Source organism: Papio anubis, chromosome 10 (genome assembly GCF_008728515.1).
Source record: "Papio anubis isolate 15944 chromosome 10, Panubis1.0, whole genome shotgun sequence".
Taxonomy (NCBI): Eukaryota; Metazoa; Chordata; class Mammalia; order Primates; family Cercopithecidae; genus Papio; species Papio anubis.
This window is the reverse complement of record NC_044985.1, coordinates 59602140-59746318: the sequence shown is the minus strand read 5'-3', so window position 1 is coordinate 59746318 and position 144179 is coordinate 59602140. Positions and strand designations below refer to the sequence as shown.

General features: G+C 36.4%; 1 protein-coding gene and 1 pseudogene across 6 annotated transcripts; one reads left to right on the top strand and one right to left on the bottom strand.

Annotated features, from left to right (window-relative positions):
• Positions 1 to 23907: 23907 nt before the first annotated feature.
• Positions 23908 to 24860, bottom strand: LOC103876336 (annotated as a pseudogene).
• A 14249-nt stretch (positions 24861 to 39109) lies between these two features.
• On the top strand, positions 39110 to 118679 carry LNPK (lunapark, ER junction formation factor). Of its 6 annotated transcripts, none has more exons than XM_009182502.3 (14): positions 39599 to 39779; positions 45915 to 46003; positions 48346 to 48387; positions 49144 to 49331; positions 61012 to 61070; positions 70133 to 70173; positions 76397 to 76480; positions 76563 to 76614; positions 98690 to 98902; positions 106731 to 106836; positions 108019 to 108089; positions 108888 to 109058; positions 110611 to 110693; positions 116247 to 116363. In XM_009182502.3, exons 2-14 carry the CDS (start codon positions 45977 to 45979, stop codon positions 116253 to 116255), a joined length of 1146 nt encoding a protein of 381 aa, XP_009180766.1. In that variant the 5' UTR covers positions 39599 to 39779; positions 45915 to 45976; the 3' UTR covers positions 116256 to 116363. The 6 variants fall into 6 exon arrangements, with proteins under 6 accessions (XP_009180763.1, XP_009180766.1, XP_009180765.1 ...); XM_009182501.4 differs by lacking the exon at positions 116247 to 116363 and adding an exon at positions 110865 to 112429; XM_009182499.3 differs by lacking the exons at positions 39599 to 39779; positions 110611 to 110693 and adding an exon at positions 39110 to 39427 and having other exon boundaries at positions 116247 to 117870.
• The last annotated feature ends 25500 nt before the right edge of the window (positions 118680 to 144179 follow it).

Genomic DNA, 144179 nt, shown 5'->3' with positions numbered 1-144179 from the left:
GTACAATCTCGGAACCAAGGCTATAAAGAGGTTTTTATCTGGGCTAAAGAAATGATTATAAGCCAGTGGAACTGCTGTCATTCAAAATACGCATTTTGACTCCTGCTGTTTTAAATTTTATTTTCATATTAATTTTTGGTAGCTTTCAAATAGAGTCTAGGAAAAATCAAGTTTCAACATTCTGAAATATTTACATCATCAAATGTAGATTTACTCCCTCCCACCAAATCTTAGCATTCTGGTCAAAGATGTTTGGTAATTCCACTTATAGAGCATCAATTAAATTTCATCAAATTATTTGAATATCTGTACTGTAATTACGTTGTATTCTTTCAGTGGAAAAAAGTCTCATTTTTTGATTGGTTGTGAATAAACAATGAAGTGTTTTTGTGACCACTAATTACTGATTTTGTCACTTTTTCATAAAAGCATATTTTTGTGCTATTGTGCAGAAACAACCATATTATCATATGTTTAGATTTCAATTGAAATATGTGAAGAAGGCCAGGCACAGTGGCTCACACCCATAATCCCAGCACTTTGGTAGGCCACCTGGATCACCTGAGGTCAGGAGTTCAGGACCAGCCTGGCCAACATGGTGAAACTCCATCTGTACTAAAAATACAAAATTAGCCAGGTGTGGTAGCACATGCCTGTAATTCCAGCAACTTGGAGGACCGAGACAGGCGAATGGCTTGAACCTGGGAGGTGTTGGTTACCGTGAGCCAAGATCGCACCACTACACTCCATCCTGGGCAATAGAGTGAGACCCTGTCTTAAAAAAAAAAAAAAAAAAAGTGAAGAAATTTATATTTAGTTTGATGACATCTTATAGTCTTTTATGTGTTCTTATATTATTTTGTGTTTACAGAGACTGAAATTTTCAATTCAGTAGTAGTGATGTATAAAGATTGGAGTAATATGATATTTGTTCCATAGGGAATCCATTATCAGCTTTGGCATGGTAAATGTGGGCTAATCTGTTTAATATAGCTTCTCTGTTAGTCAGTCTTTGGGTATAGCCACTCATTAGAGAAAATAATCAATCCACAGGACCTGTCTGGTCTCTGGCTTTTGTCCTTAGTGTGATTGGTATACCAAATCCAGTCTGTCACTGTTGGACATTTAGAGTTTGATTCAAGTCTGCTGTGTGAATAGTGCATAAATAAACATCGTGTGCATGTGTCTTTATAGCAGTATGATTTAATCCTTTTAGGTATACCCAGTGGATGGCTGGGTCATATGGTACATCTAGTTCTAGATCCTTGGAATAGCCTTTTGTTTCCATGGTTGAACTGGGTTTTGTCCACCTTAGTGTAAGTATTCTATTTCTCCACATCACTCTCTCTCCACTTTCTATTGTTTTCCCTGGCTTTAATGATGTAGTTCTACTTCGGTGAGGTGTATCTGTTCGTGGTTTGCATTTCTGTTGTGTTGATGATGAGCATTTTTCAATATGTGTCATTGGTGGCACATATACTGTGATCTGTACAGCCATAAAAAAGGATAAAGTTTAGTAGCCCTTTGTAGGGACATGAATACAGCTTCAAACCATCATTCTTAGCAAACTATCACAAGAACAGAAAACCAAACACGTCTCACTCATAGGTGGGAACTGAACAGTAGTCTGGACTCGGGAAGGGGAACATCACACATCGGGGCCTATCATGGGGAGGGGGGACGGGGGAGGGATTGCATTGGGAGTTATACCTGATGTAAATGTCGAGTTGATGGGTGCTGACGAGTTGATGGGTGCAGCACAGCAACATGGCACAAGTATACATATGTAACAAACCTGCACGTTATGCACATGTACCCTAGAACTTAAAGTATAATAATAATAAAAAAAAAGAAAATTATATAAATCCTATTATATGAAGACATAAAGACAATATATACAATTAAAGAAATAAAAGTCTTGGGCCCTACTTGACAACGAGAACTTTTTTTTTTCAGATTAAGCAAGACACAGGTAAAGCAGTGAGATGAATTTTTGGGTGACTTAAGGATTTGTTGGCCTTTCTTTTGGTGAGTCACATTTACATCTCAGTCTTTTTTTTTTTTTTTCAAATTTGAATTTTATTTTATTTTATTTTATTTATTTATTATTTATTATTATTATTATTATACTTTAAGTTCTAGGGTATATGTGCATAACGTGCAGGTTTGTTGCATATGTATACTTGTGCCATGTTGGTGTGCTGCACCCATCAACTTGTCAACACCCATCAACTCGTCATTTACATCAGGTTTAACTCCCAATGCAATCCCTCCCCCCCATGATAGGCCCCTTATTTTGCTTTGCTCATGGAAGATATGTTTGCAAAAATATGTTTCTCATTGCAGATATGTTTGAAACCATTACTCCCTTCACAAAACCAAAGCAAAAAACTGGCTGTTTCTGAAAACTGAAGTTCCTGACTGTTTCTCAAACCTAAGGTGAATTTTTAATAACCCATTAAGAGAACCAACTTACCCTAGTGAGATAAACTGACATTAGGACATCTGTGTTCCAGTCCTACCTTAATAGTAACTTTGGATGCCTGTCCAACATTTCTGTGCCTCAGTTTCTTCATCCATAAGATGCTTTCTAGTAGGTGTTCAATGCTTGTTGAATGAATGAATGAAATAATAATAAGCAACATTTACTAAGTGCTAATCACATACTGGGCACTTTGCATGTATTATCTCATTTAAGCCTTATGAAGCAGATGCTGTTATTAACTCTAATTGATAGAGGAGAAAGCTGAGCTTAAATTAACATTCCCAAAGTCTCCAGCCAGCAGTGTGTGAATTTTGAACCCTAAATCCAGTGCCAGTCTTCTTATGCATGCTATGTCTAAGTCCTCCCTCTGGCTCCAGGAAGAGAAAGTCAGCTAAAGGCAACTGTCAGCACTCCAGCTATCTTTTGCCTGGTGAATTTGTGTCTGTGTTTTGTCATGTCACACCATGTGAAAAAGTAACTCAGCGGGGCTGGAATCTCTTTCTATGCACTGTCGGTAATTTTGGATGCAGGAAAACTACTTTACCTTTCGTGTTTTGAAGAGTACATAACTAACGTCCTTCTAAACCAAAGAGACAGAGTAATTGGCTTCAAAATATGTCCTGCCCTTTGACCTCTGTGGGGGTAAATGAGGGGCATTGAACTATTACTGTCATCTTACTCAGAAATCTAAATATAACATGCTTAAAGAGAAATAACACCTGGTGAAACAAATGGCCAATGGATGATGCTACATACTCAAATGGCAGTGGTTGGAGGTTTGAAGGAGGAGGCCCCAGTATAGTTTATTGAAGCCACAGACGGTATCCTAATTAATATTTGGAAAGTGTATGCCTGGGCAGTGAGGCTGAGTTCATATAACTCTGAAACCTTCATTTCGTCTTGAAAACACTCAATGCCACATAGTGACCTAGCTGTGTGGAGTTTGAGATGAGATTCTACGTTCTTCCTTATGGTTTAGAAATACATTCCATATTTTGGAATCATATTGAAATGTGATTTATATAGTGAGCACATTTTAGGGCATAAACTGAATATTTCAGAAAGCTGAAGCTAACTGAGAGCGACTCTAGTTACATTTTGAGTGTCAAGGGTATGCAGAGACAGAGCTAACCTTGTGAATCTTGAACAAAATTGGAGATGCTACTGCACTTGTGAAAGGCCAAGGGGAGTGCCCAACCTATAAGGTCAGGCATGAACAGGTAACATAACTGAACAAGTTTATACCTTCACCAATTTGTTTTTCAAATATCCTTTTTAAATGCAGTTGGGACAAGAGGAGGAGAACAGAGAAGCAACCCTGGAAGGTGGCTGGGATAGACAGAGGAAATGTGATTGCTGAGTGTTTTCTCACCCAAAACAATGTATCTAAAAGTGATTAATGCCTAATAAGCTCTCAAAAGTACTTGTCAGGGCCTGGCATAGTGGCTTATGCCTATAATCCCAGCACTTTGGGAGGCCAAAGTGGGAGAATTGCTTGAGCTCAGGAATTCGAGACCAGCCTAGGCAACATAAGGAGACCCCATCTCTACCAAAAAAAAAAAAAAAAAAAAAAAATCAGTCAACTGTGATAGTGCATGCCTGTAGTCCCAGCTACTCAGGAGGCTGAGGTGGGAGGATCACCTGAGTCTGGGGAGGCTGAGGCTGCAGTGAGCCATGATCACACCACTGCACTCCAGCTTGGGCAACAGAGCAAGACCCTGTCTCAAAAAAAAAAAAGAGAAGTACTTATCAAAACACATAAGAAATTGTTAACTCTTCTCCTACCCTTAAAAAAGCCATATTAAGACTGTGATGCATGCCAACAGGCAGTAAAATACCCTCTCTGTTAATTTTGGAAACTTACCATGTGTCATAATAACACAATAGAATGCTATTTTAATGTCTGTCTTAACATGTCCTGTGGTGTTTGAGTGTGAATGACACAGTATCTTTTTGGTTTAACTGTGCATTTTTTTTTTTTTTGCTTCCTTTGGTTTTTGTCAAAACAAAAATATTCTAATGTTGTTGCATAAAAATATAAATACATTAATAGTTAATAATAGAAAAATTTAATATGCTTGAAATATTATTAAAACTCAAAGCAAAGCATCCTTAAAATATTTTTACAACTATCAGTTAGAAGTTCTAAAAGCAGTTTTCTATGTAATAATTTATGTTCTAAATTACATTTAGGGAGAGAGGTTTTAACGTGGCTGTTCAAATCGCATACATCATTTATTTAAATAAGTAAATGTAAAAAATAGAGAGCAGTAGTTCTGAAGAAATTAGTAAAATTAGTATTGTTAACTCAGAAAACTGAGTACCGTAAATGTTCATTATACATTTATCATATCTTAGCATAATTACTTGTATTTACTAGAGTATTTTTCCTTGTATGAAATATCTAAATAACTACCCTTTAATCATTTGAAATACATTTATATGCATTTAAGATACTATGTTCACAGAATCAAAATCAATTAAATGTCTAAATATTTGATTATATATAATTTGTTTATTAGAAAAATTGAAAAAATGATAAAATTATTTAGTCCACATTAAGCCAATATTAATACTAATTCACTCAACAATGAGGACAAACAGAAGTCTTCCTATAAAGCCATACAGGGAAAGATTGTCTTTCATTTTCCCATAGTCCGTTTTATACTTAAAGGAAACCCCTCTTTCTAAATAATTAAGGATAATAAAATATTATGATTACTTTAACATTCTGGGTAATGAAAAAATTGTCACACATAAGAAACTTTTAGAGCTGGATCAAAAATTTCAAGGAAATACAATGTAACAAGATGGCTTTAAGACTAAATCAGACAATTGGACTGCTTTGTGGTTCAGAGGGCACTTTCAGCTTGCAGGTTCTTAGGACTATCAATAGGAACATAAATTATCCTTGTCTATGACTACAAAACATTCTGTTATTTGGGTCTGGTAGACAGGAGCTTATGTATTTGCTTCAGTTCTCCTTTTGACTCCATGTATGTGGTACTTTCAGTGATATGATTTTCAGAACTTCTCTTGACGGTCTTTTGTAGTACAGTAGACACTCCCTGTGTTAGATATTTTCTTCAGAACTAAAAATCATGGTAACGTGATATTTGTTAATTTACTTATTTAATATGTAATTAACTAATACTATATACATTAAATCAGAAGTAAAAGTTTCTGTGTATCTATCCATGTATCTATCTGTCTGTCTTGGTATCAGGTAAATCAATGTGAGATTACATTTATAAGATACATGACTGAATAGTGCTTCAGTGTTAGAAACCAAGTTTACTTGGAAGATCAATGAGGGGCATACATCCTTTTAAACTTTTCAATTTTTGAAACTATGTACCTGTATTACTGTTCCAAAAAAGAAAACAAAATAACTAACATCTTACTAAGCTAGAATGGGGGCAATAATATTCTGTTAGTTTTACCACATACGGTAAGATGCCTTATTTTAAAATGTATCTTGAAGAGTCAGAATTATAATATTACCCAATTCTCTCTCATTGCCTTTTTCTGGTAATGCTATTTGACTTTCAGCTACTATAACTTGACTATTTGTTATAAATATAACAAATCACCCATCTTATAAGAACATTATGATTAAGGTTAGGGAATCCTGAAACACATTCTTTAATGCTTTGGGAAAACACATAACATGTTAGAAAAATCCTTATTATGTGGGACTTAAGAAAATGTACTTAGGGGCCAGTTTCACAGTGGTCCTCTTAAAGAAGTTGACATTTCCCATATTGGAATGTGTAGAAAACAGGTGCATGGCTGCAGGGAAGTTTATTTTCCCATCCAACCTAATAAAACCACATATATCCACTTATGTTTTATTCATGAGAAAACACTGGAAATGTATATTATTGTTTATTGTAACTCAGGATAGTTTAAGACAAAATATAGAACCAATTATCCTGTGTTTCAGTGGAATTATAAAGGCAGAATGATATTAGCTACTTGATTTTTGTGCCAGAAGTTGAGATTTGTAAACTGGTGACAGCTCAATTTTTTGAAGTGGCTGCCAGGCAGCCTTAGTAATGGCAGTCACATAATTCTTATTTGGCTATGTCTTCAAATTTATTAGTGGTTTTTAATGAAAATGTTTTATTGACTTCACTGATGAGATGATTTTGTAAGATAACTTCCCTCATCCTCCTTAGAGAATCTTGTTTGGGTCTGAATGTTTAGCCGAGTATATCATAGCAATGGTTTATTTTTATTTAATGCTTACCATGTGCAAAACATTTTACATGAGTTATGTCGTTCAATCCTTAAAAAATCCTTATAATGTAGGTATTAATATTATTTGTATTTTACTGGTAAGAAAACTGAGACTCAGAGAAGTGAAGAAACTTGCCCAAGGACCTGTTCATAAATGTCAGAAGTGGGATTGATTCAGGTCTGTCTGACTCGAAAATTTGATCTGTTTTTACCATGCCATTGTCAGACTGTGGATCTTACTTTTATAATTGATTAGTCAGACAATATTTTGTTAAAAATACAATAGGCCGGGCATGGTGGCTCACGCCTGTAATCCCAGCACTTTGGGAGGCCGAGATGGGCGGATCACTAGGTCAGGAGATCGAGACCACCCTGGCTAACACGGTGAAACCTCAACTCTACTAAAAATACAAAAATTAGCTGGGTGTGGTGGCGGGCGCCTGTAGTCCCAGCTACACGGGAGGCTGAGGCAGGAGAATGGCATGAACCCGAGAGGTGGAGCTTGCAGTGAGTGGAGATCACGCCACTGCACTTCAGCCTGGGCGACAGAGCCAGACTCTGTCTCAAAAAAACAAAACAAAACAAAACAATAATTTATTACAAATTAAGCACCTCTAAAGGCTTTAACATATCACCCTTAATTCATAGCATTACCTAATAGATCACTTCTGGAGGTTAGTGTTGTTCCTGCTCATTATTAATTAAGTTTTATTATCTATAGTTTTTATTTTATTTATTTATTTATTTATTTTTTGAGATGGAGTCTTACTGTCACCTAGGCTGGAGTGCAGTGGCGTGATCTCGGCTCACTGCAGCCTCTGCCTCCCGGGTTCAAGCAATTCTCCTGCCTCAGCCTCCTGAGTAGCTAGGATTACAGGCATCTGCCACCACGCCTGGCTAATTTTTATATTTTTAGTTGAGATGGGGTTTCACTATGTTGATCAGGCTGGTCTTGAACTCCTGACCTCAGGTGACCCACCTGCCTCAGCCTCCCAAAGTGCTAGGATTACAGGCGTGAGCCACTGCACCTGGCCTCTTTTTATATTTTTATAGTTTTATTATCTATAGTTCTTTTTCTATTTTTATAGATTGGACTGTAATCCGTACCTAAACTATATATAGTGATATTCCAGATCTTTAAAAATGACTTACATGATAAAGTGTGTCTCATTTGTAGTTTCTTGCTGCATTTTGTGAGAGCCATTGTCTTTATATCTTTTTTTTTTTGTTTGGAGACAGGGTCTCACTCTGTCACCCAGGCTGGAGTGCAGTGGTGCAATCTTGGCTCACTGCAATCTCCACCTCCCAGGTTCAAGCGATTCTCCTGCCTCAGCCTCCGGATTAGCTGGGATTACAGGTGTGCGACACCACGCCCGGGTAATTTTTGTATTTTTAGTGGAGACAGGGTTTGTGCTATGTTGCCCAGGCTTGCCTGGAACTCTTGACCTCAAGTGATCCACCCACCTGGCCTCCCGAAGTGCTGGGATTACAGTTGTGAGCCACTGGGCCAGGCCCCCAATTTCATCTTTATGTCTTTCTGTGGGGACGGGGGGAATGGAATGCCAGGAAATGCTTCTGTCTATAAGATACTTCTCATTTGAGAAGAATTAGAGTCTGAGTTTGTTTTCACAATAAAGTGATCAGCAATGTAGAGAAACTGCTTCTGCTGGAGGAAGTAAATGAAGACAGTAAAACACTAGCTAAGGTTTATGGCCATCATAATTTACTCTATTCTACATGCCCTGGACACTTCTATTTACATTTTCTGCTGCTTTATTTTCTACTTATTCATCTGTTGCTTTGTCACTGCTGTGTAGTTTCATGTATTCCTTTTTGTCATCTCAACTGTTTTATAATCCTTCCAGAGCAGGACGCCATCTTCAAGTTTTGTTTTGTTTAAATATGATCCTGAAGATTTCAGTATTATGAGGAAATCAGCACTCTATTAATGTTAACTGAAAGAATATTGAAATAATCATTCCTGTGCAAAGAGAAGAATTAACACAACTAATTAAAAAATAACATATTTTTAAGTCAAAGTAACAAGATAAAATACTTTTTAAATTCTAAAACCATGATGTGCTTTAAAATGTGTCCCTCCTCAAGAGAAAAAAAAAACAAAATAATTAAGCTATCAACAAACTCAGTTTTTCATGAATAAAATAATAAGAAATAAAAATATTTATTAAATTTTGTAAATATAAAGTCTCAGGCTGTGGGTAATAAATATTTCATGAGCGTCAGATTCGTTTTTAGAGTGGAAATGAAGAGTACAGACATCTTATTGTCTTCATCCTGTGGCACAGAGCATCACAGTGGCTTCCTGAGTTGTTAGAGTGTTGGTTTGTGGGTGTGTTACTCAGGCTATTAGTCCTTCATTAGCAACCCAAGAACACTGATTTTACTATGCAGTTTGTCTGTACATATTAGACTTATTTGTGATTATTTACAAACTATTTTTGAATCATTATTTGACTCTGAAAAATCCGGGCTAAACTTTTTTACTTGAGAGGAAACTAAGTCATTGAAAGAGTGAGTGAGGCCTGGTGCGGTGGCTCACGCCTGTAATTCCAGCACTTTGGGAGGCCGAGGCGGGTGGATCACTTGAACCCAGGAGTTAGAGACCAGCCTGACCAACATGACAAAACCCTGTCTCTACTAAAAGTACAAAAATTAGCCAAGCATGGTAGCTTGCTTCTGTAGTCCCAGCTACTTGGGAGACCAAGGTGAGAGGATTACTTGAGCCTGGGAGGTGGAGGTTGCAGTGAGCCGAGATTGTGCCACTACACTCCAGCCTGGACAACAGGACGAGACCCTGTCTAAAAGAAAAGAAAGAGTGGGTGACTTGCCTAAATCGTAGAACTGGGAGCAGAACTCTATCAGGTACAAGCTTATGTATCTCTTATTCTTTTATTGTTTATATGCATTATGCTTGTAAAACATCTTCTAATGTTAATTTACAATGACTGAAAATTATCCAAGTAAGCCAAGTGTGGTGGTGCATGCCTGTAGTCCCAGCTACTCAAGAGGCTGAGGCCAGAGGATTGCTTAAGCTGAGGAGTTCAAGGTCAGCCTAGGCAATATAGTGAGATCCCCATCTCTAAAACATAATTTTTTAAAAAAAATTTTCCAAGTAGGAAGAAATTTTGCATTAGTACTAGATAGAAACAATTCAGGATAGAATTTCCACATGGCAGACAGATTTTAAAAACATTAACAACTGAAGGGAATTATTGTAAACAATATATAATGGTTACTCAATATTTCCTAAAGTACAGATATAGCCTACTCTGATTTTAACAGTGAAGCTTACAAAAGGAAGTGGTGATGAATTTCTCTATAGAGGAAAGAAGATTCTGAATAGGTTGGTATTCATTTTTTTCACTGAAGAAAGAAGACGAAGTAACCTGGTTGCAGGAATTTTACTTGCTCATTGAAAATATGGACATAATTATGATAATAAGATCACCATAAACATCCTTGGTCTCCTTTTTTTCCTGGAAGAGAAAATGATTCCTTACCTTAGACAATCTCTCTAGAACTTCCAGTAGCTCTTTTTCTCTGCTTAAATCTCACTGTTTCCCTCCCTGATCTTGGTTTTGGTATGCAAGATAAATTCCAGATGAAGCTAGCAATAACATACTTCTCAAGACCACAGAAAAGATGCATGGGTTCTATTGGTGGGTGTTTGATTTATAATTTAGATGTAATTTTCTGTTTTGGAAGATGACTGAAGTATAGTCTTTTGAAAAGGGCCCAGAATATTCTTGGCTCTTAGAGTGGCCTCCCACCCCATACCCCACCAAAGTACTTGCTGAGTTTCCTGAAGCTGGGATAGCAATTAGGACCATAAAAATGAAGTTCATTAATGAAAACTAATTGAAAATTAATTCACCATGACTCCAGGGAAGAACTTGCATTTAAAATGTGTTGTTAGTGAGCGAGTCTGTAATCATCAGAGCATGGCAAAATACTTCAGAATGACACACAGGTTAATGAGGTGGTGAAGCATCAGAAGAACAAAGTCTTGTACTATTAAAATAGCCACCAGGCTTAAAACTGCTATCCTGCCCCTCCCTTCTGGCTTCCCTTTCTGCCTCATTCTACCTTCCTGTTTTATTATCACTAGACAGAGCAGATGCCACTTTAGTATCCCTTCCCTCAGTAAATCCTTCCCAGAGAAGAAATTCTGCAATGATTCTCCAAGTTTTTATTCCTAAATAGAAACGAACTTTGCAAATGCCAATTTATCTACTCTCCAAATCTTGAGGAATCTGCTTTTTTATCTTTTAAACTTTTTATTATGGAAAATTTTAAACATATGCAAAACAGAATGCTATAGTGAAACACTTTCACCTCACTTCAACAGTTACCTACCAGGAAAACCTATTTTAACTCATATTTTAGTAAGAACAAATATTTAGACTTGTAATATTTTCACAAGATAGATATTGTATCATGACCAGTTTGCTTTTCTTCTTTCTCATTCATCTAAAAAAATGTATTAAAGTTACTGTACATGCAAGATGGAATATAAGAGGGATGGGTCCTTTATTTTTTTAAAGTTTCACCTGTATCCCTTCTGAGAAACCATCTAGGATCCTTTTGAAGCCTCTTTATGTGCAGAGAGCTTCTAATAGTATGTTTACATGAATGGATTTAAAAACTTCTATCATTATAATTTTATTGTGTCTTTGGTCATTTCAAGCATAATTATTCTCTATAGAAATACTCATTTTCATTTTGCTTGTCATACAATTCCTAGTTATATCTGATATTACAAATATTGGTAAGGTGGTATGTGAACGAATCTAATGAATCTCTACTTTTCCTCTTTATAGTATTATTTAATTGTTTTGAAAATAAGTAATTAAGGGAACAATTTTGATGACAAATACTTTTTCTCCATTTGGTTTCTACCAGAATCAATTTATATTTCCTTTATCATCAGTTCTTTTAGCAAATCTCATCCTTCAATTCTTCCAAAATTCACTATTCAGGAATACCATCTTCAATCTCAACTGAAAGAAGATAGTGAATAGATTATCTTTATGATTATCTTTTAGAAAGTTTTTAAAAAGCTGTTAAACATTATCAGGCTGTTCTGGAAATCTGTTCTACCTTCTTTCAAGGTGTAGAATTTAGACATACTTTCATTGTAGAGCAAGCCTCTTTGAAAATCCCTTCTCTCTTCATGTACTCCAATGTGTATATGAGTTTCTCTCTCCAGTTCTTGTAAGTCATTTCAGAACAATTCTGCTTTAACATTTTTTAAAAAAATGTTCTCTTTTTAAGGAGTTTCTCACATATTACTCTGATTTTTTTTTTCAGCTAAATTGTTGTATAAATATATACTTAGGGTATTTCTGTAATCTTATAATGTTTTGAGATGAGACATTTTAAAATGAAAACAGAAAACCTCACAGAGTAAAAAGTTAAAGAGCGGAAGGAAACACCCAGCACTCTCAGGTGAGTGAGAGACTCGTGTTCAGTTCTCAGTGTGTATTTAGAAAATTAAGTCGCTAAAAAATGTTTTTGTGTAATTCAATTTTTAAAATAAGATTTGATGTAATACTAGCATCCATAACCTTACTAGTACTGGAGCCAATTTCAAAGGAGAAATAGAGACACGAAAAAGACACATGAATTACTTTAATTTTGAGTATGTCTATTAAATTTACCTGACATATTTGGTCAGATTTTTCCTCCCTTGACTGAATTTCTTCTGCACGTACAGTTACTACTGATTTTAAGAAATATTACACAGTCTATTTTGTTTTCCTCCCTTGTCCTGCTCTGGGCTATACAAGTATACCATACTTAGTAAAAAGAACAACGTGATGAGTTAACAGGAATTGGGAAACAGGAAAGGAGGTAGACTGTTTAACTGAAGAGATCCATTATGAAAGAGAAGTTCAGAATTTAGTTCAAGCAGCAGCATATAAAAGTTGTCTTCTCCTTTACAGATATACGAGCATACATGCAGCACGTGTGGCATCTGAGCATTACCGAGTGAAATACATGGACACAACATTTCTTGAATCTCTGCATGAGTTTTTATTTTCTAGAAGTTACACTAATTTTCTGTGCATCAAAGTCTTTGGCATTTGCCATTACTGGACATTTTAGGACATGAGCAAAATACGTGAATGACAGATTCAGAGAAAATATGGCTGTTTTTCCTTTATTATTAACAACCATTCAATTAAATATCTCTAATTTTTATTTTTAGATAACTTACAATGGAACTTATAGTTGAGACTTGATCTTGTAAAACTTTTTTTAACTGTTAAAAAAAAAAAAGAATCCTTGGCTTAATTTAAGTTTGAGCATTTCAAAGCTGGTATTTGCAAACTCAGAAAAAAAGAGCTTTTCATTAATCCATGATTTTGGAAACAGTTACTTTAACCCGCAACCACATACAAATAGAAAAAATCCTAATGGGACTATTTTCTTACTAAGCCTGTAACAGTTTACATTCACCTAATGGCCTCGGGTTATGAGCAAACTACTCAATTAGAGAATTTAGGCTGGTTGCCCACATATTTTAGAGCAAATTATCCCTTCACAAATGCAGAACCCCCTATATAAAACGCCTAACCAGTATTTCCTGTAAAAAAATACTATTCCCTAAATTCCCACCTTGAACCTACTAAGAATTTCTCTTTTTGCTAGGGCAAAGATTTTATGGAAATATTTGTTTTTATATCACATACCTTACTGTTGGTCTTCCTGCTGGCTTGTGTTTTGACCTTCAAGCAGCTAAGAAATTATAATCAAAACACTTCTAATAAGATATTTCTTTTTAAAGTACTTTTGCTAAGTACTTAACCTGAGAACCTTAAGTTGGAAGGTGTAGAATCCTGCAAATTCTTTGATAACAGATCTTCTGCTTGGGGGGTTAAATGAATTTCATGGTTATCCTTAACACTTACTATTTCTTCTTAGGCCTCTTTCATTTAAAAGGGGGTCAGTGCTTCCAATCTATAAACACCCATTAAAAGTTCTCCACCCTTTTATACTTGGCTGCTGGTCTTAATTGTCTGCAGATGGGTGGATCACTGCATTTTTATTTCAAAGGTAGAGATTTGCAAAATGTAAACGAGCCTATTAAAAGTTCTAAATCAAGACTCTCAACATCCATTAAAAGGATCCATGTGTAAATAGGGACAGAACTCAATTGAAAAGTGTCTTTTTGTAACAAAAAATTTTCACTAACATCTAAGAAAAGTGTATGTCATCATCAATGCATTACAAATGTATTCAACACAAACAGTGCTTTGCTAGAGGGCTATTTAAAAATTTCATGCAAACTTTGAACTAAGAAAAAAATGTGTTTGCAAAACATTATTGTTTTATTTTATAACAGTTGATAGATAAGAGATGCAATGTAATTATCCTACATTATAAATTTTCATTGGGTTGAAAAGGAACAAAAGCTTTTGTTATATTTTACACAGCGGAATAAAAATTCAATACAATATAGACCTATAGTACTGACAAAAATATTTCATTGTATTTAACATAACATCTTACAATGTGATTATTTTCAGTTCACCTACTGAATTATTATTTTCTATGTTAGTCAAATTTCTTTTAAAAAATGAACTGCAATTCACAGTATTGCTTGCGACTAAGAACTGAACCCCAGGCTAGCTGTTCTTGGCACTGTGGTGTTCTGGTTTATCTTGCCTAAGGCACTGACAGTTTATCTCAGATTCTACAGTTTCTTCCATTCTTCTTCCACTAGCTTTTCCCCTCAGTCTCGCTTTTCATTAGCCCACCCTGATGGTTGACCACTTCTAATCCATAAATTAAGCAGACAGAAAGCACACAAAGGTGTGCTTCTTTTATCTTTGAAAATCAAACCCATCACAAAATTTAATTTGATTTTCTTGGGTCTAAAATAAAATATTCCAAGGAGCAAAAAATATTGCTAGAATCCCTGCTCTTAAAAACCAGCTTTATATACTCACCTTGCAGTGGAGGATACAAGGGAATTGCTTTGGCTTTATTCACTTTGGCTTTGAGCCCCATAATCTGTGCCCAGTAGTCAAATCAAGGTTTGAACATCTGACAGCTGTATTTCCCTCATCCTTTCTCTAAATGCAATGCAGAATTAATTTAATTTTAGGGGAATGGTGTTTCCCCCTACACTCCAGTTTTAATACACAGATTATAGTGACAACATTTAAAAGCTGTTTTGATCTTTGAGATTGTATTTTCTTTCATTTTTTACTTAACTTTTCTGAGTGTGACGAAAAGGGAAGCAGAAGTTGGAAATCTAAATAGAAACAAAAAAACAATTTCAGCTATTCTCCTTGAGCTTGCAAAAATGCATTTACAAGCTCTCAACAAAATTTTACTTTTAAAAGCCATTTTAATATTTGTTATCTTTTACCAAGTAAAATAAGCTGATGCTTTTACATGTGGATCTTATTATGTGAATAGCCGTCTAAGCCTGCTATTGAACATAATCATATGAATTACGAACTGTGACTTTATTTCTTTTATAATCTTTGTAGTTCTTGCCATTACTTTTACATGTCTATGTCTGGCATTATGTAGCTTTGAAACTAGGCCAAAAATATTTATTGTCGTATATCTGGAGTTCTCATACTTTGTGGGTGAGTTTGGTTTCCAAGCTGGGCAAAACTTATTAGCAGATACAGTTTTTGGCATTCATTTGAAAAAAAATCTTAAGTAATTTTAGTACCCCCTGACGTATAACCTTTTGCACTCCTTGAAATGTGTATGGAGTTGAAATTTCAATGCTTGAGCTATCTCTTTTTCCAATTTTAAGTAATTCTTCATTTATAAAGTACAAAAAATGGAACAAAAAGCAACAAAAAGAAAAAGAAAAAAATGAAATAAAAGAATGAATTTCACTGCAAACTGGAATATTTCGAAATATTCACATGGATGGTTTAGATAAAATATTTCTCTGACGTGCAAATCCCAGAGAACTGGGACAGGGTACCACTGATACAGTGCAGTGCTAGTAATTTGTGGTTGTATGAAGTAACAATAATGATGAAAAGCAAAATATGTATGCATAATTCTTTTACTAATCTCTTTGCAGCTTTACTTTTTTTTTTTTTTTTTTGATACAGTGTCTTGTTCTGTCTCCCAGGCTGGAGTGCAGGGGCACAAACATGGCTCACTGTAGCCTCAACCTCCAGGGCTCAAGCAATCCTCCTGCCTTAGCCTCTTGTTAGCTGGAACCACAGGCATGTGCACCATGCTTGGCTAATTTTTTAATTTTTTGTATTTTGATTTTTTTGTAGAGACAGGATCTTACTTTGTTGCCCAGGCTGGTCTCAAACTCTTGGGCTCAAGTGATCCTCCCATCCTCCCACCTTAGCCTACCAAAGTGCTGGGGTTATAGGTATGAGCCACCAAACCTGGCCTAAATTCTAGTAAGAAGAGTGATAAAGATATTCAGTTCCTGCCATTGGTTTATATACCAGACTCCATCACTATATCGTTGTTCATTATGGTTCAGGCATAGCATAGTACTCTTCATGTAGTTCATTCTCAGTATACTTTTGTGTACATAGGGTAATAGGTTACATAGGGTAACCTATTAGCACTATTTAAGATGGTATTAAGGTATTGTTAAACTGTTAAATGTTATTTTCTAAAAGAAGGTAACATGACTGTCACACAAATGTAAAACTAGCACATATCAAAAATCCTTTTTAATGCATAATTAATGAGGGAACCAGTAAGATGTTATACGTAATTTAAAAAAGAATTCAAAGAACCACATACATAGGGGCAATAAGGAATGCTGAATATTGATGTAAAATTGATCTATCCAGATAGCAATAATCAATTGCATTATACTGGATAAAATCATTCACATTTCTATGGACAAGAGTCATTTGTATTATCCATTTTCTATAATTTACAGAGTAGTAAGTAATAATACTTATACCACATACTTGGTAAAGATTATTTTGAGAATTAATATATGTTTTTTATGTTTAGATATTCATTAATTTTTCTCAGCCAACAAATTCTTTCTGAATACCTACTATGTGTCAGGCACTGTATGTGCTGCTGGTGATCAAAAACAGCCCTCATAGATCTACAGTTTAGTGAGGGAGACAGACACTAATAAATGATCATAAAAATAAATGCACAATTTTAACTGTGATTGGAGCCACAAAAAAGTCTCCAGAGCTCTGAGAGAGTAAAATTTGAAAAAGGCAATCTCAATGCAAGTTAATTTTACTTTAAGTAGCATACATATTTCCTGATGTGTGTGTTCATCAAAGGTGAGACTTTAAATTGGAAACCTATTTTAAAAAAATCTCTTACTGAATCAATTACTCATATAAACCAAATGATTCTGCAGCACAAAAATGAGTCTAATATTTACATATTTCAATCCTACTGTAAAAAATATGTAACATAAAACTCTAATTTATTAGTTAGGCTCATAGAAGGGAATCACAGTTGGTTAAAATTAGTAAAGTCAAAATTAAATCAGCTAATCTTTTGCCAATTACTCCACTCCCAGCTTCATTATGGTTATGCTGCCAATACCCTTGTGCAAAACAGTTACGTGGGATATATTTGCATCCTTCAGTGTTCTAGTTTTCAGAATCCATAATGTTGTGTGTGTGTGTATGTGTGTGTGTGTGTGTGTGTGTGTGTGTTTTAAGAGAGGGCCTCTCTGTCACCCAGGCTGGAGTGCAGTGGCTCCATCTCAGCTCACTGCAACCTCCATCTTCCAGGCTCAAGCAGTCCTCCCACCTCAGCCTCCCAAGTAGCTGGGACTACAGGCATGCACTACCATGCCCAGCTATTTTTTTGTATTTTTAGTAGAGAAGGGGTTTCACCATGCTGTGCAGGCTGGTCTTGAACTCCTGGACTCAAGCAGTCTGCCTGCCTCAGCCTCCCAAAGTGCTGGGATTACAGGCATGAGCCATCAAACCTGATGTTCTGTGTTCTGTAGTGCTCTGAGTCCATGCTGGGTTATACCATGCAGAATATTACTGAGGACTTTTGTTGCCCATCTACTCCATTCACTTAACTTCATTCTCATCATTGTCAAATATCCAATTGGAAGATACTACATTTATGAAGCCTAATCTGATAACATGAAAAGCAGTCACATTCACTTAAAAAAAACAAACAAACACAACAGTACAAACCATAAATTTATCGTGTCTTCAAGACACTACAATGAAAACTCCTATCCCAGAGAAGGGTCTTTCAGAGACCGGGAACCAAATGAGTCGTCCAGATGAGTTGCTCATTTGCCATTTTCCTAGGCAGCTGGGTTATGCTCGAATTTCTCAGGCTTCCAGTTCTCCTGTGTGTAGATGAGATAAAACACTGCAAATGGTGGCTTCACGCAAAGGAAAGGCACCTGAGTATTAATGCGCAGCCTGTTGGGGATGCCCTTGCTGAAGTAGTGTGGGGAGGCTGGTGCCTGAGGGCCACGAGCTGTAGGTAACTGCATCTTGCATCCGCCTCAGATTTCCAAACTCATGGCCCATTGTTGCGGTGGTGCTCACTCTCCACAGCTGCAGATCCACTGCATTCACTTTTTGAGCAGGTTGTAGATAACCACATTGCAAAAGGTAAGTTCGTGTATGTGAATTGACCCTTGCAAAACAACTAAAACACATATTTTAGAGTTTTCTTTTTTCCATAGTAGTGGCAACATATATGAGCTAAATTGTGGCAGGACGAGCTGTAGACAAAACCCCTCAGACACTAGGTTAAGAAGGAAGTGGTTTTATTTGGCCAGGAGCTTTGGCAGACTTGTGTCTCAAGAACCAAGCTCTCCAAAGAAAGAGTTCCTGGCCTTTTTAAGGGCTTACAACTCTAAGGGGTCCACATGACAGGGTCATGATAGATTGAGCAACCATGGGGTACGTGACTAGGTGAGGGTGGTGAGCAAGGCAAGTATTTCTCCATACCATTGTCTATGATCTATAGATAGCACAAGCGATTAGGGTATGGGTTTATCTTTTTTTGTTTAGATGGAGTCTCACTCTGTCACCCAGGCTGGAGTGCAGTGGCACCATCTTGGCTCACTGCAAGCTCCTCCTCCCGGGTTCACACCATTCTCCTGCCTCAGCCTCCCAAGTAGCTGGGACTATAGGTGCCCACCGGGTGGGGGTTAATCTTTAGCCTACAGGCCTGGCCAGTGGTGCCAATCAGTCTGTTATTTTTCAGTTTCTATTTCCTCCTTTCCTTTGGAGACAGGAGACAGTAAGAGAAATGGCCTCCTTCCTTATAAGTCATTCATACTTGTCCAAATACTCCTTTTGATAATATGTGGGAAGCCACTAAAAATGATCCAGCACCTTCTATCACACTTTAACCCTTTATCCTGTGCCTTAGATTGGGTTTCCTAGAAGCAGACCCTTAGATGAGGATTCATGTGTGATTTATCAGGAAAGTACTCCTGGGAGAAACCAATAAGGGAATGTGGAAAGCAGGACAGCACAGAGAAGACAGTCAAGCAAGGATAGGTCTCAGGCTAACCCCCTAGAGGGCTGCTTCAGCCTGTGTCTGAAGGGGAGCTCCGAAAGGTAAGTTATGCCTATATTGTGCTGACTGGAGGGCAAGGGATCTGGTCTTTCATAGTTCTGTGCCAACCAGTCCACTTGGGGGCAATGTGGCATGGGGGAAAGTAAATTCCCAGGCATGTTCTGGTGTTGGCCAAGTGGGATCCAGTGTCTTCTGTAAAACAGTCTGGGGTTTGCTGTTGGACGCAGAAACATACAAATAGGTAAAAAGGGATCTTAAGATACTGGGGAGAAATATTGACAGTGTTTGCAACCCTCTGTCTGTTCCCCCTAAATACATTCTCTACTTCCTGGGCATGTGGTTAGATTACATGCATTTCCCAGCCTCCTTGCCAAGTGTGGCCATGAAATTGTGTTCTCTCTAGTGGAATGGGGTGGTAGTGATGTGTGCCACCTCTGAATCTAGGGTAGCCTCATCCATTCTTTCTCCTCCCTGCTGGCTAAAACTCGGGGTGAATCAGCTTATAGTATAGAGCTTATGATAATGATCTTAGGAATGGTAATGCAGCATAATAGAAGGACTGGAGTCCACAAATGACTCCATAGAGCAGTTTTTTGATGATCCAGAACATTTACCTTGGACTGTTAAGTAAGAAAAACAAACTTCTTTTTCAAACAACTGCATTATTTTTGGGTCTCTATCATAGCAACCTAGCATTTTTCTAGTTAATACAAGATATTTTATTCTTATCAGAACATTATATGGTATTGTAGATCAAATTTTATAGTTTTTATTGTTTATTTCTCCTACTAGCATATATACTATGTGGGAGCAAGAGATTTGCCTATCCTTTTCAACATACTCAATAAGTACTTGTATTGTTCTACCTAACCCTATAATAATTAAAAATAAAACACATTACAATTTAAGAAGTTACTATAACGCCACATTAGAAGTGATATATAACAAATGGAAAGAGTTTAATTAAAATTAACCCAAACGATTAAGGAGATAATATACTGATGTGCTAAAAATGGAGAGGAGATAAATTATATACTCTTGAAAAAACAAGGCCGAAGGGCACCATGGTAACTGTTTTTGTGTATTGGCAAGGTGATTATAAAGAGGTTGCTGTTCAACCATTTTCCATGTCTGCAGAGGAAAAACTAGCAGGAAAGAGCTTAAACCGACCTGACAGTAATAGTGATTAAACATTAGAAAAGGCTCCAGGGTAATATTGTAGAATCTCTGTCCCTGGTGAATTTTAAGGACAAACCATCTGTCTTAGACATTTCAGGCAGACCCCTTGCAGGAAGAAAGAGGTCTGGATTAAATGACTCCTTAAGCTAGCTCCCTTTCAATTCCAGGAGTCTGTGCCACTATACAGGGGATCTGGCAGTGACATCTTTCACTCCATTAACTAGCCTGACTGTGGCATCTCTTATCAGTACCTTGAGAGAGTTATTTCTCTGGATGAGGCTGGTAGAGAGGAGAGTAGGGAATAGGACTAACCTCCCAAAATAATGATATTAAAAAGTATATTTTGCACCTAGAACTCTAAGATACTATGTAATTTCTACACGCTCAACACACATTAACTGGAAAAGTCTTAAGACTTTAGTGCATTTCAATTGCTATGTTTTATTTAGTAAGATTAACTGCTATAGCAATGATGAAAAGACAGTAATTTAATGTCAACAGTGAAATTCCACAGAACAAAAAAAATTAGCATTGATATTCATTTATAGTATTTATTTACATTGGTGTTGCAATACTAGTAGCAATGTAATAATGCTATTTATGAATACTGTATTAAAATTTATACTATTACTATATTACTCAAAAATAATCATGTCCAAATATCCCTAAAGACAACCTTTTATTAGATGAATGATTTCCTAAGTCTTAGAAATTTATTTTTTTATTACTAAATACTATCACAGCTATTGTTTTAAAGGTCAACATTTTTTGATTGGTATATAACTATATATATATATATTGCATTTTGACATGTTGTGAGAAACAATTATGGATTTACATATTTTGGGGAATTCCAACTTTATTTTATTATTTATTTATTTATTTATTTATTTATTTATTTTGAGACAGAGTCTTGTTATGTCACTTAGGTTGGAGTGCAGTGGCACAATCTTGGCTCACTGAACCTCTGCCACCTGGGTTCAAGAGATTCTCCTGCCCCAGCCTCCCAAGTAGCTGGGATTATAGGCATGTGCCACCATGCTCGGCTAATTTTTATACATTTTTTTTTTTTTTTTTTGAGACGGAGTCTCGCTCTGCTGCCCAGGCTGGAGTGCAGTGGCCGGATCTCAGCTCACTGCAAGCTCCGCCTCCCGGGTTCACGCCATTCTCCTGTCTCAGCCTCCCGAGTAGTTTTTTTATACATTTTTAGTACAGACGGGGTTTTGCCATGCTGGCCAGGCTGGTCTCAACCTCTTGACCTCAAATGATCTGCCCGCTTTGTCAACTTTATTAATAAATAACTTTAGTGATGCTTTACATGTTTGTTACCAGACCAAAGATAAATTTTTGAATTCTTCCAGAAAAGATGAAAAAAACTCTGCTTTTATATTCTAAGATGGTGCAGTGTTTTGTTTATCTATTTATTAATGATAGATTCTAAAAATTACAACTCAGTAGGAGGTTTTCTTTTTTATTGAGGGAGAAAAATCTAGTCAGACTTAGAAAGAAATCACTGACTACTCTTTAAGTAATGAATCTTGATGGTAAATATTGCTCTAAAGCATATAAAGTGATGATCAGCCTCATTCATAATTAGAAAAGTACAAGTTAAAACTATAATGAGACACTATTTTTTAAATCTATGAATTGTTAAAAATAAAAATTTTAATCATATACTGTGTTGTCCATGATAGGAAAAGACGTACATTCCTGGTGGGAATGTAATTTAGTACAACCTCTATGGAGGGCAATTTGGTGAGATCTACTAAAATTTTAATTGCATACATCCTTTAACCCAGAAATCTTCCTTCTAGAAATTCTTTGCTACAGATGTACATTGACACGCAAAGAAATGGCATGTGCACAGGTTATATACTGCTGCATTGTTTGTAATAGCAAAAGACCAGAAACAACCTAAATGTCTATCAACAGAAGAACAGTTAAAGAATGCTACATCCTTTCAATTGAATATAATGAAGCCATTAAAGTGAATGAAAATAATTATTAAGATATATGGAGAATAGTGTATAGAATGAGCTACTCTCTGTGTTAACAAACAAAGAAATATATACATGTATGCAAAAAATATAACTGAAAGGCTACTCAAGAACTGGTAACACTGGTTGCCTCCAGGGAAGGGAATCATGAGTCTTGAGGATGAGGTGGGATAAAAACTTAATTTTCATTCTGTACCCTTTTGCAACTTTTGAATTTTGTGTCATGCGTATATTACCCGTTCAGAAAAAAGCCAATTAAAGAAGGGAAATATTGTCAATTGAATAACAACTAATTTACTCTCCTTTGAGGATTATTTACATTTAATATAAAATTATCTTCAATTTCAAAGTATAGAATTAAGACAATTCTGAAATTTTAGACTCTGTTCATACTTTCCATGTGAGTTTATTGTGGGTTATAATTATTTAAAGTAAGAAAACACACTTCAAAACATTAAAATATTGCCCTACAGAAATATTGTAAATTACATTATTTTCTCCTTCACCTTTACAGTATGAGGTCCCTGAAGCCAGAAACCCTGTACCCTGTTACCCAGAAGGATAGAAGAGGAAAAAACTACTTTAAAAAGTATTATTTTGGGCTGGATCCTGTGACTCATGCCTGTAATCCCAGCACTTTGGGAGGCCGAGGTGGGCAGGTCACTTGAGGTCAGGAGTTCAAGACCAGCCTGACCAACATGGCCAAACCCCATCTCTACTAAAAATAAAAAAATTAGCCGGGCGTGGTGGTAGGCGCCTGTAATCCCAGCTACCTGGGAGGCTGAAGCAGGAGAATTCTTGAACTCCTGGGAGGTGGAAGTTGCAGTGAGCCGAGATCGTGCCACTGTACTCCAGCCTGGGTGACACAGTAATACTCTGTCTCAAAGAAATAAAAAATAATAAAACTAAAAATTAGAAATAAAAGTCAACATGCCCAGGATAAATCTAAAATTGACAAATAATGAATTAGAAAAATGTGACCATTTTTCAATGGAAAAGATAATCAACATGTGCTAACCTTGAGATGCCCCAGATGATGGAATTATCAACAACTTTAACGCAGCTGGTATAACTGTGCTCCATGAAATAAAGGTAAACAACCTTGAAGTGAATGAAAAGTTCTCAACAGAAAAATAGAAAAATGTTTAAAGGATTTAAAACTGTTTTCTTATTTTTTATTTTTTTGTTTGTTTTTATTGAGATGGAGTCTCACTCTGTTGCCCAGGCTGGCATGCAGTAGTGTCATCTCAGCTCACTGCAACCTCTGCCTCCCGGGTTCAAGTGATTCTCCTCCTCAGCCTCCCAAGTAGCTGGGATTACAAGTGCGAGCCACCACGCCCAGCTAATTTTTATATTTTTAGTGGAGGCGGTGTTTCACCATGATGGCCAGGCTGGTCTCGAACTCCTGACCTCAAGTGATCCACCCGTTTCAGCCTCCCAAAGTGTTAGGATTACAGGCATGAACCACCACGTCCAGCCTAAAACTGTTTATTATTTTTAAATAAAATTTGTTTATTCTAATAAATAAAATCATTTGAACAAGAAAAATGGCACTCTAATTAAACTTCATTTAAGCTGCATTTGAGAGCCTGCAAGACACTTTGGGGCAGCTTGGTTTAACTCTAGATTTACCTGTCTTCCTACTCTTCTTCTTCCTTCACCAGCATGCAAGTTATCTTCCTTCCTTGCCAGCCAGACAAGCAGATGGGAGAGGCAGGTGTGGCCTTCATTGTCAGCAGTTTTCTATTGTTTGATGTGAAAAGGGCAGCATAGTACTTTAAAGGTTGATCCAACCTCTTTGCATCTTACAAAATTAAACAGCTAAAATAAATAAAATAAGAAGGCAATTCTCATTGAATGTACAGTGCATATTGGTGGCACATGCCTCCACAAGATTTGTCTGCCTGCTTCTTCTGTTCTATCATTTCTTTGGAAGGCAGTGGATTTTTCTCTTACAATTCTGCCTTCTTCTATTTTGACATAAAATTTCTTGATCTCAGCCATGTCAGGTTTGTCAGACATGATATGTCTGACATACTATGTGTCATATGATCTGTCATGGAGGAAGTGGAGTGAGGCCCAGAGTGAGCAGAATCTAGTTTGTGCAGTGGCCACCACCTAGCTAGAAATTATTTAAAAAAAACCTGAATGAAAATTTTAGACCTAAAAAATAGCATACTCAAAAATTCACTGGATGGGCTCAATAGCAAATTGCAGATGACAGAGGAAGAGTTGGTGACCTTGAAGATAGATAATAGCATCTAATGTGAGAAACACATTATAGATTGAAAAATCAATAAGCAAATCCTCAGGAACCTGTGGGACAATATCAAAAGGCATATATAAACTATACCTCAATAAAACTGTAAAAAAGGGCCAGGGGTGGTGGCTCACGCCTGTAATCCCAGCACTTTGGGAGGCCAAGGCGGTTGGATCATGAGGTCAGGAGTTCGAGACCATCCTGGCTAACACGGTGAAACCCCATCTCTACTGCAAATACAAAAAATTAGCCAGGCATGGTGGCGGGTGCCTGTAGTCACAGCTACTCGGGAGGCTGAGGCAGGAGAATGGCGTGAACCTGGGAGGCGCAGCTTGCAGCGAGCCAAGATTGTGCCACTGCACTCCAGCCTGGGCAACAGAGCAAGACTCCATCTCAAAAAACAAAAACAAAAAACAAAAACAAAAACAAAACAACAGTAAAAAAGTAGATATTATAAGACTGTATAAAAAAGGACGAACTAGATACTGTTTACAAGAAACCCACTTCAAGTATAAAGATACAGGATAGGTTTAAAGTAAAAGTATGAATAAAGATATACCACGTAATCACTAATCAAAACAAAGCTGGAGTAGCTATATTAATGTTAGGCAAAAGTCTTTAGAATAAAGAATACTATCAGGAGTATAAAGAAACGTCACATGATGATAAATAGTGAATTCACCAAGAAGATATAACAATATTAAATGTGTTTATACCTAACAACAGAGCTTCAAAATACATAAAGCAAAACATGTTAGCAATAAATTTACAATTACACATGAAGACTTTAACATCCCCCTCCTAGTAACTGATAGAAGTTGACAGAATGTTACAAGGATATGAAAGACTGGAACAATACTTTTGAAATCAACTATATTTAATTGACATTTATAGAGTACTCCACCCAACAACATTAGTATACACATTCTTTTCAAATGTTGTATATGGAACATTTATCTAGAAAGACAATATTCTGGCCAATAAAACAAACTATAATTTTTTTTTTTTTTTGACATGGAGGCTTACCCTGTCGCCTAGGCTGGAGTACAGTGGCATGATCTCGGCTCACTGCAACCTCTGCTTCCTGGGTTCAAGTGATTTTCCTGCCTCAACCTCCTGAGTAGCTGGGATTACAGGTGTGTGCCACCACACCCAGCTAATTTTTGTGTTTTTAATAGAGACGGGGTTTGGCCATGTTGGCCAGACTGGTCTCAAACTCCTGACCTCAGATGGTCTGCACCTCGGCTTCCCAAAGTGCTGGGATTACAGGCATGAGCCACCACACCAGGCCACAACAAATTTTTAAAAAATAAAATAATATAAAACGTGACGTCAGATCATAAAATAATTAAATTAGAAACAAATCACAAAAAGATATTTGGAAAATCACCATATATTTGGATAAAACACACACAACACAATTTCTAAATACAGCATGGGTAAAACACAAAGTCACAAGGGAAATTAGAAAACATTTTGATTGAAGGAAAATAAAAATATAACATCAAAATATGGGGATGGAGCTAAAACAGTGATTAGTAAGAAATCTGTAGCATTAATTGCTAAGATTAGAGAATAAGAATGTCTCACATCAGTGATCAAAATTTCCACTTAAAAAATGAGAGAAGAGCAAGTTAAACCCAAAGCAAACAGATAGAATGAAATGATGAAAAGCAAAAGTCAATGAAATTACAAGTAGAAAGCCGGGCTCGGTGGCTCAAGCCTGTAATCCCAGCACTTTGGGAAGCCGAGACGGGCGGATCACGAGGTCAGGAAATCGAGACCATCCTGGCTAACACGGGTGAAACCTCGGGCTCTACTAAAAATACAAAACTAGCCGCTATGGTGGCGGGCGCCTGTAGTCCCAGCTACTTGGGAGGCTGAGGTAGGAGAATGGCCTAAACCCAGGAGGCGGAGCTTGCAGTGAGCTGAGATCCGGCCATTGCACTCCAGCCTGGGTGACGGAGACTCCATCTAAAAAAATAGAGAAAATCAATGAAATAAAAAAGCTTTTTTTTTAAAAAAAAAAGATACACCTTTAGCCAGACTGAGAAAAAGAGAGAGAGAAGATATAAATCACCAATATCAAACATGAAAGTAGCAGGGCTGGGAGTGGAGGCTCATGCCTGTAATCCCAGCACTTTGGGAGGCCGGGGCAGGCAGATCACCTGAGGTCAGGAGCTCGAGAGCAGCCTGGCCAAAATGGTGAAATCCCATTTCTACTAAAAATACAAAAATTAGCTGGGTATGGTGGCACATGCCTGTAGTCACAGCTACTCGGGGAGCTGAGGCAGGAGAATCGTTTGAACCCAGGAGGCGGAGGTTGCAGTGAGCTGAGATTGCAAGATTGCACCACTGCCCTCCAGCCTAGGCAAAAGGAGGAGACTCTTTCTCAAAAAAAAAAAAAAAAAAAGACAAAAAAAGAAAGTAGGAACATCATCACTGATCCTACTGACGCGACAGGCATTAAAAAGCTAATAAGGGGCCGGGTGCGGTGGCTCACGCCTGTAATCCCAGCACTTTGGGAGGCCGAGATGGGGAGATCACGAGGTCAGGAGATCGAGAGCATCCTGGTTAACACGGTGAAACTCCGTCTCTACTAAAAAATACAAAAAACTAGCGGGGCGTGGTGGCGGGTGCCTGTAGTCCCAGCTACTTGGGAGGCTGAGGCAGGAGAATGGCGTAAACCCGGGAGGCGAAGTTTGCAATGAGAGCTGAGATCCGGCCACTGCACTCCAGCCCGGGCAACAGAGCGAGACTCCGTCTCAAAAAAAAAAAAACCTAATAAAGGGCCAGGCATGGTGGCTCATGCCTGTAATCCAGTACTTTGGGAGGCCGAGGTGGGCAGATCGCCTGAGGTAAGGAGTTCAAGACCAGTCTGGCCAACATGGCGAAACCCGTCTCTACTAAAAATACAAAAATTAGCTGGGCGTGGTGGCACACACCTGTAGTCCCAGCTACTCAGGAGGATGAGGCAGGAGGATCACTTGAACCTGGGAGGCAGAGGTTGCAGTGAGCTGAGATTGCGTCACTGCACTCCAGCCTGGGCAACAGAGGGAGACCCTGTCTCAAGCAAAAAACAAAACAAAACAAAACAAACAAACAAAAGCTAATAAGGGAATATTGTGAACAACTCTATGCTAGTAAATTTGACAACTTAGATGAAAGAGATCAATTTCTTGAAATACATAAACTGTTAATGCTCACTCGAGAACTAAATCATCTGAATTGTTTTACATTTATTGAATATTTTGAGTTTGCAGTTAAAAACTTTCCAACAATTAAACTGGTTTTGCTGGTAAGTTCTACCAAACACAAATACCAATACGTCACACTGTCTCCCAGAAAATACGAGGAGAGAACACTTTCCAACTCATTTACCAAAGACATTCCATAATAGGAAACTAGAGAGCCATATTCCCATAAACATGGATGTGAAATCCTTAACAAAATACTAGTAAATTGAATCTAACAATATATAAAAAGTAGAGCATGTCATGACCACATAGAGTTTATTCCAGGAACACGAGGCTTGTTCAAGATTTGAAAGTCAATGTCATTCATTATAGCAACTTAGTAAATAAGAAAAACCATATGATCTTAGTTGCAGAGAGAGCATTTGACAAGATTCAAAATCTATTCATGATAAATATTTTCCACAAACTAGAAAACCTCCTTATCCTGATAAAAAGATCTACATCTAATGTATTACAAGTGAAAGATTCAATGTTTTCTCCCTAAGGCAAGGATATCTGCTTTCACCACTCCTTCTCAACATTATCCTGGAGATACTAGATAGTGCAGCAAGGCAAGAAATAAGATTTAAAAAAATACAGCTTGGAAAGGAAAAGATAAAACTCTCTGTTCAGACTATGTGATTTTAATATAAAAAACCCCAAGGAATCTATAAATAGAGTCCTAGAATGAATTAATCATTTTAGAAAAGTAATAAAATAAAAGGTACAAAGATAAAAATAATTTTTATTTCTAAATATTGCCAATAAATATTTGGGAATCAAAATTTAAAACAGTATAATTTATAATAGTACCAAAAATGAAATAATTAGTATAAATTTAAAATATAAAAATATGCAAGATCTATATGCTGGAAACTATAAAATAATGACAAAGGAAATCAAAGATCTAAATAAATGGAAATATTGTATCCATGGATAAGACAACTCAATGTTGCTAATAAGCCAATTTTTCTCAAAGTGATCAAGATCAATGCAACCCCAATAAAAATCCCAGCAAGATATTTTTCTAGAAATTGAGGTTTATTTAAAAGTTCATATAGAACTAGGTAGGTTAGCCAAAACAATTTTTAACAAGAATAAAGTTGGAGGACTCATACTACTTCATTTCAAGACTTACTGCGAAGGTACAGTAGCCAAGATATTGTAGCAAAAGGCAAAAATAGAGAACATGGATCAATGGAAAGAAGAGTGAGTCTAGGCCGGGCGCGGTGGCTCACGCCTGTAATCCCAGCACTTTGGGAGGCCGAGGCGGGCGGATCACAAGGTCAGGAGATCGAGACCACAGTGAAACCCCGTCTCTACTAAAAATACAAAAAAATTAGCCGGGCGCGGTGGTGGGCGCCTGTAGTCCCAGCTACTCAGGAGGCTGAGGCAGGAGAATGGCGTGAACCCGGGAGGCGGAGCTTGCAGTGAGCCGAGATCGCGCCACTGCACTCCAGCCTGGGCAACAGCGCCAGACTCCGTCTCAAAAAAAAAAAAAAAAAAAAAGAAGAGTGAGTCTAGAAATAGACTCACGAATATACAGCCAATTGATTTTCTTTTTTTCCTGAGATGGAGTCTTGCTTTGTCTCCCAGGTTGGAGTGCAGTGGTGGCAATCTTGGCTCACTGCAACCTCCACTTCCCGGGTTCAAGCGATTCTCCTGTCTCAGCCTCCTTAGTAGCTGAGATTACAGGTGCGTGACACCATGCTCGGCTAATTTTTTATTTTTTATTTTTGTATTTTTAATAGAGACAGGGTTTCCCCATGTTAGCCAAGCTGATCTCAACCTCCAGACCTCGTGATCTACCTGCCTCGGCCTCCCAAAGTGCTGGGGTTACAGGCATGAACCACCGCGCCCAGCCAGCCAATTGATTTTTGATAAAGATGCAAAGGCAATTCAATGGAAAAAGGATAGTCTTTTCAACAGATGGTCCTGAAATAGTTTGACATCCATATGCAAACAAAATGAATGTTAACCCATACCTCATACCTTTAAAAAACCAACTCAAAATAACTATAAGACCTAAAAGTAAAATATTAAGGTATAAAACCTGTAGATTAAAACATAGGATAAAATATTTGTGATCTTGGGTTAGGTAAATATCTCTTAGATATGACACCAAAATTATAAATTTGCCTCATGAAAATTAAAAATTTTTACTGTTTGAAGACAATGTTAAATGAAGAAATAGACAAACCACAGACCTGGAGAAATATCTGAAAATTACATGTCTAAAAATTAGTTAGTATTCAGAATATATAAAGAATGTTCAAAACCCTTTAATTAAGACAAATGATCCAATTTTCTTTTTTTAACTTATTTTTTAGAGACAGTGTCTTGTTCTGTTGCCCAGGCTAGACCGCAGTAGTGATCACGGCTCACTGCAGCCTCAGCCTCTTGGGCTCCAGCAGTCCTCCCACCTTGGCCTCCCAAAATGTTAGGAGTACAAGCATGCACCACTGTGCCTAGCCAAATGATCCAATTAAAAATAGGCAAATTACTGGGACAGACAATTTTATGAATACAGCCTATTGGAGGAATAAAGAGAAGTCTGGTCCACAAAGGTGGAGTCTGGAGATGATACAGGCCTTGAATACACTGTACAGGAATTTGATCTTTATCTTGTAGGGAAATACTGGTTCTGATTTCAGTTTTGCTACAGCATTGGGCATTTTCTGTAACATATGTATGTATAAAGAAAACTAGTGCTTTTGAATATATCTTCTAAGGGGAAGTTACTTTCACACTATAACTCAAAAACATCAAACTTTTAAAGTTATTCACAATTCAGCAGTATACAGATCTACATGTGATTTTATTTGTATGTACATATGTTATAGACAGAATATAATACGGCTTGAACAAGAAGTTTGGTCTAGTGTCTATTATTTGAGAAAACTGTCTCTTAAGTTTTATGAGAAATGAGATGTATAGTTAGAATTTCCAGTTGTCTGTTTTCAGAGGTTTGTCAAATCAGTCCTACATTCTATAATTCATATATTGGTTCATGTCTCATAGTAGCCTGAGCCTTTTTCTCCACCTCTCCCTTCAGTTTTTCCTCTTTCATCATTCTTAGAACTCTCATTTCGCTCATCTCTTTTTCATTCTTTCTTCAAGCTTTTGCAAGATCTTTTTCCAAAAACCAGACATTTTCCTATTGTTTTTATAAGGCATCTTCTTGTACTCGGTCTTCCACTGGTGACCACTTTGTAAATCACCATGACTTAATATTTTTCCTGTTACCTACTGTCTGCACATGTTTTACTAAGCTCCTCAGGGCAGGAAATCTGTCTTCCATATTTTATGCTTTGTGAAATACCATGCACTCTTATGACTCCTATTAACAATAAATCTCAGTCTGAATTAGCTAAAGCTGTATCTTCCTTATTTTATATGTAAACTTTATATGCATACTAGGGAAGACTCAAGTTTCAGCAGCTACCTGATTTGTCATGTGTATCATTTATTTTTTAGGAAGCATTAGGATGTCACCTTTTGGAGTTACTGAGCACCAAGCCAAGAATGTATATTTTTAACCTACTTAGCTAATATATATATATTTCCAGAATGAGAACTTTTTTTAATTGTAAGAAGGAAATATTCCTCTCTTTTTTGATAACTAGATTGAGCCCACATGGGGTGCTGAGACAGGTATACATGCCAGGATACCTTGTGTTCTAATTTTAAATCATGCCTTTCAGACACAAACAGTCTCTGGAATTATGCATTATTTATGACAATAGAAACCTTTAAAGTTAGACTTGAAAAATGTCAGTATCAAAATACATTCAATATTTGCAGTTACTTCACAGAGATCTAGACTTTATTTTCTCACTTTTTAAGTGGAATATGTGAACCACATTTAGCACACATTTATTTCAGGAGAGTGTGATGGATGAGTCCAAATCAGAAGTGAGCAAACAGAGGCTGAGAAGCCATGCTGCTCATTCTGCTCTTACCCCACGCTCTTGGTTTTTGGTGTTATGTTTTTCCTCTATTTACTTCCTTATTTTCCCAAGTACTATCTATCTTGTCTACCAAGCCCACTTTCAGGAGGTAGCTGATAGCAGCTCCAAGTGCCATCTGCCTTATATATACAGCATATGCATTTTTAGTCAAAATTCTAAAAGGTGAAACAATGTCAGCCACAGGATTTGAGTAGTGTGACCTTCATGGACTCATTCTACTTAAAGGCCTACCTGATGAGCTACCCAAAATATTTTCGCCTAATAAGATATATATTCATTTTCTTTTCCTCCCATAACATATTACCATAATTTACCAGCTTAAAATCACACTCATTTATTATCTCACAGTTCTGTAGGTCAGAAATCCAGGCACAGAGTGACTCAGCTAGCTCTCTGTGCTAGGTTTCACAAGGCTGCAATCAAGGTATTACTGGGTTCCTTTTTGGAGGCTCTAAGGGAGAATCTGTTTCCTGCTCATTAGGTGGTTGACAGAATTTAGTTCCATGCACTTGTAGGACTGAGCTCTCCATTGCTTGCTATCTGTCAGCCAGGAGCCAGGAGCCATTCTCAGCTTCTAGAAGCTACCTGCATTCCTTGGCCTTTTTTTTCAAAGTCAGCAATGATGCACTAAGCCTTTCTTTTCTTTTCTTTTCTTTTTTTTTTTTTTTTGAGATGGAGTCTCGCTCTGTCACCCAGGCTGGAGTGCAGTGGTGCAATCTCAGCTCACTGCAACCTCTGCCTCCTGGGTTCAAGAGATCCTCCTGCCTCAACTTCTGAAGTTGAGACCACAGGCATGTGCCACTACGCCCGGCTGATTTTTGTATTTTTGGTGGAGACAGGGTTTCACCGTGTTACCCAGTGGAGACAGGGTTTCAGCATGTTGCTGGTCTCGAACTCCTGAGCTCAAGCCATCTGCCCGCCTCAGCTTCCCAAAGTGCTGAGATTACAGGTGTGAGCCACCACGCGGTGGCATCGAGACTTTTTTATGATTTGAATGTCTATGATTGATCTTTCTGCTTTATCTTTTCTCAGCTTTTCTTTTTTGTCACATCTGACTGACTCCAGTTGAAGAAATTTCTCTTTTTATGAGGGCTCAACTGGTTAGATTGGGCCAACCAGATATCCACAATAATTTCTCTACTTTAAGATCTATAACTTAATCACATCTGTACATTCTTAGCAGTGCCTAGATTAGTGTTTTACTGACTAGGGGTGGAAAACTTAGAGGGACTTTAGAATTCTGCCTCCTATAAGATACACAACCTATATAATGAAAATGATAGAATTTTTGGAAAACATATATGAGGACACTTGAACAAATGCAGACTACTGAAAGGAAAGGCTCATATAGAAGAATACTGTTTTCCCTCAAATTCATATACAAACAGAAATTTTAATAAAAATCCACATAGAGTTTTGGGGGTTCTTGACAACTTGATTCCAAAAACAAGAAGAATGGGTAAAAAAGACAATTGACAAGGAAAAAGAAAGTGTATTCCCCAACTCATTTTATGCAGGTAGCTAGCAAAATTTGATACCAAATTCAGAGACATTACCAAAAAGAAAAATTACAAGTCAGTCTTATTTGTGAGATCCCCTGAAATATCAAACAAAATGTTAGCATATTGAATCCAGCAATACACAAAAAAGATAATAGATCAATGAAAAGAATACCAAGGTCAGAAACAACTCCATACATATATGACTACTTGCTTCATGATCAAGATGGCACTGCAGGGTAGGGCAGAGAGGACCATCTTTCAACAAATGGTGCTAGTCTAATTTTCCACATGGAGGGGGTTAGGGATCTATATATGCCTCCCTTTCTCCATATGTAAGAACATTAATTTCAGGTCTGCCTAAACCAAAATTTAAAAAGCAAAGCAATAAAATTTTAGAAGACAATATAAAAGTCTTAATGACCTTAGGGTTGGAAAAGATTTCTTAAATAGGATACAGATATCATTAATCATAAGGGAAGAGTGATGAATTTTACTCCATTGACAACTTGGTTTCATCAAAAGACATTAAGACAGTGAAAGTACAAGCCACAAAGTGGGAACAACATTTGTAGCACATATAATCAATAAAACTTGTTTCAACATTATATAATGGATTAATAAAAAAATAAGAAAAATACAAACAACCCAATAGAAAAATGGGGAAAGACCTAAACAATTATACAATGCTCATATAAAAAGGGGCTATTCTTCATTAAAAATCAGGGAAATGCAAAATAGAGTCACAATAAAACTGCATTACACATTCATTAGAGTAATAAAAATTAAAATGTCTGACAATATCAAGTGTTGGTGAGGATGTAGTGCAACAGAAACTTTTGTATATTGTTGTTGGGTTATATAAATTGGTACAATCATTGTGGAAAATTTTGGTACGAATCTTGTAAAACTGAATATATTAATATATACATTCTCTACAAACCATGAATTATATACCAAGGTAAAGGCTCCAGGGAAATCTGTGTTTATATGCTCCAGAATATATATAAATATATATATATTTACACACACACACACACACATGTACTTAAAGAGTACTTAAAGAGTACGTGTGTGTGTGTTTACACAAACTTTCACAGCAGCATTGCTTATAATAGCCTAAAGCTAGAAGTAGCCTATATGTCCATCAGCAGTAGAATAAATTATGATATACCAATGCAATATAGTAACCTACAGCAATGAAAATGAATAATCTACAGCCATATCAACATGGGAAATCTTAAAGACATAGATTGATCAAAAAAGTTCAAGACATGTAAATGAAAAACTTACTCTGTGATTCCATTTACATAGAGATAAAAAATAATATTGTTTAAGGATAAGTAATTAGGCAGTAAAACTAGAAAGAAAAACAAGAAAGTAAATACGGTAATAATCACGATGTGGCCATCTCTAGGCACTTGAAGGTTGTAAGGGAAGGAGCACATTGGGGCCTTTTGGAGTGTTGAATGTTCTACTTTGGCCCATATGGATTTACATGAGTGTTTGTGTTATTGTGCTAAATAGTATACTTTAGTTTTAGAAACTTTTCTGTATGCTTGCCATCACCAACAAATCATTCTAATCATTTTTTTCTTCATGCATTCTGATTCTTCCTCTATTCCAAAACATCTACAGTGTCTCACAGAGACTTGTAATTGCTACAGCAAGACTACAAGGAGAACAAATAATTAAAGGGATTCAGAATAAGCTACCATGGCATGAAAGTTATTTTGAGCTGAAGGCACTTGAGTTCCCGAAATCCCTTATATGGCTAAAAGCAAAGTCTCCCCAAATAACTCAATTGTTATAAATCCCCTCCTGGGGAGCAACTCTTAATATTTTCTTCTCAGAGAGGAGACATCTGCACTACACCCAGACATTGCTACAAAACTGTATCTTCCATTTATTCTCCTAAAAGTCCGTTTGTCTTTCCAAGAAGTGTTTTGTTTTCTCTCAATGCTTTGTCTCTCCCTCACTTCCTTTGAAGAAGTCATTTACTCTCCTAGAAAGGCCTCTCTGCCCTTCTTCGTCCCCTATTAAGATGATATATAAGCTCCAAATTCTAACCATCTAGGGTCACAGTTATTTGTGAATTTCTCTTTCTTTCTTGCTTGGTCTATGTGTGTTTACATATGTAATTAAATGCTTTTTTTTCCTCTTGCTATCTTTGTTGTTTTAATTTGTAGGCCCCCAAAGAGGAAACATAAGAGAGCAGAGGAAAAGTTTTTCCTCCCTGACACAGCTCAGTCTTTAAAAACACTTCCAAAGTCGGTTCTCAGGAACAAAAAAGCCTTGTCAAGACTGAAACATAGCATTTGACCCAATTCCTCTCCCAGCTCTGGCCACAGAGATTGGCTGAAAAACACCTGAACCAAGAGCAGAAAGACAGGGTGCTGGAAATAACATTGAAAAAGATTTGGGGGCCAGGAGGGAACAATGGGCCTTGATAGGAAAGGTGGAAAAAGAGAATATCTAAGTGGGTTGAGTCCCATTTCAGTGGACAGGGCAGCAGGCCGATTAGCTGTTATTATTGCAGCTTGTGAGGGCTGCCTGCTGTCTAAATATGCATCACCCAGCAAGAGACATCCACTTTCTTCTGGGCTGCCCAGTGGGAAGCTCAGAACACCTCTGTCAAAGATGAAGGGTGAGGTTTTGGACCACTTGACATGGTACCATATTCCTTTTTCCACTCCTCACAACCCTTCTATCCCTAGAGATTTAGTCTGCAGGGCCCGAGAATCTATATTTCAATAAGCACTGTGGTGACTCTTATGCAGGTAGCCTCTGGCACTGGCATACCACTTCCCAGAGAAACTCAGCAATAAGAAGAATCTCCAGTGGCATTTGTTAAAAATTCACATTTCCAGGCCCCCTATACCAGACAAGTGAAATCAGAACCTCTAGGGGATGGGCCTGAGAATTTGAGTTTTTGATAAGGGACCCTGGTGACTCTCAGAGAAGTCTGGGAAACTGCTCTAGAGACTCACTTTTAAAATTCTGTTCTCAATATATTTATTTTTATTTATTTATTTATTTTTGAGACTGAGTTTTGCTCTTGTTGCCCAGGCTGGAGTGCAATGGTGCCATCTCGGCTCACTGCAACCCTCTGTCTCCTGGGTTCAAGTGCTTCTAAATATGTTTAAAAACAAAACATCTTATTTACAATAAAGATATCTGTATTTTGAAAAAATAAGTACGCTGCAGAAAATAACAAATTGCAAACGATAATATATATTTTTTTTCTCCAGCCCAGTGCTGCAGACCTAAAGATCCAATGTTTACATCTTCCCTGGAAGTCACAAAAATATGTTAAACGCAACGCGTTCAAATTGAAATTACCCTCTTCCCCCAAACCTGGCTCTCTTCCAGTGTCCTCCATATCTCAATGATGGCATTATTATCCACCCACTGGGTCTGCTAGAAATTCTGAGTCATCTGACTCCTCCCTCTCCCTCAGTCCCCATCCCATCCCATGATATTTGAATCCATCACCAAGACCTCCCACTTTACTTCCTATTGTTCCATTTCCCCGACTTCTGTCCATCTCCTTGTTCCTACCCCAATCCACTTAGATGCCTACCAACACTAACACCACTCATAGATTTAATTAATCCAGTGTTGACTCTGCTTGTGTTCCCACACTGCAGCTGGAATGACCTTTTCAAAACACAGATCTGATCATGTCAAATACCCTCCCCCTCTCTTTTTAAGATTACAGTTCTTAATATGGCCAATAAGACTCTGCTTGGTCTGGTCTCCAGCTTCAAACTGGTGCACTTTCTCCCTGCAACCTAGGCTCTAGCCACAATAGCCTCCTTTCAGTCCCTCAGGCTTGCAGTGTTCCCTCCTGACAAAAAGGCTTTACACATGATATTCCCTCTGTGTCCCACTATCCCTTTTTCAGTTTCTCATCTTTCATGCTAGTGTGACTTCCTCAAAGAAGCCTTACCTAACCTCTCTGACCAGACCAATGAATGCCACTTATGTAAGTTCTCATAGCACCTAGATAAATTCAACCTATTTGTTAAACTAGACCATTTAAAACTCCATTGGTTAGAGCAATTTGTTTCCTCTCTCCAAGTATTCTCTGCTGTTCTTCTCTGTTGTTCTTTGGATTTCACTTCTTTAAACCATATCCCAGAACAATTTCAGGGTTAGCAGGGGGTAACTCTTGACATTTGGACTCTGCTAAAGCAGCATCTTCACTGGCTTTCCCACATCCTCTCCGGCTGCTGTTTTCTTATCATTTTCCAATACCGTGAACATTAGCCTCTATCACAGCACTTATATAGTCTTAGTCTGCATTGTATTTTTTTTTTTTTAAGGTTTCTCTCACTAGTGTCAGCTGCTTTAGGACAAAAGGTTTATTTGTATCCTCAGCACTTAACATGGGGCCTTGTCAATAAATATTTGGAACCACGCTGTAGCCTGAAGTCCAGCCACAATAGCGTGTATGTTGATTTCTCTGCTTGTAATGTCTTTCCCTCACTTTATTTGCTTGATGAACTCTTCTATAAAGGATATAAAGGAGGCAATGGTTTAGTGTTACCTTCAACAGTGTACATAATCTTTCTACATTTGTTTCCTCATTTGAAAAATGATACTATACTTAAAAGGTTGTTGGGAGGATTAAAAGAGTTAATGGTTAAATACTTATCTCCATTCTTTTGCCAGGTCAGATCTCTATTCTTGGTAGAGCAATTGCCTAGGGAATTTTATCTCAGGATTAGGTGTTTGGAATCTCGTGCATCCAACCGGCTCTTCTCTGTCCCCTCGCTACCTTTTTTTTTTTTTTTAGAGGTGGGGTATCGCTTGGTAGCCCAGGCTGGAGTACAGACATTGATGGCTCAGTTGAAACCAGAGGACACATTATTGGCAAGTGGAAAGCCATTCTTCCCAGTCTTCTTAGGAAAGGAAATCTTTCTGAGGTGAGATGTATTTGTAAAACTGCACAGGACTTTAATACTTTGCAACAGCAAAGACTGAAAAACAAAATGGCTAAATTTCCATATCAAAACAGGTGAAATGTTTCTGTTCATTTTCTTCTACATTTGGAAAGTGCCTGATCCACAGTAACACACTAAGCTGTAGTTCCCTTCCCCTCAGCCTTTCAAGTGTACAGAACTGTAACTAAATATTTAGGCAATTAGGGCAAGCAAATTCCACAGTGAATTACGTGGTAGCCTCTAGTATAAATTTTCTTACCAACCAGACAATGTTCAGCTTCTTCTCTTGACAACCTGTTTGCATTGTCAAAGTTTAAATGTAATATATTAAAATTATTATACTCTTTAAAAATCATCGAAACTTTTTTTGTGTATGTAAATACAAAAAAATCATGAAAAATGTTTGCACATGGGGTAAAGCACATAAATGGGGTAAAGCATGATAAAAACCTTCGCTGAAGTTTCCCTGCTCACACATTACTGTGTGCACGTCTAGTATTTTTCTCATTCGGGTATCATGTTATTTGTCTTTTCCAGTTGAGGAGGAAACTTAATACCGTTTAGGCAGCGTTTCAAATCCGAGTCAAATACAGCCTGGGTGGTTTTTTGTGGGTCCACTTATCAGGACCTGTCAAGAGTGTTCTTGGGGTTAAGAGTTCTAAGATAGAAAACTCAGCTTATGCTGTTACCCGCAGGTTTTAAAGCAACATGATATGGCGTTTGAAGCTTACCTCACACCGGTGAGGTAAGCATCCAGTCATCAAATGACCCTTTTTGACGTCCATGACTGACAGAGACTCAAGCACTCCTGGGGGCCAGGCTGACTTTTCTCCACTGGCTTGGTTGGGAACTGGCTTCTTCGGAGCTGTGTACTCTTAACTTGCTCTGCTGCCGGCTGGCTGACAGCTGATGGGGGACTCCTCAGGACGGACTCCCTTCCAGATGCACCCATCTCCATCCTCAACTTCCCAACCTTTGTCCTCCCCACTCTTCGCTCGCGCGGCGGTCTGAGACCACCAGGACCAGTTTCAGTGGTTTCCTTCTTCAGCGAGACGGCAGAACAGGCTTTAAAAGGAAAGCAGGCAGCGGAAAAGTAAGAAATAACTATATTCTAAGAGTAATAATAAATTGCAGTACATGACTGCCACACGACAACGGGCAGCCTACGCTGGCTGCGGAGGCCACAGACACAAGCTCCTAACCTCCCGCCCGACCCGCCCCAACAACTGCCAGCCCCGGGTAGGGTCACGTGACAGGGGAGCGGCGCGCGCCGGCCGCGGCGCCAATTGGCGAGCGGCGGGAGCGCGGGGTTTGATGGGAAGGAGTTGGCTGGGCCTGTCTCTCTGTCAGTGGCGGCTGCTGCTTGTTCTGGAGGCAGGCTGCGCGGTGGCGGCTGAGACTGGCGGGGGTGGACGCCCGGGCCGGGCTGCGCCCGCTTCTTGCAGGTAAAACGCTCAAGGCGAGGGCAGTTGGGGGGGCTCTGCAGTGGGGAGGCATGCTGAGCTGTGCCCCTGGGAAATAAACTGCGGGTTCCCCGCTTGCCTCTCCTTGGTGCCCCCGCCTCTTGCCAAGTGGCCTAGAGCTCTGCGGCGGCTGCTGGTCAGGCTGCGCGGTGGTGCGTGCTGACCCAGGCTCGCCGCCTTGTTCCCTGGATTTCCCAGCACATTGGCAGTGGTGGTGCTGGAGTCTCGAAAGCCTTTTTTCCCCTCTAGGGCTGGTAGTTTCTCCAGCTTGATTCTGGGAGATTCCAGGTAGTGACTGGCTTGAGCCCCAGCTCTTTGGCCCACCTGTGTCGAGCTTACCTCGACACAGGCGGGGCAAAGAGGTCAGAAGGTCCCAAACTAGCATTTCCTACGCTCAGCTATCCGCTTTGAGCGTTTTGACCGCGTCTTCTTTTTCTGAGTTGTGTGGAGGCTCCAAGAGTTGGAAAGACCAGAAGGGACTGAAAACTGTCAGTGTCATGCTGCTGGGCTCTAGCGTGTGGGCGTGGAGTACGTGCTACTTAGAGAAGAGGCTCTCCAACCATTGTCCTTATTCCAGGGATGGTGGGCTGTGGGGCGGACGGGAAGGGCGAAGATGCATAGTATCAGAGGCGTGGCAGGAGGAGAAAAACAAATCTAAATTCCATCAGTTCATAGTTGCGGATTGAGAAAGAGTTGGAATTGGTCAACTCAGCTTTGCTGATGGTGCTCTCACAGTGCTAAGCAAGACCCGTGAGTCACTGAGTTTTCCATGTTCTGCTTTTCCCACTTGGCCTCCAGTGTGTGTTGCTTGGTGTCTACTGTTTTCTTGGGTGTCAGCATTGACAAAATGGACTCTATTCAACAACGGTTTGGTGGGTGTGAGTAAGCTTGGTTTCAGGAATATGTTCAAACTGGCAGGGAATGCTAATCTCTTTTCCTCAGCAGCCCCCAGAAGACCAAGTTGACTTTTAACACATTTTCTTAAACAGGAGTGGTGCGTTTAAAATTAGAATTTTAAGGTTTTCTGTTATCTATTGAGATCAGCTCAGTAATGCTGTTGATAAACCTATATAGTGTTTATATATTATAACATATAAACAAGAAAATACAAGAAAAGGAGGAGTTATATGGCTATTAAAAAGATATGATTTCATATAGAAATATTTATAATCAAATAGTAATTTTTTGGTGGTATTTAGTTCAGATGAAAATTGACTTACCATGAAAGCAAGCACTTAATCATTATATATTAAGAGGGTTTAATATATAATAGAGATGTACTTCTTTTCATTAATTTTTTTTTGAGGAGCAATAAATGTGGCTTGGGCTATTTCAGAATTGTCTTTTCAGTTAGGACATTTGGAAGTTAGAGTTCTAGAACAAATCACCTTTACTCTTCAATTGTATAGTACAGTATGTTATGGAGGTACTGTTGATGGTGATTAAATAGCTTATATTTAACTTTGGAATTTGATAAACTTAAAACTTCCTTTGCTGTTTTCTTCAAAGGCCTACAAGATTATTTAATGGCAGAGTCTACAGAATTTTTTGCTCTATTTCTTATACTGGAGAAAATGAGAGCAATCTATTTTAGTAAAAATACAAACTGTGATATAATTTTCCAATTTTAGAATTATGAAATAAGTGCTTTCTTTATAAGAAGTTGGAAAGAAATGTGTTCCATATAAATACTAGGTGTGTTTTCTGGTAATAATAATGGCTACAATTTATTAAGCAGTTACTATGTGTTGTACACTGTGCCAAATGATACATAATTTCATTTAATTTATACAACAATTCTGTGAAGTGTAGATATTTTTACCATTTTGCAGATGCAATAACTGAGGCTTGGAAAGTTTAAGTAATCTGCCCAAGACTGCATAGCTAGTAAGTGATTGAGCCATATTTTGAATCCAGATCTATTTTATTACATTATTTTAATGTGTCTTGGAGTGAGGTGAAAATTTAAGAAAAACATTTCCCAAGATTTAAAATTCTGACACCCAAACCTGAGTGTAAATAGCCATTAGTAGAAAACATTCAAATAAGGTGGTCGACATTATTGTTCATTGAAAAACACATTTAGGTCGGATGGGGTTGCTCACGCCTGTAATCTCAGCACTTTGCGAGGCCAAGGCAGGCGGATCACTTGAGGTCATGAGTTCGAGACCAGCCAGGGCAACATGGTGAAACCCTGTCTCTACTAAAAACACAAAAATTAGCCGGGAATGGTGGCACACACCTGTAATCCCAGCTACATGGGAGGCTGAGGCAGGAGAATCACTTGAACCCAGGTGGCAGTGGTTGCAGTGAGCTGAGATTAGGCCGCTGCACTCCAGCCTGGGCAACAGACAGAGTGAGACTCAGTCTCAACAAAAAGAAAAACACACTTAGATGCGCCCATCTCTTAAGGTCATGACAGGTCCTGTTGTGGTATCAGACCAGAGTGGAAAGAAACGCTCTGTACATGTTCATGGGAGAGTTCTTGGAGAAAAGTCAGTTGAGGTTGAACCATCTGTCCAATCCAGGACAAGTGAACTGATTTATGCCTCAGAAGGAAATGCAAGGGTTATTCGGTTCCCATATATTTTCCATGTATTTGAAAGAAAGGAGAGATGGATTAGAAAATAGCAACAACCACAGCAGTAAAAGCAGTTTGTATTGAGCAATCACTGTGTGCCAAGCACTGTTGTAAATAGTTTAGAATACATTATGTCATTTAAGTCTTTCAACATTTAAGAGGGTCCTTAACTATCCTTCTTTTACTGATGAGGAAATTGAGTAGCAGATAGGTTAAGTAACTGATATGTCCAAAATTGCACAGTAAGTGGTGGGCCACAGGACTTGGAGTTAAGATTTTTGCGTGGAAAGGAGAGAACCAGTGGTTGAATACAGAAGAGGTCTGAAATTAAAGCTATGGAGCAATATTTGATTTAATTGTTTAATTTTGTTATGTTTTCACGTCTGTTAGAAAGTACCACTTATTACATGTGCATTACAGTAAATCAGTTCCTTTAATATTGGAATTTGATAGAAAAATTGCTAGTGCAGGTTGACCGTTTCTTTGATTATGAACCTGAAAGCCTGGATATGGCATTTAATGACTGTCACTCTAATATTGTTTTAGAGTACAAATTTAACAGCATAATCCCTTGCTTCTGGGGTCTTAGAGGCTAAGATGTAGATTGTTTCATTAATACCAAAACAATTCTTTAAGCAAATAATTGTCAAAATTGGTATAGTGATATTATGCATGTATTTCATATTGTACTTACTTTAAAATTGATATGCAGTAAACAAGTAAAGGCTGTGCTTGCAGACTTCTAGTACCAGTTCTGTCCCTAGCTGGAGCTACATGATTTTGCAAATCATTTAACTTCTCTTTAATGCAGATTTAAACACTCAAATGTAATCAAATAAAGGAATTGGGTTACACGATACATTGTACTAATACTGTTTCGTGTGCTTATTACTCACTTTTCAAATCAGTAGATTTGTTTACCAACTATTTGATAATGTCAGAGGTGCTTTCATATATTTTACATATAAATATTCCAATCTAATCTATACAAAGCAGACTTTATTTCTGATTTTGTGTTATTGGTAATAGCTGGGTGCTTAAAAAATCAAAACTAAAATACTATGTTTGGCTCTGCTGCTTACTGTCTTTGGGATATTACTTAGCACACTACTTCACTTCTCTTAGATTTCTCATTTTTAAAATGGAGGGATAGTAGTATCTAAATGCTAAAATTAATATAAAGCATTTGGGCTGGGCGTGGTGGCTCACGCCTATAATCCCCAGCACTTTGAGAGACCAAGGTGGGCAGATCACTTGAGGCCAGGAGTTCGAGACCAACGTGGCCAACAAGGTGAAATCCCTGTCTCTACCAAAAAAAAAAAAAAAAAAAATTAGCCGGGTGTGGTGGCGCGTGCCTGTAGTCCCAGCTACGCCTTTGGAGACTGAGGTGGGAGAATTGCTTTAACCCTGGAGATGGAGGTTGTAGTGAGCCAAGATCTCACCACTGCACTCCAGCCTGGGTGTCAGTGATACTCTGTCTCAAAAAAAAAATGTATACACACACACACACACACACATACACACACACACAGCATTTGTTTTAGGGCCGCTAGAAATGAAGTACTTACTAAGTGTTTAACTGATACTGTTGTTTGATATTGTTGTTGTCATTAGTTTCAAATATTAAAAATTCTGATCATAGTCTCAGTGTGTGATGGTTACAAACTTGACATTGAAGGATGTAATTCTACTTCAAAATATGTAGGTTGGTTGTGTACAGAACACTGCTAGACACCATACACTAGTTCCAGAATAGTGGAATGATGTGTATTTTGAGAATAACAAGTGATTCATATGAATTTACTCCCTCCACCCACCTTTTTGGTAATTATTTTTAGCATCTCAAGAGGGTTTTTAGATTTACTTACTGTCATGATTCAGATAGAAATTTATAGTTTAATTCATGAAAGTTCCTGGATTTTCTACAACCACATTTTAGAAAATACTAAATGATTAATAACATTTAGCTTGCAACTTAAATATGACTTGAAACATTCATTATAGTTATAAACTTTAGAGTTTTTCAGGACAGATTATAGGTATTTCTGTCCTTAAAAATTACTTTGTGAGTAAAAGTATTTTACAGTTAAGCTCTTTGTTACTTTTCTAAGAAACTCCAAGATAGCTATGCCTTATGCTAGTTATGGTATATAAATAATTTTGCGGAGTGAGTGTTTTCACTTGATACTGGTATTATTTTGTGTTTACATTTACAGTTAAAAAATGTGAGAAATATGACATAGGTAACCTTTTTGGGGGTGGAAAAGAAGTAGTTTTATACACTGGCAAGTATCTAACTGTAACCTGGTTAAAATATGTCAGTTTGAAATTATACTTTTAACAATTCAACTTAAAAGAATAAAAATTTACATAATCATTGTCCAGTAAGTTGATTTAGAATATAATATTGTTGAGTCTGTTATAAAACATTTGAGAGTCATAGAAAAACAACTAAAAGAAGTGGTTATAGAGCTAGCTGAATTGAAGGTCAACTAGCTTCAGGGACTTGTACACAATGTTAGGGAGAAATGTTTATTTGGGCATTGAACAGTAGTGTTTAGTAATAGAGGCTAGAAATCTGAAGATAAAGGGACTCTAGGCCATATTTCTTCTGAGCTATTGGACAAATCACTAAACCTCTTTTCACTTAGTTTTCTTATCTATGAGATGGTAATACTAAAGACTATCCTATGAGAAAGTGGTGGTATTATTAACTGTAATTTAGAGAAAAGAAAATTAAGGCTCAGAATCATTAAGTGATTTGCTAAAGGTCACAGATAGCCTTGTAATCCTTATTTTCTTATTAATAACTTGGTTGCGGCTTTCTCTTATTACTTGTAAGGTTATATTTTAAACATTGTAAAACACTCCTACTCCAGTATATAGTATGAAAGTAGTATGGTAAAACTTTGTTCCCAGAACAACATAGAGAACATATTTTAAAGAATAGAAAATAGCAAAGTGGTAAGAATATACATTTCTAAACTTCATTGTCATTTGAAAAGCTTTTCAAACTTTATTTTCACTTTTAAATCTGTTCTGGTTTTGAAGAATGGATTTTTAAAAGGTGGACTTGGCAGTGTGCGATGACTCACGCCTGTAATCCCAGCACTTTGGGAGGCCGAGGTGGGCAGATCACTTGAGGCCAGGAGTTCAAGACCAGCCTGGCCAACATAGCAAAACTCTGTCTCTATCAAGAATATAAAATTAGCCAGGCGTAGTGGTGCACACCTGTAGTCCCAGCTACTCAGGAGGGTGAGGCACAAGAATCGCTTAACCTGGGAGGCGGAAGTTGCAATGAGGTGAGATCTCGCCTCTGCACTCTAGCGTGGGCAACACAGAGAGACTCCATCTCAAAAAATAATAATAATAAAAAAAGATAGACTCTATCCCAATAACTGTCTGATATCAAATTCCATATATGTGGAGTCCAAAGAAATTAATATTTCATAACATTTTTTAGGCAGTATTGCAACATCTATAGTGGGTATGCTGTGTGTTTACCTTAACATTTTAAATATTTGCTTTATTTCTAGCTGTGCATTCCTTTGGACAATTGATGATATTTATCATTGTGCCCAGTTTCTACAAATAAAAGATGGGTGGATTATTTTCTCGATGGAGGGTAAGGTACTTTTCTTTACAGCTAGTTCTTGAGTCTAATATAAAAGTGTCACATAAAGCTATTTGTGAAAGTCTCCTTTCATTATAGCCCTGAATAGTAGTTTGCTGTTTTCCTTAACTTTTTTCCTTCTCTTTTGAATTACTTTTCTATTTTTTATTTTGATACTTCCACTTGTTCTGTAGGTATCCAATGCCTCTGTGTAACAGAATTATTTCATTTGGATGTATGAATTATTTTTATTTCTGTATTTCTGTATTTGTGTGCAAATGGCTATCTTGTTTTCTTATACTTCCTAAGTTTCAAGCTTATTTGAAAGGTAGTTGAAAATAAGTACTCTAGGCCGGGTGCGGTGGCTCACGCCTGTAATCCCAACACTTTGGGAGGCTGAGGTGGGCAGATCATGAGTTCAGGAGTTCGAGACCAGCCTGGCCAACATGGTGAAACCCTGTCTCCACTAAAAATGCAAAAATTAGCTCGGCGTAGTGGTGTGAACCTATAATCTCAGCTACTCGGGAGGCTGAGGCAGGAGAATGAACCCAGGAGGCAGAGGTTGCAGTGAGCCGAGATCGTGCCACTGCACTCCAGCCTGGGTGACAGAGCAAGACTCTGTCTCAAAAAAAAGAAAAAAAAGTATTCTATACAATATTTGTTTCTTACACACTGTATCTTTTTACTTGAAGCTTATCATAAATATTGACTAAAGTCACACTGCATGTGCTTTTAGAATTTATAGGTTAAACAAAATTAGAAATTCAGTTTGATTTTATTGGATAAGCTTTTAGAGGAAGTATCTCAAAGTTACAGCTCGAAAATATGAATTGTATAAATTATATAACCCCATCTCTACTAAAAATACAGAAATTAGCTGGGCGTGGTGGTGGGCGCCTGTAATCCCAGCTACTTGGGAGGCTGAGGCAGGATGGCTTGAACCCAGAAGATGAAGGTTGCAGTGAGCCGAGATTTTGTGACTGCACTCCAGCCTGGGCGACAGAGCTAGACTCTGTCTCAAATAAAAGAAAACAAAATTATATAAATGCTTTTTTCAAATGTAAGAGGAGATAAGGTAGTCTAGGATAAACTACTTATTTTTTTTTTCTCCTTACTACCATAATAATAGAGTCTAACTATACTTGGTACATAACTTAGGTTTTGGGCTGTTGCTGGAACAGCCTTGTTTTGGATCAGCATTATATTGACCCTGTTATGACCTTTTAATAATCTGCCCAAGGATCAAATTTATCTCTTCTTGCTTTGTCTTTCATATTAGGTTGAACCATATGAAATTGCCAGTATTCAACTGCTTGGGCTTAGCAAAATGTCAATTTCATATGGTTAAGTCTAATGTTAACAACTCTTATGGGAACTACAATGACCTGATATTCATTACCCTCTTGGATTGTTGAGTATGTAATTGGTAAATATTTTTTCAAGTGTTTTATGAGTGATTTTGGCTGATTTTTATTCTAGATGTATAAAAAATACCTTTGGCAAACAAGCTTTGCTATAATGAAGTATTCTTAGATGTCCTTTTAAAATCTGATCTTCAAAAAGTACTTTAGGAATTTAGAATGAAGATAGCCTGTTGATTTTGACCTCCAGAGTCTTAAGTGAACTTTTAGCAATAGCCAATCAGACTATTTTTAGTCTGTAAATTTTTTTAATGTGTTAATTCTTTTGAGTAATCATTCCTAAGAAATTATTTTGGAGGAAAATGTGAGGTTTTTTAATTTTTTAATTTAATTTAAAAATTTTTTTGAGATGCAGTCTTTCTCTGTCACCCAGGCTAGAGTGCAGTGGTGCGATCTCAGCTCACTGCAATGTCTGGCTCCCGGGTTCAAGCAAATCTCGTGCCTGAGCCTCCTGAGTAGCTGGGATTACAAGCGCATGTCACCACGCCCAGCTAATTTTTGGATTTTTAGTAGAGATGGCGTTTCACCATGTTGACCAGGTTGGTCTCAAACTCCTGACCCTAAGTGATCTGCTCACCTTGGCCTCCCAAAGTGCAGGCGCGAGCCACCGTACCTGGCCAAAATTTGTTTCTTTCTATAACAGTGTGTTTTATTGAGGTTAAGAATGGTAAAAATTGAGCCATCAGAATTCAAAGTCTTTCTAGGATTAAAAAAAGTTAAGTAGGGAAATGCTTATTTCTTTACTCTTATGTAGTTCTGTTTGCAATTATAATTTTTATTTAAGTAAATCTTAGTTATAAACAAGAATACATATTTGCCTGATAACATTTGAGAAAATTCAATTTTGAAATAAATGTTCTTTAATGATTATATCAAAACGTAAAAGTTTGTGATACGTTTTAATGCTGTCTCTTGTTTCTGTTTCTATAACAGACAAAACCTTCAACTGTAGAAGTTCTAGAAAGTATAGATAAGGTATGTTCTTTGGCTGTAAGGTATTTTAATTCATTTTAGGTATTAAATAAATATTATTGTAGTATATATTATTTTGGAGACCAAATCTGGTATGGGAATTGAGAAATGATATAGAGTGAGTCTGAGAACTTTAATGTTATGTGACCTCAAAAAAATCTAAAGTCTATCAGTGACTTAAGAAGTCTGTTTCAAGTAATAGAGCCAGTTAGAATGAAATTAGATCTGTAGTGTGGTGTAAATAAATGTTACAGGTAGGACAAAATAGATGAGATACTGTATAATAGTTTTTATCAGTCTACAAAATTTTCACAGCTTTTTATATAGTATAAAAAATGATTTTCTGGGAATATGGAGAGTGATAAATAGATGGGTTACTGTTTTAATTTTTATTCTTTTTCTTATTGCCAGATTTTTAAAATGCCTTTTATAGGAGGAATTATTACTTATTTGACTCAACAAATATTATTGCTGATACCAATTTCATTCCCTGAATCTTTGCCAATTTGATAGTTTAAAAATAGTAATTAATTTTGCGTTGTAAAATTGCTTTGTTAGAATAAGCATTATAAATTTTTAACTTCAGTTTTAGTTTTCTTTTCCATATTATGTTCTGTTTTAAACAGTTAGGGTATTATGCTTTATTGAACTTTAAATAAGAGTTTTTTCTTAAATATCTTTCCTGTTAACATTTTTTAACATTTTAATTTCTTTATGAAGTTTGAAATTTACTAACAGGGAATAATTTTCTCTTAACAGGAAATTCAAGCATTGGAAGAATTTAGGGAAAAAAATCAGAGATTACAAAAATTATGGGTTGGAAGATTAATTCTGTATTCCTCAGTTCTCTATCTGTTTACATGCTTAATTGTATATTTGTGGTATCTTCCTGATGAATTTACAGCAAGACTTGCCATGACACTCCCATTTTTTGCTTTTCCATTGATGTAAGTAAATTATTCTTTTTGTTGATCTTTTCCTTTTCTGACTAGAGAGTCTTAATGTATATCTAGTATATATATTCAGTCTCTTTATTATTAAATGGTAATATCTGATTGAGTTTGAATTTCTTTCACAATTTGAAAAGATTTTTTAAAAATAGTAGAACAGTTGTTTTAAACCTTCATTTGTAATCCAATATACCTGAGGAGTATTACCTAGTAATATGAGTAATAATTGCTCTATATAGCAATGTTTTATGATTTTCTAGTAGATGACCATGCTCCCCTAGGGGCATTGGGCGTGGAGTAGGGGGTAATGGCAAGTGGGGCAGGGTTTGTAAAACCAAAAGAATAACTGCTCAAATTATTCTGAATGTATTCCATTCACCCCAACTCTCTTTCCTTCTTTTTACTGCTGTATAGTCACTGCTATAAAGCAATTGACCCTTATTTTAGAAATATTTTATAATATAGCCCTGTATAGGAGGTATATCATGACTGAGAATTTTGGGAGACAATTTGATAAAAAGTTTGTTTATTCAGTCAAGTATTTATGGGTACCAATTGTTTAGACATTGGATTATAATGGTGTATGGTACATAAAAATACAAAACTCTCTGACTGTATATCTTAGACTGCAAACATTAAGTAATGAGTATGATGAATGTTATAAAAGAGAAGTGTAAAATGCTATGGGAGCATTTAATAGGGGCATTGCCTCAGTCTGGGTACTACTATAAAAAATGTGTTTGTTTAGTCTTTAGTGCAGGGCATATTTTCAAATTGGAACTCCTGAAGCTTGTAAAATTATAAGTTTGTATGTAGCTACAAGAGCTGAAATTGAGTGCTTTCATAATATTGCAAAATAATTGTCTCTGCTAATTTCTTTGTTTTCACGTTTTGAAATCTTTTGGAATGCTTTTATCCCAGTAGTAGTGGATTTTATAATTGTGAGCCCCTTTTCCTTGTTTCCCTTATACTTTTTTCATAAGAGGAGAGAAAAGCAATTTACAAAGTAGAATGAGATGTTTAGTTGATTTAAGTACTTTTAAACACTCAGAAATGCACTTTACATCTATTTCCATATAAAGATTAATTTTTTTGATCATAAAAGACTTGTATCTAGTTGTAACGGAATGTCTGATAGGGAACTCTACTGTGTTAATTATAATGGCTATCCAAAAACTATGATTTAGATTTGCTATTATGATTCATAAAAGTTTTTTGGGGGGGGCAAATAAATTATATACTAATTGTTCTTTAGAAGCAGGAAAACTTTATTTCTTTAAAAAATGTAATTTCTTCAATTCAATCTTTCTGATATTTTGGGTATGAAGCTTTCTAATCCTTACTGTGTCGCTGTGATTTTTCTGCATCACCTGCATCTAGTATATCTTGGCTTGTTTAGCTTCATAGCCATTTTTCACTTTGTCTCATTGATATTTGTGACCTTGTTCTCAACTGTAGTAGCTTCTATTTTAGTGAGCTTTTCACTTTTTGAAGCAAAGACTGGTTATCCAACAAAGAATAACATTGTCCTTCTGATCGATGACAATCAAAAAAGCATGAAATAAAGCACAATTTGAAAGTGGATGTGGTAAAAAGAAAGAAGACTTAATACAGGACATTTTCTTATGTGTGTAACATGAATTGTTGCCTTTTGTGTGCAATGTGAGCTTATCCCTGGACTTTTTTCTTTGGGAAACAGTGTCTTAGTTTGTTAGTGTTGCTATAAAGGAATACCTGAGGCTGGGTAGTTTATGAAGAAATGAGGTTTATTTGGCTCATGGTTCTGTAGACTGTGCAAGAAGTATGGCACCAGCATCTGCATCTGGTGAGGGCCTCAGGCTGCTTCACTCCTGGCGGAAGGTGACGGGGGAACAGCATATGCAGAGATCACTTGGTGAGAGAGAAAGCAAGAGATAGGGGAGGTGCCAGTTTCTTTTTAACAACCAGCTCTCTCAGGAACTAATAGAGGGCAAACTCTCACAATGCCCTAGGGAGGACATTCATCTGTTCATGAGATCCGCCCCCGTGACCCAAACACCTCCCATTAGGCCCCACCTCCACTGGGGGACAAATTTCAATATGAGGTTTGGAGGATCAAATATCTAAATTATAGCAAACAGTTTTGAGGTCTGGACTCAGATTTACTTAAAGACTTAGAGGCAAAAGGGACAATAAGGTATGTTGTTTTGCTCAACACTGTCTACATTGATTATATAGTTTAGAAATCTACCTGATATCTGTAAAAAGTGACTGCTGTCTACACATTCCCAGTTTCCCAAATGCTTTTACTGGAAAGGTCATGGATCAGGACTGAACATATATTGTATAACTATTCCAAAATTATTCTTTATGGTAGAATATCAATACTCTATATAACATCCTTTGAAATTTATTATATTTTTACTTCAGAATGTAATATGGAGGAGTTTAGTATAATTCCACTTGTTGTTTTTCTGCCTTTCAGATTCAACAGTATATTTATCTCCCTCTGATCTTTTCAAGTATTACTGAAACTTAAATCATAATATAAGTGCTGAATTTATTTTGTAGGAGTCATTAAGACTACACACCATATTGAGGGAAGGTTTGAGTTACGTAAAGTTACAATTTTGTATTTCTGCATTATTCTGGCAAATATGCATTACCTTGGGAGTTGGTTCATTTTCTATGTCAGCAACCATTAAGTTTTGTTTCTGTGTTAACTAATGCTACAAGCAATCTTGTAGACTTTTACTTCTGGATACCTTACTTTTATAAATTTTAACTTTCTAGACATGTCATTCTCTGTAATTTTAGAGACTGATCATCATCCTGAGGTATTGACCTTCCCAAAGGAGTTAGCCATAATTTTCTTATTTGGTTTGTTTTTGCCTCTCAAAATGGGGTTGTTGGGGAAGAAATTTAAGCAAGGGAATTGAGGAAGGTGATCATATTCCTATTTCTCTTCTTGTATCTACACTTAAATTGAAAGCCATTTAAGGATAGGGATTTGTTCTTATATAATTTTCATGCCTCCTGTCTCTCCCCACAAGTAGCACATGTTAGGTATTTCCTCAATCCAGCTAGGTTGACAAACATAATTTGTAACCTTTTGAAGAAAGTTAAATGTTTGCTTCATGATACACTAATAAGAATACAAGTGTATTTTAGCCAGGCGGGGTGGCTCACGCCTATAATCTCAGCACTTTGGGAGGCCAGGGTGGGTGGATCACGAGGTTAGGAGATCGGGACCATCCTGGCTAACACGGTAAAACTCTGTCTCTACTAAAAATACAAAAAATTAGCCCAGCATGGTGGTGGGCTCCTTAGTCCCAGCTACTCAGGAGGCTGAGGCAGGAGAATGGCATGAACCTCGGGAGGGAGAGCTTACAGTGAGCCGAGGTCAAGCCACTGCACTCCAACCTGGGCGACAGGCCCAGAAATAACCTCAAAAGGAATTTTTAGATAAGGCTTTTTATATATAATAAAGAAGACATTTGTAAGGAAAAATGGTGTTGAGTTATATGCCCCAAAAAAAAAAAAAAAAAAAAGCAAGAAGTACTCAATTCTTATTTTTTACATCAAAATAAATCATTGTTACTATTTTGCCTAAACATGAAGGTAATTTTTGCTGAAGTCTTTGATGGTTAAATAAGCTGACAAAGAAGTCGACATAGTTATAAATATTAAGACCTGTATATCAATTCAACTTTAGCTTTTGTTTTTTTTTGTTTTGTTTTGTTTTGAGACAGAGTTTTTACTCTGTTGCCCAGGCTGGAGTGAAATGGCGAAATCTTGACTCACTACATCCTCTGCCTCCCAGGCTCAAGCTCTCGTGCCTCAGCCTCCTAAGTAGTGGGAATTATAGGCATTCACTACATTCCTGTCTAATTTTTGTGTGTTTTTTTGTTTGTTTGTTTTAGTAGAGATGGGGTGTCAGCATGTTGACCAGGTTGGTCTTCAACTCTTAGCCTCAAGTGATCTGCCCATCTCGGCCTCACAAAGTGTTGGTATTACAGGCATGAGCCACCATGCCCGGCTCATTGTTAGATTTATATATTGCTAAATCTCATCTAAAAACATTTTTATAAATTGGATAGGGCTTATGATACGGTTGTTTGAAAAAGAACACAAGTTTGGCAGAAAGGGCGAAAGAGGTAACAAAATAATGTTGTATAATATGAAGGTTGGTGAAAAACCACCAGGTTTATAGAATGTTAATTCGTTACCCAAAGTAAGGAAGGTTTAGTTATATTGATTGAATTGAGATATTCTGCTATATTTCAACTTTTAGCATTTTTAGTTTGAGTACAGTGAAACACTGAATATTGAGGTTTTAAAATGTTGAAGCTGTCCTCTGTGTGATTCTATTATATTGAAGTTCCAAGTATTTGCTGCTAGGACACATATTTTTTTAGTTCAAGTCATTAGATATTATTGAACAAAAATACATGCTGTAGTAATGTTCCAAGTAGCATTAATTTCATTCAGAAAAGAACAAATGCTTCGATGAATGTGAGTCAAAGAATTTTTATTTCTCAACTGATTGTATATATAAATGTAGTGATTTTCTATACCAATTTTATATTCAACTGCAATAATAGTCTTATTGTTTCTAATAATTTTTTTGGTTGATTCTTTGAGAGTTTCCAAGTATGTAGTCATATAAACTGTAAATAGCAATAATTTTACCACCTCCTTTTGTTTCTTTCATTTGATATTTTTTCTTGTTAGATATTTTTGATTTTTTTTTTCTCCTGGCTAATTATGTTAGCTTAACAGGACAGTGTTGTAGAGAAAATAGTGGACATACTTGATGTGTTTTTTTGGGAATTCTTCTGATGTTTCACCATTGGGCATTATTCTGACTTTTGGATTGAGACAGATACATTTGATCATGTTAAGGAATTTTCTACCTATTCTTACCGTATAAATTTTTTTTTTTTTTTTTTAAATAAAGAAAGTTTGTTGAATGTTGTTAAATACAATTCATTATCTATGGAGATTCCATATGACTTTTCATCTTCTCTTGATACGAAGGGATTATATTAAACATTGAATCATTCTTGAATTCTGGAAAAATTTCTGCTTTCAGTATTGTGATCATTTTATAAAAGCATCCAAAAACTTTTCTTTATTTTCATTCTTTATTTGTTGAAATAATAGCACTGTACATGTGTTTGAAACTATGATACTTTCTGACCACTGCTTTAGTTTTATGCCATGGGTCTTGATATATAGTGATTTATTTTGGTTATTTACAAGATGGGATTTTTTAAGAGGGAGTTATAATCTGTGATGGATGGCAAATATATATTTATATTTTTATTTATTGTCTTAGTTACAATTTCTAGTTTTATTGTATTGCTTTCAGAGAATTTTAAATATTTCTGATTTAAATTTATTGAGTTTTTTGGTGGAATGTTATTTGGTCAATTTTTTAAGTGTTTCATGAACATTTGAAGATATATTCTCTTTTTTCAGTTACACAGAGTTTAATATTAGCAATGAGAACTACCTTATGCTGTATAGATCTTCTATATCCTAATAAAAATGTATTTCTACTTTTCCCTGTATTTCTTTTAGTTTTGTTTTATGAATGTTGATGCTTTGCTTTTTGCATGAGTATTTCTGTTATATCTTCATTGTAAACACATCCTTTAAAAATAATTTTTAATTTTGAAAAAATTATAGGTTTACAGGAAGTTGCAGAAAAAAATGTACAGGCAGGTTGCAGGTACCTCACCTAGCTTACCCCAGTGGTAACATCTATACAGTAGTTGTTCCTTCATCCACAGTTTTGCCCTTTGCAGTTTCAGTTAACTGTGGTCAGTTGCAGTCTGAAAATATTAGTTTTTCAAGAGAGACTACATTCATATAACTTTTATTGCAGTATAGTTATACTTGTTCTATTTTATTATTGGTTATTTTTGTTAATCTCTTACTTTGCCTAATTTATAAATTAAATCCCTATACCTACATGATATGTGTGTATAGAAAAAAACTTCGTATATGTTGGGTTTGGTACTGTTCATGGTTTCAGGCATCCACTGGGGATCTTGGAACATATCACTGAGATTAAGGGAGAACTACTGTAGTAAACTTTCACACCCAGGAAATTGACATTGCTTCAATCCACGGAGCCTATTCAGATTTCACCAGTTTTATATGAATTCCTTTGAGTGGGTTTTATATTTCTATGCAATTTTATCGCCTGTAGCTTTGTGTAACCACCCCACAATTCAGATCCAGAACTGTTCCATCACCACAAGGCTCCTTTTTGCTACTCCTTTATAGCCATACATGTCTTCCTCCACTTTCCCCATTCCTAGCCCCTGCCATCCATTAATCTGTTTTCTATCTCCACAAATTTGTTATTTCAAGAATGTTACAAAATGGAACCACATAGTATGTAACCTTTTGAAATTGGCGTTTTTTTGCTCAGTATATTATTGAGATTTATCCAAGTTGTTCAATGTATCAATAGTTCCTTTCTTTCTCTGAGTAGTATTCCGTGGTGTTAATGGACCATGGTTTAACCATTCACCTGCTGAAGACCATTTGCATTGTTTCCAGTTCTTGCTATTACAAATAAGCCTGCAATGAATATTTTGTACAGGTTTTTATGTGAACATAAGTCATTTCTCTGGGGTGTATGTCCAAGGGTGCAAATGCTGGAGTATATAGTGAGTACATGTTAGTTCTATAAGAAATTGCTAAACTTTTTTTCAGAGTAAATATACCATTTTACATTGCCACTAGGTGGGTATGAGTGATCTAGTTTCTCTACATCCTTGCCAGCATTTGGTGTTAATCACTATTTTCTGTTTTGACTGTTTTGATAGGTATGTAGCAATATCTCATTGTGGTTTTAATTTTTATTTTCCTAGTGGCTGAGGATGTTTCATGTGCTTATTTGCCATTAATATGTATCTTTTTCAGCAAAATGTTTATTCATGACTTGTCCAATTTTCTAATTGGATTATTCGTTTTTGTTACTCTTGAATTTTGAGAATTCTTTATATATTATAGATAAAAGTTCTGTCTGGGCGCAGTGGCTCACGCCTGTCATCCCAGCACTTTGGGAGGCTGAGGCCGGTGGATCACGAAGTCAGGAGTTCAAGACCAGCCTGACCAACATATGAAACCTCATCTCTACAAAAAATACAAAAATTAGCCAGGCATAGTGGCGCGTGCCTGTAATCCCAGCCACTCAGGAGGCTGAGGCAGGAGAATCACTTGAACCCAGGAGGCGGAGGTTTCAGTGAATCGAGATCGCACCCCACTGCACTCCAGTCTGGGCAACAGAGCTACACTCCGTCTCAAACAAAACAAAAAAAACAAAACAAAAAAACAAAAAAGAGTTCTTTGTTGGATATATATGGTTTACAGCTTTTTTTCCCCTAGTCTTTAGATTGTCTTCTCATTCTCCCAACAGGGTCTTCTGCAGAGCAAAAGTTTTTAATTTTGATGAGGTTCAAGTTATCAGTTTTTCCCTTTGTTAATTGTGTTTTTCTTGTCAATTCTGAGACCACTTTACCTTGCTACAGGTTGTGAAGGTTTTCTCTTACGTTTTTTTCTATGCCTTAGTTTTTTTTTTTGTTTTTTTTTTTTACATTTAAGTTCATAATCCATTTTGAGTTAATCAAGGTTCAGGTCGAGGTGGTTTAATTTTTGTTTTTTGTTTTTGCCTGTGGATATGCTCAGTTGCTCTAGCAACGTTTTTTGGAAAGGAATGATGTTTTTTTTTTTAAACTTTATAATGTGACCTTTTTTTAGTTTAAAGGTTTTTAAAAAAAATTTGACCATTGGGGTTTTAAGATCACAACCCTTGTTTTGTTTGCATTTGCCTGCTATACCTTTGTCTATGGTTTTATTTTCAACCTTAAAAGACTCTTAGTTTTAGATGCATCCATTTACATTATAGAGTTGGGTTTTGTCTGGTGATACAGTGTGGAGGTGTTTTTCTTTTACCTTAGTGAGTTTAGCCCACTTAATATTTGTTGATATGAAAGAAGTTGGTCTGTTTTGAAACTTTTTTTTTTTGGCTTTTGGTTTTTATAATTAATTAAAACCTTTCACTATGTGATACATTTACTTTGGGTCAGTTATTTATAGGTTGTGTTGGTATGAAGGCATATCTTCCTGTGTTCCAGGCTAACTAGAATTTTCCTTATGATTCAGGATTTTGTGTGTGAATTTGTTTAGCTGTTATCTTTTCCCAGCCAGTGGGGCTAGGCAATTGTATTTCTTTCACAATACAAAACTTCCCCCTAACCCCCTTGCCATAGGAACAGAACGTTCTTTGTAAATAGTGCACTTCTGAATAATTTCTTTTTAATTTCTGCCTTCTCTCTTTTTTTATTGGAACCAAACTGAGGAGCTTCTGCCTGTAGCTGTGCATCTTGTTCTCATTGTTACAAACGTGGGTTTTAAGTTTTACACTTGGAAAAGTTTACCTTGTTACCTCTTTGTGAAATAGGCAGTTTTCTTGTTTTGCTTCCACTTTTTGGAGCCCCTGTGTAATAATCTCCATTGCTTTTGAGAGTGCCTCCACATAATCTGATGGTTGAGCTTTAGTTATATCTCTGTTTTACCAGAGAAGGAGTTTGCATTTTTATTTTTGTTCTCCTTGTTTGGATTATTTTTAAGAAGAAAAGGGGGAAGTGGAGCTTATGCCACTATTCTCTAACTAGAGGTTAGTAATAGTATCCTTAATATCTTCAATATCTTCACAAAGTATGTTGCTATATTTTAGTAAGTTATTTTTAATTATTGGGAGAGCAAAACCTTTGTTGGGATAACTAAAACAGAGTCCTGAAGTACTTTAGTTCTTTTTCTAAATTTTATTTAAAAATAGAAAAGGGCTAGGCATGATGTTTTATGCCTATAATCCCAGCACTTTGGGAGGCTGAGGCAGGAGGATCACTTGAGGCCAGGAGTTCAAGACCAGTCTGGGCAACATGGTGAGATCCTGTCTCTACAAAAATAACAAAAAATACCGAAGAACTTCATTTAATTTAGCCCTAAAGAATAATAAATTCTATGTGTTTTACCTTTTCAAGTCTTGAAGACTTGACATATGGAAATGTCTGTTGTTTGATAGCTCATGTTATCCAGGAAGAATTCTGATAAAAACTAGAGGAAGAGTTTATTGTCCACAGAGAGGATTTAGTGAGTTTTATTTTGAAGACAGTATATTTCAATTTTTGTAGTATTCACACTGACAATTATATATGCTTTTTGAAAAGTATCTACTCATTTAAGAAAATTTCCTACAGAATTCTAGCCACTATCTCTGCAATTCCATCCTTTTTTCCACTTGTTTTCTTTCTCTGAATGCTTTTTAAAAGTCTTCTCTTCCAGCCTGCTACTATTTCAGTGGGTTTGCACTGGAGAAGTGATATGAGACTTTTCTATTATTGTGGGATCCTTGAGGGTTGTGGGCATTATGCTTAACCTATATTCTCTTATCTCTCTTCTCTTGGTAAGGACAAAGCCTGGTGTTTTTTGTACTTTTAGGTAATTAATCTGGTGCTAGTTATTTGGTGTCTTCATGTCACAAAAATAAGTCATCACAATATTTTAAAAAGTGTATTATCTATTCCTGTGTAACAAATTGCCCGAAAACTTAGTAGCTTAAAACAACAAATGTTTATTATGTCTCAGCTCTTGAGGATCAGGAATGTTAAAAGCAGTTTAGCTGGGTAGTTCTGTCTCAGGATTTTTTGTTCTTAGGTAAATTGCAGTTAAGCTGTTGGTAGGGGCCACAGTCATCTCAAGGCTTAACTAAATCCACCCAATCACTATAGATAAAGTCATTGCAGATCTTTACTCCCTCTGCTGTTATCAGATCTCCAGCTCACTGCTAGACATAGAAATAGACTGCTATTTCTTTTTGCTATCATCAGCAATGGCATTTTCAATCCCCCTGACTTTCTTCATTCTGTTCTTGTGTTCCTTTTGCTTTTCCCTTGAGGTCTTTTTCTTTCCATATAGGCTATTTTTTGGCAAGCTTATGTTTAGTTTCCTTTTTCTTTGTATAATCCAGGAATTTATAAATCATGCCAAAGCTAATTGTCTTGCCATCACCAAAATGGGTTCTGAATTCAAATCCCAAGATATCTGGTGTGGTCTTACTCACGTTGGCTGATTTTTCTCTAATCTACTTCTGAATTCACACAGGCAGCTATTAGCAGGTATCAGTTCTTTGCTGAGTGTTTACCACAGCTCTTTCTTCCTCACTGCATGGACCTTTTCCTTGACTTCTTTGACTGTTCTCATATCATGACAGCTGTCTTCTCACAGAGCAAGTAATCCAGGAGAGAGAAAGACAAGTGAAAGAGTAGGCCCAAAATGGAAGCTGCAGTCCTTTATAACTTAATCTTGAAGTGATACACTATCACTTCTGCCATGCTGTTGGTCGCACAGACCAACATTGGTGAGAGAGGACTACACAATGGTGTGAATACCAAAGGACAGGGATCACTGGTGACTACTTGCAGGTTGACTCCCCAAAATAGCAATCTGTATTTCAGAGTGAAGAACTAATTTTCGTACTTATATTCTGAAGGTATTTCCAGTAAATCGATTTTTTTTAAAAAACAATTTTTTTTTTAAAAACAATCGATTTTTTTTTTTTTTTTACAAGAGATACAATGTATGTTTTAAGATGATGAATAATGTTTATATACTTCTTTCTTTTTTTTCCTTTTTTTTTTTGAGGCAGTCTTGCTCTGCCGCCCAGGCTGGAGTGCAGTGGCCTCCCAAGTAACTGAAACTACAGGCATGTGCCATCACGCCTGGCTAGTTTTTGTATGTTCAGTAGAGATGGGTTTTCACCATTTGGCCAGGCTGGTCTCAAACTCCTGACCTCAGGAGATCCACCTGCCTCAGCCTCCCAAAGTGCTGGGATTATAGGCATGAGCCACTGTGCCCAGCCTTATGTACTTATTTCTGCCAGGTTCTATGGAGAAGAGGTATTTGCTACGTTTACATTGAATTTAGGAGATGACCCTGACAAGTTTGTGATGAGGGTTATTCATTTAGTTTCTTTTAATTCTTTCAATTCATTTGATGTCTTACTAATGCAAGGCCTAAAGAATTATCCTTATAAAATCTTTGGAAGGAGATATTTAGCTAATTTTACTTATGAAGTATTTATCTGAAGGTAAGGTTTTTGTTTATTTTTCCCCCAGCTAGCTTAATCTCTTAGAGTAGAGACTGTCCCTCTATTGTTAAATAATAGGGAAGGAGTAGCAACTTATATGTGTGTAATGCTCTTACATTTGTAAAAGCATTTTTCCTTAATGTGTGGGAATAGACAAATTAAGTTTTTGGAATTGATGCTTATTTAGTAAGGGATTCTAATATTCTCAATCTTTTGAGGGGTGCGTAGATTCCTTTCAGACTGATGAAAGCAATGATCTTTCCAGAGAAATGCACTTATGCACACAGAGGTAATTTTGCAATTTGAGGGGATCATCAGAAGGTCTGTGGACTTTAGGTTGAGAACTCCTCCTTTGAAAGCACAGGTTCTGATGTTCTCTGGCAGAAATTAAATGCTTTTTAGTTTTCTATATATAAAGGGAAACAATGTACCTAACTCTAATTGGAAATATATGTTTTCATTTTACATGGCTTCTAATTTGCTTTTTCTAATGATGTTTTTTGTTTTGGAATTTTGCTTCCCCTTTAGCATCTGGAGCATAAGAACAGTACTTATTTTCTTCTTTTCCAAGAGAACAGAAAGAAATAGTAAGTTTAATTCCAATTTTTAATAAATGTTTTAAAAATACCTATCTTAGAGTGTGCTGGTAAGACAGGTTGTAAAATATGATCTTGGAATGATAATGTGGTAAGTATTGAAGAGTTGTTTATTATAAAGCATGACGAAGGTTATAAATGATCAAGATGGTTCTGTTTTTAATTCGTGTTATTTCTGTCTTGTTCATTTAGATTTTTTTTACACAAAACAAACTTTTTTTTTTTTTTTTGAGACAGAGTCAAGGGGATAGGAAGAGCCTGTCGCCCAAGCTGGAGTGCAATGGCATGATCTCGGCTCATTGCAATCTCCACCTCCCGGGTCAAGCGATTCTCATGCCTCAGCCTCCAGAGTAGGTGCATGCCACCACTTCCAGCTAGTGTTTTGTATTTTTATAGAGACAGGGTTTTGCCATGTTGCCCAGGCTGGTCTCGAACTCCTGAGCTCAGGCAATCCACCTGCCTCGGCCTCCCAAAGTGCTAGGATTACAGGCTGGAGCAACGGTGCCCAACCAAAACAAACATTTTTAAATAAAGAGAATTTATATTTGTTAAATTAATGTTTATGGAAAACTTAGTTTGTTACAGAGTCTTGTTTCATTTTTACCTCAACCCATTTTTTCACCCCATATATTATTTTGAAGTATATCCCAAATGTATCTCTCCATTTTCATACCTAGAAAAGAATTCTTAATATCATAAAATATTAAATATAAAAATATTAACTTTTCAGTTATCTCATAAGTATCATTTGCTTTTAACAAATTTTTATTTGTTTGACTAAGGATCCAAATAAAGTTTGTACAAATATTAATGTATGATTTTCAAATTGCCCTCCTCACTCACAACCTCTCTTCTCTTCTGCTCACATTAGGTCCTATAATCTACCCCAATGACTATTTCCTTGCTGACGCTCTTGACCCTTTTGCTCCTCCTTCTCATCCTACTTATCTGTCAAAACCTACCCTCTTTAAATACAATTATATGCCTAATCAATGACTGGCAAAACAGTATTCTGATTAAATACATTTACAGGTTTAATCTCATCGAAGTAGCTAAACTTATTAGAGGAAAATCATACAACATACTCACCTGACCAAACTTATTTTAAATCTATGATTGCAGGTATCAAATATGTACTTAAAACTGCCTTATGTTCCTATTATAGTTCCCCAGTAAATTCACCTTTTTCTCTGTCAGCGTGATGTTTATTACTGTATTTCTCCTCAAATCACTAATACCTGCCTCCTACCAAAAACCAACAATCAAATCTAACCAAACTGAAACCAGCCAACCAACTGACCAAATAAAAAAGCCAAAAGTCACAAACACACAAACCCTGCAACATCTACCTGGTCACTCTTAACCTATAGTCTTACTTTATACAGAAAATAGATGTAAACAGATGAGAGCTACCTATACCACCAAGTGAAGTTGTCCTTCAGTATCTGTGAGGGATTGGTGCCAATACCCTCAAGAATAAAAATGGTGTAGAATTTGGATGTAACTTACACACCCTCCTGCATACTTTAAATCATTTGTAGATTACTTGTAATCTCTAATACAATGTAAATGCTGTATAAATAGTTGCTATATTGTATTTTAAATTTGTAATTTTTATTGTATTGTTATTTTTAATTTTTTTCTGAATATTTTTGATCCATGGTTGATTTAATTCCATGAGTGCTGAACTCATCCATATGGAGGGCTGAATGTATGTAAAGTTAGCTCTGTCTATACTCAGTAGGGTCTCAACCTTCATTATATTTTGTAAGACTGGCCTTGATCTCATCTATGGCTAACCGTCATTTAAGCTCTGGATTTTAAATACTCTGGCCATCTCTAGAGCTTTGCTCTTATAGTTATCTCCTGTAGTTATCATCTCTTTTGCATCATTTTTTATTTTATTATTCCTATTGGCATATAATTCTGCCTCAGTATGACTATTTCGGGGGGAGGAAAACCTCTCCTGACCCTACGTTTCCTTTAAGCTACCACCCATTTCTCTTTCTTGTTCAAAACAAAAATTTTTAAAAAAATTGTTTATAGTTGGTATCTCTTCTTTTCCCCCACCTACTCCTTCTCAGCATAATTTGTTTAGGTTTTGTTTCCACCATTTTTACTGCAGTGGCTCATTTCAAGGTCACTCATTATCTATGTCTTGTCAAAGCCAGTAATCAGCTCCCTTTTCTTATCCAGCTTGATCTCTTAATAGTATTTGAATTAATTAAGTTATTCACCCTTTTTCTGAAAACTTTTTATCTTTAAGCTTCATTGACAACACTTCACTGGTGGTTTCTTTTTAGTTTTATTTGCCTTACTTCTTCTACTAGAATTCTGTCTTTGGCTTTCTTTTTTTTCGGTAACTTGTTTGAGTCTGCGCTGTCTGATAGAACCTTCTATGATGATGAGAATAATCTGTATCTACTGTTCTATATGGTAACTGCTAGCCATTTGTGACTGTTGAGCACTTGAAATGAGGCTAGTGTAAATGAAGTACTGGATTTTAAATAGCTTAAATTTAAATAGCCCCATGTGGCTCCTGGCTATTATTTATACATTGGACAGTACATCTCTAGGTGATTTTATTCACTTCCACAGATTTAAATATTGCCTATTTGTTAATAATTCCCAAATCTAAGTCCTTAGTCCATACTCTTCCCTTCAGCTATAGACTTGTATATTTAACTGTGTAATTAATATTTCCACTTAGGAGTTTAGTAGGCATCTCATAAGTAACATGGCCAAAAGAGAATTAATATTGCTCCTCCCCTTTATTCCCACTTGTTCATATCTGCTCTTCCCTTTGTCTTCTCCATCTCAGAAATGCTTACCCTATATGACTACTAGTTAAAACTTGTATTAGTTAGGGTTCTCCAGAGAAATAGAACCAATAGGAAATATTATGAGGAATTGGCTCAAGCAATTATGGAGACTGAGAAGTCCCAAGATCTGCAGTTAGCAAGCTGGAGACCCAGGAGGGCTAATGGTTTAGTTCCAATCTATGTCCGAAGGCCTGAGAACCAAGAGAGCCAGTAAGTGTAAGTTCTTGTTTGAAAGCTAGCAGGTTCAAGACCCAGAAGGAGCTGATGTTTCAGTTTGAGTCTGAAGGCAGGAAAAGATAGAGGTCCTAGCTCCAGGGAGTCAGGCATGGGGTGTTCTCACTCTCTGGAGGGAGGAGTAAACTTTTTGTTTTATTCAGGCCTTCAGCTGATTGGCTGAGGGCCACTTCATTAGGGAGAGCAATCTGCTTTACTCAGTCTACTGAGAAATGCTAATCTTACCCCAAAGCAACCTCACAGACACCCAGAATAATGTTTGACCAATTATCTGGATACCTTGTGTGACCTAATCAAGTTAACAGATAGAATTAACCGTCACAAGACCAAAAACCTGGGAGCTATTTTTGATTCTTCTTTCATATTCATTCACATTACCAGCAAGTCATATAATCGTTACCTCCAAAATGATCTTGAATCTGACCAGTTCTCACCTTCTTTACTACTACAGTTTTAATTCATTATCATCTCTTGCTTGCACAATTGCTTCTTCATTAGTCTGTTTTTAAGGTATAAATCAGATCTTGTGTGTCTTTTGCTTAAAATTCTCTAATAGCTTCCCATTGCAACCAGAATGAAATCTGAATCCATATCCTGACTTTCTAGCTTATTCCTATTTCTCCAACCTCATCTTTCACTCTCCTTTGTTCACTTTTGCTCCAGCCACACTGGCCGTCTTTTTGTACTACAAACAAGTTCCCTGAACCTTACAGTTTCTTTCTTTCCTTCCTCCCTCCCTCCCTCCCTCCCTCCCTCCCTCCCTCCCTCCCTTCCTTCCTTCCTTCCTTCCTTCCTTCCTTCCTTCCTTCCTTCCTTCTCACTCCGTTTCCCAGGCTGGAGTGCAGTGGCATGATCTCACCTCACTGCAATCTCCATCTCTTGGGTTAAAGCAATTCTCCTGCCTTAGTCTCCCAACTAGCTGGGATTACAGGCACCCGCCACCATGCCCAGCTAATTTTTTTGTATTTTTAGTAGAGACAGGGTTTCACCATTTTGGCCAAGTTGGTCTCGAACTTCTGGCCTCAAGTGATCCACCTGCCTCAGCCTCCCAAAGTGCTGGGATTACAGGCATGAGCTACTGTGCCCAGCTGAACCTTACAGTTTCTTAATTTATAAAATGAGAACAGAAAAAATGAGTAAGACCTAGTATTTAATAGCACAATAGGGTGACTATAGTCAATAATAACTGTACATTTTAAAATAAAGAGTATATTGGATTGTTTACAATTCAGTGGATAACTGCTTGAGGGGAAGGATACCGCATTCTTCATGATGTGCTTATTTCACATTGTATGCCTATATCAAAACATCTCATGCACCCCATAAATATATACGGCAACTATGTACCCAGAAAAAAATAAAATGAAAACAGAAGTATTTGTTTTGATAGGACAGTTAAAAGTAGTAAATGTTACTACATATGAAAGCATATAAAAATTGCAAAGTGTTATGTAAACATGAGCTGATGGCACTGATTCTTCTTTTCTGATTCTTATTTTATTTTTCTTAAATGAGTTAGGACTCAGTACAGTATTCATTTGAAGTGGGAATAGCAGGAGTCCTTGTCTAGTTCCTGATTTTAATAGAAAAGCTTTTAATATTTTGCCATTAAGTATGATGTTTGCTGTAGTTTTAAAAATGTTGATGCTTTTTATCAGATTAAGGAAATTTAAGCTTCTGATATTGTTTTTGGTGATATTTAGTAATATAGCAGATGGTGGAAGAATAGGAAGAAGTTTAAAGCAAATATGCTTTCTGACTGCAAGGAATAGCAAGATAGCAAAAGAAATATAAGAAACCCTTTTCAAGAGTCCTTTGGAACACTTCTTTAAGGAAATCAAATGTATGAATATTTTTAATTTATGTAATAAATAGGCAGATCTGGACTTGATTATTAAAAGGATTTTCTTTTTGCTTTAAAATATATTTCAGAGGTTCTTTCTGTTTTTAAGTATACTAATTCATTTGAATAGGTATTACATGTATGTTTAAAATCGACTTTGTAAAAGATTGTCTTGCAGTCACATAGTATTTTTTTAAGCCTGAAGCTATTGGTCCTGTCCTTGTTTTTTATTCTCGATTATTTTTAGTTGTTTTGTTTTACAAGTTGGACCCTATATAAATTAAAGCAGGGATTGGTGGCTGCAGCCTGTAGGCCAAGTCCTGCTCACTGCTTTGTACAGCTCATGATTGGCTTTTATATTTTTAAATTATTACAATATTAAAATGAATATTTTGACATGTAAAATGTATATGAAATTCAAATTTCAGTTTTTATTGGAACAGAGTCATGCTGTCTTTAACTGCGTTCATCCTACAATGGCAGAATTGAGTACCTGTGACTGACTGTATGTGGTGCTCTCATCACTTCAGGCAGTTGTAGGACTAATCATTTCATCATTTCACATTGTTTTTCAACCGATGCATTTATAACTTGACGGCAGTTTTTAAGTGTCATGTGTATTGTACTGTGACAACTTTATTTTATTTTTATTACCTATGCATACCCATCATGTAAAAACCAGAAAAGAAAAGTGGACTTTGAATGTTGCACTTTTAGTACATAATGGAATGTGGACTATTTTGTTATCGAAATGCAAAGCATTGTATTTTTTATGCAATGATGTTATAGCTGTGCTAAAAGAGTACAATATGTATTTGACATTATTATACTAACTACTCATCATCATATTCCCAACTCACAGAAAGCAATGGTCATAAAAATTAGAAAATTTAAAATGGAATATATTATTGCAGAATTGCTTCATGAAACTGAAAGGGAAAAATGGAGCTTCAGCCAAAGGAAGTTTCTGAGTGGCTTGTTTGTGAAGAAAGGGAGGCTATTTACCAATGATGAGTTAATTAAATTGTGTTTGATTGCTGCAGCAGAAAAAATGTGTTCAGGGAAAATATACTTAAGACTAGTAACGTTTCAGCAAGAACAGTTGCCTAAAGAATTGAGAAAATTCAGAAAAACAAACATGAGTAGTCAATTAAAGAACAAGGCAAATTATTTCAGGTGATCTTCCTTGGCTGTGGTTGAGTTGACAGATGCTATCAATACCACTCAATTGTAGTTTGAGTTGTCAACGCTGAGCTTGAAGTGACTGAAGAATTAGTCTCTATAAAAAGTCTTTGCAGAACAACTTTAGGTGAGAATATTTTCAATGAAGTTTAGAAAACAGCAATTTACTACAACCTCAAGTGGAATCTGCTAAGATGTACTGTAACTACTCGTGGTAAAAATATGTATGTAGCAGGAAAAGACTTAGTTGTACAAATTGTACAAAACTTTTGAAACTGTAAGGTGTTTAAATTCTATGATTATTCATTGTATTATTCAACAACAGGTACTTTGCAGAACATATTTGAATTTGTTATTGTGTAGTGCCAAAGGGAACATCATTGCTCTCAAGGACTTAACCATTGTTAGTTATGTGAATTTTAATTACGAATAGAAGCTATCTTGACTTGCCTCACAGCAGTTTGATGGCTTAGCAGTGGTAAAGTTTTATTGTCATATTTTGAGCTCAAAACCTAGATTGAAATACTTCCAAATGAGAAGAACCAACTTCAGCCACTGTGTTTGAATACTGACTGGCTTTGGAAATTAGCTTTTGCTACAGCCTTGATAATGGTTCTTAATTATTGCAACCTAAGATTGCAAAGCAAAACAATGTATATATGCAAAACCTATAATGTGGTAAAGTCATTTAGAAAACAACATTGTAATGACAAGTAATTTTTAAAAAGATGCTATAAAAATGAAAACAAGAAACAGAATTGCCATTCCCACACAAATTTGCAGCAGATGCATTATCCAAGCTGAAATTATAGTTCCAGTAGAATTTTTCAGACCTCAAGGCAAGTGCAAAGGAAATTTCCATGTTTCTAAATCCGTTTCACTGTATAATTGAAGAGCTTCAGTCTTTGGAGGTGATTAACTTCCAATGTAATAATACTCTAAAAGGCAAATGCCAAAAGAAGAATCTAATAGAATTTTGTAAATGCCTTCCAAACTAGTGAATATGCTCAATTAAAATCATATGCTTGTGGATTGGTATCAATATTTGGCAGTAACTACCTGTGTGAAAAGATATTTTTAAAAATCAGATATGTAAAATCTCATTACAGATCAGCATTAATGGATTATCATTTGCAATCAGTTTTGATGATAGAGAACACTTAGCTTTGAACCTCAATTAAGTGAAATGTTATCCACCCCCAAAAGTATTCCATTCTTTTCACTGGTAGACTTATATTACAAAAAATTGAACTCAATTATTATATAGGTTGAATATCCCAAATCTGAAAATTCAAAATCTGAAATGCTGCTAAATCCAAAATTTTTTGAATGCCAACATTATACTCGAAATGGTCCTTGGAGCATTTTGGATTTTGGATTTTTGGATTTGGGATGCTCAGCGGGGGTGTATTCTGCAGATATTCCAAAACTAAAAAAAAAATTGAAATCTGAAACACATCTAGCACCAAGCATTTCAGATAAGAGATACTCAACCTGTATTTGAATTTAGTCAATAAAGTTTGTGGAAATTTTGTATTTCTTTTGTATTTCTTAGGCTGGGTGCAGTGGCTCACGCTGTAATCCAGCACTTTGGGAGGCCAAGGCAGGTGGATCACCTGAGTTCAGGAATTCAAGACCAGCCTGGCCAACATGGAGAAACCCTGTCTGTACTAAAAATACAAAAATTAGCTTGGTGTGGTGGTACACACCTGTAATTCCAGCTTGGGAGGCTGAGGCATGAGAATTGCTTGGACTCTGGAGGCAAAGGCTGCAGTGAGCTGAGATCATGCCACTGCACTCCAGCCTGGGTGACAGAGCAATACCCTGTCTCAAAAATCAAAAAGTACGTACTTGATTTTGCTTTTTGGTCCATAAAGCCCAAAATACTTAGTTTTTCCTTTACAGAATAAGTTTACTGACCCTTGGATTAAAGTACAGATGTTTGGCTTGGTCTTATCTAACAAAAAATTACTATTCTCTTTGAAGATGTTAGCAGATTTCTCCCCCTTTTAGTAATAAGTTAGCTAGCACATTAAAGACTGCTTAATCTATTTTGAAAAAATTTTTTATAGTAAAATCATCTTTTTATATGTTTGTGTTTCTTTGAATCTTTACATAAATGGTGTACTTTGAGTTGGGTATTCAGGTATTTGTTACCTAGAATTTCAGTGAAGAAGTAATAATTTTATTTATAAATTTAATTAAGTATTAAGAACAGTTATTTATGTTTCATTCGATAACATTTAAGCCATAAGTTCTTCTTTCCATATGGAATAGTGTGTCAATCTGTATTAAATATTTCTAGAGAAAAACTAGAAACTTAAATACATTTGTAAATCCAACATTGACATTCATAAAAGGTATCCTTTGAGATGATTCTTTCTGTTCCACCATGCCAACCTATATAAGCAGGCAAATCTTAGAAATGCTTAATTTTGAAAAGTTATTCATATTTTTTTCCATGTCCCTTCTCAGATGCAATAAGATAGATTTTCAAGGTTTTTTTAAAAAGTCATGCTTACTATCTTCAGGCTTGACTAAGTAAAATATGTACTTATTTCCTTATAAACAAAGAGAACATTTTTATTACCAGTGTATAAAAAGAGATTTGATACTAATTTTGTAAATTAATGTGGGTGAGGTGTTGAAAGGAAAAAGAAATAGTAGAAAGTAATGTTTCTGAACACATTAAAAAATGTGTGTATATATTTCAATTTAGAAAGGTGCTTTATACTATGTAAAGTCAATTTCTCCCCTAAATGGCTTGTAATATATAACACAGGCAAAAATATGAACTATATGTAGGTGAAGATGGAGATAATTTTTGTCTCTACACATTAGTTAAATTTTGAGACATCCTAAAATGAGAAAGTTTTCTTGTGTTTGCTACCGTGTGTCATTTGGCATGATGTTTTCTTGTATCTAAATATCTTAATATTTGATTTAGCTTTTATTGAAATCTTGTTTTCTAGATGAAGCATTGGATGATTTAAAATCCCAGAGGAAAAAAATAGTAAGTTAACTTTTATTTAAAATTAATTTATATTAAACTAATAAGAACTTGAATAAATAATGTTTGTGTGTTGGAAGTTAATAACTCTCCAAGGAAGAAATATGCTTTTAGATAGCATTTTAATGATGAAGTGAAATTGTGAATATTTTTGCTAGTTAAAAATGATTGATAGGAAAAAGTAGTTTAGAAGGACTTTTGAGATTCTGAGAGTCTATATCAGTTGGAAGCTGAGAAGTAAGTAAATGAGTCATATTCGAGGCCTAAATGAGGCAGAGAGGGTAAAAAGGTGGGTACCCAGATTGTTTATTAGAGCTAAATACAAAAGGACAAAATATCTCCACATGTCAGTTCTAGGTTTTCTTGACACCAAGAAAGAGAGGGAATCAAGAAGATTAGTTGTAAGAGAAATTCAACATGAAAGTACTGAAGAAGAGATGGGAGAGAGAGAGATATAATTGTTTTCTTCAGAGTTTTCCACTTTCTGTCAGTAACTCTGATCACATGATATCTATTGTGGGGCTAGTTGATGCATCCCTTCAGATGTGTTGGAAAGAGGACCATGAGTAAGACAGAAGGAGCTCTAAATGTTGATAATATAGTAGTCTGTAATAAGTGAATTGAAGTTGGTGTTTGACATAGAGCTACTAATTTTTTAATGTTTATTTTTGAAGTGTGAAAATGTAACTGCTGATAGTATTATGTTGTATAGAAATGTATTTAATAAAATGTAATCAGGTGCAAATGATCAATTTGATACATTTTAGTCTAGTGTGTAACAAGTAATAATTAAGAAACCAATATTGTGAAGGTTAAGACTAACGTTAAAAATTATTCTGTGAATTCATGATATTAGATACTGGTTTTAAGGGCTTTAAGTACCTGAAAAGTAAGAGGACTTTAATTTTGAAAGGATTCCTTCGCTTTATTTGTTTGCTTCTTATTAGGTGTCCTATAAAGTATTTATCAAAATTGCATTGACAATTTTGGTGGTTCTAAATTGCCAAACAGAGAATTATCTTATTATTATATTTCTGCTAGTCTGAACATTACGGAACAGCCAGAAATTCAAAGTGAGAAAATACTGATAGCATCAGTGATTTAGAAGTTGTGATATGATTGGTTTGACTTGCTGATGAGATAAAAAGAAAAGCTGGTACTGGTGATCAGAGACAAGTCCTGCTTATAACAAAATGGAGAAATATTAGTTAAAGTAGAAAAGATGAAGAGGAAGACAAAGGAAAGCAGAAAAGAAAAAAATCCTAAGTGATGAGAAGCAGCCCAATGTCACTGGCATCACATGGCCAGAAAACAGGATCTTGAAGAATATATGATTTGGGAAATCTCTCAGTAGAGTAACAGAGCTGACTTGGAAAATTGTGTGAAAGAATAAGTCAAACTATTTACTTTTAAATAGCCTTTAAAGGAATCGCAACATAAAAGATGTTCCATTTTAAGTCTGACAACAGTTTAAAAAGTTCAGAGTTCAATAGCTCTGTATGTTTAAATGGTTCATTAGGCATCAGTATTAATAATGCAGTATGGCATTTCTCTTGCAGTATGACTAAAGAAAAATAAGTTGGCTCTAATTCACTTTATTAATTAAACACAATTTGCATTTACTTGATTATTATTGTTGGTTATAATACTGTTTGCTACTGGAACTAGTCTGTGGTCTTGACTGTTCAAGTCTTTAACAGAGCTGCTTTGTTTGAGTAGTTTTACACTTTGGTTTTTTTTTTTTGAGACAGAATTTTGCTCTTGTTGCCCAGGCTGGAGTGCAGTGGTGCAATCTTGGCTCACTGCAACCTCTGCCTCCCAGGTTCAAGTGATTCTCCTGCCTCAGCTTCCCAGGTAGCTGGGATTACAGGCATGCGCCACCACACCTGACTAATTTTGTATTTTTAGTAGAGACAGGGCTTCACTATGTTGGCCAGGCTGGTCACTACTTGATATTTTATTAAAAGTGGTTTCCTTGGGGATGCATCCCTTTAATCTGAATAGATTTGTAATGTAATTTGAAATTTGTAAAATTGTAATTTGTAATGACAGATATGAATTATCAATTGATTAAAAAGTTAAATTAGGAAAAAGCATCTTAACAAGATTTTAAGAGCTTAATGTATTTACTTATTAATATAAAGTTAGGAAGTAATCTTTAGTTATCTAAAAAATTCCCAAGTCTAGATCTTCGTGCATTTTACCACTCACGTATTTTGTGGTCCTTTAACAAAACTTGAGTTTTTAATAATCACTGAGTAATCTGTGCAAGCAGATAATCCCTCTGCATCCATGAGCATTCCTTCAAAACAGTTCAGAAATCAAGCTCTACCAAAATACATGAGTCAAGATTACCTCTTTAAATGACTTCATGAAAATTTTGTGCTTTTTTCAGAATAGTAGTCCTATGTGGTAATTTCTAGCGTTCCTTGGGAAATCTGTGTTTTTCTGAATCCTGAGAAAAATCATTTGAGAAATTGGGAACATGAGGAAAAGTGTTATACTTCCCTGAGAATTAAAGCTTAACAATCAACTACAGATGTTACTAGTTCAAAGGAATTCACTAATGTCAGCTGAAGGCAAGAGCAAGAAATTCTGACATGCTGAGTTACAGGTTAATGTTGACATTTCTGGGAGCAGTACAGAATCATACAGAAGTGGTACAATGTAATCATTTAGTCTTGTGGGCATTTATGGCACTCTCTTATTAATGGTGAGTCATTCTTGCAAATAAAAATGTTTATTTACCTACTATAATTTATATAAATGTATAAAGTATACTTTGTACAAATCCTATGCATGATATTCCATGAAATAAGTTTTGGAAGCAAAAGAAGTCCTTAAATTGGCAAATTTAGCTTTTATTCTCTATAGAGTTGTTAACCTTATTGTGGCTTCAAATGTTACATTTTTATATTACTCAGTAATATTTTCTGGCTTTTCCCAGTGTTTGAATATTCACTTTAGGCTACACAGTAACAGAAAAAATGCAAAGAAGAAAGATGTGACTATTATTGTGGAATACTCTTATATGAAAGCAGAAAATGATATAACATCTGAATTAGTAAAAACATCATCAATTTCAACAGCAAACCCCAAATCAGGGATACCAGACAGTATTTTCAGCATGATAAAATGATGAGTTTATATGGTGTAACATGCTCCTTAATACTCTGAATTGCAAAATCAATGCAAAATGAAAGAAATGAAAGAAAGTTTTCTTACATCTGGAATATTTTTCACAAATAAATGTTGGTTAGGGAAATTAATGATTTGTGTGTTTTAAAATTCTGTTTTGAGAATAATTTTAGTATGAAATATTTGTAGAATTATCTTTCAAAACTTAAAAAAATTTTTTTGACATTTATTTTTGTGCTAGTATGCACAAAATAAGTTTTGTGCACTTTTTTGCTCTTGTTGCCTTTTATCTTTTAATGTTTTCTATGATGTAGTGGTTGTATCAAGTAGAAATAATTTTTACATGTCATAGAAATATACAGTCTCATCACAATGTTGACTCTTAATATAATCATGTATTTATTATTCTATCTTTTAAAATAAAAAAGCCCCTAAAACTTTTAGTACAACCGTATTACAGAAAAATGATTCATTCTTTACACTAACACTAACGATAGTCGATAAGCTCAAAAATAAAAAATTGCAAAAAAATGTTATAGTGTTTTAAAGTTTACGAATTTGTGTTGGGCTGCGTTCAAAGCTGTCTTGGGCCACATGTGGCTGGTGGCTAAGGGTTGGAGAAGCTTGATTTAGAGAATTCTCAAGAATTCTAGTTTCTTTTTCCTGAATCTTGAGGTTCATATGTTGAGTTTTTGGAAATACTTTGTTTCAGGCCCATTCTGAGTAACTGAGGTGTCACTGAAAATTATGTTAATATTTTAGGCACTGTTGTGGACTCTTTCTCCTATATTATATATTTTTAAAATTGCACAGTAGTGCTATGAAGTATTAAAATATCTATGCAGAGGAGAAACTGAGGCTGACAGATGTGCTAACAGTCTTCCTAAGAATGGAAATGTGCATTGAACCCAGATCTTTTCTCACTTTGAAGTTTCAAGTTCATGTTCTTTCCACTGAACAGTGTATTTAAAACATATTATTACTTAAATGTTGTATGGATGTGTGTTAATTAAGCTATTATGTGAAAATATTTTGTTAGAAATAAATGTAAAAAATGGGAGATAGATTTGCATCTTTTAGTACTTAAAAATTATTTTATTTAAGATAAATAAAAACATAGACACACTTGAATACTTGCTGAATAATCTACCAGGAATGCAGTCATTCGATAAAGTAGCATTTTGATTTGGAGTTTTGTTTGTTGTTTTAAAGATCACAGTTTAATCTTTTTAAACCTAGTAGTAGTTTTAGAGTTATCTGTCCAAATCAGTATGGCTGTTTACATTTACATTATTTAAAATGAAATAAAACTACAGGCTGGGTGCAGTGGCTCACACCTGTAATCCCAGCACTTTGGGAGACTGAGGCAGGTGGATCACTTGAGGCCAAGAGTTCGAGACCAGCCTGGCCAATATGGCGAAACCTCATCTCTACTAAAAATACAAAAATTAGCCAGGTGTGGTGGCACGCATCTGTAATCCTAGCTACTTGGGAGGCTGAGGCAGAGAATCACTTTGAACCTGCGAGGTGGAGGCTGCAGTGAGCTGAAACCATATCACTGCACTCCAGCCTGGGTGACAGAGTGAGACTCCATGTAAGACAAAACGAAGCGAAACAAAACAAAAGTACAAATTCAGTTCCCCTGTTGCACAAGCAGCATTTTAAGTGCTCATTCATCACATAGGGCTTAGTGGCTACTATTATGCTGACATAGACCGTTTTTGTCATTGCCTAAAGTTTTACTGCACAACACTGCTAGAACATCAAAAGTCTACTGTGTAGTAATCAGGGATTTGTTTCTTTGATATTCCATGTAGATTATGTTGGTTTGGGGATGTATTTTATTATGCCCTCTTTCTACCCCCGTTCCTAGTTTCTCTTTTTTTTCTAACCCTAAAGTGATACTATAAACATCTCCTTTACATCAGAAAAATCAACTTGCTTATTTTGAGAATTTATCATAATTTTGCAATAGGAAAATAGTTTCATTAAACCAAGGTAAGGCTAATAAATCATTCATCTAAGTACCTACTTCTTAAATGCTGAATTGAGTGTTTAATGAGGAATCTGTTAACTGCTATTGTGGCAGCATATTTTTAACTCAGTAAATGTGCTCTGGGTTGCATTTTAAAATAAATGTCCTTTGGAATGACTATGACATTTAATCTAAGTGGTTATCAGTGGTCACTGAGAAAGAAAAGGTTCTTTTCCAATTTTTGCAAAAGCATTTTATCCTACACATTAGGTAATTTGTCATAAGTATGACTGTCTTGTACTAAAGTTCAACCTTTTTCTGATGTTGAACTAGCCGTAACTGCTCATGATACTTTACTAGCGATTATATTTTAAGTTAAACCCGTGTATTAAGTTATAAAGTGACTTGAGTGCATGGTAAATAAAATGCTACAATAATGAAGTGATTTAATTATAGTCCCTAGTGTGAACATAGAACTCAGTAAAATTTTTACTTAAATTCTGTGCTCAGTTGTTTCTCTAAAGTTGTTTGAGTCTAAGTAAAAAAGAGGTGAGGGTTATCTTTTAAAGTCATTTGAAAAAATTCCATGGCTGTTCTCCCAGTTAGTGAGTTTTCACTGCATTTGCAGCAAGCTAATTGCTTCTGCTAATAAATAATCTAAAATCGATGCTGACAGCAGTTAATTGGCACAGAGATTTTATTTTGTAAAGCTCTTGGCTAACGACCTTCTTTAAATTAATAGCATTAAGTGCTATGAGGAAATAAATCTAAGGAATTGCCTGTCATTTGCTTGTCATGTCTAATAACTTCCAATAATGATGGCTGATAGATTTTTGCACATTCCATTATTGAAGTTGGTGCATGTAATTATTCTCCTCATTATATGTAAACAATTAGCAATATTTGGTATTTCCTCACAGTAAAGCTGTTAAGTACAAGTAACATTAGAGGTTAGAAGCCATTTTAAAATCTGGATTTTAATTATTCGAATGTAGGAAGTCTTTCATTCTATTTGGATATGTTAAGGATATTTAAACCTTTTTGAATAGGACTTATAAAAATAAGTAGTGTGTGTTTTGAAATGTGACAATTTATGGAAATTTTTGTTCGTAGCTTGAAGAAGTCATGGAAAAAGAAACTTATAAGACGGCTAAATTAATACTTGAAAGGTTTGATCCAGACTCAAAGAAAGCAAAGGTAAGACTGTGATATAACTACTATTTTATTATAAATTACACATTGTAATAGGTCACTGTAATAACATTATTATAATTGACAGGAGTGTGAGCCACCATCTGCTGGAGCAGCTGTAACTGCAAGACCTGGACAAGGTAAATAGCTTTGTAGAAACTGCTGCTGCTGTTGGAAAGATCCATATTTACCCAAGTGAGTTCAAAAGTGTGTTGGAGGTGTGCAAAAACTTATGTAGAATGCTTCTATGTAGATTTATATTTGGTAATTTGGGATATGACTTAGGGTGGATAGCAATAATTTTATTTCATTTTGATTTTATGGGAATATGTTGTTAGGATATCAAATATGTGTTGAGATTAAATATATGATTGGTTTTAATCTTTTAAAATTTAAGTAATTTCATCAATATTTTGTAAATATTTCCCACTTTCAAATAATAATCTCTTGGAATACCTGTTATGAAAATCCTTACATTTTATGTTTTATTTTTGAAAAATGTTACGATTTCTGTGAAATTTTAAGTTTCTTCTAAAATAACACTTAAGAATAGAATAAAATAATTTAGAAATAAGAAAAATGAAAATTGAATTATCGCTATATTATGTTAACTCTTTATTTTTGAGGTTGTATTACCATATTATTAATGAAGTCATTGCTATTACATCATTAAATGTTATATAAAATTTTAACAGTCATTCTATTAAGTGGTTACATAAAATATTCCCAAGACTGGCATGGGAAAAGATATTCTGAGTTTGCAATGACTTTTGTCTTTGTTCTTTTCTTTAATAATATAGTTTGTAAGGGTTTTGTTGCAATATAGAATGTTACTTTTAAAAATTTAACTTCAATTTTTGCAGCCCCCCAGAATTATAACCTACTTTGTAAAGGTAGGATGACATTTAGACCTTTGAATGGAAATCTTTTTATAAGTATTCACAAATATCATGGATATTAAATAAGTCATAATAATTTTAGGTTTTCCAGTTGGCAGGGCTATATGGGAAGAATTCCCTCCACCTCCACGTTTTCCATAAGTAGGATTTTGGTTCATAGAAATATTAACATTTTTTTTTGTTGTGAAGCCTTCACTTTTGCAAAAAGTAGAAGTTCACATATGATTAAAATGAATTAGGCATATATACTTGCAATGAAACTCCTACTTTCATAACCAGTTTAAAGTTTTCTACAATGTATATACTTTCTAGTAAATACAAAAACATTTTTTGGCCTATAAGGCAGATTTCTATAATTTCTAAAGCATTTTGTATACCTGGAACTAATTTTTCAAGAATATCTACATCCATCCATCTATCTATCTATCTATCTATCTATCTATCTATCTATCTATCTATCTATCTAGAGACAAAGTCTCGCTCTGCCCCCTAGGCTGGAGTGCAGTGGCACAATGTCAGTTCACTGCAACCTTGGCTTCCCTGGTTTAAGCGGTCCTTCCACCTCAGCCTCCCAAGTAGCTGGGATTACAAGCATGCGTCACCACACCTAGCTAATGTTTGTATTTTTAGTAGAGATGGGGTTTCACCACGTTGGCTCAGCTGGTCTTGAACTCCTGACTTCAAGTGATCTGCCCACCTTGGCCTCCCAAAGTGTTGGGATTACAGGCATGAGCCACCATGTCCAGTCAAGAATATTTTTTAGTTAAATTCGTAGAAGCAGAGAGTAGAAATATTATTTCTAGGGGTGGAGAGCAGGGATGGGAGAAATGGGGGAAATGTTAGTCAAAGGATATAAAATTTCAGTTATTTAGGTGAATAAGTTCAGGAGATTTAAGTACAGCATGGTGAGAATACTAATACTGTGTTATATACTTGAAATTTGCTAAGAAAGTAGATCTTGTGTTCTCAGCACACATACACACACACACACACACACACATAAAGGTAACTGAGTTTTTGGATTTGTTAATTAGCTTGACTATAGTAATCTTTTCCCAATGTATAAAATACTTTAAAAATGACCTTAGTGAATGTATTTTTAAAATGTGATATTTTGTAGAAAGCTGTTGTTATTACTTTTTACTAATATATGTTCTGTCTTATTAAAGAACAAAATTATGATACCCTTTACTAACATTCTTCAGTATTTATTATATTTAGGCAACATAATTATTTTAAAAATCTGAATTTATCTTTTCTTAGTAAAGTTTGAAACCCAAATAATTTTTTTCCTTCTGATGTCATATTGAAATTATAGAAAAATGATTGCTGATCTCTCTAGCAATCATTTTTCTATAATCCATGCTTTGGATTCCTGTGACTTTGCTTTTCGATATTCTTTTAGGAAGAATTAACATTTAGGTATAATATTGAATAACTGTGATGTGCAGACAATATGGGAATAAAGAAATAAATAACATGGTTTTTGACCTTAAGCTTATGGCCTAATTATTTTATTTTAAAAAATACTTCTTCTGGTGTACACTGTTGTAGTGTTCATTGTTCTTCCAAGTATGTAGTAATTAATTGCTGTTTGGAATTTTTTCTTAATTTAAAAAAAATTCTAAATTATATCCCAGCTTTATTCTACTTTTTGAAAATTGTACTTTAGTTTTGTGTTTAATTTACTTGTTTTGAATATCTCTTAGTTCCTATCATTTCTATAGGTGACTTAGTCATTAATTTTGTTTAATTTCCGTATTTCTGTGAGTTTGAAGTCAGGTCTTTATTTTTTTGCCAAACCACTGTTCTCTCTTTTTCTTATTGTTTTTAGAATTTAGCGTGTTTCTAAACTTAAACAATAGAAAGTGGAAAACAAATACTAAAAGATACATGTATGTACCTATGTGCCCTTGAAAAGATCTTTCCAAAATGAATCTGATTGTGATATCCTTATCTTAGTAACTCTCCTGCATGATTACTGAACCAGAACTTTGAGTCATGTGTACTAGGCATCTTTCTTTTTATTTTTTGTTATTAAGTTGTTCATGATGGATATTATTGATTATAAATTTTGAGGATAGTATTCTTTGATTTGCTAAGGTTTAACACTAAAAGGAGTATCATGTTTACCAATTGCTCTAAACTAACCTAGTCCCTCCACTCTCACCCCTTAATAGACTTTATTTTTTAGAATAATTTTAGATGTATACAAAAATAGCAAAGATAATATAAATACTCCCACATACTCTTGTGCTGAGTTTCTCTTATATTAACATGTGGTACATTTGTTACAGTTTGATGCTTTATTGTTAACTAAAGTCCATAGTTTATTCATATTTCCTTAGTTTTTATCTGATGTCTTTTTAGTTCTAGGATCCCATCCAGATACAGCATTGCCTTCTGTTGTCTTGTCTTCTTAGGCTTCTTTTGGCTCTGACATTTCTCAGACTTTCCTTGTTTTTAATGACTTTGACAGTTTTGCCCCAACTCTTTTCTATAAGGAATTTTTATCTATGGGTGTTTAATCTTAGAAAATAAGGGCCATCACTTGATATGAAGGAATAACCAAACATAAAAGTAAATATATGTATATATTCACATTAAATGGCATTATTTTCTGCTTAGATGCTTAGTATTTTAGTTCTGTAGAAATTATAGACTGGGAGATGGGAAGACTTAATGTCTTTAGTAGATTAAAATGTAATAGTTTGGATGTAAATGAAAAATAGAATTTGCCACAGTATGAATTCCTGAATAGTTTCTATAGATTTCTAAAGAAATCTAGATATTTGGAGCTGGTGAAAATTAAACTTGTCTTTAAGATTTTGATTGGTATACAGAACTAAATTTCATTTTTATGCACTAGTGTCTGATTTATTCTTCTTTTTTTTTTTTTTTCAATGCATGTTTACTGAGTGTCTGCTATCTGCCAGGTACATTTTAGGCCCTGGTGATACAGTAGTGAACAAAACAGATAAAAACATTTCTCTCCCTTTGTTGCTAGTGAGGAGATAGCCAGTAAATTACTGTTAGGAGGAAATAAAGGATGGTGTATAGGGAGTACCTTGAGTGAGGGCAGGTTGAAATTTAAAATAGGATTGTCAGGGAACACTTCGTTGATAAGGTGACATTTGATGAAAGAAATGAGAGTATGAGCCTTTTAGATATCTGAGGGAAGCACATTCCAGATAGAGGAATCAGTAAGTGCAAAGACCCTGAGTGAAGAGCATGTCTGGAGTGCTGTAGAATAGCAGGGAGGCCTGTATGACTGGACTAGACTGAGCAAGGGGAAGATTAGGAAGAGTGGCAGTGAGAAAAGTAACAAGTAAAAGTAACATCTCATGTAGGGCCTTGTAGAATGTGGACCATTGCAAAAACTTCAGTTCTCAATTAGGTTTTTTTTTTTTTTTTTTCTAAGAAATTCTGTTTTGTTTTGAGCAGAGTATTGACATGGTCTTAATTATGTCTTAAAAGGAAGTCTACTGTATTCAGAAGAGGCTACAGAGGGAGCAAAAGTGAAAGCAGGAAGATTAATTAGGAAGCTACCGCAGTAATGTCGGAAAGCATTTGATGATGGCTTAGACCAGGGATATCCAATCCCTAGGCTACACTGGAAGAATTGTCTTGGGCTACATATAAAATACACTAACACTAATGATAGCTGATGCTAAAAAAAAATAAATCTCATAGTGTTTTCAGAAAATTTGCAAATTTGTGTTTGATTACATTCAAAGCCATCCTGGGCCACAAGCAGCCTGTGGGCCATGGGTTGGACAAGCTTGGTTTAGACCTTGGATAGTAATATTGGAAGTGGTTTTTAAAAATAATTAACTAGGCCAGGCATGGTGGCTCATGCCTGTAATCCCAGCACTTTGGGAGGCCAAGGTGGGTGTATGACTTGACAAGGTCAGGAGTTCAAGACCAGCCTGGCCAACATGGTGAAACCCCGTCTCTACTAAAAATATAAAAATTAGCCAAGCGTGGTGGTGGCTACCTGTAATCCCAGCTACTCGGGAGGCTGAGGCAGGAGAATCGCTCGAACCCGGGAGGTGGAGTTTGTAGTGAACCGAGATTGTGCCACTGCACTCCATCCTGGGCAACAGAGCAAGACTCTGTCTCAAAAACAAATGATTTGTTTATATTTTTTAAAACTTAATTTCCTCTTACTTTCTCTTCACCCCAGGTTAAAGTGATTTATGAAATAGTCAGATTCTGTATATATTTTTAAAACAGAATCCAAAAGATTTATTGATGCATTGGATATGGAGTCAAAGAAGGAGTAGTCAAGGATGACCTTAAAGATTTTGGCCTGAGTAACTGGAAAGATGGAGTTGCCATTTACTGAAATGGTGGAAACTGCAAGAGAAACACTTTTTGGAAGACGTGAAATAATTTTTTTTTTTTTAAATGAAGAAAAGAGGTTTAATTGACTCACAGTTCTGCAGGCTGTACAGGGAGCATGGCTGGGAAGCCTCAGGAAACCTACAATCATGGTGGAAGGGTGAAGGGGAAGCAAGTATGTTCTACATGGAGGAGTAGGAGAGAAAGCACGAAAGGGGAAGTGCTACACACTTCTAAACCAACAGTTCTCATGAGAACTCACTCACCATCATGAGAACAGCAAGGAGGAAATCCATCCCCATGATCCAGTCACCTCCCACCAGGTCCCTCCCCAAACATTGGGAATTACAATTCGACTTGAGATTTGGGTGGGGACACAGAGCCAAGCCATATCAGGGTTTATGTTTCATTTTGTCTATCTGGCTTGATTGACCATTGTAGCAGGGATGGTATGTATATTGGAAAATGCATCGGGCAGGCGTAAGTAATTTCTGTTTTCTTGGGATTTTAGTAAAGTTATTAAATAGACGATGTGCATCACTTTAGTCTGCAATAGTATTTTTTTTTGCTATAATTCAATTTTTATTTATGTTATTATACTTTAAGTTCTAGGGTACATGTGCACAATGTGCAGGTTTGTTGCATATGTATACATGTACTGTATTGGTGTGCTGCACCCATTAACTCATCATTTACATTGGGTATTTCTCTTAATGCCATCCTTCCCCTCTCCCCAGACCCCACAATAGGCCCCAGTGTGTGATGTTCCCCACCCTGTGTCCAGGTGTTCTCATTGTTCAATTCCCACCTATGAGTGAGAACATGCAATGTTTGGTTTTCTGTCCTTGTGATAGTTTGCTAAGAATGATGGTTTCTAGCTTTATTCATGTTCCTACAAAGGACATGAACTCATCCTTTTTTACGGCTGCATAGTATTCCATGGTGTATGTGTGCCACATTTTCTTAATCCAGTCTGTCATTGATGGACATTTGGGTTGGTTCCAAGTCTTTGCTATTGTGAATAGTGCCGCAATAAACATACATGTGCATGTGTCTTTATAGTAGCATGATTTATAGTCCTTTGGGTATATACCCAGTAATGGGATGGCTGGGTCAAATGGTATTTCTAGTTCTAGATCCTTGAGGAATCGCCACACTGTCTTCCACAATGGTTGAACTATTTTACAGTCCCACCAACAGTGTAAAAGTGTTCCTATTTCTCCACATCCTCTCCAGCACCTGTTGTTTCCTGACGTTTTAATGATTACCATTCTAACTGGTGTGAGATGGTATCTCATTGTGATTTTGATTTGCATTTCTCTGATGGTCAGTGATGATGAGCATTTTTTCATGTGTCTGTTGGCTGCATAAATGTCTTCTTTTGAGAAGTATCTGTTTATATCCTTTGCCCACTTTTTGATGGGGTTGTTTGTTTTTTTCTTGTAAATTTGTTTAAGTTCTTTGTAGGTTCTGGATATTAGCCCTATGTCAGATGGGTAGATTGCAAAAATTTTCTCCCATTCTGTAGGTTGCCTATTCACTCTGATGGTAGTTTCTTTTGCTGTGCAGCAGCTCTTTAGTTTAATTAGATCCCATTTGTCTATTGTGGCTTTTGTTGCCATTGCTTTTGGTGTTTTAGTCATGAAGTCCTTGCCCATGCCTATGTCCTGAATGGTATTGCCTAGGTTTTCTTCTAGGGTTTTTATGGTTTTAGGTCTAACATTTAAATCTTTAATCCATCTTGATTTAATTTTTGTATAAGGTGTAAGGAAGGGATGCAGTTTCAGCTTCCTTCGTATGGCTAGCCAGTTTTCCCAGCACCATTTATTAAATAGGGAATCTTTTCCCCATTTTTTGTTCTTGTCAGGTTTGTCAAAGATCAGATGGTTGTAGATGTGTGGTGTTATTTCTGAGGCCTGTGTTCTGTTCCATTGGTCTATATATCTGTTATGGTACCAGTACCATGCTGTTTTGGTTACTGTAGCCTTGTAGTATAGTTTGAAGTCAGGAAGCATGATGCCTCCAGCTTTGTTCTTTTTGCTTAGGATTGTCTTGGCAATGCGGGCTCTTTTTTGGTTCCATATAAACTTTAAAATAGTTTTTTCCAATTCTGTGAAGAAAGTCATTGGTTGCTTGATGGGGATGGCATTGAATCTATAAATTACCTTGGGCAGTATGGCCATTTTCACAATATTGATTCTTCCTATTCATGAGCATGGAATGTTCTATTTGTTTGTGTCCTCTTTTATTTCGTTGAGTAGTGGTTTGTAGTTCTCCTTGAAGAGGTCCTTCACATCCCTTGTAAGTTGGATTCCTATTTTATTCTCTTTGAAGCAATTGTAATGGGAGTTCACTCATGACTTGGCTCTCTGTCTGTTAATGCTGTATAGGAATGCTTGTGATTTTTGCACATTGATTTTGTATCCTGAGACTTTGCTGAAGTTGCTTATCAGTTTAAGGAGATTTTGGGCTGAGATGATGGGGTTTTTGAAATACACAATCATGTCATCTGCAAACGGACAATTTGACTTCCTCTTTTCCTAATTGAATACCCTTTATTTCTTTCTCCTGCCTGATTGCCCTGGCCAGAACTTCCAACACTATGTCGAATAGGAGTGGTGAGAGAGGACATCCCTGTCTTGTGCCAGTTTTCAAAGGGAATGCTTCCAGTTTTTGCCCATTCAGTATGATATTGGCTGTGGGTTTGTTATAAATAGCTCTTATTATTTTGAGACATGTCCCATCAATACCTAGTTTATTGAGAGTTTTTAGCATGAAGGGCTGTTGAATTTTGTCGAAGGCCTTTTGTGCATCTATTGAGACAATCATGTGGTTTTTGTCTTTGGTTCTGCTTATGTGATGGATTACATTTATTGATTTGCGTATGTTGAACGAGCCTTGCATCCCAGGGGTGAAGCCAACCTGATCATGGTGGATAAGCTTTTTGATGTGCTGCTGGATTTGGTTTGCCAGTATTTTATTGAGGATTTTCACATCAATGTTCATCAGGGTTATTGGTCTAAAATTCTCTTTTTTTGTTGTGTCTCTGTCAGGCTTTGGTATCAGGATGATGTTGGCCTCATAAAATGAGTTAGGGAGGATTCCCTCTTTTTCTGTTGATTGGAATAGTTTCAGAAGGAATAGTACCAGCTCCTCTTTGTACCTCTGGTAGAATTCGCCTGTGAATTCGTCTAGTCCTGGGCATTTTTTGGTTGGTAGGCTATTATTGCCTCAATTTCAGAGCCTGTTATTGGTCTATTTAGGGACTCAGCTTCTTCCTGGTTTAGTACTGGGAGGGTGTATGTGTCCAGGAATTTATCCATTTTTTTTAGATTTTCTAGTTTATTTGCATAGAGGTGTTTATAGTATTCTCTGATGGTGGTTTGTATTTCTATGGGATCGGTGGTGATATCCCCTTTATCATTTTTTATCGTGTTTATTTGATTCTTCTCTCTCTTCTTCTTTATTAGTCTTGGTAGCGGTCTGTCTATTTTGTTGGTCTTTTCAAAAACTAGTTCCTGGATTCATCAATTTTTGAAGGGTTTTTTGTGTCTCTATCTCCTTCAGTTCTGCTCTGATCTTAGTTATTTCTTGCCTTCTGCTAGCTTTTGAATGTGTTTACTCTTGCTTCTCTAGTTCTTTTAATTGTGATGTTAGGGTGTCGATTTTAGATCTTTCCTGCTGTCTCTTGTGGGCATTTAATGCTATAAATTTCCTCTACACACTGCTTTAAATGTGTCCCAGAGATTCTGATATGTTGTGTCTTTGTTCTCAGTGGTTGCAAAGAACATCTTCATTTCTGCCTTCATTTTGTTATTTACCTAGTAGTCATTCAGGAGCAGGTTGTTCAGTTTCCATGTAGTTGTGTGGTTTTGAGTGAGTTTCTTAATCCTGAGTTCTAATTTGATTGCACTGTGGTCTGAGAGACAGTTTATTGTGATTTCTGTTCTTTTACATTTGATGAGGAGTGCTTTACTTTCAACTATATGGTCCATTTTGGAATAAGTGCAATGTGGTGCTGAGAAGAATGTACATTCTGTTGATTTGTGGTGGAGAGTTCTGTAGATGTCTGTTAGGGCCTCTTGGTGCAGAGCTGAGTTCAAGTCCTGGATATCCTTGTTAACCTTCTGTCTCGTTGATCTAATATTGACAGTGGGGTGTTAAAGCCTCCCATTATTGTGTGGGAGTCTAAGTCTCTTTGTAGGTCGCCAAGGACTTGCCTTATGAGTCTGGGTGCTCCTGTATTGTGTGCATGTGTATTTAGGATAGTTAGCTCTTCTTGTTGAATTGACCCCTTTACCATTAGGTAATGGCCTTCTTTGTCTCTTTTGATCTTTGTTGGTTTAAAGTCTGTTTTATCAGAGACTAGAATTGCAACCCCTGGTGTTTTTTTGTTTTGTTTTATTTTCCATTTGCTTGGTAGATCTTCCTCCATTCTTTTATTTTGAGCCTCTATGTGCCTCTGCATGTGAGATGGGTCTCCTGAATACAGCACACTGATGGGTGTTGACTCTATCCAATTTGCCTGTCTGTATCTTTTAATTGGCACATTTAACCCATTTACACTTAAGGTTAATATTGTTATGTGTGAATTTGATCCTGTCATTATGATGTTAGTTGGTTATTTTGCTCGTTCGTTGATGCAGTTTCTTCCTAGCATCAATGGTCTTTACGATTTGGCATGTTTTTGCAGTGGCTGGTACTGTTTGTTCCTTTCCATGTTTAGTGCTTCCTTCAGGAGCTCTTGTAAGGCAGGCCTGGTGGTGACAAAATCTCTCAGCATTTGCTTGTCCGTAAAGGATTTTATTTCTCTTTCACTTATGAAGCTTAGTTTCGCTGGATATGAAATTCTGGGTTGAAAATTCTTTTCTTTAAGAATGTTGAATATTGGCCCCCACTCTCTTCTGGCTTGCAGAGTTTCTGCTGAGAGATCTGCTGTTAGTCTGATGGGCTTCCCTTTGTGGGTAACCCGACCTTTCTCTCTGGCTGCCCTTAACATTTTTTCCTTCATTTCAACCTTGGTGAATCTGACAATTATGTGTCTTGGGGTTCCTTTTGTCGAGGAGTATCTTTGTGATGTTCTCTGTATTTCCTGAATTTGAATGTTGGCCTGCTTGCTAGGTTGGGGAAGTTCTGCTGGATAATATCCGGAAGAGTGTTTTCCAACTTGGTTCCATTCTCCCCGTCACTTTCAGGTACACCAATCAAATGTAGATTTGGTCTTTTCACATAGTCCCATATTTCTTGGAGGCTTTGTCCATTTCTTTTTGCTCTTTTTTCTCTAAACTTCTCTTCTTGCTTCATTTCATTCATTTGATCTTCAATGATACCCTTTCTTCTACTTGATCAAATCAGCTACTGAAGCTTGTGCGTGCGTCACGTAGTTCTTGTGCCATGGTTTTCAGCTCCATCACGTCATTTAAGGTCTTCTCTATGCTGTTTATTCTAGTTAGCCATTTGTCTAATCTTTTTTCAAGGTTTTCAGCTTCCTTGCAATGGATTCAAACATCCTCCTTTAGCTTGGAGAAGTTTGTTATTACCGACCTTCTGAAGTCTACTTCTGTCAACTCATCAAAGTCATTCTCCATCCAGCTCTGTTCCATTGCTGACGAGGAGCTGCAATCCTTTGGAGGAGAAGAGGTGCTCTGCTTTTTAGAATTTTCAGCTTTTCTGCTCTGGTTTCTTCCCATCTTTGTGGTTTTATCTACCTTTGGTCTTTGATGATGGTGACCTACAAATGGGGTTTTGGTGTGGATTTCCTTTTTGTTGATATTGATGCTATTCCTTTCTGTTTGTTAGTTTTCCTTCTAACGGTCAGGACCTTCAGCTGCAGGTCTGCTGCAGTTTGTTGGAGGTCCACTCCAGACCCTGTTTGCCTGGGTATCACCAGTGGAGGCTGCAGAACAGCAAATATTGCTGCCTGATCCTTTCTCTGGATGCTTCGTCTCAGAGGGGCACCCGGCTGTATGAGGTGTCAGTCGGCCCCTACTGGCAGGTGTCTCCCAGTTAGGCTTCACGGTAGTCAGGTACCCACTTGAGGAGGCAGTCTGTCTGTTCTCAGAGCTCAAAATCCATGCTGGGAGAACCACTGCTCTCTTCAGAGTTGTCAGACAGGGATGTCTAAGTCTGCAGAAGCTTCTGTTGCCTTTTGTTCAGCTATGCCCCGCCCCCAGAGGTGGAGTCTACAGAGGCAGGCAGGCCTCCTTGAGCTGCAGTGGGCTCCTCCCAGTTGGAGCTTCCTGGCCGCTTTGTTTTCCTACTCAAGCCTCAGCAATGGCGGACGCCCCTCCCCCACTCCAGGCTGCTGCCTCGCATTTCGATCTTGGACTGCTGTGCTAGCTGTGAGCAAGGGTCTGTGGGCTTAGAACCCGCCGAACCAGGCGCGGGATATAATCTCCTGGTGTGTGGTTTGCTAAGACAGTTGGAAAAGCGCAGTATTAGGGTGAGAGTGTACCGATTTTCCAGGTAGCGTCTGTGATGGCTTCCCTTGGCTTGGAAAGGGAAATTTCCCCACCCCTTGTGCTTCCCAGGTGAGGCGATGCCCCACCCTGCTTCGGCTCATCCTCTGTGGGCTGCACCCACTTTCCAACCAGTCCCAGTCAGATGAACCAGGTACCTCAGTTGGAAATCCAGAAATCACCCATCCTCTGTGTTGATCATGCTGGGAGCTGCAGACTGGAGCTGTTCCTATTTGACCATCTTGGAATGATTTGCAGTAGTATGGATGTGGAATAATTAATGATGGAGGAGAGAGTAGGGAGAATTGATTTGGAACTGTCCATGAGTAGGCAAGAGGGGATGTGATCTAGTATACAAGTGGAGAAGTTGGCTTTTGACAAGTGTGTAATAACTCATCTTTAGCAATGAGGAAAGTCTGAGAACATGGGCAGATATAGGTGGGTGGTCAGGTTCTATCTGTTTTCTTTTTCTGAGATGAAGTCTCACTGTGTCACCCAGGCTGGAGTGCAGTGGCGTGATCTCAGCTCACTGCAACCTCCACCTCCTAGGTTCTAGTGATTCTCCTGCCTCAGCTTCCTGAGTAGCTGGGATTATAGGTGCCTGCCATGCCACTCAGCTAATTTTTGTATTTTTAGTAGATATGGGGTTTCACCATGTCAGCCAGGCTGGTCTCAAACTCTTGACCTCAAGTAATCTGCCCACCTCAGCCTCCCAAAGTTCTGGGATTACAGGCGTGAGCTACTGTGCCCAGCCAATTTTCTGATTGTATCTCTATTTTCTTAGTGAGGATGAGGTTGGGGGAGATAATGTTGGAGGCTTGAAGAAAAGGTATGGAATAATGCCAGGGGACTCTAAAGGCTACGTAAAATGAGTAGTCATACATTTAATGGAGGATTCTGTATGCTTTTCCAGTTACGGTCACCTGTGTAGGTGCCAGCATGGAGTAGGCAAATGGTTGGTTTTAACCAGGGTTGGGGTTTTGCCTAATGTGTTAGATCATTTGATAAGGGGGCCAGGAGCTGAAGTTGTTTGTAGGTGAGTCATTATAACAATGGATTATGGAATTTAAGATGATTGTAAGGGAAATAAAGGCATGAGTGGTAGTGATGGACAGTCAAAAGGTGTTGATAGTATTAATATAGGAATCCACAAACTGCAGCCTGCAAATGTGGGCCAAGACCTGTGTTTTATGGCTCTTTGGCGTAGAATGTTTTCACATTTTCAAAGCATTCTAAAAAATAGAGAATAAGAATATGTAACAGGACCTTGTGTGGTCTGCAAAGCCTAAAATGTTTACTAGGTGGCTCTTTCCAAAAATGTTCACTGACTTGTTAATAATTAATAATTAATGGGTTATAGATCTCGGAGTTGGAGGAGGTAAACTGAGAGGTTAGTGTGGTTGGAGAACAGGATGCTTAAACCTGAGAGGGGATCAGTTATTTCTGGTTGCAAAGTTACAGGAATAGGTATCACCATAGGAATGAATGATTGAAATAGGGAGAATGATCACATTTTTGGAGTATACCCTAAAAAATGAGTCTTTTTGTTTTGAAGACATGGTCTCACTCTATCACCCAGGCTGGAGTGCAGGGGTGTCTTCATGGCTTACTGTGACCTCATCCTGGGCTCCAGCCTTCCTCCCACCTCAGCCTCCTAAGTAGCTGGGACTGCAAGTATGTACCACTGTATCCAGCTAATTTTTTAACTTTTTGTAGAGATGGGGTTTCACTGTGTTGCCCAGGCTGGTCTCGAACTCCTGGGCTTAAGCGATCCGCCAGCCCCGGCCTCCCAAAGTGCTAGGATTACAGGCCTCAATCACCACACCCAGCCTAAAACAAATCCCTAACTGACCCTCCTATTGTTTTCTAGGGGGAAACCACCTACACATTTTCTTTTGCCTTTTGTCCTCAACCCTGCACCTTTACTAATGAAATGTAACAAAAGAAAAGTCAATTGTATGTTGCCACAGCTAGATTCAGAATCAATTATTTTTGCAGAGACATTTAATGGTTTTTGGAAATAGACTACAACTTCTTATTTCAGTAGGTTTTAGAGTTTACTCACTTGTGTTCCATAGCATGTATTGAAAATTAAAGTAGAAATTATAGATTTTTTAAATCTTTATACCAAATGGAGCAATACTTTGTATTTTGCTGTTTTTTGGGGATGTGTTTGATTAAGAGAATCTGAAAATGCCTTATAAAATAATAAATTCACCTGAATAAATTTGCCTTATAAGAAATTTTAATGTTCTTTACGTAAGTATCAAATTTATACTGTTACAATTATTTAGTATATAACAAACCATCCTAAAATTTAGTGACTTAAAATAGCATTCTTTTTTCGCTCATGAAATTTGCAATTTGGCTAGGGTTTGGTGGAGACAGCTTATCTGTGTCTCACATTAGTTAGAGGTACTTTACTGAGCTAGAGGATCTACTATCAAGGTGGTTTATGCAGCTGGAAGTTGGTGCTGGCTGTTGGTTCCTCTTCAGATGGACTTCTCTCTGGGGTCACTTGAGCTTACTCTTCCCTGGTGGCAGGTTCCAAGACCAAGGAGCACAGGAGACAGAAAGTCCTGGATTCCGGCACAACTTTGTTCTCTTTATCAAAGTCAGAGTACAGTTTCAAGGAGAGGGTACACAGACACCCTCCGCTCCCGTTTGTTGAAAGGAGAATCAGAGGATTTTGGAGTCTTATTTTAAAACTGCCACGTGTGCTTTAATATGGATAACAAAGGCATATCTATCCCAATCCAGTTTTCATTGTTTATCTCAAATGCCACCATCACTGTAAACCCTTTCTTCATCCCATCTAGATGACTAATTTGTCAGTCCTCACTTCTTGTGAAGTCCCCACTTCACTCTATAGTACTTTGTTGGCTCCCATTATATGGCATTTAGCTTGTATTAGAATATTTAGTGAGTTTGTTTTTCTTGTCTTAAAGATAGCTTGCTACCTCTATATGCAACTCTGCATCCCTTTCAATGTGCTTCAGTGTGCTTAGTGGTTGCTTAATAAATGAGTTGAAGAAAATAAAAGTAAACATTTATTTTGGCATTCCTGTATTTTTTTTTTTTTTTTGAGATGGAGTCTCGCTCTGTCACCCAGGCTGGAGTGCAATGGTGCGACCTCGGCTCACTGCAAGCTCCGCCTCCTGGGTTCACGCCGTTCTCCTGTTCTCCTGCCTCAGCCTCCCAAGTAGCTGGGACTACAGGCACCTGCCACCACGCCCAGCTAATTTTTTGTGTTTTTACTAGAGATGGGGTTTCACTGTGTTAGCCAGGATGGTCTTGATCTCCTGACCTCATGATCCACCTGCCTTGGCCTCCCAAAGTACTGGGATTACAGACGTGAGCCACCGCGCCCGGCGGCATTCCTGTATTTTGTTTAAATATTATAAAATAGTAATTTACCAAATAGGACGTTGGTGAACTGCAAGTTTCATGTGGTTTAATGTTCAGATTGCCAGAAGTTAGACCAGATCAAAAATAAATCATTAAGGTGATAAAAGAAAGTAAATGTTAAGACAAAGAACTGTAAAGCAAAATGTATTTTTAATTTGAAAAGTAGAACAAAAGAATAAACTCATCTAAAGGCTGGCAAGTGTTATGTATTATTATTGATAGCAAGCTTTCTGCTTAAAGATAGCTCTTTTGTGTGGACTCTTGAAGTTAAGCTGAGATTCTAAATGCAGCAGGCTGACTAGCAATCTTAATTCTATCTGCAATCTTTATCTGCCTTGCATGTAACATATTTACAGAATGGACATGAAGATGGGGACATTTTTGAGAGGCCATTTTCCTGTTTTTCACAGCAAATAAGTTGGGTAATAGGCAGTTGGAAATTTAGCACTGAAATGCAAGAGGAAAGTAGATTCATTTCATAGGTGTTTATTAAGCTCATACTCTGTACCAGTTACCTTTCCCACATCATGTGTCTGCAGAGATGCAGTTTCTGCTTATTAGCTTTTGATTAAAAGGGGTATACACATGTAAATAAACAGTATGCTAAGGACCAAAATGAAGGTAGGCACGAATTACAATGCATTATAACTTTTAATAATAATTTGCTGTGAGAATGGAATTGAAAACGTACTCTTCAGGTAAAGGATTTACTCCATGTGCAAGGACTGGAAGAGAGAAACAACTTGGCACCTTGAGGCACTACAAATATTGCCATATCCCTGAAAAAGGAAGGTAGGATTCATATGAAGGTGAGATCAAATTATGAAGGGCTTTGTCTGCATCATTATGTAGTATAGTTCTGGAGTTGAGGACTTTATCTTATACACAACATGTAAAGTAAATGGAAGCTTTAAATTTTACGTCAAGTTAGCATTTTACAAAGAATACATTTTGTTTTGGTAACATGGAGGTTGGATTGGAGAGAATATGACTGAGCCATAGAGATCAATTAGGAATATCATCTAATATAGTTACAAGATAAAGGCCTGTACTAGATAAGGTTATAGCAGTAGTGTTGAGGAAAAAGAAGAGATTTAAGAGATAATTCAGGAGTAGATTGATACAGGCAATTAGATTTGGAAAGTGGGGCAGGGTTGGGGGGTGGGAGGAAGAATCAAGATGTGACCTAGGTTTTTGGTTTAGACAACTGTTTAGATGTTAGTATGTTATGCCAGATAAAGAACATAATTGGAATACTGGTTTCTGTAGAAGATAATAAATTTACTTTTGGATCTGTTGAATGGGAGTTATAGCAAGATGCTGAGGTTCATAGGTAGTTGATTATTTCATATGGAGCTCAGGAGAAAGGTTAAGATTATGGATATACAGATTAGAAATAATTGGGAAGCATAGGTGATTATTATTGGAAATACGAGATTGAGTGAAATTGCCCAGAGAGAGAAAATAGAGTAAGAGCACCCAAGGCAGAACTACAGGGAACATTGACATTTAAGGGTAGATGAAGAAAAAGGAGCCTAGGAAAAAGAATGAATGATCAGAGTCAAAAGTAGAGCTAGACTGGTAGTAAGCAGAAGACTGAAATGAGGCCTTTGAATTTGACAGGTTGCATAACACAAGAGAATATGGGCATTTTTGTCATAAAAACTAGAATTTGAATCCTGGCTCCCTCTCTTATTTTACTGTGAGAATTTTAGCAAGTTACTTAGCCACTGAACTTTGGTTTCTCCTTTTGAAAACTGGGGATAGGAGTTACCCCAAAGGATTGATGTAAATAGTAGATGAAATTAGTAAATTCGTATATAGTGCCTAGTATGGTTCCTAGCAGAAAATAGGGATTTGATAAAGAGTAGCTATGATAACGCAACATTAGTAGTGGTATTATAACATTGTTGGTGACCAAAGCAATGATACTTTCAGTGGTGGGTAATACTGTGGTAGCTAAAAAGGAGCAGAAAAACCAGATTGAGTTGGGTTAAGAAGTGAAATGCAGAGAAGAATTTTTTTTGTTTTGTTTTTCAAAAAGCTTTGCCTCTATAGGAAGGAAGAGGTTATAAAGTCATTTTTTAGCAATAAAAAGACATTGACCTATTGAGAGTACAATTTTGGTAGCGAAATAGAGTAGAAACTGAATTTGGAGCAGCTTAGTATGAGTGAATGTGAAGAGAAGATATAATGAATATGGACTTCAGAAAAATTTGGAAGTAGAAGGAAGAGATGTCTTTGTTATTTTGACTATTTAAAGGAATTACATTCAAATAAATTAAAAAATACTGAACTGAAAACAATAGAAATTTACCTGAAAATATATCCCTGTGCCCTAACTATAGTACTATAGTATAAAATTATACTATAGTATAATTTTTTCACAAGTATAAAAAGCAGAATTCACCGTAAGTCTAAGAGTTTCCACATCTGCATATGTGAATAGGCTTAAAGATTCCCTCACCCCCATTACTAAAATCCAGTTTCTGAAATTTTCTCTTGTGAGTCTTAGAACTGGACACAGTACTTCAGAAAGCCTTTGACCACTGCTAGGGAAAATATGAATATTGCCTTTATAGTTTTGCCAACACTCTCATGTTAAGGAAATTTGGAACATAGTGGGGTTTTAGTTCACGTAAGGAGCCAGAAAAAAACAAACAATCCTGTCAAAAAGTGAGCTAAGAACATGAATAGACAATTCTCAAAAGAAAATATACAAATGGCCAACAAACGTGAAAAAATACTCAACGTCACTAATGATCAGGGAAATCCAAATCAAAACCAAAATGCAATACCACCTCACTCCTGCAAGAATGGCCATAATAAAAAAAAATTAAAAAATAGTAGATGTTGGTGTGGGTGTGGTGAACAGGGAACACTTTTACACTGCTGGTGGGAATGTAAACTAGTACAACCATTATGGAAAACAGTATGGAGATTTCCTTAAAAAATAAAAGTAGAACTACCATTTGATCCAGCAATCCCACTACGGGGTTTCTACCCAGAGGAAAACAAGTCATTATACGAAAAAGATACTGCACACACATGTTTATAGTAGCACAATTTACAATCACAAAAACGTGGAAGCAACCCAAATGCCGTCAACCAATGAGTAAAGAAACTGTGATATATATATGTGTATATATATAGTATTCATATATATTTTATTTTTGTATTCATATATATATATGAATGAATGATGGAATACTACTCAGCCATAAAAAGGAATGAATTAACAGCATTCGCAGTGACCTGGATGAGATTTGGAGACTATTATTCTAAGTGAAGTAACTCAGGAATGGAAAACCAAACATCGTATGTTCTCACTCATAAGTGAGAGCTAAGCTATGAGGGTGCAAAGGCATAAGAATGACACAGTGGACTTTGGGGACTCAGGGGAAAGAACGGGAAGGGGATGGGAATAAAAGACTACAAGTAGGGTGTAGTGTATACTGTTTGGGTGATGGGTGCACCAAAATCTTACAAATCACCACTAAAGAACTTACTCATATAACCACCTGTTCCTCAATAACCTATGGAAATAATAATAATAAAGGAACTGGTACTATTAGCTAGATGAAAATCCAGGCCTCCTAATTATTGTATGGTGTTCTTCCTACTACAGCTTGATAATAGAACAAAGACAAAACCTTCTAGCAGCATAAAAAAAGTATTTAAAAAAATCTGATAATTAAGGGATGAGTATTATAAAACATCCCAATATTATTTAATAGCAAACTAGAGTTATACATTTAAGTTTTTATATAAATTGTGAATTTATACATTTAAACGACTTCACAGATAACTTTAGGGAAACATTTAATGTGTAAATTAGTATCTATATATTTTAAATAATTGCCTTAGAAATTCTAGGTTGTTTAGTTTTTGATTTATTATAATCGTTGGAACCTTTAGATGTGCACTATTTCTGCTAATAGTTATTGCCCGTTAAGTACTTCGCATGTGCTTTGGCTGAGTTCTTTGTCTTGATTTTCTCATTTAATCTTTACAACAACCATAAGAGGTAAGTATTCACATTATGAGAAAGCTGCACTGAGTGATGTCATCAACTTGGAAAAGGTGGCATACACATCTAATAAACAGGGTGGAGCTAAAATCACTACCATTTGATCCCAGAGTCTTTGCTTTGCACAGCTATGCTGTTTTATCATTAATTTAAGCTTCTGTTTAATATAGTAGTTTAAAAAATATGTCATTTGGATTCTATTTGCTTCATTTTTAATTGATATATAATTGTACATATTTTTGGGGTTACATACTTGCATACAATTTATAATGATTAAATCAAGGTAATTGGGATATCCATCACCTCAAGCATTTATCTTATGTTGAGAACATTCCAATTCTTCTCTTCTAGCTATTTTGAATGGCACATTATTGTTAATTGTAGTCACCCTACTGTACTATCAAACACTAGTTCTTATTCCTCCTATCTAACTATATTTTGTACCCACTAAGCAAACTAACTTTATGCATAACTCTTAATAAATAACCTCTTTGAAAAGAGGTTGGTAATGGGTCTGTTTGCTTCATTTTGAATTTAAACCTAATATAGGCATGTCATCATCCTCAATGAGTGTGATTTTTGTTGGGTCATTGATCATTGATGAGGGTGTTAAAACATACTCCAGTTGAGAATTAACCTTATGGCATGCTGCTTATGATTTTTTTGCCAGATTCATGTGGAATGCTTGGTGGCTCTTTTGGGGGCTTTGGGGGCTTTGTATCTTACAACTGAGGCAGGAAATGTGGAATATATCTAATATGATTATTTTGTTGAGTACTGGAAACTTTTTAGAGTAATTAATACAAAACTTTGTGAATCACAAGTAGTTAAAAGGAGATAAATCTGAGGTATTTTAAATTGAGACTACCAGAATATTTTATAATATTTTGCCAAATATAGATTTGGTACCTTGTTGTTATTTTAAACTATTGAAGATATTGTAACTTTTGTTACTTGCTTTTCCTTTGAAAATTATGAAACTACATTTTCTCCCTTTTGTGACTCTGCTGTACATTTTCCCCCTTTGCCTAAGTTTAGATTTAGAATTATTAAGGGACGTCTCTTTTATGGAATGCTTGACATGGTGTCCTTTGTTAGCTAGTCACCTTTCAGTGGTGTACTAGTGACAGTAAAAGCATTTCAGGTAATTTTCACTGGGTAAATGTACATTTAGAGGAAGTAGTCTCAAGTCTTCATGAAGAGGAAGGATAACAGCTACTTTTATATAGTCTAATAAATGCTAAACTTTTATTTATCTGGAAGAAAAATGCCGCTTTTTGAGTTATGCTTTACCTGAAAGTTGGCTGAAAAATGATTTACAGTATTTGATACCTTATTTTCAAATGAGCAGTTTAAATTATCAAATCCTAATATGATTTTATTGATCTCAGTACATTTTGCAGCATTTAACAGCTTTCCTAATGTGCAACCACCTATTAAGGTGTTCCTTGTGAGTAAAAAATAAAGTTAGCAGCTAATTTGCAGATGTTAGGATATGATTTGTTCAGGTGAAAGCTGAAATTTTCTACATAATTTGCATGGAAAGTAGCAAAATATAAAGATGCTTCCATTTTTGTAATGATACTATGCTTATAATTTTTATTGCCATGGCTTGGTTAAAGACTAAATTGTGAACCAATGGAAAATTAGTTGGTCCCAGTAATTTTAGCTAAAATTATTTGAAAATACTTAGTTGTGCACAAAAACTGTCATCTGAAGTAAGTATTCATTAAATGTGAGCTATCAGTTTACATACATTATCATATTTAATTCTCATAACAATTATATTACTTAATAATATTATCCTAATTTTACAGATAAAATAACAGGTTTGTCGAAGTTAGGTAACCCATCTGAAGTCATGTAGCCAGCGCCAGGATTCCAGCCAAATCTTTTTGACTTCAGGACCCCGGTTCTTAGCTAGTAGACTAGATTGGGATGAACTAAGATCTGATGCTAGACCTGTACTTTCAATTGCAATGAACTTTCATGAAAATCTTTAACTGTCAAGTAGAGTCCAAGTGTTTTGCTTCTGGACGTATGTATTTTTACTATTTATGCCAATTAAAAATAACTCATTTAGTTTCAGCTCACTAATTCAGGATTTGTGATAATTTAATGTGGTAGGTAGAATTGAAAAAGTATAAAGGCTTCTTTATGTGAAATCTTACCACTGACATTCAAGTAAAATATTGGTGGGAATGGAGAATAGTAGAATTTAATTTTATGTTACTGAGTACAAGTCATGAAACTTTTTTTGTAAAGAGCCAGATAGTAAATATAGTTAAATGGCCTTGAGAGCCATGTGGTCTCTGTTGCAAGGACTCTACTCTTCTAAAGCAGTCATAGACAATATGTAAACAAAAGAACTGGCCTGTGTTCTAATAAAACTACAAAAGCAGGCGGCAGCCTGGATTTGGCATGTTTGCTGACCCCTGTTACAGAGAATCTTGTAATTTCTGTAACTATAAGCTTAAGATTTATTAATGATGAAACATTGTTTATATGGAGTAGATCTGTTGAATGTTTTGGCCAAAACAAATTTGCCAAAAGGATAGCAATACCATAAAGGAGAATGGAAATGGTACCTCCTAATAGTAAAAATACTTTTTCAGCATTTCTGTGACTACTTAGATTAATTACTTTGATAATTCCAGAATATACTTATTCACTTATCTCTTAGTTTTTAGTTTTTTAAATCTTGAAAAACAAATCTGCAATTTGGAGTTTTCACTAATTCTGATAAACTTTCTTTCCTTTATCATAATTAGGAAGATTACTGTAAAAAGACTTGACACGTAATTAGGTTATTTTATTTTACTGAATTTGTTTTGAAAAGTGGTATCAGTAGCTACACTTAGATCACGGCTTGTTGTATAAACATACAGTTGAACTGTAAGTTCAGAAATAGAGTACTTTGTTTTCAATGTCACATATTATAGATTTCTTATTATAAGTAATTTTGACACTACAATGCCTTTTGGGGCTGTAAAATTTTAATAAATATAAATTGTTTGTGATATTGGCTAATATGGTATATTGGAAATTAAGTCTAGTATGTACTTACTCTTCTCAGAGATTCGTCAGCGAACTGCAGCTCAAAGAAACCTTTCTCCAACACCAGCAAGCCCTAACCAGGGCCCTCCTCCACAAGTTCCAGTATCTCCTGGACCACCAAAGGACAGTTCTGCCCCTGGTGGACCCCCAGAAAGGACTGTTACTCCAGCCCTCCCATCAAATGTGTTACCAAGACATCTTGGATCCCCTGCTACTTCAGTGCCTGGAATGGGTAAACAGAGCACTTAATGTTATTTACAGTTTATATTGTTTTCTCTGGTTACCAATAAAATGGGCCATTTTCAGATGGTATGGAAATGGCATTTCATTTGGAAATAGCAGAGCAGTTATCTGATTAAGCAGGAGTTCCATATTCAATTAGCCATAACTCTTTACAGCTGGCACCTTGCGATACTGAAACCTATTTCTCGAGCTCATTTAACTGTTATGGCTTCTTTGTTTAAATGGCAATAAAACTTTGTATTATTCTGTAGCCAACAGTACAGGATATCTTTTTATATTTAACTTTAGAATGCCTCCAGATTTATATAAAATGGGGATAGAAGAAAACACTTTTGGAATGTATTGATGTTTTTTGCTAAACTCCATACATACATTTTTAAACAAGACAACATATTTCAGGAATAATACTCCTGTATTATGGTATACTTTTGTTAATGTGGGCTAATAGATTATTTTTAAGGCATAGAACCTTAGTATTTTCTGATAGATATTTTATAAAGCTCTAAAATGAACATATTGTCTTTATTTTATTTCATAGATTATCTCTTTTCACTGTGGTGGATCTCTAGGGGAAGATCCCATTCTGAAGTGTAATAGACTATAGTACCCTGCAGTTTCTTTTGGAGTGTGATTGGGGCATGGAAGTCCACTGCTTTAGCACAGATCACGTTGTTTTACATAGATTTCCATGTCATATTGTTGTATATGATAGTAAATTATTTGTTTTAAATTATTTAATTCTAATGTAGATTAATTTGTTATTTCATGACTAATTACTAATATATAATTAATAATGATTTTGAGGCTAGGCAGTAGCTGATATCAGGTAATCAGAGTATTTGTGTAGTAAAATCATTAAAAAATGGAAATGTTACGTAGTACAGTAGATGTTTTTCCTGTTTTCCTTCACAAATGCAGCATGAGATTTTAGAAGACTAAAAAACCTCTTCATTTATTAACAGATTAAGAATACTGACTATAAATGAAATGTATACAAATCTTAAAACTTTTAAAATAGTTATGTAAAACAATACTTTTAAATTTGACATATAATGACAATACTTAAGGCAGCCATATATTTTATGCAATTGAGAAAAGTTAAATTGATTGAAAATTAATGTTTCTGTTGTTATCTGGTTGATTTGAGATACCCATGATTTGTAAATTAAAATTCCTGGTTGTTTAATGAAATAACATTTTTGGGTGCCAATGTATGGATTATATACCTTTGTATATCTAATTTATTTTAAGCAAAAAGTTTAGCAACATATATAGTAATAAAAACTGTATTGCACATGTAAGAATAGGGCTATAGAAGGCATAATAGCCTAGATTTTATGATCATGTAAATATAACATGTTTTACTAAAGTTTTTAATTAGTTTCTGTGTGAAAGACTGTGTTTAAATTGTACATTGCCAAAAATGTGAATGAGTTAAATAATTTATTATAAAGAAGATTAATATTTAATTTTTTCTTTATGCCATATTTGTGGAAGTGAATCAATTTAATGTGTATTACCACAGAGCTCCCATATGTTTGAAAATTAATAACCAGCAGGTACTTGATAATTTGCCAAGCTGTGTAAAAATGACCAGTATTCCTACAATGATTGCTTTTGATGTTTGTATTAATTACCATTGTCTATAACAGCATGAATATAAAGATGCATGTGCAAGAGGTTTAAGACATTTTTATGAAATCTGTTATTTCATGTATCCAGATTCTTTTGTGGATATGTTCACTTTAAATATGTAGAAGTAAAATACTCTAGCAAAAGTTAAGTTGGCTTAAATGCTTTCCAAATCTAATTTGGCTTGCTTATTCAAGTTGAAAATTTGATAATGAGGGATGACCACGTCTGGATTCAAGTTTATTTTTTGATGATAATAATTGAATGTTGTTAGCACAAGTAAACCAGTAACTTAGCTGATGGAATCTTTTTTTTTTTTTTGAGACGGAGTCTTGTTTTGTCGTCCAGACTGGAGTGCAGTGTCGTGGATCTTGGCTCACTGCAACCTCTGCCTCATGGGTTCAAGCAGTTCTCCTGCCTCAGCTTGCTGAGTAGCTGGGATTACAGGCGGGCGCCACCAGGCCTGGCTAATTTTTGTATTTTTAGTAGGAGTTTCGCCGTATTGGCCAGGCTGTCCTGAAACTCCTGACCTCAGATGATCTGCCCACTTTGGCCTCCCAAAGTGCTGGGATTACAGATGTGAGCCACTGCGCCCTGCCAGTGATGGAATCTTGAAAGTGTATTTGAGAGCCGGGTGCAGTGGCTTACGCCTGTAATCCCAGCACTTTGGGAGGCCGAGACGGGCTGATCACCTGAGGTCAGGAGTTCAAGACCAGCCTGACTAACAGAGTGAAACCTCATCTCTACTAAAAATACAAAAATTATCCAGGCCTTGTGGCAGGTGCCTGTAATCCCAGCTACTTGGGAGGCTGAGGCAGGAGACTCGCTGGAACCCAGGAGGTGGAGGTTGCAGTGAGCTGAGATCATGCCACTGTACTCCAGCCTGGGCGACAGAGCGAAACTCCGTCTCAAAAAAAAAAAAAAAGTGTACTTGATTTCTAATACTAAGAACTTGGTCTGGAACCTGACTTTTATTTACTAATAGCTATAATTTTGACATCAGTTGCCCTTTTATAGATGGTAGTAGCCTTTAAGTTTGTGGTTATTTACAAATCAAATTTCCTTTTTATTCCTTTAAATTATAGGAATTTAGTATAATGTATTGCTATCCTAAAGCCATCTTGAATACTTGAAAGATTTTGTCACAGCCATTTTGAAACCTTTGTATCCCTATATTGCAGGGCGTCTTCCAATAGGGTTCCATTTTGTTTCAGAGTCTTCTATGAAGTCTCCATGTAAACCTCCATTGCTGCCCACCTTATTATGTTCATTCCGTCTTGTTTTACAAAGGCAAACATCACATTTTATTTTGTCACTTTCTTCTCAGTGCCTTCTGTGTGTTGTTTCAATTCAGAGTATCTCCTGCAAATAGTTCTCTTTCAGTTTTCAGAGGTTATAGGGTTACAATTCATCACGTTTGAATGTGTAACTCTTTATTTTTATTATTTTTATATAAAATAAAAACTAAATTTTATGTGTTATTCCTCCACTCCCCACTCACTATTAGTCTCTTATGATATTGTCTAATTTATTACATGAACACAGTATATTTCTTTTCATTTATTTGGGTCATTAATTTCTTTAAGCAATGTTTTGTACTGTTTGGTGTATAGATTTTGCACATTTTTTGGTTAAATTCACATCTAATTATTTCATATTTTTAATGCATTTGTAAATGGTATTGTTTTATTAACTATTTCCAATTGGTTATTGCTAGTATATAGAAATACAATTGATTTTTGTATATTGCTCTTGTATCCTATAACCTTGATAAACTAATTTATTGGCTCTAGATAGTATAACGTTTTTGTAGATTATGTAGTATTTTCTACATAGCCACATTGTCTGAATAAAGAAAATTCTACTTCTTCCTTTCCAATCTGGTTTTCTTTTATTTATTTTTCTTATCTTATTATATGAGCTATAACCTTCAGTACAGTGTTAATAGACGTGCTAGGAGTGGACATCCTTGCCTTTTTGTTGATCTTATGGGAAAAGCAATTATTCTTTCACAGTTTAGCATGATGTTAGCTCTAAGGTTTTTTGTTTTAATAAATACTCCTTATCAGCTTGAAGTGCCCATCTGTTCTTAGTTAGCTGAAGGTTTTCTTTTAAATCAGTAATAGATTGTGGATTTTTTCAAATGCTGTTTCTACAGCTATTGAGATGTTTTTATTGGACTTTGTTTCTTTGTTTTAATGCCTGTTCATATAGTGAATTACATTGATTTTTAAATGTTAAACTAACTTGCTTTCCTGGAATAAATCTCACTTGATCATGATGAATTATCTTATATGCATATTGTTGGCTTTGATTTGCTAATATTTTGTTAAAAATGTTTATATCAGTACTCATTAGGAATATTGGTCTGTGGGGTTTTTTTGTTTATATTTTCCTTGTCATATCTTTTTCTGGTTTTAGTATCAGAGTTATGTCGGTTTCATTTCATAACATTATGAATAAGTATTCCCTATTCAATTTTCTGGACAATTTGTGTAGAATTGGTATTATTTCTTCCTTAATTTAAATGTTTCCTTAATTTTAAAGATTTGACCAGTTGAAGCATCTGGGCCGGTTTTGTTTTGTTTTGTTTTGTTTTTTTCCTGAGAGAAAAAGGTTTTTTTTCTTTTTTTTTAAACTAAAAATTCAATTTCTTTAAGAAAAACTATGACAAATATCACATATGAACATAGATGCAAAAATTCTTAACAAAATTTTAACAAATAATTATTTTTATCTTCTTGAGTGAACTTTAGTAGTTTGGTAGTCTTTCAAGGAATTTGTCCATTTTATCTAACCTGTAGAATTTATTGGCATTAAGTTGCTCATAATATTCCCTAATTATTCTTTTAATGTTTTTACCATCCAGAATTATGCTATTTTTCTCATTTCTGATGTTAATAGTTTGTATCTTTTTTTCCCTGATTAGTCTGGCTAGAGGTTAACAATTATATTGATCTTTCCAAAGAACCAGCTTTTCTTTATTATTTTTGTATTTTCTATTGTATTAATTTCCTCTCTGATCTTTATTATTTCTTTTATTCTGTACTTTGGGTTTCATTTGCTCTTCTTTTATAGTTTCTTAATATGGAAGCTGAAATTATGGATTTTAGTCCTATCTTCTTTTGTAATATAGGTGTTTAATATTATAAATTTTCTTCTCAGTATTGCTTTAGCTGCATATCATAAATTTTGATTTTTTTTTCCATTTTCATTCAGTTCAAAATACTTTCTAATTTTCCTTTTTTCTTTGAATCCTGGGTTATTCAAATGTATGTTATTTAGTCACCAAATATTTGGAGATTTTTCAGATGTTTATCTGCTGCTGATTTCTAATTTAATTCTATTGTTAGAAAGCATACATTGTGTTATTTGAATCTTCTTATGTGTGTTGATACTTGTTTTATGTCTGAGAATGCCATGTATTGGTAAATGTTTTATATTTACTTGAAAGAACATATATTCGTGGGCGATTGGTCCCAGGATCACCCAGTGGATACTGTAATGCACGGATGCTCAAATCTCTTAAAAGAAATGGCATGGTATTTGCATATAATCTATACATAACCTTCCATATACTTTAAATCATCTCTAGATTACATATAATGCATAATAGAGTGCAGTCAGTTATCTTTTAAGGTGATTTAAATAATAAAAAGTCTTATATATTTACCCACATGATAACTGTTTTAGATTCTTTATTCCTTTGTGTAGATCTTGCTTTCCATGTGCTATCACTTTCCTTCTGCCTGAAGGACTTCTTTTTAACATTTCTTGTATTGTTGTTCTTCTAGTGATGAATTCTTTCAGCTTTGTATATCTGGAAAAGGTCTTCATTTAAAAAAGATGTTCATACTGGATATAGAATTTTTGACAGTTTTTTTTCTTTCAGAACTTTACACATACTGTTTCATCGTTTTCTGACTTGAGTCTTTTCTGATGAGAAGTCTGCTGTCATTGTTATCTTTTTCTCTGTACAGAATGTATTTTTTTTGGTTGTTTTTAAGATTTCTTTCTCTCTCTCTCTCTCTTTTTTTTTTTTTTTTTTTTTGAGACAGAGTCTCGCTCTGTTGCCCAGACTGGAGTGTAGTGGCACAATCTCAGCCCACTGCACCCTCCACCTCCCAGGTTTAAGCAATTCTCCTGCCTCAGCCTCTTGAGTAGCTGGGACTACAGGCACGTGTCACCACGCCCAGCTAATTTTTGTATTAGTAGAGATGGGGTTTCACCATGTTGGCCAGGATGGTTTCTGTCTCTTGACCTTGTGATCTGCCCACCTCGGCCTCCCAAAGTGCTGGGATTACAGGCATGAACCACCGTATGCGGTCAAGATTTTTCTCTTTATTATTGGTTTTAAGCAATTTGTTCATGCACTGTGTTGGAGCAAAATTGTTTCTTGTATTTGGGATTTGTTGATATTTTTGCATCTGTGGGTTTATAGATTTAATCAAATTTGGAAAATATGCATTATTTAAAGAGTTTTGTCTTTTTCTTCATTTCTCTCCTCTTCTTGATGGACTCCAGTTATATATATATATGTATTAGGCTGCTTGAGATTGTTCTGTGGTCTTGCTGTCACCCAGGCTGGAGTGCAGTGGTACGATCATGGCTTACTGCAGCCTCCACCTCGCGGGTTCAAGCAGTCCTTCTACCTCTGCCTCCTGAGTAGCTGGGACTACAGGTGCATGCCACCACACCTAGCTAATTTTTGTATTTTTTTTGTAGAAATGGGGCTTCCTCATATTGCCCAGACTGGTCTTGAACACCTGAGCTCAAGTGATCTGTCTACCTCGACCTCTCAAAGGCTGGTCTTGAACACCTGAGCTCAAGTGATCTGTCTACCTCGACCTCTCAAAGTGCTGGAATTACAGGCATGAGCCACTGCACCTGGGTATCATTTTGTATGGTTTCTATTGCTATGTCTTAAAGTTCACAAGTTTTTTGTGTACAGTGTCTAAACTGTTGTACACATAATCTGTGGATTTTTTTATACTAGACATTGTAGTTTTTATCTGTAGAAGTTCAATTTTGTTTTAAGTTTTAAGTTTTTTTATGTCTACTTAGCATACTGAATCTTTAGATTCTCAAACATAGGAAATATAGTCATAAGAATTGTCTTAATATTTGTCTACTAATTCAGTCATTTTCATGATTTCTGGGTCAATTTTGATTGATTTTTCTTATTGGTGATATTTTCCTGCTTATTGGCATGTCTAGTAATTTTTAATCTGATGCCAGAGATTGTGAATTTTACCTTATTGAATGCTGGGTTTTAAAAATTCCTATACAGTACTCTTCTGAATACTTTACCTAATGGCCTGTGTGTTAGGAGGTTTGTCCACTCTGATTGGAAATGGGCAATATTCTTGGCCCTGTATAAACGCTGTTTCTTTTCACCTTTTTGAGTAGTCTTTTTCCTCCATCCTCAGATAGTTTTCTCACGTGCATACACCAGTCAGTACTCTGCTGAATTCTCCAGTAGACCCTCTGCAGATCTTTGTTGTTGTTTCTCTGTGCCTTCTCTCCTGCTTGGTACCCTTTCTTGTGAACTCGATATGCCTTGACCTCCTCAGAATTCTGGCTTTGTCTCCTCAACTATGAGAGCCTGCTACACTTCACCTGGGTTTACTTTCATTGCCAAGTGGAAACTATAGGCAATAAGCTGGGGCAGTTGTAGGGCATGTTTTGTTTTTATTCTTCTCAGGGAACAATAACATACATTGCTTGATATCCAGTGTCTTTAAAACTGTTACTTCATATGTTTTGCACAGTATTTTAGTTGTTTTAGGTGGGATGTTAAATCTGACTCCTGTTACTCTATTATGGCCTGAAATGGAAGTCCCCTGATTTACTATTACGTAGGCTTTTAAGAGTTGGAGCACTTAAAAAAATCAGTTTATACAGAACTAAGCATAATTTTATTTGCTAGTAGTTATGTAGGAATCTACTATAGAATCTACTAGCAAAGGTAGTTCTAATATAGCACATATTTAAATTTATTTTTGTAGTACCATATTATTAATGAAAACTTGAATGTTCTTCAGAGATTTATAAGAATTAATATTTTGCTATTTTGTTAAAACCTTTTAAAAGTTCTAACAAGCATGGGTAGTTCTTGGTAATGGAATTAAACTTTATGTATATTTCATGTATATAAATTTTGTATGTATTTATTTATTTAATAGGTCTTCATCCTCCAGGTCCACCTTTAGCAAGACCTATTCTCCCCCGAGAACGAGGTGCTTTGGATAGAATTGTTGAATATCTGGTTGGTGATGGTCCACAAAACAGGTAATATTTACTGGGGTGGTAGATAAATGAAAGTGAAAACAGGATGTGTGTGTGTGCACACACTAGGTGTTCTACAGTTTTGTGGCACCTATTTTCTGACTTCATAGCATAATGGAATATTTTATAGCCCTGCAAAAGAGTACATATTCAATTATTTGACAGTAGAAGTTTTGACAACATAGTCTGGGTTAAATCCATTTTGAAAAAATATTAACTCTGCTATAACTTTTAGAGAAACTAGATTATTTCATTGAAACTTTTAAACTTAAAGAGCAAAAACATAATGCAACTCTGATAGGTTCTAAGAAATGGAGCTTTATAGGTATCAGTACTGGACTTGGTGATAGTAGTACTTTTAATGTTAAGAGGAATTTGCATGTATTTAGTACTTAGCAGTTCTCAAAATGCTTTTCCAATTCTTAAAATAACTCTAGGAAGATCGTATGATATGTACAGAGCAATTGTCAAAGTATAGATTTTTAAAAAATTCATAGGGTGGTAGATGTCTGACAGCTCTCCTAATATTATTTTAAAAAAGGAATCAGAATTTAATGTTTATGTAATGAATTGTATGTTATTCAAAATAGAATGACATTTGATATAGTGAAGTATTCGTTGAGTATATCCACAGAGAACTGAGAAAGTATATAAATAGAAAATGAGGAAGATGTTTAGTGTAACTGGGAAAGGTATGAGAATCATGTATAGAAATTAATCTTTGGGTTGTACTAAACAAAATTAAATATGTCTATTTGCTGCAAGACTTCTCAGGTTTTAATAATGTTCATTGTGAATCTCTAAGAGGGTTCCAACTTTTCCAGCCTTATCACAGATTTGGAGGCTCTCATCCCCAGCACTATACTTTGGAAAACACCAAAATTTAAGTGTTCAGTTGTCAAATATGTTTCTGCTAACTTAGTAAAGACGTATTCATTTAACTGTTGCTTAGTTTATTTTAAATTTGATGTATAAATTATATTTTTAAATGCTTGAAATTTGGGCTTTGGTTAATTTTGACTTTTGTTTAATGAATATTGGTTGTGGTTTACTAAGTCTCATATAATTTGTTATGGCATATTTAGCTGTGTTAAAATATAAATTAGTCATGATGGCTAAATTAGTCTCTGTCATGAGCTTTGTCTGCTTTTGTAATTGGTCTGTTCATTTTTCCTTACGGTGTAGGTATGCACTTATATGCCAGCAATGTTTTTCTCATAATGGCATGGCTTTGAAGGAAGAATTTGAATACATTGGTAAGAATTATTGGGCAATGAGATTTAAATAATTTACGCTTAAATATTTTATTCTATGCCATTTTCTATGCAGTGTCATTTTATTTTATATACTGTCTTTGTATACATTGGGTTAGGCATATTATCCTTATTTTAGTACATAGAGCAAAGCAGGGAAGACAATTCAGGTTTTTTCCTGTGTAATGTACAGCCTCTAGGCCAGTTGTTCTCAAACCCCACTGTGCATCACAATCACCCGAAGAGCTTAAAATAATTATGATACCCAGGACCCATTTACAAAGAGTTTCATTTAATGGACTGAGTATGGCGTCCAGGCATCAGTATATTTTTTAAAGCTCTGCAAATGATTCTCATGTGTAGCCACTGTTAAAAACTGTGGTAAATTGAAAATGCTTCTAAAATATTATGTACTACATTTTCATGGGTAAATGTGCAAGGTTCTGGATTTTAAAATACCTAATGATTCTGGTGACTAGAAATGTAATCTCACAAATTCTTTTAAGTCATTAATATTATTCTGCTATCAATCTGCTGTGTAACTTATTATATAGTTAGCCTGCTATGTAACCTATTATGCCTTTTCTGCCTTTAATTTTAAAAATTAAAATTCTAATAATTGGGAAGTATGCTTTAGTTCTGTTTAGAGCATCTACCATATTATTATTTAAATAACATGCACAGTAACTTTTAAAAGATTCTTTTGAATATCTGCAAAAATAATCTTAAGTGAGTTAACTAATTAGTCCTTGAACTTTGTTTGGTTTGTGGTTTTGCTTATTTTTAAAAATTTCTCTGCAGCTTTTCGATGTGCCTACTGTTTTTTCTTGAACCCTGCGAGAAAAACCAGACCTCAGGCTCCAAGACTTCCTGAGTTTAGTTTTGAGAAGAGGCAGATGGTGGAAGGTTCAAGTTCAGTTGGTCCCTTGCCATCAGGAATTGTGCTTTCATCAGACAACCAGTTTACTGAAGGTATGAATATGTTGAACAGTTTTGCCCCTTAATAACATGTGTTGTTTAGCAATAATAAAAGCATAATGCTTTTAGATACAGATGGATTAATTTATCAGATTTTGCTGCATGCATATGTCAACTATTGCTCTGTTACTGTAGCCTTCTGTGTGATAAGTGTGATATGTTTTACTTTTAACATGCAGATTGTATTGTGATAAGCAGCATCTAGCATCAGCTAGTTAAATACTGTTTATGGAGTGACCTTTTCTAAAAAGTGTTGGGAGATTTGATTAGTAATATTTTCATGGGTTATTTTTTTCAATTTATCTGAGTGAAACAGATTATTGAAATTATGAAACAACTATTCAAAGGATAAAATACAAAATTTGTGATTAACGTTGATAGAATAGGTTTGTATCTACCACATGAATTGGTAGAAATTACCAGAAAGCAGGAAACTTTGGAATTATAAAGTTATCCTTGCCTTTTTTTTGGATTACTGTATCAATAGGACTGGTATTTCATTGAAACAATTTATAAAGGTTCAGAAGATAAACATTGCCTTTGATGTAAAAATCAACCTTGTTTTAGAGAATTTATCAGAATTTATTGGGTTTTGGAATTTATCTTACAATTCTGTTTTAGGAATTCTTGAGGAAGTTTCATGAAAAAAAATGGAAGAGATGAGGTGGAAGATTAGACTATTGCCAACTGTTTCTTGCTACAGTGTTAATATTTGGCCAGGAGCTCTTTGTTAATCAGCTCTGAATTATGAAGATTGCCAAAATTATGAAATAGGCCATAATATTTTGTTGCTATGTGTGATATGGAAAAAATGCATATTAGAAGTTTAGTTCACATAATTTATTTACCAGTCAGGATTAATTATTTTAATTTCTAGGAATTACCATTTACATGTATTTGATATTTTCTTCATAAAAACATTGAGTACTGTAAAAATTGCTTTAATTGAGAATATTATATGAAGCAGTGAATTTTCAGATATCAGAAATTTAGTATGGGGTTTGAGTATCTATATATTTTTTTTAACTTTGAAGAGTGAACCTAAAATGCGTGTGTTGAATTGGGCTTGGCTTTTGGCTTACTAACAAATATGGAAGTGAATTTGAATACAGATAGCTATGATAGAGGCCTGTTTCTTCCAACACTGAATCAATGCATCATCTTCTCCAAGTCTGCAGCATCAACTCCAAACAGAATGTCCATTTTTTTCTTTTGCTTAAGTTGTGCTCTGACCTGCATGCTGTCACATGCAAACCATCTGCCTTGCCATTGCAGCCTCTTGGAACTGAAAATTAAAGGATTGCATACAGAAGATGCCTAGAGGAAAAATTGAAGTCTTTTCCATGACTAGCCCTGCTTATAGAAGCTAAAGTGAATATCTGTAAGCTAATTATTGGAACAAAAACAAACAAAAAAGACAAGACAAGAAAAAACAGCCAACACAGTGAAAATCTTGATAATGAGTCCCATGCTTTTTATCTTCTGCTAAAGTCAAGATAGTTAGCAAACAACACCTAGCTATACCTTTCCTTCTTATCTAATCTAGGAGGAGCAATACCCCAGATGTCTCATTTTCTGTCTGAAATTCCTGGAAAGAAGTCTTACTTGCTCAAACCCAACCCCAATAAGGTAATGTTATTACATGAAGACAAAACTGGAAGCAGAGTTTGATAACTCCATAATGCTAAAAACTGAAGCAAGAATTCCATTTTGTTAAGATAGTTTCTAGAATAATAACTTTCATACTTCTCTTTGGATTCATCAAAGTGACCATGAGCATCTTTTTCTTTGGCTTTCCAGAAGATTGAAACTTTTCTCAAGACTTCTAACTCAACACTGTGGCACACAGTTATCAATTCCCAGCTGGCTTCCTTTAGTAAACAACTAGAAGTATATCTGATGAACAAATGAAGCTGCATTTGTTTTGAACACCGGTGGCTTATGATTATATTGAACTATTAAGGTCATATCATCTCAGTCATCTACTCTTTGCTAACAGCCAATGTTTTAGACTTCTGATTTCTAAATGATGTAGATACTTGAGGTCTGAAAAAAAAACTTTTCTGCTTTAATTCTTATATTATTAAAAGTATTGAAGTGGCTCATTCTTAGCAGCAGAAATTGTAGAGATGAAGTTATTGAAGTTACAGATGGAGCCAAAAGGTAACTTTCTTCCATCCGAACTTTTCTTTAAACAAATATCAGTAATCATTTTTATGAGCAATCAAGAATTAATAGAAGAAATATATTTTTTTCAATCTGTGATGTAAGGATTTTGAAGTTAAGTTTTGCCTGGATTCTGATTTTGGAAGATTTCTCATTTAGGATGAGGCACAAAGCTGTTAAAATTTCTGGACCACTCTTTAGAAAAACATACAGAATCTTGGAAAGTTTTCAACAAAGGAGGAGACCTAGAAGAAATTTCTCCCATTATTTTCTCACCTGAATACCTAGAGTATTTTTTTTCTGGAATTTTACATCCAGATGCTTTGGTAATAGATTATTAGAGAAATACAAGAAATTATGGATATAGATTGTCTTTTTATTTGAGGGCATACTAAATATGCCAAGGAATGAACTGCTTTTAGGCTCCTCAGTTTCTGTTATGGTTAAGTGGATAGTACCGTAACACTTGAATCTCTGCTAAGTTACATTACAGTGGTTTATCAGTTTTACCTTTTTTAAAAAAGCATTCTTTTAATGGTATGTGATAATCATTAGAGTACTAGGTTTCTACATTGTTGGTATTCTAATGCAGTGATTTTTTTGGCTAGCATGTTTAAAAAATGTTACTGTTAATATTTGTGTTTGTATTGCCCAGTTGTGTTTGTCTAGGTATCATGCAATTATTTTAGTAGAATATAGTTTTTGTCCAATTGGAAATAACTTCCTAATAATAAAACTCATGGCATCTAATCAATACTATCAAAAATAGCAAGTGAAATTTATATAAGGTAAAATTTAACTTGATAATACGATTTTAAAAGTCCTTCCCTTTCTTTTATGCAAAATACTGTTACCATTAGGTTGCGCTGAACAAGGGAAAATTCTAAGTTTAGTATTTTTGTTATGATGCTCCAGGAAATTAAACTATTTGATAATGTAAATTTTGTTGAATTCCATGTATTTACCAGATCCATTAAATAATCTTTTTATACCTTTGTTTATATATACTTATGTGCAGCCTTCTCAAGATGTAAACTTGCTTGCAGTATGTTTTTGCATGTTTGTTTTAGATATAGAGATCTTTTGGCCTTCTCACTCCCTTTTCTAAAACACCTTCACTTAATAGTTTAGTTTTAGATCATTGCTTAATAATTAAACTCTTGGCCAGACACGGTGGCTCCCGCCTGTAATCCCAGCACTTTGGGAGGCCGAGGCGGGTGGATCACGAGGTCAGTTTGAGACCAGCTTGGCCAATATTGTGAGACCTTGTCTCTACTGAAAAATACAAAAATGATCCAGGCGTGGTGATGCGTGCCTGTAGTCCCAGCTACATGGGAGGCTGAGGCAGGAGAATCACCTGAATCCGGGAGGCGGAGGTTGCAGTGAGCTGAGATTGCGCCACTGCACTCTAGCCTGGGCAACACAGTGAGACTCTGTCTCAAAAAAAAAAAAAAAAAAAAAGTAAAGTCTTAACTTGTCTAATTGATTTGTTCAGAAGTGGTAAATAATTAAATGGTATTCTGGTTGTTGATGAATACTAGCTATTATGAGTGGTTATAATTTAATTGAATTTTATTTACTGAGTTATTGAGTTGAGTTGGGGTGAAATTTATACCTTTGTTTCTTAAATATAAGTTAACCATTTTCCTTAAGGCAGGAAAATCTTGTAAAAAATGCCTTGTTTAAAACTTGTGAGTTCAAAGACATGTTGTCAATTTTAATTTAACACAGTTCCTTTAGGTAAGTTTGTAGCTTACATATATAGTGGGCACTGATGTGTTAGCAAGGCAAAAATATATGAAGTTGTTTTGCTAGACTATTATTTAATTTTCTTAAAAAATTATTTTTTCAAGAACTAGAGTAAAAACGTAAACATGATATTCTTTATATGTTTTTGCATGTGTGTAGTTTATAGGTGAAGCAGTGATATTCATTATATAATTACACTGTTTTATGAGTTTCAGTTTTCTAGCTGAGTTGAGACTTTGTTCAAACAACCAGAAGCCAATTGTTACTATTTGGTAAAATAATAATAATAATAATAATAATAATAATAATCTCCCAAGAACATTGAGGTTGCGATGGGTTGATGGCAGGAGTGGGGAAAGAAATTGCATGGATCATTTTTTGTTTTATCACATTGTGGTATATTGTTTTCTTGGCATTATAGATGCCAGAGTTGAGTTTAAAATTTTTCTTACAGATGGAATTAGGTCATTCAGGTAATTGTTTCATATCTGAGTGGGCCATAAAGGGAAGAGTAGGGTTGTTTAATTAGTGTGAACACAAAGCCTGGTTTCTCTCATAGTATTTTATGCCCAAATATTAACATCTTCTGAAATATATTTTATTCCACCAAGATCTTTTAAACTACAAATTCACAGAAGAAATTTGCTGTTTTTGTTAGAATGGGCAAATGATGAACTTCCATAAAAATGAAAAAAGTATGTTTGTAACACATTAAGTAATCTTATAAAGCTCTGTGGTTATTAAATTTATATGTAATTCTCTGTTAATCATTTACACTTAATTATTTAGATCTTGTTTGATGACTTCTTACAAAATGGCATTGGCATCCAAACATCAATTACCTATCTTATTTAGACTACCTGATGTCTACATCGTAGGTGTCATATCACATACCAATTTTTTGTAGTGTTACTGCCGTTAAAAAATTGCTTTTCTGCAAATTAACCCAGGAGAAGAAACTTAATCATTAATAGGCTCTTTGATTATTTTCAACTTCCACACATTTCACCAATTTTGTAGTCTTCCACATATTCTCTGAAATACAATAGTGACTGGAATACTTTGTGTATCTTGTTGTTTTCTGATTATGATAGCACATGGTATTTCTATGAATTCTTGTATTGCAGACATTTAAAAATTTCAGTATTGTAGTTCTCCTCCTTGTATTAACCACTTCTTTATGGCCCCAGAATTTGTACATTAAATTGGCTTTGACAAGTAAAGTCTATTTTTGAAAATAGTAACATCACAAAACTTTAATATGACAAGCCTTGAATTTTGATACCTCTCCTATTTCAGTACAGTATTGAGGCAGTCTGTCAGATAGAATATGACAAACTATGTGGGCCTGTTTCCACTTAAACATGTTTATTGGTGAGTTACATCCTGGATTCTGAGCTTTTTGTTTTTTCATTTCTTGTGGCTTTATTGGTTTGTTTCAGAAGGCTTACTAAACTATAAGAAATTGTGAAGTTCTTGCCAAGTAAATACTGCTCTATGGCTAGAGAGTTGTGGAAAACCATGATGCTTAAAATTCTGTCTTGGATACATTCTGTGAGGGTAGAATTACAAATGATTGGTGACTCCTGAAGTTTTCCACGGATAACTTGTTTGCCCTTGTAGCAGAAATGATTTGTACAAGCCTGGAGTTTCATTTGCCCTTTCTGCTTTTCCTTTCTGCTCTGGAGCATTGAAATAACAAAATTCGAGTGACTTACTGCTTTTCTAACTTGGATTTTTATAAGATTCCAAGTGTGTAGCAATGCTATTTTAAGTTCCATATTAAGATACAAATAAGATTTTAAAAAATGAAATTTGGCACAAATTAATTTATGGACATTCCTTCCTTCTTGTGAGCATAGGAAGTTTTCATATAGTAAAACTATAGAATTTGGGCCTTTATTCTACGTATCAAAAGGAGGAAGGTGGTGGTTATAACTAATTATATAAGCCAGAGTCCAAGATATCTCTTTAAAGAAATAATTATTTTTAAGTATTTTAAAAGTCTTGGCATAGAGTATGTGAGCTATAGATAATTTGTGTTTGTTAAAACTGGTATGGTAAAACCATGGATTTCTAAGACTTCCATATTAACATGTGTGCATATAACACATAATTTCTTTGCAAAACAATTCTGTTTATTTAGCAAAACTGACCTTTATTATACAAGGAACTTAATTAGAACTTTTTGCTAAGGCTGGCCTTCCCTCCAGAGTTTTTGAATTAGTAACATTTGTAGTATATCTTAAGGAATCATCTATAAGAGTAGAAATGTCTGCTTTTTTCCTGAACTGATATGGTTTAGCCATATTTCTCCTAGCAAAAATGTTAATTGCTGTTTTTTACATAAACAAATAAATACCTTAAAGCTAAATTTTTATCTTTAACATAGAAATTGGGTAGCCCAATAATTGTCTGCTTCAGTCATTCCCTCCCCCATCCTGTTCTTTAAATTTTAAAGAATTAAAGGCAGTTTATTCAATACAATTGTTATATTATTATTAAGGGATTTGAATTAAGTAATACTTAAAAAGAGAGTTTAAAAGGAGTAAATTTTCAGTAGGGACTAGTACCCTTACTTAACTTCTGCTATGGAGATGGGATTAAAAGACCCTTCTCTTTCTCTCCCTCACATGCTAGGTATATAGTACATTCTGACCCAGAGGTTAAATACAGAGGACTTATCTTGCAGAGGGATGAGGAGAGACTAGCCATGCCTTTGGAAAAGATAGAAACCTGACTTCCCGGTTTTTGGATAATAGAGATATATATCAGTGTAGGAAAGCACCATCCACCCACACCCACCCACACCCGCCCACCCACAAAGTATACATTTACACATTGCTTACAGGGTTGCCTGGACACAAGGGAAACAGTTTCTTCAGGAAATGTAATCTGGACATTAATACATTTGCATTGTTTGCTGGACTATTGTATTATAGCACATAATTCTGTTGGGACTATGATTTTTGGACATTCAACTTTCAGATGTGTCTTTAGTAACTTATTTTGTATGAAAATATGGGACATTAGAAAAAGTATAATTATGGGTTTTTTCCTCTGAATTACTTTTTTTCTTCTACCATACTAACTGTAAAGGGAGTTATATACTTATTTTAAAAGACTTTAAGGATAATGTTAGACAATTGTATGGTTTCTGTGCGTGCGTGTGTGTGTGTGTGTGTGTGTGTATTTATTTTTTGCTTGCCTTATTTAGCAGTTTTAACATTCGGGTATTCCTAAAGTTTTGAATCTCTATCTTTTCAGAATCTTTAGAACAAGATGTTCTTGATAATAGTACAGAGCAGACAGATGACAAAATGCCAGCTACAGAACAGACACACGAAGGGATTGAAAAAGCATCTGACTCAGAGGAACCAGAGGAGAAACAAGAGACTGAGAATGAGGAAGCCTCAGTGATTGAAGCCAACTCCACAGTTCCCGGAGCTGATTCTATTCCTGATCCTGAACTAAGTGGAGAATCTTTGACGGCAGAGTAGTAAATGCTTCCACGTGCCTTCAACTGCATATTTATAGTCTTGTTGATGTCAGTTATTGCTTTTTCGGTGGCACTTTCTTTTTTTGCCCCTGTAAGGGTATGCTTGTGTATCATTTGAATTCAGATTGCCTAGCTATTTGAACATCTCAAAGTTATATATACTGGGTATTAAAATTAAAAGCAAGTGATACCAGTGAAGTAAGATCCTTTTGAATGTACAAAGACCCGTGCTATTGAGACAGGTTTTAGATATTTTTTATCCATTCTAAAAGTAAACAAACATGATTGCCTTCTTGTTTTCAGTATGTATAACCTGTAAATATCCATTTTGACATAGGAAGAACTTTGGTTAAGAGTAAGTTCTCTAATTGTGTTTGTTTTAAGGAATGAAACTTGGTTAAGATTTTGACTACTTCATTATTAAAAATTGATAGAATTTTAGCTCCTGAGATATTTACAACTGGGGGAAATGTCTATTTAGGCGTTTACATTAAGTGGTATGAAACTTGTTATTGTTACTACATAGGCACTGGTACGAATTCTCAATAAGAATGCAATGGAACAGTTAGGTAGAACCATAACTACATAGGCACTGGTACGAATTCTCAGTGAGAATGCAATGAAACAGTGAAGTGCAGTGTTTCTTTTTGATGTCTTTTATTTTACAACTGGGCCAAAGGCACATGATGTATATAATTAGTTTATATTTACACATTAGCATATAGGAAATATTTCTGCACTTGACTGTACTTGAATTCCGAACATTATTTATACATGTAAAATGATGATATATAAGTGAATTTTGTGCTCTTGTTTGTATTTTATTAAGGAAAATAAAAATAATCTGGCATCAGTTTCATTTTGCTAAATATCTAGTCTTCTTCAAACAGTATCTTGGTGGGTGACTTGGCTGCCTGAAAAATCTTAGGAGGAATAGCTAACAATACAATAAATCTGTAGATTCTTCTTAGAGCAAATTATGATACTTTTATTCAGACTTGTTTCCTTTCTAGTTAAGAGAAATAGTGACATTTAGAGGTTTTAATCAGAAGTTAGGTTTTTCTGATTCAGGAACGTCTTAGGCCAGGCATTTGTAATTTTTAACTTTGAGAAACAAGTTTTGTGAGAATAGGATGTGGGTTGCTGGTAGTTAATTGGATTTAATATTTGTATTAAGGATTAACTGGAAAAAGTGTATCTCAGTGCTAATTCTTGGACCTTTAATACAGTGTGCTTATCTGTTATGGCCTCCTTTTATCTCTCTTCTCCAGTATTAAAAAAAAAATGGAAATCAAGTTATTATGCTGAAGGGAAAAATATACCTGTATAAGAATGGTGTGTCTGGCTAATGTTTCTAAGTTGCACACAGTTTATTAAAAACTGAACAAAACATTTTTATCATTTGAAAATCTATTTTTATTTAATATCTCATATGTGACAATTTTTTTTTTTTTTAACTCAATCTGTTAACAGTCTGGGACATCTTGGTATAGTAACCAGAGTTTTTGAGCCTACTGTATTGGGCTTAAATTTCAGGTCTGTAGTCTTGGGCAAGTCACCTAAACTCACTGAGATTATTTTTTCACCTGTAAAATGGGAAGAATTATGTTTATTTTTGAAAGGTATTAGGATAATTAAAAATAATGTAATGTGCCTAGCACACTACCTGATAATAGTGGCATTGGTTCTTATTAACGTCTTTAAAATATGCAAGGACCGTAAGTTTTTCCTCTTGCAGATAAGGAAATTTAAAAATAATGTGAACATGTAATTCAGCTGCTCAGATTCAAGCCAATGTTTTTTGCATCAGCTTTTCTTTATTGTATGTATGTGTATAAATGCATAGATTAAGGAAATAGGAAACTGAAACTCTATAGAATATAATCTTTTTAAAAATAATTGCATCAGGTTTTTTGTATGTTACTTACCCATATGTAGTTTAGTAACATCTTGCTTAGTCATGTTGTTACAAAACGTTCAAATTCTGATATACATTGCTTGAAAATGAGTGAGTACCTCAGAGAAATTTGATAGACTCAAACGGATAGTATGACAAATACCTTTGAAAGAAATATGGAGGAAGGTTAAAAGAGGATTAGTAAAATTAATGCAATAGGTAACATGTTTGTAACCATATAGTATCCTTTTAGACACAAAAGCTTATTTTCATTATTATAATAATAAACAGTTAATGGTTGAAACAGTAGTAAAATGTCCTATTTTGATTATTAAGACTAGTATAAATGAGGAAAGCCAAGCTATTAAGTACCATTAGCTAGAGTGATCTTAGCTTCTTTGCTTACAATTGCTCAATGGGTCATCATCTAAACTCTTCTATGTCCTGAGCATGATCTACAAACATGGTCTAGCTTCTGTCTCTCCATCTTCCCTCCATCATTGTGCTGTGGCCATATGGAACTCCTTTCAGTTCTCTGACCATGCCCTTTCCTGCCTCAGATTTCAGCTTAAATTTTCCCTCCTCAGAAAGATGCCTTCCCAAACTCCCCATCTAAAGCTGACCTCTGCCTTTTACTCTCTATCATGTCACTCTCTACTCACCATCCCTATCACAATGTGTATTTGATTTGTTTGCTGGTTTACTGTTTTCACAACATAGTGTCTGTTTGTGCAAGGGTCTTATTTTTCTTATTCACCTCTGAATCTCAAGGGTCTAGCACAATGCTTGATGCATATTGTGTGAATAAATACTTTGTTGCCAAATCCAGTGAAAACTCTCAGTTCTTGTTTCACTGCTTGGCAGTATTGACACTGTTGAATACTCTTTCTTTGAGACGCTTTTTTTCTTTTGGCTTTTCACATATCACACTACTATTCTTTTATTTCTCTGGCCTCTTGCTCTTAACCTCCTTTAAGTGTTGGTGTTCCTTAAGTTCGACCTAGTATCATCATTTCTTCATTCTGCATATTCTTTCTCTGGGCATTCTTCTCAACACCAATGGACTTACCATCTGTCTCTCTGAATGTCAGATATCCAGCTTTGATCTGTTTCCTTTACTTTAGAGCTATATATTTGCCTGCCTACTGGCCTGTCTCTCACAATCCATATATTCAAGAATGAATACTATACTTTGCTTCAAACCTTCAGAACATTCAAACCATTTATGTTTCTCATCGAATCAACTAGTTACTCTCTAAGCCAGAAGCTGTAAACTCATCTCTTTTCCCTTTATTCAAACTGTCAATTTTTGTCTCCTAAACATCTTCTAGTTATATTCTCATTTCTCTATTCACATCGCATTAATAATGATGATAAACATTTGCATTCTTATTCTGTGCCAGGCAACATGCTAACTGCTGTATATATATTATTTTATTTGTACTTTGGCAAGAATCCTGTGAAGATTTTTATCTTTGGACATATAGAAGAGAAAGCTGAGTTGTAGAGAGAATATGTATTTAAGTCCGTTTGAGCTACTATAACATAATACCACAGACTGGGTAACATGATGAAGAAAAATTTATTTGACTCACAGTTCTAGAAGCTGGGAAATCCAAAGGCATGATGCTATCATCTGGTGAGGGCCTTTGTGCTTTGTCATCCCATGCCAGAAGGCAGAAGGGTAAGAGAGGGCAAGAATGAGCAAGAGATAGAAGTTGCAACCTCAAGCTCTTTTATAATGAGCATTAATACATTCATGAGGGCTTCACCCTCATGACCTAAACATCTCCATTAGGCTCCAGCTTCCAATGCAACAGTTTAGCATAGGTTTTCAACACATGTTTTTGTAGCATTCAAACCATAGCAGGAAGCAACTTGTTTAAAGTTGTATACCTGGTAAGTGGAAAACAGGGATTTAAATGTAAGTAAATGACTTCAGAGGATTTACTCTTAATTTCTGTTGTACTGCCTTCTAATTTTGGCCTCCATCATTTCAGATCACCAAAGCTGTCTCTTAACTGGTTTCTTTGTCTCCCACCTTGTGCACTTGCTATATGTACTGTGTGCTGCAGCCTGAGTTTTTAAAAAATGGAAAATGAGGGGCCGGGCGCAGTGGCTCAAGCCTGTAATCCCAGCACTTTGGGAGGCCGAGGTGGGCGGATCACCTGAGGTCAGGAGTTTGAGACCAGCCTGACCAACGTGGAGAAACACCGTCTCTACTAAAAATACAAAATTAGCCAGGCGTGGTGGTGCATGCCTGTAATCCTAGCTACTCAGGAGTCTGAGGTAGGAGAATTCCTTGAACCCAGGAGGCGGAGGTTGCAGTGAGCAGAGATTGCGCCATTGCACTCCAGGCTGGGCAACAGGAGTGAAACTCCATCTCAAAAAAAAACAAAAAACAAAAAACAAAAAAAAAACGGAAAATGAATCATGCCACACCACTGCTTAGACCTTTTAATGACTCTTTAGTGTTCTTGGAATGAGGTCCAAATTTACTAATAAGGCCTGCAAAGCCCTGTGTAATTTTGCTCCTAGTTATGGCTGGCATCTGCACCACAACTATGGCCACTGCCACCTCCCCCACCACACATTTTAAAAGTAACAATACTAGCGTTTTCTGTGCTTTGCATATACAAAGTCTTCTCATCTCCCAGCCTTCTTGAGCTTTTCCTCAGCCTGAGATACGCTCCCACTCACATAGACATTGGGGGCACTAAGTAAAAATAGCTGTTTAATTGAATTGGAATCGTTCCACTTGGAACCCAAGTTTGGAAATTTTGCTACTTGTTAAGATAGGCCTTTTATTTTTAGAGTTGCTATTTCTCATACAAACTCATTTTATGCATTAGACACACACAGTCACTATTGTTATGGAGAACATAATTGTATCAGGAGAGCTATAGCTTTGGATGTGGATGTGTGTGCGTCAAGGGAGCGATATTCTGATTATATGATGATTTTCATTAAATATAGTATGCTGAGTTTCTAAAAATCCTAAATGACTTAGAAGTGGTGCTATATGTGGTTTGTTTGACCCCTGCAAATCTCATGTTGAAATTTGATCCCCATTGCTGGAGGTGTTTGAGTCATGGAGCGGATCTCTCATGAATGTCTTGGTGTTGTCCTTGCAGTAATGAGTTCTTGCTCTATTTGTCCCCCTCTGGAAGCTGATGGTTTAAAAGAGCCTGGTAACCTCCCTCTCTTTCTTCTTTGCTTCCTCTCTCTTGCTGTGTGATCTCTGCACACACCATCTCCCCTTTGCTTTCTGCCATGAGTGGTCTGAGGCTCTCACCAGAAGCCAAGCAGAGGCTGGCACCATGCTTCTAGTACAGCCTGCACAACTGTGAGCCAAATAAACTTCTTTCCCCCCGCCCCCCCACCCCCAATAAATTACCAGCCTCAGGTATTCCTTAGCAACACAAATGGGCTACGACTCAGGGGCATAGGGATAGCAGGCACCTGAGCCAAGCCAGAATGCAAGATGATTCGTATTGAACCACGAATTTTACACTGCCTCTCAATGTTGGTGTCAGCGTTTAAGGTTATTTAAAAAATATAACCTTAAGGTTATATAAAGTTTTATTTAAAAAATAAAACCTTATAAGTCTACTTTTATTTCCAGTGGATAGCAACTACTTAATTGTCTTAAAACTTTTTTCTTACAATATTACTTTACAATATTACCTGTTGGATTTATTATCTGTGTACAAATCAGTTAGTTGAAGGGCCAAAGAATAAAGATAGTTTATGAATTATGAATGGCTGTTTTGAAATGGTCATGGAGATTAGCTACTCTAGAAAATTGGGAGAAGATACTGTATTAAGTTACTATCTGGTATAACTTCAATTAATTGGGAAAATTATAGCAGAGATCTAGATATAGTTTATGAACTCCTAAAGAGACATTAAAAGGAATTCAAGTACTTATGTAAAGATGAACTAAGGTAGAGATGGTTGTGAATTGGTGATCTGCTGTATGTTACAGTTATGTAATTTGACTTGTTTCAAAATTATTAAAGTTTTAAGTGTATGCATTCTACTGGTCAATAAGTAAATATATTCAGGCTCTGAATGTAGACAGATGAATATATAAATAAAGAAAAGTACATTTGTTAGAATACAAATAATAAAAATTAAAATGAGTACAGAATGAAAACCTTATTAAATTGTATCATTCCATATATTATTTGTCTCATTCTAATTTCTTTCCTCCTCAGAAACTAATCTACATTTTCTACTTTAATGCTATTTTAAATGACTAAAAATTACTAAATTTGTTGGGTAGTAGGTATCCTGCCCCAGTTGCCCGACTAAAAATTACTAAATTTATTGGGTAGTAGGTATCCTGCCCCAGTTGCCCTTTATCAGTTTGCCTGTGTATGAAACTTAGATTCCATTTAATTTTCCATTCTTGGTCCTCCAGAGCATCTATCATACTGGTTTAATTCATACTATTAATGGACTTTAGGAGAAGGAAACACCATCCAGTTATATAGTTCTATATTATTTGATGCTTTTTAAAACCTAGATTTTCTGCTTTATGCATTTTTCTCTATTTTTTAAAGTATTTATACTTTCCTTTTTGTTTGGCAGCAGAATTAATGGAAGTTGGAAGTACTCTGGAAAGATTGAAAAATGTTCTCAAAAATCTCCCTTGTAAATTAGACTTTTAAGTTTTTAGTCCAGGATTCTGTGAGGATAGGCCAGATTTTCAGCTGCCAAAGACTTTTACCAGATCCCTGGCACTTGATTTAGGACAACTGGAAAAAATCATTTATTTTCATGAAAATAAATATTTTGAAGGGTGAAGAATGTGGGAAATTAAATGTACATTGTTTGAATACCTTCTCTTGGTCAGGCACTGTATGCTAAGTACTTTCACACAGTTCTCACAACAACCATGTGAGGAGATAGAATCCTGTCAAACAGATTAAATTCATTCCCCAAGACTATTTAGTTTATGGGCATTGCAAATGGAATCTGAACCTAGGATCTTTAAGTCCATACTCTTTTTACTACTTGTGAATCCTCTCCTTTGGCAGATGTAAAAAATAGATTAATGCTCTTTTTGGTTTTTCATATTTTTGTGATAATTGTTACTTCTTCAGGGCAGTCTTAACCTGAGACTTGCCAGACACCCTATTCAACACCCTTCCTTGAAATTCCTTCTAATGTTATCTCCCATATCAAACTATGAACTCCTTGAAGGCAGGAGCATATCTGTTGTTGCTCATCATTTTATTCCCAGTGTTCAACACACGGAAGACAGTATCTGTTGAATAGGTAGTATGCACAGACAGACCACACAGAATGGGAAATATATTCTTAGTGCAGATTTTGTAGTGTGGGGAATTTTGCAAATCTTAATTGTTTGAACTATTGAGTACGGAAAGGGCCAGATAACTTGTTCTTCACAATTTAGGCAAACTCCAGTTGGTTCCTCTGTCTTTTTTTGAACCATTGTCCACAATGCTCTTGGAGCTTTCTAAGACACACATCTTTAAAAATATTCCAATATCCCTGATGAACATTGATGCAAATATCCTCAATAAAATACTGGCAAACCGGATTCAGCAGCACATCAAAAAGCTTATCCACCATGATCAAGTGGGCTTCATCCCTGGGATGCAAGACTGGTTCAACATTCGCAAATCAATAAACATAATTCAGCATATAAACAGAACCAAAGACAAGAACCACATAATTATCTCAATAGATGCAGAAAAGGCTTTTGACAAAATTCAACAGCCCTTCATGCTAAAAACGCTCAATAAATTCGGTATTGATGGAACGTACCTCAAAATAATAAGAGCTATTTATGACAAACCCACAGCCAATATCATACTGAATGGGCAAAAACTGGAAAAATTCCCTTTGAAAACTGGCACAAGACAGGGATGCCCTCTCTCACCACTCCCATTCAACATAGTGTTGGAAGTTCTGGCTAGGGCAATCAGGCAAGAGAAAGAAATCAAGGGTATTCAGTTAGGAAAAGAAGAAGTCAAATTGTCCCTGTTTGCAGATGACATGATTGTATATTTAGAAAACCCCATTGTCTCAGCCCAAAATCTCCTTAAGCTGATAAGCAACTTCAGCAAAGTCTCAGGATACAAAATTAATGTGCAAAAATCACAAGCATTCTTATACACCAGTAACAGACAAACAGAGAGCCAAATCACGAATGAACTTCCATTCACAATTGCTTCAAAGAGAATAAAATACCTAGGAATCCAACTTACAAGGGATGTAAAGGACCTCTTCAAGGAGAACTACAAACCACTGCTCAGTGAAATAAAAGAGGACACAAACAAATGAAAGAACATACCATGCTCATGGATAGGAAGAATCAATATCGTGAAAATGGCCATACTGCCCAAGGTAATTTATAGATTCAATGCCATCCCCATCAAGCTACCAATGAGTTTCTTCACAGAATTGGAAAAAACTGCTTTAAAGTTCATATGGAACCAAAAAAGAGACCGCATCTCCAAGACAATCCTAAGTCAAAAGAACAAAGCTGGAGGCATCACGCTACCTGACTTCAAACTATACTACAAGGCTACAGTAACCAAAACAGCAAGGTACTGGTACCAAAACAGAGATATAGACCAATGGAACAGAACAGAGCCCTCAGAAATAATACCACACATCTACAGCCATCTGATCTTTGACAAACCTGAGAGAAACAAGAAATGGGGAAAGGATTCCCTATTTAATAAATGGTGCTGGGAAAATTGGCTAGCCATCAGTAGAAAGCTGAAACTGGATCCTTTCCTTACTCCTTATACGAAAATTAATTCAAGATGGATTAGAGACTTAAATGTTAGACCCAATACCATAAAAACCCTAGAGGAAAACCTAGGTAGTACCATTCAGGACATAGGCATGGGCAAAGACTTCATGTCTAAAACACCAAAAGCAACGGCAACAAAAGCCAAAATTGACAAATGGGATCTCATTAAACTAAAGAGCTTCTGCACAGCAAAAGAAACTACCATCAGAGTGAACAGGCAACCTACAGAATGGGAGAAAATTTTTGCAATCTACTCATCTGTCAAAAGGCTAATATCCAGAACCTACAAAGAACTCAAACAAATTTACAAGAAAAAAACAAACAACCCCATCAAAAAGTAGGCAAAGGATATGAATAGACATTTCTCAAAAGAAGACATTCATACAGCCAACAAACACATGAAAAAATGCTCATCATCACTGGCCATCAGAGAAATGCAAATCAAAACCACAATGAGATACCATCTCACACCAGTTAGAATGGCGATCATTAAAAAGTCAGGAAACAACAGGTGCTGGAGAGGATGTGGAGAAATAGGAACACTTTTACACTGTTGGTGGGATTGTAAACTAGTTCAACCATTATGGAAAACAGTATGGCGATTCCTCAAGGATCTAGAACTAGAGGTACCATATGACCCAGCCATCCCATTACTGGGTATATACCCAAAGGATTATAAATCATGCTGCTATAAAGACACATGCACACGTATGTTTATTGCGGCACTATTCACAATAGCAAAGACTTGGAATCAACCCAAATGTCCATCAGTGAGAGACTGGATTAAGAAAATGTGGCACATATACACCATGGAATACTATGCAGCCATAAAAAAGGATGAGTTTGTGTCCTTTGTAGGGACATGGATGCAGCTGGAAACCATCATTCTTAGCAAACTCTCACAAGAACAGAAAACCAAACACTGCATGTTCTCACTCATAGGTGGGAACTGAACAATGAGATCACTTGGACTCGGGAAGGGGAACATCACACACCGGGGCCTATCATGGGGAGGGGGGACGGGGGAGGGATTGCATTGGGAGTTATACCTGATGTAAATGTCGAGTTGATGGGTGCTGATGAGTTGATGGGTGCAGCACAGCAACATGGCACAAGTATACATATGTAACAAACCCGCACGTTATGCACATGTACCCTAGAACTTAAAGTATAATAATAATAATATAAAAAATATTCTACGGCTCATTTGTATATTGTAACTCCTTAGGCAACTTGCACGGAAGCCCTTCAGAATCAAATATCACCTTTTCAGCCTATTTCCCAGTACTCTCCTGTATACTCCAGCCATAGATAAATATTTCGTACATCTGAGAGATGCCATGCACTTTCATATGATCTATTCTTTTTAAATTCTTATTTCTTCAAGACCCAGCATTATCTGTAATCTTCTGAGTGACATCATCCTCAACTTTTCTAAGCAGTTACTTGCTTTTTTGTTCTGATTGCACTTTATACACTTTATGTAACTTGTAGTCTCCTGACCTCTTGTTATTTGTTCTGTCTACCTCCCTCGTTTGACCTAACACTGAAGATAGGTCATGTTCCTCAATTTTTATTTTCTCACCTTTGCTCTCCTCAAACAAAATAACAGGAAATAAAAACAAAACCTGGCATGGTGCCTGCTACAGGTATGTTGAGTGGATTCATATAACTGATAGATCTGACTTTCTCAGCATCAATGGTTGGTGTGCTGCTTCTCTTGAAACTCTTACAAATCCAGGAATTGGAGCTTGAAAGTGAGAAGGACTAGCTTAAGACATAAGAATATGAAAAGTGAGCACATTGAGGGCGGGGGGATTCACGTGTTTTGTACTCTAAAAGCCTGACATAGGAGAAGCTCTAATCATGAATGAATTGAACTGGAGATGAACTCATAGCACAGGTGTTCAGGGCGATTACAGTACAGGAGCTCATCCCTCATTCACATGAATCCATGATTTGGGTAAGGTTTCTAACTTGTACATAAAATATTTTGTGTTTGTTTAATGAGTTCCCATTGTTGAAGATCCCAATACCCCTCACCCCCCGCTCCCATAAATAGCTAAAGAATGAGGTATTTAAACATATTTTTTGTTTTTATATTAATTTTTATTCATTATCTGATTTCTGACTCAGTGTTATAACTGACATTAAGTCAGAAGTGGTCTGGATAAAGTTGCTGCTTTTTTGACATCTGTATCTAGTGGAGCCTGGACACACTCACATGCATATACATCCAACATGCAAAATAATGTAAGAATATTTTCTCTTTCAGTATATAGACCATAGTAATTCAGACCTTAAAGTCAGACACATGCATCTAAAAAGTATTAAAAGGGGCTGGGTGCAGTGGCTCACACCCATAATCCCAGTACTTTGGGAAGCTGTGGTGGGTGCATAACCTGAGGTCAGGAGTTTGAGACTAGGCTGGCCAACATGGTGAAACCCCGTTTCTACTAAAAATACAAAAATTAGTCAGGGTGGGGAACCCTATAATCCCAGTTACTCCAGAGGCTGAGAGGAGAATTGCTTGAACCCTGGAGGCAGAGGTTGCAGTGAGCCGAGACTGCAACACTGCACTCCAGCCCAGGCAACAGAGCAAGACTCTGTCTCAAAAAAATAAAATAGGCTGGGCGCAGGGTCTCATGCCTGTAATCCTAGCACTTTGGGAGGCTGAGGCAGGTGGAGTGCCTGAGCTCAGGAGTTCGAGACCAGCCTGGACAACATGGTGAAACCCTGACTCTACTAAAATACAAAAAATTAGCCAGGCGTGGCTGCGTGTGCCTGTAGTCCCAGCTACTCAGGAGGCTGAGGCAGAAGAATTGCTTGAATCCTGGAGACAGAGGTTGCAGTGAGCCGAGATCACACCACTGCATTCCGACCTGGGTGACAGAGCGAGACTCCATCTCAAAAATAAATAAATACATAAATAAATAGCATTTAAAGGAAATGTGTTACTGTACTTGGCAAGTGTAATTGAAACTTGCTCTATTTGTGGTATAATTTATGAATTAAAGCCAACCAAGTTATTAATTGTCTTTTTTTTTTTTTTTTGAGATGGAGTTTGGCTCTTGTTGCCCAGGCTGGAATGCAATGGTGTGATCTCAACTCACTGCAACCTCCGCCTCCTGGATTCAAGGGATTCTCCTGCCTCAGCCTCCTGAGTAGCTGGGACTACAGGCGCATGCCACCACGCCCAGCTAATTTTCGTATTTTTAGTAGAGATGGGCCTTTACCACGTTGGTCAGATTTGTCTTGAACTGCTGACCTCAGGTGATCCTCTCACCTCGGCCTCCCAAAGTGTTGGCATTACAGGCGTGAGCCACCACACCCAGTCTCAATGTGTTTTTTTTGTTTTTTAAATTGTACTTTAAGTTCTAGGGTACATGTGCACAACATGCAGGTTTGTTACATACGTATACATGTGCTATGTTGGTGTGCTGCACCCGTTAACTCATCGTTTACATTAGGTACATCTCCTAATGCTATCTCTCCCGCCTCCTCCCACCCCATGACAGGCCCCAGTGTGTGATGTTCCCCACCCTGTGTCCAAAATGAAACTGGCTACTTGTGCCTTACTGTCTATAGCAAGAATTCTAAAGACTTTGCACAGCTGCCATGAGTTGGCTCTTGTTTTATTAAATTACAGTGGTTTGCTTTTTAAAAATATCTTTTTTAGCAGCAACAAAAACGAAAATATATTTGGAATGGACTTGTATTCTCAATTAAGAATATTCACATAGCTAAAGAATACATGAATTTTCAGAATGGGATGCTGTGAATTGTATGAAATAAGGTACAGACTGAAAGAAAATTGATATGCTTTAGACATGTGTTGGGTAGATGTTACGGGTTCTTCCTGGTCCTTTTCAGCACAGTGTTTTCCGTTTTGAAGACCGGATTCTTTTTGTATGTTTGTATGATCTTCTCTTCAATAAGGCAGTCTCCTGTCGTTGGGCTTGATGAAATTAAATTATGTTTTATTTATTTCAAAATAACCACAATCATTACAGAAAAAGGAGGGATTTTTTTCTTTTTCACTGTTTCCCCCTGCACCTGAACCATCAAAGGAGAAAACCACAGCTGTTTATGTTTTAGTACATTCTGATAAGACCAATTTATCTACCTAGCAAACAATTATAAGCAAAAATTTGAAGCCAGAGTGAATGTCCAACAATTCTTTCAGGTCGGGATGGCACAAGACTACTAAATTGTGTGTTGGCAAAGTAGTGCTGTGTATCTGGAGTTGGAAGAAGAGAATGGGAAGCAGATGCCTTGCTTTCTAATAAAGAAGCTGAATTTGGGGCAACTGCATTCCAGATGAATAAGAAGAGGTATGGCAGCTGATACCTTCTGTTTTTAACAGTGCCTCCAATGGACATGTAAACAACTCAATTTGTGTGTTATAGGTTTTATTATCTCTAAAGAGTGATTTATATCCTTATTTCTGCATTATTGTCCACGAGGTACTGCCCTCTGTCAGGGGGCCTGCACTAACTAATTTTTTAGACCTTTGTCTTCATTAGTACAGCAATTTTAGCTTGTGATCATTGTACTAGACCTCATTGATAAGCTAAGACAGTCTGAGATTCATAGTGCTGACATCTAATCTTGCCACTGGCTTCTTGACCCTTCTGCTTCCAAAACATGGGTTCATATTTTTTTCAACCCAAAGTAGATCTATTTTTCACACACATTTTGGGTAGTTTAAAGGTTGTTCAGAATCAAATATTGTGCTTTCAAATTTGATAATGTATGAGTACAGAAGGATGACCTTTGATACATAGTCATACATCAACATGCCACCAGCAGTAAATGCACCAATTACCTTTGCTACATTGAAATGATGCTTTGGTTTTATCTTCAGAGCAATTATTGCAAAAACAAAAACAAAACAAAAATGCACTTACATTCTAGTTAAGAAATTAGCAAAATTAAGTATTTTTTAAAAGTAGTCCTAATTTATGTATTCATTTTCAATCTAAGTTGGTTTTTATAAGATACACTAGTTGGTTAACAAAGGATGTTAATTATTCTGATAGTATTAGGCAGATTGATAGAAAGCTACTTTTTGTTTTATTAATAAGTTATTTTTCAAGAGGATTAAACACTGTTCTAGTACAAGAATTTTACCATATGTGTTTTAAAATATGTTAATGTCTGTGTCCAGTGGTCATCTAAAGGAATATTTAGTGATGACAAGGACCTTTATGTTGTGGCAACATGCAGCTGCATATAGCTTCTGCCACTATGAGTGGGATTGTTGCCCCAGTGTTTTCATTTATTCACTCATTCCTCTTTTAAGGAATGCCTTCTATATGCTGTCTGTGTGCTGGAGATATAGAGGGAATGAGACATGGACCCCCCATCTCAGGGAGTTCACAGTAGATGCATTTAGTCTAATAGTTCAGTCTTGAGAAGTCCCAAGATGAAACCATAGTAAGTTCACTTTCTAAGTGCTAAGTGAGGTGTGCATCGGACTTAAAGTCAGAAGATCAGGTTTGTGTTTTGGCTCTGCCACTTTGCAGCAGTATGATCTTGTGGGAAAGCCACATAACCTCTCTGAACCTTAGTTTCCTTGACTATTAAAAAATATGTAGCGCACAGAGCTGCTGTGAAAAGTGAGAGGAAATGTCTAGGCCACTTCTGGCCCAGAGTGGGAAACTTCGTTTTCTACTTCCCATCCTTTATTTCTTTCTTCAACTCTCAGTCTGCCAGTTTACAATTTCTCTGTAAATTCCTCTTTTTCTGGTATAGAGGTTGTTAACAGGAATTCAGGGAGTCCAAGGGCCTTTGGAAATTGAAGAATTTTGTAGGTGTGCATGCACATTTCTTCAGGAAGAGAAGATACAGCCCTCAACTGATTTTCAGAGGGGACCGTGAGTCACTAGAGGAGAAATGTAGCTCTCTTCTTGGAGAATAGCTAACTATCAAAGATATCATTACCGTAATATTTGGATTGATTAGGTAAAAAAATTAATTGGATCTCTAGTACCCTTTCTTCAGGCATTAAAGAATTCTTCAAAATATTCCTATGGCCAGAAGCCATACCGTTAGGGAAAAAAAGCAGCCATGCCACACTAGCGGCAAAATTAATATACAAATAAATTCAGTGCATGAGTCTTGAATATTTTTAGACTTCTGATAGCTTTATCAAAGATCGCTTTGAAACATAAGAATAGCTTAAAACTTGTCGGGTTAGTAACTCGTCACTTAGTAAAGGTGAATTTTGAAAGTAAGATGGGAGTATTATAAGGACTCATAAGATATCATACTGGGTTTGATATTGTAAAGATCGTATTTCTACCCTTTCCCACCCCAGCTTGTTCTTTAATTGTCCCCTTGTCTCCCCTTCCCAGGAAGCTCTTGCTTATGCAATGATGTCATAAAATTAGTTCTTTTTTTAAATGAAGGTCTGCCTATTTTTCTCTCTCTCTGTTTTGAATATTGGATATCTAAAGCACAATGATAAAAGTTTTAAAAAGCTGTTTTACTGCAATCTATCATTGTAACACATTCATTGTTTTTCTTGGGTTTCCAGTGAGTCTTTAGTCCTTTTAGCTTACATGTTTATAAATGGATATGTACACAGCTGTATTCTTAAACTAAAACTGTCTGAGTGAGGTGCTTTGTGTGTGGGATCACAGTTGCTCTCTGTACCTCTGCTCATGTGAAATGCCATTATTAAACTTGGGAATCAAGTACAGACCACTTGGTATCATCTGAAGCCATGTGAACCTCTAGCCATCGGGAAGAGATTGGAACCCTTTAAGTTACTTTTTATAGGCATCAGAGCAGCTGTCAAATGGTAATGTGTTTTTTTCCCTCATACTCAGGCAGACTAGGGGCTCGGATGCCTAGTCTCACTCCTTCCCCTAGTATCTCCTCTTTATAATTTCTTCCTCAGAATGTATTTTGAGTGTGAGCTTACATTCTGTAGGCCAAAGCCTGTTGCATGGTAAAATGAAGTTCATGACAGAATTATTAATGACAGTGGAAAAAAATAGGTGATCAGAATGTTCAGAAGTGGGAGAGGGTGTTTAAATAATGTATTTAAAATATTTTGAAGTTTTAGGCTGGGCACGGTGGCTCACACCTGTAATCCCAGCCCTTTGGGAGGCCGAGGAGCATGGATCATGAGGTCAGGAGTTCGAAACCAGCCTGACCAACGTGGTGAAACCCCATCTCTACTAAAAATACAAAAATTAGCCAGGCATGGTGGCATGAACCTATAATCCCAGCTACTCAGGAGGCTGAGGTGGAAGAATCGCTTGAATCTGGGAGGTGGAGGTTGCAGTGAGCCAAGATTGTGCCATTGCACTCTAGCCTGGGTGACAGAGCGAGACTCCATCTAAAAAAAAGTATATAGTTTGAAGTTTTAATAATGTGAGAAAATGCCCATGATTTAATATTAAGAGAAAAGTGGATATAAAGTTACACAGTATATATAGTCTGCTCTTACATGCAAGAATACATACACACATGTATATATAAAGAATTGGAAAGAAATATAGTCATCTTTTAACTGATTATATTTTGGTTATAGGATATGAGTTACTTTTTTTCCTTACCCTTTTCCCTGTATTTTCTAAATTTAATATCAAAGATGTATATTATTTTCAGAAATTCTAATTTTTAAGGTAAAAAAGTTTAAAATCTAAAATAATGATCTACAATAAATCATTTTGTTACAGAAAAATGTTTAAATTCATGTTAATAGTTATTTTCAAATTCAGAGCATTTTCATATGTGCAAAGTCTCTCAGGAAAGAGTTTGCTTACGTTCAGCTTCAAAAGGGAGACAGAATCAAAGCCTGAGAAGAAGAAGAAGTTTATTTGAGCAGTAAAAATATAGGGACCTCTGTTACTCTGAAAGTAGAAAAGAGGAATGAACGCTTTATGAACGATACAGGTTTAAAAGTTGGGAAGGAAGGAATCTGAGAAGCTCAGATATTTTTTCTTGCAGCAGCTTAAAGCACGCTCAGCTTGTAGAGTAGTATGAAAGCTCCCTGCATGCATTTACATATTTCCTTCCCTTCCCTTTATATGCACATATATAGACACACACATAGCTCATTAATTCCTTTAATTAAGAGAAATGAATTTCGTCTTCTAATAAGTACTTGCTGTGTCTTCTATTAAGTACTTGCTTTGTTATGCTCAATATGGCACCACAATCTTTGATCTTCCCTTAATATATTTCTTTGAAAATTTCACAACTAAGTTAATATTGAGACTGCTTCTTATGGATATCAAAATAATTTCTAAACCTAGGTTCTGACATACATTTTTAAGTGATCACAATACAGTGTGCTGTAATGCATGTCAGAGCAGTTTGGTCTAGAATTGTCTTGTGACAGCGATTATAGCTAGATCTAATTCAAGCTCCACAAATCGAGAATTCTGATAATTTGTATTAATAATAGAGGTAAGAATGAATTTCAGTATTTAAAAGATTAGAATTCAGGTAAATTTATAGCACATATAAGATTTTATAGAAATATTTACCTAAGGGGTAGTTATTTTAACTATCTAATTATGTACAGCAGTGTAAGTGAAGGCCACTCTGATGTGCTGGTTTCTTATGGGAGAAACTATAATTAACTGAATGCATAATATATACCCAGCAAGACAGCTTACATACAGTGCATTTGGTCCTTAGAAGAATTCTTTGAAATAGATTATTTTCATCTCCATCTTGCAGATACGAAAACTGAAGCTCTAAGTTCAGTAACTCATCTAAGGTCACTTAGTAAGCTGCAGAGGCAGGCTTTGAACACTGCCTGATCTGATTACTAAGCCCATAAACATTTCAAGTATCACACAATCTCCATTCTTGTCCATTTGTTAAAGTTGGCTTTTTATCCGCAACACTCCTCTTTACCTTATATACTTTAAAGTGATTAAAATATCCAGTAAAAATGTTCCATAGTGGTTTTTTTTGTTGTTGTTGTTCAATATTTTGAAGAAATGAGGAATATCCTGAAAAATGCCTTTGGTAAAATGAGCACTCCTTAGGTTGGCTTGATTTTGCCAAGCACTATTAGAGATTTTACTATTACGAAGAACCAGGATTCCCAGGCAAGATGTCTGAATAGGAACAGCTCTGGTCTGCAGCTCCCAGTGAGAGCAATGCAGAAGGCAGGTGATTTCTGCATCTTCAACTGCAGTACCCTGTTCATCTCATTGGGACTGGTTAGACAGTGGGTGCAACCTATGGAGGGTGAGCAGAAGCAGGGTGGGGCGTTGCCTCACCCGGGAAGCACAAGGGGTCAGGGAACTCCCTTCCCTAGACAAGGGAAGCCATGAGGGACCCTGCTGTGAGGGATGGTGCTATCTGGCCCAGATACTACGCTTTTCCCAGGGTCTTCGCAACCCGCAGACCAGGAGATTCCTTCAGGTGCCTACACCACCAGGGCCCTGGGTTTCAAGCACAAAACTGGGCAGACACCGAGCTAGCTGCAAGAGTTTTTTTCATACCCCAGTGGCACCTGGAACACCAGTGAGACAGAACCGTTCACTCCCCTGGAAATGGGGCCAAAGCCAGAGAGCCAAGTTGTCTTGCTCAGTGGATCCCATCCACATGGAGCCCAGCAAGCTAAGATCCACTGACTTGAAATTTTCCCTGCCAGCACAGCAGTCTGAAGTCCATCTGGGACTCTCCAGCTTGGTGGGAGAGGGGTGTCCACCATTACTGAGGCTTGAGTAGGTGGTTTTCCCTTCACAGTGTAAACAAAGTCACCAGGAAGTTCGGACTGGGCAAAGTCCACCGCAGTACCTCAAAGCCATTGTAGCCAGATTGCCTTTCTAGATTCCTCTTCTCTGGGCAGGGCATCTCTGAAAGAAAGGTAGCAGCCCCAATCAGGGGCTTACAGATAAAACCCCCATCTCCCTGGGACAGAGCACCTGGGGGAAGGGGTGGCCCTGCACGCAGCTTCAGCTGACTTAAATGTTCCTGCCTGCCGACTCTGAAGAGAGCAGTGGATCTCCCAGCACAGCACTTGAGCTCTGCTAAGGGACAGACTGCCTCCTCAAGTGGGTCCCTGACCCCTGTGCCTCCTGACGGGGAAACACCTCCCAGCAGGTGTCGATAGATACCTCATACAGGAGAGCTTTGGCTGGCATCTGGTGGGTGCCCCTCTGAGATGAAGCTTCCAGAGTAAGAAGCAGGCAGCAACCTTTGCTGTTCTGCAGCCTCCACTGGTGATACCCAGGTAAACAGGGTCTGGAGTGGACCTCCAGCAAATGCCAGCAGACCTGCAGAAGAGGGACCTGACTGTTAAATGGAAAACAAACAGACAAAAAGCAATAGCATCAACATCAACAAAAAGGACAACCACACACAAACTCCATCCAAAGGTCACTAACATCAAAGACCAAAGATAGATAAATCCATGAAGATGAGGAAAAACCAGCACAAAAAGACTGAAAATTCCAAAAACCAGAATGCTTCTTCTCTTCCAAAGGATCACAACTCCTCGCCAGCAAGGGAACAAAACTGGAAGGAGAATGAGTTTGACGAATTGACAGAAGTAGCCTTCAGAAGGTGGATAATAATAAACTCCTCTGAGCTAAAGGAGCATATTCTAATCCAATGCAAGGAATCTAAGAACCTTGATAAAAGGTTACAGGAACTGCTAACTGGAATAACCAGTTTAGAGAAGAACATAAATGACCTGATGGAGTGAAAAACACAGCACAAGAACTTTGTGAAGCACAAAGTATCAACAGCCAAATTGATCAAACAGAAGAAAGGATGTCAGAGATTGAAGATCGATGTAATGAAATAAAGCGTGAAGACAAGATTAGAGAAAAAAGAATGAAAAGGAATGAACAAAGCCTCCAAGAAATATGGGACTATGTGAAAAGACCAAATCTACGTTTGATTGGTGTACCTGAAAGTGACAGGGAGAATGGAACCAAGTTGGAAAACACTCTTCAGAATATTATCCAGGAGAACTTCCCCAACCTAGCAAAACAGACCAACATTCAAATTCAGGAAACACAGAGAACACCACAAAGATACTCCTTAAGAAGAGCACCCCCAAAACACAATTGCCAGATTCACCAAGGTTGAAATGATGGAAAAAAATGTTAAGGGCAGCCAGAGAGAAAGGTTGGGCTACCCACAAAGGGAAGCCCATCAGACTAACAGAGGATCTCTCTGAAGAAACCCTACAAGCCAAAAGAGAGTGAGGGCTAACATTCAACATTCTTAAAGAAAAGAATTTTCAACCCAGAATTTCATATCCAGGCAGACTAACCTTCATAAGTGAAAGAGAAATAAAATCTTTTACAGACAAGCAAATCTCAGGGATTTTGTCACCACCAGGTCTACCTTATAAGAGCTCCTGAAGGAAGCACTAAATATGGAAAGGAAAAAACCAGTGCCAGCAACTGCAAAAACATAACAAAAAGTGAAGACCATTGATACTATGAAGAAACTGCATCAACTAATGGGCAAAATAACCAGCTGTCATCATAATGACAAGATCAAATTCACACATAACAATATTAACCTTAAATGTAAATGGGCTAAATGCCCCAATTAAAGGACACAGACTGGCAAATTTGATAAAGAGTCAAGACCCATCGATGTGCTGTATTCAGGAGACCCATCTCACATGCAAAGACACACATAGGCTCAAAATAAAGGGATGGAGGAAGATTTACCAAGCAAATGGAAACCATCTTTCAGGTCTTAGCATAAAGAATAGTTGTGTGGGAAAATTGACTTGGCTTATACTTACAGATATCATGAATTTCATAGCTTATCAGATTGTCCCTCTTTACACTAGCTGCAGGAAAGCTCAGAATCAAATCAGAAATATTGTATATTGCCTCTAGTAAATATTTAGACCTCTGTTGTAAGCACCTTGAAAGGAGCCTAATTCCTGGCTCCATTTTATTTTCCCTACTTTTTCTCACTGACTTAAAAAAATTACTTCTAGTGTTTGCTATCTTGATATATTTATGAACCAAATAATCTTATCTTACATCCTTTGTGGAACAAGGCAGCAGGATAGATAGATAGCTTGATTGATTGTTTGATTAACCAGTGCATAAATGGTCTGGATAGAGGCAGCAACATCTTCCTGGAGGATCTTAAGAACAAGAAAATTTTCGTGACTCGGGAGTGGTTTAGCCAGAAAAACTAGAGCCACATTAATGGCCCAATACTCTCTAGGTCATGTGCCAGGTCTTCAGCGCTGCTCCTCATGGCTCAACAGTTTCTAGTTATTGATTTCCCAAGTGATTCAGTTATAGTATCGGTTATGGGCCCTGTTCTCATATAGAAAAACTGTTGGTGGGAACAGGCAAAGCCACCTGGCTAAAAGTAACAAAAAGCTAACTTGTGGGGAAAAGGAGGCAGGGGTTGATACTAAAACTTCTTGATGAAAATTGGAGAAGTCCCTGAAAATTTAGGAAAAGAACAGTCATCATGAATATGAACATTATAGAGGCATCATTGCTGATACAATCTCAAAAACATGAAGACTATATACTGGGAATATAGGATTGCATTAATATTTTTACATATTATCTTCTTATTTGACATAATATAATTATAGTCAGGGCTATGCTTCACCAAATCACTAACTGCTTTAGTCAATTCATATATATCAATTAGCACACATTTGTTGAGCATTTACATATGCTAGATTGTGTTAAGGATATGAGATTGATAGATAAGTGAGACTTAATTCCCACCCTCAGGGTCCCTACATTCTGACAGGAGACAGACACATTAACAGTTATAATATAGTGTCTCTAAGGGAAAATCAGAACAAGTTTCACAGAGAAGTTGAGATTTGAATTGGACCTTAGGAATAGGGAGGCACTCAATGATCAAAGCCAAAGAGGGAAAATCAGGGAGAGGGTGAGAATAGAGGCCTAGAGTCATGCAAGACATTGAGGTTCAAACACAGCCTGGCATTTGCCATGACTGACACTTAGATAGGAATGGGGAAGCATTTTACATGCCCCTGCAATGTTTAGGGCTTTGACCTTTATCCCATATGTGGCAAGGAGCTACTAGTGAATTTTAGGCAGGCAAGTGACATAGTTAGAATTATGTTTTTAAAAGTAATAGCGATAAAGGAAATGGACAGTTAGAAATACAAAATTATTGAATTGGGTGTTCTTTATGACCTTCTCGGTATGAGAAATACCAAATTTGGAGTTATCAACATGTGCGTGCACACACTATAATTAAATCTATGGGAATGGGTGAGTTCTCCAATAAAGGAGGCAAGAAGAGAACCAAAAGCAATGCCAACAACTTGGTGGGGTGGACGGAAGAAGGCAAGCTATTAAAGAAGACTGAGAAAGGATGCCAGAACTAGAAATAATCTGGATTCAAAAAAAGTGAAGTTGCACATGGACCAGGAGGAGGAGGGGCTGTCAATAGCACCTAGTAGAGTAGGGCAGTAGGGAAAGACCATTGACCAGGCATTTAATGGACACTGGGCACTTCTGCAAGAGCAGTTGAAGAAAACAGTGGAAGCAGAAGCCAGACTCTGCAGCTGAAAAGGAGAAAGCAGGAGCTGACATATCTTTTTCAGATACTTGGCTGGAAAGAGGCAGGAACAAGGTAGGGGTACAAGAGGCAGAGTAGAGGAAAGATTCTTTAGCAATTTTGAAAGCCTGAGTCTGTAGGCTGATGGGAAAGTGTAGTGAAGCGGGGAGGGTAGAAGGGAGGAGAGGGTGAGGAAGGAATTGATAAGAGAAAAACAGATGGCACAGGTCTTGGGATGGGAGCTAGAAGACGCAAACAGATGAAAGGACAAGTTTTAGAAATCCATCTGGTAGCACTGGGATAAAAGACCAGCTTAGCAAATCATTTGACATTGAGAATACCAAAAAGAAATATGGCATGCCAGCATTTTAAAAATGTTTCAGCCTGTTCTGTTAGACTTCTGAAGACCTAGTCATGTGACCTATTTAGAAGCCAGCTAATAGAAAGAAAGAGTGGTTTAAAATATTTTGTTGTGTTTTGTTTTGTTCTGTTTTAAAGAAATCATCCTGGAAAAAGTCAGCAGTGCTTGGGAGAGATCTACCTCTCCACCTTTTTTTCTTATTTAATTGTTTTGATGTAACAAAACACATTGTTTTAAAATATAGATAAAATATCCCATGAATGAATGCTTACTACTTACGGTGTTTGTGAAAGATACTGTGGCTTCCAGGCACAACTCCCAGATCCCAAGTCTTTGGATCCTTGTGAAGACACGTAGTATTTCCTCTGTCTTTATAGACAAGGAACTCTAGAGCTAGAACTAGAACCAATTCCAAGTTCTTCTCATCTCTATCAAATATGATACCTCCTATTAGAAAAAAATGACCACCTGCATCATAAAAAGTACAGAGAAACAAGGACTTTTATACAATTTAAGATCAGGAATGCTTCCATCCATAACTCTTCATAATTAAGGACACCTAAGACATTGGCTATCCTCAGTTGTAATTCACATTTCCAAAATTGGCAGCTGGGCTTTTCTCATAGATTGCTCACTGTTTTAATCTGATGCCCAACACCTACTAGGAAGTTGCATAAATCATATATATTTCTTCTTTTTGGCAAATTTTCTTTTGAGTTCTTAAGATTATTCGGCTTCTCTATGCTTAATAATTTGAATTAAATTAAATCTAGTAGAGTCAGGAAACAGAATTTCCAATTTATCTTATAATAGGATAAATCCTTTAATAGGCTCAATCTTTTTACCAAGAATATAACAAATTTTAAAATTAAGTATAAGACTTTAAGAAGTAAAAGAACTCTTTGCTGGCTGTAAGGCACAGAGCTATGTTTAAAAATACATTAAAGCCGAGTGCTATGGCCTGTGCCTGTAGTCCCAGCTACTCGGAAGCTGAAGCAGGAAGACTGCCTGAGCCCAGGAGTTCAAGTCTAGCTTGGGCTGTTAACATAGCGAGACCTTGTCTCTAAAATAATAATATAAAATAAAATAATAAAAATACATTGAGGTGATATTTTAAAAGGCAGGATTAGTTACACATATTCTACCTAAAAGCAAAGGGAAGCATTAATTTCACTACATAAAATTTCTACAACCATAAGGATGAAACCTGTACATCTCACTTATTTTTAGGTTAATCTACAATACAAGACCATGCCACATGACTAGGGAGGAAAACGTGCTAAGATTGTAGAGACCAGGCTGGGTGGTCAGAGAAAGCCTAACCAAAAATGTGGCGTTTGAGCTGGGCTTTGAAGGGTTGTTAGGATGTCAGTAAGATAAGGATTAAAGAAGGAATCTTGAGTATAATGGCAGAGGCGATACCAACAAGAAAAAACTGAAATGTACACGTTTTTAGTCATCCCACCAACCATTCATCTTCTCTTGTCTGCTAAATTTTGAAAATATGGAAATGAACCAGATATGGTCTAAACTCTCATAATTATCATGGTACATGGAGAGAACAGAATCAACAACCCAACAAATAGCATGTCAGTGTTTTCTTCTTTTAGGATGCTTTGAGCAACCAGAGAGTAAAGCTGGAACTGCAGCACATTTGGAGCTTTGCGCATTGACAAAGCAGGAGAAGGGCCATTCCAGCATAAGAAGCAGCATATACAGACAAATAGAAGCTTCTCCTGTAGAGTTTCTTCTTATAATTATGTAACTATGGGAATAATAATAACAATTAACATGTATTGAGCTATTAACTTTTTGCCAGGTGCAGGTATTGAATCTTCATCAAATCCTCTGTCCTTCTAAGCTAGGTACTATCTCCACTTAACAGATGAGAAAACTGAGGCATGGGGTGTTAAGCAACCTGCCCAAAGTCACACAGTCAGAAGGGTAGATTTCAGTTCAGGAAGTCTGAGTCCAGAGTCCATACCCTTCACTACAATTTCATCACAAATAATTCAGGGGTGAGGTCAAGGAAATGTGGGAGATCTTCTCCTACCAATTTGATAGGTTGTAGAACTGTTATAGACTCAGCATGCTCCCTCTGCACAACTCTGCTACCTGGTTGAAGAACAGTTATATTTTTCAAGTCCTGAAAGTTATCTGGAAAGCAGTCAGTCTCAAACATGCATTGAGCATTCAGAACATTGCACTTAAGACACTACCACCTCTATTCCTGGGGCATTTGTATTTCTGTTTGGAAACTATGGTAAACTATTATCATGTTTTCTGCCCAAAACCTCCCTCCTATTGAGAACTTCTCTCCCAAACCCCCTTCCTCTTCAACCATGTGATCTCAATGAGAACTGCCAGGTTCATGCGTGACTCCTTTGGCCACAGCTGATGGATCTAGATGTGTATCTGTCTGGGCTTTATTTAACTAGAACTGGGAAATGACAGTTTGGTGAATCTAGTGGCAGGAGTTGTAGCATATTAGGGTTGGCATCGTTGCTGTGCATTCTCCACCATGTAAAGCAGGGGTCCCCAACTCCTGGGCCATGGACCAGTATCAGTTTGTGGCCTGTTTGGAACTGGGCCACACAGCAGGAGTGAGCAGCAGGTGAGTGAGCGAAGCTTCATCTGTATTTACAGCTGCTCTCCATCACTTGCATTACCACCAGAGCTCTGCCTCCTGTCAGATCAGTGGCAGCATTAGATTCTTACAGGAGCACAAACTCTATTGTGAATGCACGTGTGAGGGATCTAGGTCACATGCTCCTTATGAGAATCTAATGCCTGATGATCTGTCACTGTCTTCCATCACCCCCAGACAGGACCATCTAGTGGCAGGAAAACAAGCTCAGGGCTCCCACTGATTCTACATTATGGTGAGTCGTTTAATTATTTCATGATATATTACAATGTAATAGTAGTAGAAATAAAGTACACAATAAATGTAATGTGGTTGAATCATCCCGAAATCATTCCCCTCAAAGGTCCATGGAAAAACTGTCTTCCACAAAACTGGTCCCTGGTGCCAAAAAGGTTAGGGACCACTGATGTAGAGGACATTGCTTTACCGCCATTGGGATTTAACCCAACAGACAAAGAGAAACACAGTTGAAAGTTGGAGAGAATGCTTAGATCCTGTTTCTGTAAGGTTTAGCCACATGCCTCCCTTGCCTGAGTTTAGGTCACGTGAGATAAGCCTGTAGCCTTCCCAAATATTTTCCTCTTTCTTAAGCTAGTTGGAGTTCTGCCCCTTGGGATAAAAAAGGGTTCTGGCCAGGTGCAGTGGTTCACGCCTGTAATCCCAGCACTTCAGGAGGCCGAGGCGGGTGGATCACGTGAGGTCAGGAGTTTGAGACCAGCCTGGTCAACATGGCAAAACCCCGTCTCTACCAAAAATACAAAAATTAGCTGGGCATGGTGGCACACACCTATAGTCCCAGATACTCAGGAGGCTGAGGCAGTAGAATTGCTTCAACTTGGGAGGCAGAGGTTGCAGTGAGCTGAGATCATGCCATTACACTCCAGCCTGGGTGACAAAGTGAGACTCTGAAAAAAAAAAAAAAAAGGGAGAGGTGAGGCTTCTGACTAACACAAGCATAAAGGATTTATACACATAGAAAATATTCAGAAAAACCTTTATAAAATAACATGTGAACAAGAACTGCTGTATCACTATTTAGAATAACATGTAAATACATACAGACAGTTTGATCAGGGAACCCTTCCCTGAAAGTGGTGATCAGCAGCTGTCCAGTGAGTTAACATTGTCAAGTGGTTCAGTTGCATTCACAGTTCTTAGGACTGTCCCTCTTCTCTGACCCCAGAAATTTTAGGACGAGGTGATCCGATGTGCTTTAAGCCATGGCAGTTCCCCAACTGTTTCCTGAACTCTTAAAGAACCTGGAAGATATACATTCTAAATCAAAATGGTACACAAGATATAACTCCACAATAAAGCAACAGATTTTTATTTTTAAATATATATGTTAGAGTCTAAACCCCAAGTGTGCACAAAAAGACAAACACTACATGTTCTCACTTGTAAGTGAGAGCTAAACAATGTGTACACATAGACACAGAGTGTGGAATGACAGAAAATGGAGATTCAGAAGCGTGAGGGAGTTGGAGGAAGGTGGCTGATGAAAAATTACTTAATGGGTACAATTTGAGTGATAGATCTCTAAAACTACTGACTTCACCACTAGGCAATCTGCATATGTAACAAATTTACACTTGTTCCTCATAAATTTATACAAATTTTAAAAATTTTAATAAAGCCAAAGTGCATTCTTCTCCCTTCAAAGCCAGAAGTCTAGGACTGTCCACTTAGCTCCATGAGGCTGCCATTTCTGAAAGCAACATTGGAACTCCATTTTGGGGATGACCTTCACAGCTTATCACCTATTTCTCTGAATATTCTCAGTGGTACCAAATCTTTATCATTGGAGACAAGTCTTAACTTTTGAAATGAGCCAAATATTTGAGCCAAGTTTGTTGATTAAGGTGAGCAATCAAACTCAGAAAACTATTTGGTGTCAAAAATAATATTTGAGTAGAAATACGAAGATAGATTTTTCTGTCATTATTTACAAACTGCCGTGGTTTTGCTCAGTTGTGTACTGTTATAATTTTATGATACAGTATAGTTTAACTGCAAAGTAAAATATAACATCTTATTTATATGATTTATCTAATCACATTCATAAATGAGGAGAAGGAAAACCTCTTCTCCCTAAATTCAAGATCTTATAATAAGAGCAAAAGGAGGGCCAGGTGTGGTGGCTTATACATGTAATCCCAGCCCTTTGGGGGTCCAAGGCAGGAGGATTGCTTGAAGCCAGGAGTTTGAAACCAGGGTTGGCAATATAGTGAGACACCACCTCTACAAAAAATTTTAAAAATTAGCTGGGCATGGTGGTGTGCACCTATAGTTCAGCTACTTGGGAGGTTTAGGTGGGAGGATTGCTTGAGTACAGGTGGTCGAGGCGGCATTGAGCTATGATGATGCCACTGTACTCCAGCCTGCATGACAGAGTGAAAACCTGTCTCAAAAACCCCCAAAATGCAATAATATGCTGCCAAAATTGATATATTATGCAAACTTGTAAAACAAATCAGGTTTG

Coding starts and splice junctions, on each gene's coding strand:
- LNPK (XM_017946675.3), top strand. CDS start 39,649: ATGGGAAGGAGTTGGCTGGGCCTGTCTCTCTGTCAGTGGCGGCTGCTG. Junction 39,780..45,914: donor GCTGCGCCCGCTTCTTGCAG/GTAAAACGCTCA, acceptor CTTTATTTCTAG/CTGTGCATTCCTTTGGACAA. Junction 106,837..108,018: donor GGTGATGGTCCACAAAACAG/GTAATATTTACT, acceptor CTTACGGTGTAG/GTATGCACTTATATGCCAGC.